This window comes from Adiantum capillus-veneris, chromosome 8 (assembly GCF_014529385.1).
Source record: "Adiantum capillus-veneris isolate H3 chromosome 8, ASM1452938v2, whole genome shotgun sequence".
Taxonomy (NCBI): domain Eukaryota; kingdom Viridiplantae; phylum Streptophyta; class Polypodiopsida; order Polypodiales; family Pteridaceae; genus Adiantum; species Adiantum capillus-veneris.
In genome coordinates this window covers 4,626,057-4,770,235 of record NC_140938.1, presented here as the reverse complement: position 1 = coordinate 4,770,235, position 144,179 = coordinate 4,626,057, and the positions used below count along the sequence as shown (strand labels likewise).

General features: G+C 41.0%; 1 pseudogene; it reads left to right on the top strand.

Annotated features, from left to right (window-relative positions):
• The first annotated feature begins 82,885 nt into the window (after window positions 1-82,885).
• On the top strand, window positions 82,886-84,319 carry LOC147451608 (uncharacterized; annotated as a pseudogene).
• The last annotated feature ends 59,860 nt before the right edge of the window (window positions 84,320-144,179 follow it).

The following is a 144,179-nucleotide window of genomic DNA, read 5'->3' as shown; positions in this document are numbered from 1 at the left end:
TTGCGGAATCAAGTGACAAGATTTGGTTATAGCATCACTAGCACATTGTCTTAGGGTTATGGGAGCCCTCTCACCATCCACCCTCTTACAATGGTAGCCAAACAATAGCCAATGAATCACAAGCAACAAAGCAACAGACTTCAATGAAACAAGTCACCTTATGAAGCTGAATGAGTTTGCCAAGCCAAATTGGAGGAGAAGCATGAGCCTTTGGACATGAATTGCACCCAAAACTACCAATTCATTGATGTTGGGGTAGATACAACAATGGTAGGAAGAATATCTTCAATTCGCACTCACTCAAACTAGCTCAAGCTTTTCTATGCACCAAGGTGATGGTGTATAGAAAGCTTACTCTCTCTTTACAACCAAGATAGAACTGGCGTGTGGTACGCTCAATCTAGTGTGCAATGGTATGGTGATGTCTTTTACAAGGAGGAATGGGTTCTATTTATAGGTTTTAGAAGCCTTGATTAGGATTAAGCCTAATCAATTTTATTAGGAAAGATCAAGGATTATGAATTTTTATGAATTTCAAATAAGAGTGGGGACTCTCTTATCTCTTGAGTCACATGGATGTGGGCTCAAGTAAGAGAATTATTGATGTGGTGAAAGGAGAGAAGCTTCCATGGGAGTGAGTGAATTTGGTTTACTTGTGCGGTTGCCTACTCCATATGTTGATAGTGTGGGTGCATTTTTACAAGAGAAGTTAGTTTGTTAGTGGTAATAATCACTAGAATTGTTAGTGATACATTTACAATGGGTAGGATGAGTTGATTTGATGAAGGAAGAGGGGTGAATTAAAAGAGGATCATTGAGATGGTGAAGCTTTGAAGAAGCTTGAACTCACCCTTGTGTAGATTGTGGAAAAAATGACCGTTGGTCTTCTTCTTCTTCGCTTCTTTACGCCGCCGCCACGGTTGACCACCACGATGAAAAGAGGATTTGTTGATGAAAAATCCTCAATTTGCAGAAGTTATCATGGTTAAGATGCTGAATTTTAGATATTTTTAGGAGAGGTAAATTAAATTGTAACATAGAAGCAATAGAGAGAGACATGGAGAAGGTGTATGTATGTAGAGGTTCATAAAAGAACTATAGGGATGAGAGAGAAGGGTAATGGTGAAGAGGGTGGGAGAAGCCATGGAAATTGCAGGTTTGAGTGAGGGAAGGAGAGGGAGGGATGTGTAAGAGTCAGTAGGTGTGTGGAAGGGTGAGAGAAGACTAAGGGCTACTTGTGAGAAAAGTGGGCAAACTGGGGTCCACTCAAAAAATCATAGCTCACCGCTGGTAGCTCTAAAAATCATGAAAATATTTGAGGTGATTATTCAGAGCGTGGGCTATATTTTCTCTTTTGACTACTGCTCCAAATTCGGAGTGGAGATAGGTGCCAAAATTCTCACCAAAAAGCCTTTTTTTATGCCCTCAAAAGTCTTTTAGTGGCCCCCTCCTTTGTTGAATTTGTACAATGCATCCAAGAGTGAGCCCCTCCTTTGTCATATCATAATACAAAGCATCCAAGTTGCCCTTGACACATGCATGGAGGAGGATTATTGGTGGATAAAGAAATATATACATGGTGGGACTAGTGTATGGGCTATTCATGGACTTTAGCTCAATGAGCACATGGTGTTAGAATAATGAGTAAAAATAATAATAAAAATATGGAGGAGTTATGGATATGGAAAGATATTGGAATCATATGATATGGTCCCTCTTTGAATTATTTTGGGTGAAAGAGGAAAAGGTATGCAAGTAAATAATATAATAAATGTGACCAATGAGTAGAAATTAATTTTTTGTTTTCACGAGGGTGAGGGTGAAAATGTGGGGGTGATTTGTATAAAAGAAAAAATATAAGGTTAGAGTATGTACACATTAAAAATATAATTATGGTGTAAGAGGATGAAAGAAGGTGTACATAGGTTTAATAAAACACACACCTAAGTAGAAATATTTAAATAAAATACCAAAATAATTATTAAAAAATCCCTATATTTAGGCCATATATACAATGAAATATTTACACACAAAGAGGCCATAATATACTTTTATTTTTTTATTTTTTTTATTTTTTTGGCTCAACTAGCCCAGTGACTAGCTAGCTGAGGGTTTTTAAGAAGATATGGGAAAAGCCCCCTAACTCACACACGCCTATGTATAGTGAAATGGTAGGGATAGCCATAGCGTTTGGGTGAATTTGGTAGGGTGGAGTAACTTACTATGGAAATTATGGAGAGCCGAAAAACGGCCATCAGTACATGAAGATGACCTACGAGAGGAGTTAGTGGAGCCGTATGTCTCTACTTTCTTGGATGGTCCTGAAGAGGGAGGTGCTCAAAGTAGGTATGGAAGGGAAGATGAAGCTGATGCAGGTAGAGAAGCCTTTGATTGAAGAGTTGGTGTTGCCGATTGTACCAAGTGAAGAGCCTCGTGCTATGGCTGTGAAAAACCTTATAAAAGTGGTATGTGCTTCACAGGTGATGAGTATGCTTATAGATACAACTATGCAGTGGGCTATTCAATAGGTACAGGAGTTCTTGGAGGAGATTTCCATCTTCTATGGTTGGGAAGGTATGCCAGATAGGTTCGAGGCGGCGGGTGACGATATGGATGATTAATCTATTGAACAAGATGGTGAGCATGATCGTGCTCAATTTGAAGAGGGCTGGATGCTTGTGGACACATGGAGCAGCGGGGAAGGAGTGATGTGTGCATTCTATATGTACCATTGTTTATGTGCATGGGTGCAGTTCTACAGGAAGCTACTCCAAATGAATGGTTGCCCTCATGGTTATATCTTTGATAGGCAGAGGCGTTGCTATGATGCAGGGGGTTGGGAAACCTACTTGAGGATTGACGACAATAAGCAGGAATAAGACTATATATATGGTTTTTGGTGTGTTCTCATAGTGTTCTCTAGATGTTACAGTTTGTAGCTGAATAAAGGTTTCTTTTGGTTGAACATAAATGTTCAACGAGGGGTTGGGCAATGATGATGCAGTCAAAGTGTGTCGATCCTAGTAGAAGGCGCACACAATGATGTGTATGCTTATAGGTGCAAGAATGGGTGATAAAGCAGATACGAAGACCCATTACAAGCAAGGAGATCGAGTAAGTACATGTTTTATGTGGTTATGAAGACCTAAGCGTAGGGATGTCATGCTTGAAGAAAAGGTTTTGACATTGGAAAAGGCTCTTAGGACATGCAAAGCAACTTGGGTAGAGGAAGCATGTGGTCAGTGGAAGAAAGGAAATTGTGGGAGAGACTTCAGACTTCACACCTCTGCATGAGGGAGACCGAAAAGTCTCATTCTCTAAATATTTTTCAAAACTGATTTTTTGTAAACACTGGCTAGGCGTGAGAAGGAAAAGGGCGTTTTGAGAATTTTTGCGTTTCACGCACATAGGCAAATTCTGCACGGATTAGCAAATATTTAACTTTTCGTGCTCTGCTATGTTAAGGAGGGCGACAGACAGAACAGAGAAGGAGAGATCTTTGATGGTTGTATGCTCCACCATAACTCATCCATTGAAGAAGAAGCAAGCTCTGGTTGTATTGCTTTTGGTGTTGTTCCCCCTCCCGTTTCTTCTCTTCTGCTCTGTTTTGCGGGTTTTTTCGGGTGTGTGTAGGCAGGTGTGCCTCCCAAGGGTGTGATGTGCAAAGAGAGAGAGAGAGAGAGAGAGAGAGAGAGAGAGAGAGAGAGAGAGAGAGAGAGAGAGAGAGGTGATTGTGTACAAGGGAAACAAGAAGTTGATGTGTTTATGGGTGTGAGATATATTGTGGTCCGTGTGAGTGTGTGTGCTTGCAAGTTCGTTTGAGAAAAGTGTGTGTCTGTTTGTAAGATTCTGTGTGGATAGGGGTGCAGCGGAATCCCTGAGCTATAGAGAGGCAAGTTTGGAGTGTGATGGGTTTGTTCCCCCTTTCCAACGTACCCCCTAACCGTCTAGCCGCTAAAAGGCTTCTTACTAATTTGGGCTTGGATTATCACCAAATACATGCATGTCCTAATGATTGTATACTTTTTCTCAATGAGTATGCAAATTTGGAACAGTGTCCCAATTGTGGATCAAACTGGTACAGGGAGGACACACAAGGAAAATTTATCCCTGCAAAGGTCCTTCAACACTTTCCTATCATTCCAAGAATAAATAACAGGTTCATGTGAAAGTCCATAGCCGCTTTGATGACATGGCACTCAAATACTAGATCGACAGATGATGTGATGTGGGTACCTACTCACTCCCATGCATGGAAGCACATAGAGGAAAGTTGGCCTACATTTAAGAACGAGCCTCGATGTATCCGCTTTGTTCTAGAAATGGACGGAGTAAACCCATTTGGATTACGGAGTTCGTCATGGAGCATGTGGCCTATTTGTCTAGTTAATTATAATCTTCCACCATGGCTCTATCAAGAAGGGCTATCTGTTGTTGTCATTGATCATCCCAAGAAATTACAAAGCAAAGAACATGGAGGTCTATATGGCACCACTTATAGAAGAGCTCCAAATCTTGTGGATAGGAATCGATGTGGTTGATATGTCCCAACCAATCAGACGAAGGAATGTACATAGGCAAGGTATTCTCATGTGGACCATGCAGCATGATTGGCCAGGATTCAATGAGTGCTCAGGTAAGTGCCTTTAATACCCTCACACACATGTGATTCCTAGCTATGCCAACGCTTTCATATTTTGATGTTTCAGGCTTGAGTTACTCGGGCAATCATGCATGTCTGAAATGTGGTCATCGACTTGGCTTCCACCGCTCTGAGCATTTGAGCAAGAAAATTTACGAGGAGAATGGTAGATTTTTGCTTGAAGGACATGAGCTACGTGGACCAAACATATGCAAACATGACATGCATCCACTGAAAGCGAGCAATTGGAAAAACATGTGGCTGGAGAGGGGAGATTGGATGCCACCTGGAATGAAAAGACTTTCTATTTTCCATGAACTCCCATACTGGAGTGACCTGTTGATTAATCATTTGCTTGACCCAATGCTTGCACATCTTCAAGAATGTGGGGGAGATCATATGGAAAACCATCATTGGAAAAAGGGAGAGCAAGGCCCAAAGAGATGACTTGCAGGCTGTGGATCAAATGTCAGAGATGTGGCCTCAACTTAAACCCAAAGTTTGTTATACCAAAAGTTCCATGGTTTTTGAGTCGTGCAAAAGAGCAACAAGTGAAGAAGACTATAGTGTAGAAGCATGTTAACGTGTCACTGAATATGTTGTCCCAGACAGTGCTAATTACTTGTGCTTGTTAGAATATACTGAAAACGGATGGGTAAGTCCTTTGAATTTCATATGTTCCATAAAAAAATTATTTTCCCTCCTCATGTGCTTCTATTTTCAGTTTACTGAAGACGATGTGGGGAGTCTCTCTCTCTCTCTCTCTCTCTCTCTCTCTCTCTCTCTCTCTCTCTCACACACACACACACACACACACACACACACACACACACACACACACACACACTAGCAAGCGGTTTGTTCCTTGCACCGAGAATCCTGCCTAAGAGATTAGTTTTCAAAGCTGAGCTCTTTTTCTCGTTCTGACACAGACCTACAGAAATGGAGAACTAGCAGCCAACATTATTTCCACTAGCTCCAATGCTAGAAATGGAGCCGTACTGTAATCTGATGGTAAGCAAATCTTATGTAGCCCACCCACTGCAAATGAAGGCAATGGTTTTGTTGGTCACATTTATAGTTCTGTGAGGGCATTTGTTCATAGTATGTGTGTATTACAACATCAAGTGTTGACAGCTATACATTTAAGTGATTTTAAGTAAGTAACATATTATGCACGTCTACAGTTCTAAGGAAAAAGCAGTAGAGAGCCACTACAGGCAATGAATTACAACTCCCAAGATCTAGATCTTTTTGTAATAAGGGAATATTAGAGAGTAAGAAAGAGGAAACAACGGGAGCAAAAACAAATGAAATTTGAGCGACAACATCATGTCCTCAACGATGAGGAGAAAAAGAAAATCTCCTTCGAGATTGTGAGGTCTTTCAAGAGTAGGATTGAAGGTTTTAGTAGAGAAGCAAAGTGGGAAATCTGGAATCTTGTTGCTCAACATCCGCATGTTCGGGTGATCCATGATGAGTCTTTCGAGGAGGAGGCTGCTGTACAGACCGCAATTGTCTCCAATGTCAGCAGCACATTGGCTACCGTCAAGCAACCAGGTTCCAATGAGGAGTTGTTTTTGAAGAATGCAGCATTGTAGATGATGTTGAATTCAAAGGAAAACATGCCTATTGCAAAAATTGCTAGGGTCCTAAATGACAATCGTCGCACCTTGCACAAGGCGAGATTATGACAAGCGAAGCCCGATGTTGATGGTCGATTGTTTTCACTGGTTGCATGTCACAAGTAACACTATCATAGCCCTGTCATAGATGAAATTAAGGAATTGGTCTACACATTTTGGAAAGTTGAGACTCGCGTTTCACCAAACAAAAAGGATGTTTGTCGAAAGTGGATGGGGAGGAAAAGGTACATAGAACACCCAATGCACCTCCTAGACAAGCCTCACGTGATCAATCAAATACTTGTACCATAACTTATGCATTTTATGCATTGCATCTCTAGTTCTTAGTAACTTGTATATGCTAAACAATAGCATATTGATCTGTAGACATTTGCTAGTTAGCATATGGATTGTGTTGATTAGCATGTTCACTATGCTAGTTAGCATGTCTTGGGTTCTAAATAGCATACAGAGCTAGTTGGTTAACACAATATGTATGCTAATTAACATACTTGGTATGCTAGTTAACAAACCTACTATGCTAGTTACATACCTAGTATGCTCAATTGCATGATAAGTACATTGTCTAATAGAAAGTGATTATGCTAATTAGCATATGGAGTTTGCTAGGTAGCATACGGAGTATGCTAGTTAGTAGGCCTTCAGTTCTAAATAGCATACAGAGTTAGTTGGTCAACACAAAAGGTATGCAAGTTAACACCACTAATTCTAGTTAACACCTAGTATGCTCACTAGCATGATGGGTATGCTATTAAAGACAAGGGTTATGCTAGTTAGAACTAGCAGTTGGGCCGGGTATGCTAGTAAGCATATGGAGTATGTTGGTTGGCAAAAGGAGTATGCCAGTTAGCATGCCTTGTGTTCTACCTAGCATATAAACTTAGCTAGGTTGCACAAGATGTATGCTAATTAACATCATTTATGCTAGTTAGCACCTAGTATGCTCAATAGAATGATGGGTGTCCTAATGCGTATACTAGTTAGCATAGTGAGTATGATAGTTAGCATATGGACTGTGCTAGTTATCATATGGAGTATGCTACTTAGCATGCCTTGGGTCCTAAATAGCATATAGATCTAGTTGGTTAACACAATATGTATGCTAATTAACATACATGGTATGCTAGTTAACATACCTAGCATGCTAGTTACATACCTAATATGCTCAATTGCATGATAAGTATGATGTCTAATAGAAAGTGAATATGCTAGTTAGCACATGGAGTTTGCTAGGTAGCATATGAAGTATGCTAGTTGCCAGGCCTTGAGTTCTAAATAGCATACAGAGTTAGTTGGTCAACACAAAGAGTATGCAAGCTAACAACACTTATGGTAGTTAACAACTAGTATCCTCACTAGCATGATGGGTATGCTATTTAAGACAAGGGTTATGCTAGTTAGAACTAGCAGCTAGGCTGGGTATGCTAGTTAGCACGCCTTGTGCTCTACCTAGCATACAGAGTTAGTAGTTCAACACAAAAAGTATGCAAGTTAACACCACTTATGCTAGTTAACAACTAGTATGCTCAGTAGCATGATGGGTATGCTATTTAAGACAAGAGTTATGCTAGTTAGAGCTAATACTTGGGCTGGGTACGTAGTTAGCATATGGGATATGCTAGTTAGCATGCTTGTGTTCTACCTAGCATACAGAGCTAGCTAGTCAGCACAAGATGTATGCTAATTAACATAATTTCTGCTAGTTAACACCTAGTATGCTCAACAACATGATGGGAATCCTAATAAGTATGCTAGTTAGCATATGGTCTGCGCTAGTTAGCATGCCTTGTGCTCTACCTAGCATACAGAGTTACCTGGTAAACACAAGATATATGCTAGCTAACACTCTTTATGATAGTTAATATACATTGTTGCATGCACATTAGGATGTTGATAGTCACTATGATTTGTTTTCATGAAATTGTTGATGTCCTAGTTAGCAATCTGAATACTGATCATCATTTTGATGTTGCAGGTTGAATTCTTTTGTAGATTCAAAAAAAAAATCCAGATTTCAAGATTGGCATGAGAATGTTTGAGATTTTGAAGCCATTCTTTTGTAGGTGGCTGAAGGATAGATACACATGATGTTGCAAATACCATGTGCAAATGTCTTTTTTGAAGGACACACTGAACCACATGTGCTCTCGTGCTTTTGGGATTCATAGAGCAGGTTGTGACTGTATATGCAGTATATGTGTCCCAGGTGAGAACATTAGCAAGGGTTGCTTGGCTTCACATCACACGTTCAAAGGTGTCACACATATGTGAGAATCTGTTCTCTGTCCAAAGCCCGCAGATGCAGTTTTCCATAGAAGGGAATGCTTGATGGGAGAGTGTTTGACATGTGGAGTGAATACGTTGGAATTATGCTGCTTGGAGACAACAAATCCAAGTAATAGTATTAATGTGAAATTATTTGCATATGTACAAGATCAAGACAAGCATGGAAATAATAACAAAAGAAAAGATCTTTTGCACAAAGAAATGCAGTGCTGGGAGTTTCTTCAACTCTTGAAGACCAAGTTGGAGCTCTTTATCACTCATAACTATGTGGCTCTATGGCAAGGACAAAAATTCAAGGATTGTCTTCTTCGATTTCTAGACGATGTCGTCGTGTCAGTTGTTGATTTTGCAGAGAATTATGCCTTCAAGGAACAAAATGAGATTCAGTCAATGCATTGGCACTCTAGTCAAGTAATTATTTTTGTACACATATTAACATACTACCGCAGGGCAGGAGAGGTAGTCAAAACTATCCACTTCTTCATATCAGATGACAAGGTGCATGACACGTTTTTTGTGCAACACTGCTTCATGCTACACCATGAATGGTTACAACAAGAGGGTGTCACTCCTAAGCAACATTGGGTTTGGTCTGATGGTGTGGCCTCACAGTTCAAGGGAACCAGGCCTTTTTACTTCGTTGCAAGATATGGTGGACTCACACAGATGGGGATGAGCTGGTTCTTCTTTGGATCACGGCACGGCAAGGGAGAGCATGATGGTGCAAGAGTAGTTGGTTCTTGTGCGCTCCTTGCCGCACTGTCGAAGCAAAGGACTTGCCAATACACCGTATGCGAGCCACAAACGGCTCCAAGCACACAACAAGTCTAAACTACCAAGCTCAAGAAAACAAAGGGTGTGTCACTCACCGCTCTACGCTCGCCTTCGTGGTGGATTCCTCGCCGCGATGAAGAAGAAGCTGCCGTGGTGCCACGCTCAACCGCTTCGCCGCCGTCGTGCCTTCGTAATGCTCGATCGCACACACACTCTCCCTCTCTCTCTCTCTCACACACACACACACACAAGGAGGTGAAGAAGAAGAAGATGGAGATGGAGCAAGAGCACTCTTCAATTGCACAAATGAGAGAATGAGTAAAAATTAGGTTTAGTTGGCTTTTATAGGAGCTCACCCCATTCACACTTGGGCGCCCATGCTTAACCAACTAATCCCTTGAATGTCCAAGTTAAAGTGCGCCTCTCATCGACGATCACTCTACCTTTCCCTATTGGTCCGACAAGCCCGGTACCTGACTCTACTAAATAATACATAATACACGTCCATCGTAGGTGATGGGTGTCCGTGAGCCGTGAGGGTTAACATGCCCCCCTTCCTGATGTAGATTCCGTCCTCGGAAGCTATTGAGTTGAAGCTGGTTCATCGAGGTGGAAGAGCATTTGAGATGAATGTCCTTAGCCTTCGTCAGTCACTGCAAAATCAAACAACATTGGCACAGTAATTGCATTCTCTTAAAAAGCATATGCAGTTTTAGGTAGACAAATTGATTGGTAAAAGAATTTCAAACAATATGTTAGCAATGAACATTAAATTGCAATGTAATCAAATGCATAAACAGATGTAAAGGTAGAAAATTAAACAAGTCTGGGGTCGCTAATTTGACGGTCGAAAGGCACTAGAGATCGAATATTAATACCATGGGTAAGCTTCTTAATTTTTTGTGGTCAATTAAGTTGTTTAATCGCGAGAGCCAAGTATTCATGTTCGAGGGCTGACTAGAGGCTATATCTAGAAGACTTTGTAGTTAAGCTACCATAAAAGGAATTTCTCATGAAATCATCGCCTGACTGATTACTTTTTCTTTGACCCCCCAAAGTCTTTTCACACTGATTCAATTTTGAAGTGGGTGCTTATTTTGTATGCCTTGGGTTTTTTTCTTTTCAAGGAAAAGCGCCCACACTGGGAACCTCTAGGGCTCTAGTACCATAGGCAATACATGTGAGTGAAGTACCAATTTAAGCAGGGATTTCTCTTCATGCTTAAAATTTTACATTGTGGCACTTTGATTTTTTGTTTGTTCATTTTCAGCATTTTAATTTTGTAACTTTGGGAGGTCATATAACATTGTTACATTCCCCAGGCTCATCACATTAGTAAACTCCCTTTATAATACTTAAGCTAAAGGTCACTAGTGTTAAGCCCACTAGAAAGCCCTAGTACATTTCATACAATGCTGCCTAAATCGGATTAAGAACCTAAGTAACCATTGCTTATTAGGAAGGCATTCCCCATGGTATTAAGAGAAGATTTCTAATACCTAGCTTGGTCAAACTAGCTTAGTCGGACTGCTTGATTTTTACACCTAAACAAGTGATTATGACAAAAGATTGCATTGAATTAAATGTTTGATACTAAGACAATGCAATGAATATTATGATACCAATCACAATCAAAGCAGACAAACATGGATGCAAAAAGATAAAGGCAATGCTAATGGACAAGAAACACGTCTTTGTGTCGATGGTCGCGCTTGATTTGAAGTGTGAACGAGAGAAAGGTTCCATGAAGGTCCAAATCCTGTCAATAGCAACACGCTCCTGTACACACTAGGAAACAAAAGGAATACCTCCAGGAGGCACATCAGTGGGAAAAATTAAAACTCCTAAAAAACAAACTCAAAACACAATCTAGACCCCTAACCTACCTATCTGTCACCCCTTTTAGAATCAAGGAAAGAGGATATTATATAAACCGGGTGGCCACCCTAAGGCTAGGCCTCTATCCTCATCATCTAGATAAATAAAATCGTTGTCCGTGAGGCCATAGTCTTCCTCGGTCTCTATTAGTTCCTCTTCATCATCCTCTTGTGCAAGCATGCTAATCAAGAACCTCGTGATGCGTGGATACTCATCTTGTGCAAAAGAATAAGCCTGTGCCATTGGAGACACATTCGCTACTGGGTAGGGATCACTAGTTAGCCATAGACGTATCAGCCATTCTAACTCCTCAAAATTTCTCTCACATGCAAGGCTCTCTATCAAATCCCATTCACAAGAAAGTATAGGGTAGCATACGTAGAACACTTGTTGAAAAGACAAGGGGTACCTTTCATCAAAAATAGAAGTGCATGCCTCTGGTGAAGTAGCCATTTCTGACAAGACAGATAGATTTGGTTAGGCCTTTAAAACATAAGAGTTGTTTTTGTGTGTTGCTTGAATTGACACGGTGAATTTGGACTTATATGTAAGATCTGATAGGGTGCTCTCTCATTGCTAGGCGCTCTTGCTCTTTACTATTTTTGTTTTTTTGTGAGTATAAGGCTATATATATACATTCCCTAAGATCGGAGATTAAGAGGTCAGGGAAAAAGGTTGAGAGGGAAGCAAGTGAATGATGGATGTCCACAAACACTCCCCCCTTCCTTGGGTAGATCATACCGTTTGAAATGAGCTTGTCACCCTTTGAAACCAATTGTTCCAGTTGGTAATAGGTGAGGATTTTTGCCAGTAGTTTTCTATTACCCTAGGTGCCTTGTCAAGTTGCAAGGGTGGTAAGGTACTCTCCCATGATTTTATTTGCAACGTTGTTGTAGGTGGTGAACTTACCCCGGAAGGTGCAAACTCTTTTGTGCTTGGATGGATATGTACAGTGGTAGGTGGAGGTTGTGTCGAAGCTTCTATTTGCATATAGGAACTACATGAAGAGCAAGAAGCTTCATTTGATTTCCCTGTTCCTGAGCTAGGTGGAACAAATCGTTCTTTCTTTGGTACCCAAACTAGCTCTAGAACGGGTGTGTAACAATCCATGATTTTTTCCTTTCCGCGATTTTCAATTTGTTTTGGAGCCACAGGATTGGGTTTACATGGGCCAGGTGACAGGTAAGAGTACACTTTACGTTTGGGCACCCAGATTTGATCATTTCCTTCATAGTATCCTTGGGCTTCCAATAGTCGTTTAGGAATCCAACGCAGCGTTTCTTTACATTTCTTGGAGTGAGTGGTACGGTTCTTACTAGGTTTCCGTTTTTTTGCATCAACCATGCTCACTACAGAGGTTTTAGGGACCCACTTGTATGTTTTCTCTGTTATATTAGGATGGTTCTTGTGTGTCTCAAGCTTTCTTTCAACTACATCAGTTGAAGCTCTAGAGAGTTGGGCTATGGGGACGTATGGTTCAACCTCCTGGACATGCAATGTCTTGGGTTTTATTTCCTTGGGCAATATCTGAGGGACTATGGCTTGAGTGGTAGGGCTAAGAGTTGGTTTTTGCGTTGTAACACCCCCAGTCCCCCAATCAATAGTGCATTTGGTGGCTATCATCCACGTGCGGCCTAGGTTTATATTACCCTCCATAGTTCCAGTAGGCATGACCAAAAAGTCTTGAGCTACCACCCCATTGTCATAACTGACAGAAGTGTGTCAGATTCCAAAAACCGTAGTTTTTTTCTTGTTGACACCCTTGACTTGGATAATACTCTCAGATAGAGGTGGCTTCCCTAACTGACACCACACCCCATAGGATAGTAGATTGTATTTAGCACCCGTGTCCAATAAGGCGTTATATAGCACTTTTCCATAGGCACTATTTAACTCAATGGGGTATCGTAGAGGTGTGTCAGAGTCCAACCCATCCTCTTCGATTTCCACGTGGAATGCATTTGTGACCCCAAGGTTAGCCTCTCGTTTTTGTCTTATACGTTGTTGTCGCTCCTTAGCCTCAGCTTGAGCTTGTATCTTGTTTAACTCGGTTTGTGCTTTGGCGGCCTTTTTTTGATGAATGGCCCGTAGTTCTTCTTGGCTTAAAGGATCATAATATCTTTTGAATTTACTCCCATTGAGGAATCCAATGGTTTCAACTCCATCAAGAGTTTCCACATGAAGGGTACCTTGTGGGGTAATTTCACATACTCTATATGGTCCTTTACCAGCATATTTCAACTTTTTCTTCTCTTTACGTACTCCATACATAAGGACTTTATCACCAACTTTGATGTCCTTGTCCTTCACATGGCGATCAAACCACTTCTTTCTCCTATCCTTTTCCACAAGAGCATTTTGCACAGCCAACTGTCTCTCTTCGTCTAGTTTTTCTAAGATAAACAAACGCTCGGTTAAGGGTTTACCATTCCATCCTTCTTGCGAAGCTACCCTAAGACTAGGAATGACAAACTCTCAAGGCATAACCGCTTCTTGGCCGTATACCATTTTGAATGGCGTACAATTAATAGCCACTTTATAAGAAGTACGATAAGCCCATAGAGCAGATGTCAACTTCAAATCCCAATCAGTGCGATGAGCTTCTACCGTCTTGGTTAAAATAGAGATTAGAGTCTTGTTGGTGCTCTCGGCTTGTCCATTAGCTTGCGGGTAATAAGGTGTAGACTTATGGTGGGATATCATAAAGGTCGTGGTAAGCTCTCTTATTACCTCATTTATAAAATGGGTACCATTATCACTAACAATTTCAAAAGGGCAACCAAATCTTGTGATAATGTTCTCAAAAAGAAACTTAGCTGTTGTCCTCGCGTCAGCTTTTTGTGAAGCCTTAGCTTCAGCCCACTTTGTTACATAGTCCGTAGCAACTAGAATATATCGAGATTGAGTGTTGCGAGCTGCGGGACTAATTGGACCTACAAAGTCTAAGCCCCATTTTTCAAATGGTTGGGTTACTTTAATAGGATGTAAGGGCATTCTGTCCTTGCGCTGTGTGGTCTTGTAACGTTGGCACTCATCACACCCTTTTGTAAAAAGTGATGCATCCTTAAATAAAGTTGGCCACCAATAGCCTGATTGCAGCACCTTTCTAGCAGTCAGGTCCCCTGAAAAATGTCCTCCTGCTATGCCCATATGTGCTTCTTGCAAGATATATAAATATTCATCCTCGCGGGCACAACGCCTAAGAATATCGTCCTTGCCTAATCTATACAGGGTTCCGGCAATCAAACAATAGGGTTCACATTCTTTTACTAGCCTTCGAGCGATATCCTTACGAAGTTCCTTGGGTGGAAAACCATTAACTAAAAAGTTAACAATGTTCTCACTCCATTCAGGCATAGTCTCAACTATGAATAGGGAAGTATCGGGTAATTCATCATCAACTCCTGTAGGGGCTTCACCATTGGGTATGCGAGACAAATGATCAGCCATGACGTGCCTTTTACCGGGTCTCACTACAATCGTAAAATCAAACTCCAGAAGAATTAACAACCATCGTGTGATTCTTCCTGTGGAGCATGGCTTGTTTACCAGATACAGCAACGCTTGATGATCCACATAAAATACAAACTTGTTTGCCAGAAGGTAGTAGCGAAATTTCTTTACTGCATAAACCATTGCCAAACCTTCTCGCTCTATAGTGGTGTAGTTCCTTTCAGCATCGTTCAATTGACGGCTTGCAAAGCTAATGGGATAGTCCAATTTATGTTCTCCTGGTTGAGTGAGAACACACCCAATAGCAAAGTTTGATGCATCAATATGCACATGGAAAATGACATCCCAGTTAGGTGTCCTTAAAATCGGAGCACTTGCTAGTGTTTTCTTCAATTGTTCATAGGCCTGGTCACACTCTTCAGTCCATTTAAATTCAATGAGAAGCTTGTACAAAGGACGTGCTATCTCAGCGAAAAATAAAATAAACCGTCGATAATAACCCACGTGTCCCATGAACCTTTGAACTCCCTTGTAATTGGTTGGTGGTGGTAACTCTAGAATCACTTTAATTTTGCTCTCATCGGTTGAGATACCATTCTTGGATACTATATGCCCTAAAATAACTCCATGCTTGACCCAAAATTGGCATTTGAACGGGTTCAATGAGATACGATATAACCTACATTTTTCAAACACCTTCCGCAAACATGATAGATGTTCTTTCCAAGAAGAGTAAACACAAAGGTCGTCTAAGAAAGCTTCACGAAACTCTCTCAAATATTCTTTAAAAGCAGTGTTTATTAATCGTTGGAATGTAGCAGGGGCATTTGTTAAGCCAAAAGCCATCACACGAAATGCAAACACACCAAATTCTGTGATGAAGGCAGTTTTAGCTTGGTCCTCTAGCGCTATCGTGATTTGGTTGTAGCCTGAGTACCCATCTAGAAAGCTATAAGCTTCCTTGCCTGCAACTCTTTCGAGTACATGTTCGGAATATGGTAGGGGGTAATGGTCTCTTCTAGTAGCTGCATTAACTTTTTTGAGGTCCATGCACACCCTGAGTTTCCCATTCTTTTTTGGCACGATAACTATTGGCGACACCCATTCAGAGTGTTCAATAGGATATATGAACCCACATTTGATAAGCTTTTCTAGTTCTTCTTGAATGATCTTTGCGTACTTAGGATTCATCGGGTAGGGTCTTTGTTGTACGGGCTTCGCAGTGCTAATCATAGGGATTGTATGTTGGACCACAGAAGGCGGAACACCTTTCATATCATGGTATGTCCAAGCGAATACGTCCTTGAATTCCTTGAGAAGCTCTTTGAGGACCGCCTCTTCAACTTCTGTGAGGTCTTGGGCAATAAAAACAGGTTTTGATTCTTCACCGGGGTCAGCTAATTCTATTTCTTTAACTATTTCCGGACCATCATAGATTCCATTATTCCCATCGATAGGTATTCTTTGGGCTTTTGTGTACACAACCTTTGCTTCCCCTGTGGTGTAAGATTTGAAATGTTCTGGTGCAGGATGCAAGTCTGTGGATTCTGGTTGTGCGTTGGTTTGTGCTTCCATTTCTGCTTTCTTGTGTTGTCGAGCTAACTCTTGGTTTTGACGCCTCCTTGCAGTGCGGCTCAACTTTGGCTTGTCTATGATCTCTAATTGGGCTATGTCATGGGGTCGTGGTCTACACCACATAACATTTTGGAGATATTCACCCCAATTGTCTACCAATTTTCGATGAGCATCACATGCTCCTATATAACTGAGCCATTCTGCTGAGGATCTCTTCTTGTTTATCCTAGCACGTACATTGGCTCGATATCGACGCCTCTTAAGGTTTTTCTTTTTCTTATTTGAGACCTGCTTTTGATTTGCATTTAGATCTGGCTCACTAAAGGAGTCCTCGTTGGTGTCCTCTTCACTCTCGGAGGAGCTATCATCGGTTGATGTGCTCGGTCCTTCCGAATGTTGTGACTCTGAACTTGCTCCACTCTCTAATTCATGAGATTCAGAATCCGTTTCACTCTGGGAGTCAGTGTCCAAGTCGTGTTGGTCAAAGTCTTCTATTGAGCTATCGGTGTCACTGTCAGATTGGTCCACAATTGCCTTGCCCTTAGAAGATGCATGTATGGCACTTATCATGTTCAGAGGTGCAATTTGTGGTACCTCTTCCCCCTCTGGTGTGACCCAAGTGGTTCCTCTATTTCCCCAGGTATCTATGGTTGCAGCTAGGTGTACCCAATCCACATTGTCCGACTCAGTCATCCCAGGTAGGATATCCATATAAGGAGAATCTTGGCCAATGTCTGTATCCTTCTTACAAGTGTAACAATATTGTAGTGGGGCCGAGTGAACTGTGGTGTCAGAGCGATGATCAATAATGGTTTTACTCCCTAAGGGGTGTACCTTACCAGTCACCAAATCCACTCTAAGGACAGAGTCTTGGAATTGCAAATAGACATGATTTTTAGACCAATCGTGAACCATTTGTGCTTCCCTCATGAATGGTCGTCCTAAAATCATTTCATATGACATAAGGTGTTTAGAGAAATCCATTACAATGAACGTATGTCGTACCTTGTGTCCTAGAACTTTGATCTTAAGATCCTTGAGCATCCCCATAGGTTTGGCTATGGTACCATTTGCCATCTTTACCACAATGTTAGTAACACTGAGGTGGGGTTTTCCCATGGATTCCCAACAATCTTTTGTAACGATGCTAACTCCCGCACCACCATCAAGAATTCCCTTTATAGTTAATCCCTTGGTAGTGATGGGTAGGGTCGCATTAGACTCGTCGCCTTCAAAATACTGCCCTAATTCGTTAATGGGTACCTCGATCACAGACTCGTGTCCATCTAAGTCAAGTGATTGCACATGATTTTCCTCATCAATCATAATCGAGTCAGGCCTATTTGGTTGCGCAAACTGCGGTAATCCCGTTCGTAGCTCTCCGTTAAGGAATGCTCGAAGTGCAAGGAATAACTCAGGATCTCCATACAGCTTTGCTATGATCGTGGTTCGGACCTCAGAAGACATGAAGTCCACTAGTTTGGCAACATTCATTGGCGTTTTGCAGGGTGTAGGTCCTTGACTAGGAACTGGTGAGGATGGAATCTCATATTCCTCAATGGGATCAGGTATTCCTTCGTTAAACATCCTTTCCAACAAGAAAGGTGTATGCTCACTTTCTGATGTCCCGTCCTCACTCCCTTCTTGGATGATACTAGATATGGCTAACGGTCTATGGTTCATGTGGGGTGGATGAACTTGCGTGGGAAACACTGTGTCATGAATTTTGACCTGCATGGGTTCTGGTTCTAGTTTCCTTTGAGTCTCCTCCACTAAACCTCTTAGATGTTTCACCTGCTTAATCTCGTCTACAGGGTTTGGGTACGTCCCAATCTTCTTTTTACGATTCTTCCCTTTTTGCCCCTGCGGTTTATCTTGGGGGTCTTGGATTGGATTTGGAAACACTTGTGGTGTTTTCAGAGGCTCTTTATGGTTTTCTCTCATTCGGTTTTCATTTGGTCCCATGTTACGGTTTTCTTGTCGGTCTTTCCCTTTGTGGTATTGGTTCTAGTCTCCATTGTCTCGACTGAATCTGAATCATCCTCGAGGTCATTCATATACACGGGGTCATCTCCTGTTCCTATGTTTGTTTTGGAACTTGGCTTTGAATTTTCCGTATTCTGCGACTTCTTCCTTCGTGTCTTCTTTTTCTTTGCTTGGATAACTGACGCGGTATCTCTCTCTTCGAGGATATGTCCTGGCCCTTGAAGCATGGACCGTGTAATCGCATAAGCGGGTGCGACGGGTGGTATTGGCGATGTCACACTAGCAATTTCGACCAAATTCAGGGGTGTGATTTTAGGCGCATTTGGGTTATAGGGGCATTTGGCAATCAAGTGATCTATGCCACAACGATTACATGTGAGTATTGGCATTGCAGACGTGCTCCCTTGATTCACTTGCATCTGTGCAGCATTCCTTTGCAGCCTAATAGGGCACTCCGCTGCTCGATGTGGTCCACCACACTCGTAGCATTGAAGAGGTGGCCTCCTAGCCTGGGTGTTGATATTTTGACCTCTGGATGCGAGAGCAGCAGCTTGATAAACCGGCTTGACTTGTCCCCAACAATCTTCCATGTAGTATATAGGACACTCTTCCAATGTATCAAGTCCGTAGGCAATACTAGTGTCTATTTCCTCCTCACAGCCATCTGGATAAGCATTTGATGGCTCGCAACCCACTTGGTTCATAGGGGCGACTCTTGGATGCGGGGGTTGCGGTCCTAGCACAGGAGGTGGTAGCGGTGTAGCTTGTACAACATTTTGAGATCTAGGGACCATGTGTTGCGGTAGTTGCTCAACAGGTGGAGCAGGCATCAATACAGGAGCTCGAGGTGCATCCGTCCAGGCTACAGGTGGTCTATTTGCCATCATACGTTTGATCATTAAACAATCCTTAGCTTGGTGACCATACCTACCACATGCGTTGCAAGTTCCATTAAATTTTACTCTAAACGTAGGGCACTCACTAGTGCTATGTGGACCTAAGCAAATGGAACACCATTGTTGCTCCCTTCTTGGATACATGTGACTATTTTGAGGGGGTCATTATCCTTAAGAGACTCTTGGATTGCCTTGGTGAGGTCTGTCAAGAATGTCTCAAATACCTTTGGCTCATTGGCAATGGGCTTTGCAGTCATGGGTTCATACTCAATGGCTTGTGAGCTAGTGGATCTCGTGTCAGTAGACACCCTCATGCCTGCTATCATCAAGTTGTCCTCTAATTGGATTGCATTGGCAGTGACATCTTCCCAGGTTGTGATACCTCTAATCACTAGTCCATTATAGATTCCTTCATTCCTCAACCCTCGAATGAATCGATCAAGCAGTTGGTTATTGTTGAAGCGCTCATTTACAGGGCAGCGAGAGTTTAAGTGCTTTAGACGACTAATGAAGTCCCTTACTGACTCTCCTTCCTTACGTTCGGCCTTCTGTAGCTGAGATGCTACACCCCAAAGAACACCTTCTCGTATGTACTCCTTTAGAAACAACCTTCGAAGGGTAGGGTAGATTGTTTTCTCGTCCACCCTTAGGGTCCTATACCAATCTCCAGCCTTCCCACTTAATGTCAAGCTTAAGGCATTGCACTTATGTAGTTCATTGCGTTCCCCTAAGGAATCACATACTTGTTCAAACACTTCAATGTGTTTCCTAGCATCTTCGTCCCCATTGAATTTTTGCGTGAGTTTGGCAATTTGTACTGCCTTACTTCTAGGCTCTCTATCAGATGCGTGACGCATATTTTCCGCGATAGATCGACCTATGGTTTGAGCAAACGCTGCCAAGTCACCTATGTGAGGAGGCAGGGCCGGTGGAGGTACTCTTGGAATCATATGTGGGAGAGGGACGGGTACCGGTCTTGGCATATGTGTAGATGATGCAGGATATGGAACATAACCGGGCATAGGTCCACTCGGATAAGAGCTAGGGAGCGGCACTCGAGGAGCATAAGCAAGTGGTACAATTGGAGGTGTGGGGGCCATGTGTGCATAAGGGGCTAGAGGCACATATGGTCGAGGCCCCATATTAGGTACTACGACACTAGGTAGTGGCACTGCGCTAACCGTATATGTCATCGGTACATTCTCTGTCAGGCTTATCCCTGGAGTGAGCACTGTGTTTTCCTTGATAGAGGGTTGAGCCAAGTTAGGGAAGCTAAAGTTGTCGCTCGGAGGCTCAGATTGCATAGAGACCCCAGGTGAAATGACGTAAGATGGGTCCATGGGGCTCATTAGAGGAGTCTCCATTTGTGATAGGGTAGGCTGTTGAGCCTTGCTCGTATCCAGAAATCTCATGGGGCCAGTTGAGAGTATATTTACCCCTTGGTTTTGCCTTTCTGATTGAATAATGCCATGGATAACATTACAAATCATTTTCTGTTGATCTTCGATGCTCGTGGCACTAGAGGTGGATTGTACAATCTCTATCCATCCTACATGGTAGGCATGGCCAGAGTGTAGATCCGTCAACACCTCAGTGTGGAGGTCGTATGTCCAATGATCATTAATGAACAATCCTTCTAGAGTCGACGTGTTAATGGTTTCTTGTGAGGTAGAAGCAATGTGGCTCCCCGTGGTTTTACTTGTCACCAACGGTACTCTAGAGGGAACTTCTGAAGGAGGCAGCTCAACAGGGCCTTCTTGGTAAGAAGTTGGTAGGATATCCACATGGACACTCTTTGGGGGTGTGGGGTCCACGTGCGATGTGAAAGGAGAGTCCACTTCCCCACCCCCTTCGTGTGCTTCATTTGCATCAGGTTCCGAGCGAGTAGCTCTACCTAATGTTTCCATGAAACGGCTAAACATACTAGTACTAGGCTGTGGAGCTTCGGGAGGTGCATGGCCTTCTCTCTCAGTGTTTTGGGTAGGGTATGCTTCCATGATTTCTGAGTCGGAGGAGGAATCACTAGCGGCTATTTTAGGGTCTTGGGTGGTGCTACCTTGTGTCCCCGCTGAGGGTTTAGAGCTTATCGTGGATGGGTAATGGGTGTCCGTATGAACAGAGGCACTACCAATGTGATCGGGCTCTAACACCCGCCCAGAGCGTAAGTGCATGTGCTTCTGATACCCTAAGGTGTCAAAAAGCTGCTCTAGAAGGCCTTGTGACTAGTTTTTAGCGTGTTTTTTGTTTGTTTTTTTGCTAGATTTTTTAGAGCGTGTCGTGGAATGGGCCGTGTGATAGCTCGAAACAAGCGTATCGGTCAGAGGGTCGTGTCGTGCTTTACAGCCCTCCGTTTGGTCACTCTATGCCCTCGGAATCCCTAAAACTGTCAATTTCCAGTAGGGAACTAGGCCCAAACTAGAAAGTCTAAGGGTGCAAGTGGGAAGAGAAAGGAGGAGAGTGGAGGACTTGTCCCACATGCTCTCATTCTCTCTTGAGGGAGTAGGGTATATATATAAGAGTGAGTCTAGCATATATCATAAGACTGAGGACTGAGGCCTGGGCTTGGGCTTGGGCTTGGGCTTGGGCTTGGGCTTGGGCTTGGGCTTGGGAAAATGATCCCGATCTATCTTTTATATATACCAACCCTCCCATTTTAAGAGTCACGTTTTTTATTTTAGAAAAATTTCGCCGCCCGCTCACTCGCGTTTTTTATTTCCGATTTTTTTTTAATTATTTTTTTTTTCGAAAAAACAAATTATTTTTTTTTTGGGGAAGAAAAAATAAAAAACTTTTTAACAATTTTTTTTTTTTTTAAAGTGCAGAAAATACAGAAATTGAAAAACGCAGAAATGCAGAAAATTGCAGAAATTGCAGAAAAAATTGCAGAAATTGCATAAAATGCAGAAAATTAAAAAAACGCACAGATGCAGAAAATTGCAGAAATTGAAAACGCCGAACTTGAAAATGCAGAAATTGAAAAAACGCGACAATAGCAGAAATTGAAACTTGACAGCAAATGCAGAAGACGCAAAAAACAGAAATCTCCACACACTCCTTCCCTGCCTTTCCTATGATAGAAATTGCACCACAAGGAAGCGTAAAGTGCTAACCGAGCTTAGTGTAGGGCATATCCCCGGCAGCGGCGCCAAAAATGTGCGCTCCTTGCCGCACTGTCGAAGCAAGGGACTTGCCAATACACCGTATGCGAGCCACAAACGGCTCCAAGCACACAACAAGTCTAAACTACCAAGCTCAAGAAAACAAAGCGTGTGTCACTCACCGCTCTACGCTCGCCTTCGTGGTGGATTCCTCGCCGCGATGAAGAAGAAGCTGCCGTGGTGCCGCGCTCAACTGCTTCGCTGCCGTCGTGCCTTCGTAATGCTCGATCGCACACACACTCTCCCTCTCTCTCTCTCTCTCTCACACACACACACAAGGAGGTGAAGAAGAAGAAGATGGAGATGGAGCAAGAGCACTCTTCAATTGCACAAATGAGAGAATGAGTAAAAATTAGGTTTAGTTGGCTTTTATAGGAGCTCACCCCATTCACACTTGGGCGCCCATGCTTAACCAACTAATCCCTTGAATGTCCAAGTTAAAGTGCGCCTCTCATCGACGATCACTCTACCTTTCCCTATTGGTCCGACAAGCCCGGTACCTGACTCTACTAAATAATACATAATACACGTCCATCGTAGGTGATGGGTGTCCGTGAGCCGTGAGGGTTAACAGTTCTTGACCCATGAGTAGCTAAAACCTAATGGAGATATTTTGCGGTGTGTAGATGCTGTGGTTGCTTATTGCCAAGTCAACATGTCGTAGGGAGCACCTTCACACTATCCTTCAAAAGAAAGGTAATGTTCCCATATGTTCTAGGAGGCTAAAGAGGGGGAAGTGAACAGGGAGGTGAAGTGGAATTGTGCCACTGTTTCATAAACTCTCTCTCTGCATGCTTTTCGTGGCCACAACCCTAGGGATCCAACTACCCTTGCAACATGAGCCTTGGCATGCTTCTGTGATGCATGCATGCACGGTAGATGGAATCGCTCCATCAATAAAGCTCACATGCAGCCTTGGGATTATCATACTCTACTACCATTACCTAATGAGGCTCTGTCAAATTCGGAAGATGAAGCAGTTGCCTACGATGACTTCACATACGAGATTCATCATGATGTGTTGAGTAGTGCTCTATGTGTTGGTGACACATTTGCTATAAATCCAGATGCTTCGACCAACGTCGAGGATGTGGATTTCTACCTGGTCAAGTGTGTTGCAGCAAACGATAAGGTGGAGAAGGGGTACCTCGATGAGTGGGACAATGCAAATGCAAGGTCTGTATTACAAGCAATTGGATGCATACACTTTCAAGCTAGACCACAAGCAGCCCATCATCCACGTACTTACACAACTAGTACAATGTATCAAAATACCCATGGAGCACATCCCAAGGAGACGGCAGGTTTAACCCTAAAATCAAAAACCCTAATTTTGCCCTAACCCTAACCCTAACCCTAGCCTGATTTGCTAGACATCAACGTGATTTATGAAAAGCTGGGCAGCTTTTTGGCATTGCTTTTTCTACGCAAATTGCTAAGAAAGAGAGAGAGAACCCTCTTTGATTTATTTTAGCAAGACAGAGAAAGAGAAAGCCTCTGTGCTTTATTTATTAAAAGAAAGAGAGAGGAAGAACTTTTTCTTTAGTTGCCAAGCTTTTGATTTTGAGCTTTTGGGGCTCTGCTTTTGGCAACCATTGTAACTTTAAATAAGTGAGTAGGCCTCTCACAACTCAGAGCATCTAGACACAGAGTCTAAGTGTGAGCGCATGCTCGCACTCTTGTACTTTGAACACAGATTAATACAAAAAGAAATACCAAAAGGGGTGCCAGTCTTTGGGGCCAATATCTCTAGGCACAAAACTACGTTGGGCCAGTGTCGAATAAATTGTGAGTTGTGAACTGTTTTGAAGTGGTTATTTGGTGCTGTCGCGGTAGATTCTTGACTTGGAGTGTCCAAGTCTGTTCAGGCATTGCGTCTCGGCACCTTTACACAGAAGCGTGCCCAAGAGGGAGCCCTGACCAAAAATTTAAAGACTCTAGGCCTATCCAAAAGCAATACATGAAAAGAATTCAACTCTAGAAGCATATGGGTCCAAAATCACACTCGTCAAACTGCCTGAAATCTTCCAGCGGGAAGCATGGAATGTCACTAACTACTGACCTGTTAATCCAATGAAGAACGGAGCTAACCTGTAGATCTTGGCCAAGGAGCCTAAACCCTAAGAAGAAGAAGCACAAGAAGAAGAAGTCTTACCAACTTATAGGACCCCGTCCGATGGGGGCTAGAGGACCTAAAGGCATTAAAACTATAGCGCGACCAACACACACACACACACAAAGCATAGAAGATGATGATGTGGCAATTGTACAGACGCCCGCGATTTGCGCTGGCAGTGCCACATGGAAACATGTACAGATTTTTGTGTTTTGTGTTGCTACATGCTGACATGGCAGTTGTACGGATTCCCATGATTAACGCTAGGCTGCTTTTGGGAGGCCTGATGCTTTTAGAGTTTGATTCTTTTCATGTAATTTATTTTAAGAGGCCAAGGGCCTTTAAATATGAGCCAAGGGTTCATTCTCAAGCATGCTTCCAAGTGAAGGTACAGAGGATGGAGTATCGGCGTTGTACTAAGTTCAAGCAATATAAAGAAATACTGAAAGGGGCACCAACGTTTGGGGCCAGTGCTCTCTTGGCCACTCCCCCTCTCGTGTCATGCATCTTTTTCAGTTCAATTGTTATTTGAAGTGCTTAAAGTTGTTCAATCTGTTCTTTTCCGTTGGCACATGGTCCTCGTGCCCGTGACACAGAATTCCGTACAGGTTGCCACGTCAACAATCAACGCAAAATGTGGTGTCCGTACAACCTATCAACATGAATTACACGACTGCCATACAGTCATACCATGTCATCAATTTTTTACACTAGCCTTTTGTGTGTGTTGAGTATAGGTCCTACTTTTATTATTATGGCGCCATCGGAGGGGAACCCATAAGTTGGTGAAACTCGGAGACGCTTGTTTGATCATTTGTAGGGGGCTTCGATTTGGGATGAGTAATCATGATAAAATCTTCATCAACATCATCTATTTCTTTCCTTTGATTGATAGGTGTCTTTTCAGGTTCGCATCCTGCATCATTGATACCTGTGTATTCCTTTCACCCGTTAATTTTCATCGATACCATTATGATTGCTTGTATGCATAGTGTGACAAGTAGCATTCCATGTATGGTAGGCATCTATATCCTATAGACATTCATATTGTATATGCTAACTAGTATACAAGTGTGCTAACCACCATGATCAATATGCTAACTAGCATACAAAATATGCTAACAAGGAAGTGTGAACATAGTGTGTATGCTAACTAGCAGAGAATGTATGCTAATTAGCGTATATAAAATGTTAATAGGAAAAATTGTGTGTATGTTAATGGTATGTTTATTATTGATGGTGTGCTAATTAGCATACCTGCTATCTTAATTAGCATAAATGGAATGCTAGTTAGCATACACAGTTGTATGCTAATTAGCATGCAATGTATGCAGCATAGATGGTATGCTAACTAGAGGCTAAGTTATGCTAATAAACATAACGTCTCTGCTAATTAGCATACGATTTTTGATGGTTGGCATATTTTTCATGCTAACTAAAATACACATTACGATAACTAGCAAAGAGGTATGCTAACTAGCATACAAACTATGCTAGCTAGCTCAAAATGTATGCTAACTAGCATAGAGGTATGCTAACAAGCATACACATTATGCTAGCTAGCAAAGAAGGTATGCTAACTAAACTTTGAATGCTTTTTAGCATGCACCAAATGCTAGCTAGCATACAAGGTATGCTAGTTAGCATACTGAGTATGCTAATTATCATACCTTTTTTTATAGTTATCATACTTGCATGCTAGCCATCCTACAAAATTTTCTAATTAGCATAAAAAGTATACTAATTAACATATTATATATGCTAATCAGCATACCTTGTTAGCTAGTTAGCACACATGGCTAACAAGGTATGCTAATTAGCATATATAATATGCTTATTAGCATACTTTTTATGCTAATTAGAACATTGTGTATGATGGCTAGCATGCAAGTATGATAACTATAAGAAAAGGTATGCTTATGCATGCTAATTAGCATACCTTTTTCCTAATTAGCATACTTGCATGCTAGCCATCATACAGTGTTCTAATTAGCATAGAAATTATGCTAATTAACATATAAAATATGCTAACTAGCATACCCTGTATGTTAGTTAGCTCACTGTGTGTGCTAACTAACATACAGGGTATGCTAATTAGCATACCTTGTTTGCTAGTTAGCACATTGTGCACTAATTAGCTTATTTAACATGCTGATTAGCATACTTTGTGTCTAACTGGGAAACTCTCTATGCTAGGTAGCATGCATAGTTTGTTAACTAGCAAAGAAGGTATGCTTATTAGCATACACAGTATGCTAACTAGCATACACAGTATGCTTACCACCATGACAATGTATGCTAGCTATATCTCATAGTATGCTAACTAGCATAACTAGGTTTGACAACTACCATACACAATATGCTAGACACCATACCCACTAAGCTAACTACCATACCTTCTATGCTAACTAGCATAACTAGGTTTAACAACTACCATACACAATATGATAGACACCATACCCACTAAGCTAACTACCATACACAGCTCTAGTGTAGGAATCAAGGATGATAATTGTTCCTTAACATTATCTTACCAGAACTCTGTATGATTGGAGGTCCTTGCCCTGTGACCTTGCCACACCATTCAGCTGGTATCCTCTGCTGGCAGATGGAAGCTCTACATTCGGTCCCTAGGGAGCATGCAACAACAAAGCAGATTAGGTGATAGGTATGCTCACATGGCATTTTTAATCATTGCACTCATTTTGTGTACTTATAGTGGTAGACCACAGCCAGTACACACGTTTCTTGTTGTCCCATCACGTACCCCTCCTATCCACTTTGTAAAAGTGTCCATAGCTATCTTGCATAGGGCAGTGGAGGTGAAGGAGCCTTGTATCATCCTACTTATCTGCATGATGCAATTGACTATTGTAGGCGTGCACTTTTGCTTCTTGCACCTGCACATTAATCTACAAACCAATCAAAACAGAGGCATGGTAAGTACATAGGATAGTTGTGCACATATTCAAAACATAAGGTTCAATCACAAAAACCATTGGCACTTACATGAAGACAGGTTATGTCAATATCAACAGCAGTGGGGATGTCCTCACTATGAGGAAACCCCAAACCATCCAGTATCTCCTTCAGTGTCTTGATCTTTACCTTGAGCTATGTTTCTCTCCTTGCATCCACACTGTCAATGAGGCCTAAACACCATAATTCATTCTCAGCATCATGAAGCTTATGTCTCATAGCAAGTACTAAAGGGCTGACCATATCATGGCTTGCTTTCAGAACCCTTGTAGCTTCAAGCTCCTGACCCGCATTCTTGAGCTGTTGTTTAGCATCCTGCATTCAATTTTTGAGATGGTCATTTGTACTCATGATGTGCTACAAATCAGAAAGCCCTAAATATGACAACTTGTTGTCACTTTGTGAGAGCTGTTACTAGAGAGGGGTGTTGACTTAGCAACAGAAACAACGTTTGGAGCTACTTGGCCTGTGAAATCGTCCTTTGTTTCCGTGGAGCCCTCCTCTGTTTTTTGACTTGAGGGTGGGTATTACGCATCCTCCACTTTTCAACATGGGCATCGTAGTATCCTTTTTCTTGAAGGTCCTACAAATGTTGTACAACAAACTCAGCCCAATTGAACTGCATGATTGAGCCACTTGCAATTGCCATTGGACTGAATTTTTTTACAAAACCCTTTGCAAAAGCCGAATTAATTTCCATGTTGGTGGGGAGCTTCTGGTACACCCTGTAGTGCAGCTGAAGTACTTGGTTGTACATGTCGCTACAAATACTACTGCATTTGAATTGATATTTGTTGTGATCCTTTGCCTCTCTGAATACACTGAATCACTCCATATCTTAAATCTGCTCCCACTTCACCAATTTGGGTCGTGACAATTTGAATCTCAAAAAAATTGATTGACTAGAGATGCTTGAATTCCGTAAATATGACGATTGATTACATCCGCATAAAAATTGCATCAAAAGTGCCATCTCTTGAAGAATAATTATAAGTTGTTCCGAAGAACCAACCAAAAATACGATCAAGGGTTTGGACAAAAGGGAGATATTGATTTGGCTCCAAAAGATGAATTACATGGGCTCATCCTCCAAAACTTGGAAATTGGGTAATTAGCTAGTCCCAATCTTCCTAGGAAGTATCTTCAACCGGATAGCCCTTCTACTTGATTAGTACTTCTCAAATTTTCCTGTGCCGTAGTTGCTTCTCTTTAGTTTCCAGAAATTATTCTGGTTCCATTAAAATTCTTCCTGATTGACGAGAATGGTTTCATCATGATTCAAAACATGTAGAGGGTCAACAACATATTTGTTAAGGAGGCTGACATGAAAAACATTATGAATGCGCATGTGAAGTTGTAAGGCTAACTGGTAGGCTTGTTCTCCTATCTTTCTAAGGATTCCAAAAGGTCCACAATATCTGAATGCAAGCTTACAAAATTTCCCTAGATTTAAGGAGCTGCGTTTGGGTTTGACTCTGAGGAAAACTTGTTCGTCTTCACTAAAGCTTCTAGCGGAGTGGTGAAGAGCAGCGTAGCTCTTCTGCTTATCACTAGCTCTCTTCAGGTTGTCTCTAATGACTAGAAGTTGATGATCCATCTCTTCTAGGATAGACTTAGCAACAGGAACATGAAGAGATGGGTTGGATAATCGAAGAGGGACTTAACATTCCTGACCATGCAATGCTTTAAAGGGTGACATTTTGAGAGTGCGATGGTGAGAAGAGTTATAAGCAAACTCAACTAGGGAAAGAAACTTGATCCATTGATGGGGCTGCTAGTTGCAGTATGCTCGAAGCATATCTTCAATGAATTGATTCACTCGCTCAGTTTAACCATCAATCTCCGGATGATATGATGAGCTGAGATTCAATTGGTTACCTAGAGATCAAAACATTGCTTGCCAAAACTTAGAAGTAGATTTGGCATCCTGATCATTGATGATTCTTGCAAGGATTCCATGTAATCTTACTATCTCTTTGACAAATACTTGGGCTATGTCGATGGTGGTGGCTGTCTGCTTGACTGGAATTAGATGAGCCACCTTAGAGAGCTTATCTACTATGACAAAAATAGAATCATAGTTTTCAGTTGTCTTTGGAAGACTTGTAACAAAGTCCATACTCAGACATTCCCACTTCATCTGAGGAATATCTAGGGGCTGAAGCTTTCTAGGTAGTAAAGAAGACCATATGCTAAGGTATAGTCAATTAAGTGTTCCCGCGGGTTCTGAGCTTGAATCTCTTACAGAAGAGGTCTAAAATAGGGGTACCTGAATTTCTTGTTGAACTTTCTCTGGTAAATAAGAGCTAAGGAGTGAATTAGTCAGGGTTGATGAGGACAAGACTGCTGTTCAAGAGGTCTTTGAGCCTATTGAAGGCACCATCTCTCCCTAACAGAAAAGAAAGAGCTATCATCAACTAGAATAAAATACGTAATTGATGAATCTTCTTGTATACGTCTTGCGACTTAAATTCTTGTTAATGCTTTCAACTTGACTTCTCTCTTACACTTCTTCATCCCCAAAAATCTGCTAATATAATATTGGAGTCATGGGAAATCTTTCTTAATAAGATATCTTCTTGAATAAGTCATCGCGTTTGTGGCTTCTTCGATACGCTACTTCCTCTTTATAAGCTATTGGTAATCCCTTCTTTATTAGAACTTGTTATCCTCTTATTTTTGCGATCTTCGCTCTCTTGTAACTTAGTCATTTTCTTATCTGATGGCGTCTTGGCAAGAAGACTTGGTTCTTCTTGTATGCATCTCTCATTTTCAAAGTGCAGATGAGGCAGTTAAAAGACAATTCTTAGAGAGATACAAACATCTCATCTTTCTTCAGCCAAATTCTTGTGTCGGCCAGACGATATGGAAGACATGGCGACATCTCACAAGAATGACTCTCTGGTGTAGAGACCATTTTCACAACAATACCCGACTTGCTATGGTTACAGCGGCTCCAGGACTTGGCCCTCGATACTACTGCATCAAAAGGACACGAGATCCTGGGTTCTTCGCAAGGTTGTTCTTGCTTGTGCAGTTTATCCCCCATTCCAAGATTTACCTCGATACCATTTGGAGTCTGCCTCTTAGAGGTTATTTTCTTTTCTCAACTCATACCCAAGAAATTGCTCAAGCTGTTTTCGTAGAAGCATTCCAGAGGGTGAGCATCCTAATATGTGTGGTTCTTACAATACTTGGTTATGTGACCATATATTAGAGGATCTTGATGAGCTGTAAATTTTCTTACCTCTCTTTAATTACTTCTTGCCTCCCTTGTAATCTTTTTTGGCTTTAATTGAAGAAATAACCCTTTTTTGAAAAATTTGAGTATTGTCCGTACTTCCTTGTCTTGAAATGTCAGTCTCTCCTCTTTAATTAAATTCTTAAGGACATCTCTATTTAGTGCTTTTTTTTTAAATTTCAGCAAAGGGTCTTCTGTTTATGATAGTCTTGAGTAAAGATTCCAACTTGATTTCTTGTGATTTTTTAAGTACGTCTCATTTACAATCTTTTCTATTTGTCAAATGCACAGCAATAACTTCTCATTGCACTACAAGAACTTGAAAGTAGAAGGTTGGATTGATCTTCTTTCTCCAAAATTTACACCATCACGAGCTTACATATCGTTGGAAAATTGTATTCATCTTGTAACCAAAACATCAAGAGCTTACATATCGCAGAGGGATAGTAACGCTAAAAGAGAAGTAGTTACAACATGCGTTGGATAGTTTTTCTTGGGGGATCCTAAGCCCTCAAGATTCATAGGCTACGGGGTAAACTTCTTGCTGTAGAATCCCTTCTATTTATAGGGGACATGACATCCGCTACTGGAACTTCAAAAACCTTATCAAAAATTTAGAAGCTTCAAAATAGGTTGAATGGCTTTCTAAGACATTGTCATAGATATTGTTTAGGATCTTCTTGCCTTCTAAATAAACCAAATGTCATTCGTGAAGACCAAAACAAATACCTCTAACTTCTTTGTGAAGAGATCTGTCACCACGCAATTAAAGGTAGCAGGGGTGTTAGTTAGACCAAAAGGCCTAACTGTAAAATTGTAATACCCAAACTTGGTGTTGAAGGCGATCTTGGGAATGTCTCCCTTCTTGATCCTAACTTCGTAGTAACATGACCTGAGATCTATCTTGGAATAAATTGAGGCTAGGTGAGGAGTAGCATCAATTGTGGTGGTTTTAGGTATAAAGGTTACTGGAACTTCAAGTGACACCTGCTTTGAAGGGTTTACAGGTCTTTCAGGGCCAGTTATCGGCACAAAAGTAGGGGCAACTCATTCTCTCAGCTTTCGACGGGGTGGCATGGTTACTATCTGCAATATCATGTTCTTTATTTAGCACGAGAGACTAGCACAATTCTGAGACAAAATTCTAGCTTGAATAAATAAACATCTTTTCATGAGGCAAATTAAATGCTATAAGTAAAAGTTTACTTTCAAAATCTGAAAATAAGATTGGACCATACCATATCTCTCTGGTCCCAATTCTAGCTTTCTCTCATCATTGGAATCCGTAAATTATTCAATAGTTGTACGCATCCCCATAGGGTTAACCGTGTAACTCCATTCGACCCACATGTTCTCCATTTCTTAGTAGAAATGGCATTCTTCTTAGGAGAGAAAAGTTCAATAAGGTTTCTCAACATAACTAACGTGTTCTCTAGTTCGGCTATCCCCATTCTTTCAGGACTATCCTAGAAACTTCTCCTTCTTGAATATTCCAAGTCATCAATAATTTCAAAACGAGTCTTGCTATATATACTTATAGATTTATCTGTGGGCTAATCACAAGAACTTCTTGGATTTCTTCATTATTACTCAAAATTGTCTTCCAGTCAATGTCCCAAAAATTAATTCTTCATGTGGTAGCGACCTTATTCAATCTTGATCCTTATTACTAAGCTTAAGGGAGAATGACAAGTAAAGCTAAATAAAAGTTTCATCCATGCCACTTTCATGTGTCTTCACACAAGTGCATGCATATTCATTCATTTTACCACTTCCATGCGTCTTCACACAAGTGCATTACCTATTCTTTCACAAATTTCTATATTGTTCATTTTCAACTTTACTCACACTTCCCACTTGCTTAAATCCCAGGGACAAGTATAGGTTTTTGGAAATAAGAGCTCCCTAAAATGTTCCAACATAGCGAGCCTTCGCTCTAGCATAGAAGTTTCTATCCTCTCACAGATGATCGGCTAAATTTCTTTTGGCAGATCCCAAGCCATCTTGGAAATTTTTGAGTAATTTATTGGAACATCAAGACTTCATTTTGTAATATATTATTGAAATTTAGGTGTAGAATAGATTGAGTTGTTTTTCCCTCATGCATTAATCCAAAATTCCAAGGTCCAAGGTCCAAAATTAGGCTCTGATACAACTTGTGAGGGCCATACCCAGACTTGACCCTACTCACCTCCCTCAGTCTTCCAGACTGCTCCAGGGAATGACGTAGATGTATCTGCAGGTATCCTTCCCACTTGGGACCGACACCCAGACAGGACTCTGGCCTATCTCGAATGCCAGCCCAAGGGAATAAATCCCATCAATTTGACGACTCTATTCCCTTATCAATCCATCCTTGGCATCTTTCAGTAACCCACACCCGAAATTGTGGTCCTTAGTCTTGATTATCTTGATGTTTAACTTGAGGATCTTCTCTTGCTTTCTTGTTCTCCCTTGGTTCATAGTGATAACCCCTTTTTCCTGACAAGCAGGCACCGCAATTATCGCTTTTCCCTAAGAAGATGGATCTTGTAATCCTACTTGGTCTCGCTCGTTCTCGGTTACCCGTTTTCATCTCGTATAGTCCTAGCATTTAACATAAAATTTATATTCAAAATCCGACCATATGACCCTCCGAATCCGCCCAACCACCAAACCATTTCATGAAAATCCCTTCCCGAGGTACTCAACTACTACAAAATCAAGAAGACAGTCTATCAAACATTGTCAGACAATAAGCATCATACAATCTGTTGCATACCCTCGTTCAGGGAAATTCATATGGTGGTTCCCACCAAATCTTTATTTAGAAACTTTTAATTCATTTCTTTACCTTTATCTACTAAAAGTAGCTTGTAAAAAGTTTCCTAACTAATCATGCAACACATTTAGTTTCAACCAATTCATCTCACCTTTCTCAGGACCAAGATAATCGGTTACAAGCCATCAAAATGGCAGCACCTTCACAATATTTCCAAGAATTAAGTGTTTAGGAAAGGCTCATCAAGTAATTTAATAATTCCTTCTTAAGCATTTTATTTCGAGAGGTATAGCAACATCTGATGACAGGTGCACATGATAGCCCCTATATTCCTAGCCTTTCTAGTTCCTTTTTACGCAACCAAATTAAACAAATTTCCTTAATTCAATTCACATCCTCCTCCTTGAGTTTGATTTTCTCATCCAACTTCTCGCATTAGGCCATACCCGGATTATGGCCATTTTCCAATAAGAAACTACGGGTACTTCACCCTGCCGGACAAAAATAAAACAAACATGCCTTATCTCTCAGGCATGAATGACCTAGGTATAACAAACTTTCCGGTTATGCTATCCTAGCCGAAAAGGGCCAATCTCAGTCAAGTTCCCTAAGAGAATCCTCTCAATGGGCCGGACTTTCAATCAAATAGACCCCAAGAAGATGCATCTTGGTTTCCGGTCATTTCTAGACAATCTTCAAAACTTCTAGTTAAATCTATGTTTTGCAATGGGCTATCCTTATCACCTCTCGAGATTCCTTTTTAACTCCTACTTGGTAAGTTTCAAGTTCATTCATTTATCAAGCTTAATTCCTACTTTCATTAATTATCTACCAACCAAGTTTATTTAGAAAATACAAGCGAGTTTTTGCCATAGGCACTTGATGGTTAATGTCTCTTTTTAACAAGATCCCTGTTTTGTACGATTCCCAGGTTTTGCAGTCCTTTGCTATCCATGGGGCATCTCCATGGAAGATTGTAGAGTTTCTGGTTCAAAACAACACGGAAATCAATTTCGCGAAGTTATCTTCTATCTTCCCCATCCCGTATTTGCAAACAAACTTGAAATTGACAACTTTAGAAATAATTTTCAATACCAAAAATTGAACTACTTCTATCAAGTTTAGACAACTACTCTTTTCTTATGGTGCCTAGCTTTCCATTTAGGAAGCTAGAAGGTCGTCCTATAATTTATGAGTCTTTGAGTTTTCCATTAAAGATCGCTTTCGGATAAAATGGGAATCCAGAGCGTTCCGTTAAAGCTTAGAATAGAGGATTATAACCATACATTCTTGCTACCGTAAAGAGACATGCAAACCCTAAGCTTGATTACCATAATTAGACTAAACCTTTCTCTATTTAATGAGACAAGGTTTACATGGAAGCTTAACCCTAATCACACAAGGTCACCATGGAAGCTCAACCCTTATCACACACAAAGTCACCATGGAAGCTAAATCCTAAATTGCAAGCTTGTCTTTCAAAGCTTTTCCTAAGTGCGAAGTTACCATCAAAGCTTAGCTTAAGGATGCATACCTTTGAAGCTTAACTTAACGATGCATAGATACTCTTAGCACTTAATCCTAATTGCAAGGTTACCATTAAAGCTTAAACCTAAAATACAAGGTAGTCACTAAAGCTTACACCTAAGTGCAAAGTTACCATTAAAGCTTAGCTTAAGAGTGCAAATCTACCTTTGAAAGCTTAACTTAGTGATGCATAACTACCATTAATGCTTAATCCTAATTCCAAGGTTACCATTAAAGCTTAAACCTAAAATACAAAGTAGTCACTAAAGACCTAAGTGCAAAGTTACCATTAAAGCCTAGCTTAAGGATGAAAATCTACCTTTGAAGCTTAACTTAATGATGCATAGATATTTAGCACTTAACCCTAATTGCAAGGTTACCATTAAAGCTTCGATCTAATATGGTGCACATAAACCTTCCTAGTATTAAAAAACATGGTTTAGGTTAATTAATCCTGCTAGAAGTGAAGATTACCTCCTCTAAACAAGAGGGAAGTGGGATTGAAGTCCTTCTTGAAGAGATGTGAGGCTCAAGGAAGAAGGAAAGAGACTTAGGATGAAGAGGAAGGAGAGAGGAGCTTCTTCACAAAACCCTCAAGGGTTTGGCCTTCAAGACAGTGAGAGAGCAAGAGCAAGGTTTAATGGAAACCTTAATTTACTTAAACATTATCTTGAGCATGGCAAGTATGCAAGTAGCTTAACAATGTGTGTAAAATTACAAAGGAGAGAGAGTGCTTATATAGGAAATGGTGGGTAGAATACAGTGTATATACAAGGGGGGGGGGGGGGGGGGGGGGGGGGGGGGGGGGGGGGGGGGGGGGTGGTTGGACTCACCTTCAATGCAAGCCAAAGAGAGAATGAGTGGAAAGTTGCAACTTTTGACTCATTCAAGAATTTTACTCTAAATTGAATTCTTCAATCAAAGGATTTTATTTCAATTTGAACTCCTGTTAATTCCTGTTGGATCCCAATTCTCTTCTCAATTCCTATTGGACCCCAATTCTCTTCTTGATTCGTATTGGACCCCAATTCTCTTCTCAATTTCTATTGGACCCCAATTCTCTTCTTAATTCCTATTGGACCCCGATTCTCTTCTCAATTCTTATTGGACCCCAATTTTTTCTCGAATCCTATATCTTAACTTTATCTTCCAATCAAGTTAGTCCCTTTTTCTGCCAGATCTCAATCTAGATCAGTTCCCATGCGGCTTTTAATGAAGAAGTATAAAAATAATCTTAATCTTTTTGAAAAAATATAGGGATGACGTAACTTCTTATCCGGAATATCCTTGTATTTTCATTCTGGAGTAAAGTCTCGTTGTCTGCATGACTTCTTTGTCGATCTTTCTTTTTCTAAATTATTTTCTAGGCTAAAAAAGTTCTAAATGGTTCTAGGGTTTAGGGAGGGACCTTACAAGAAGAACAAACTACAAAAATCAGTGAGTTGGTACATTGGATCAGTTCAAAAGAGATAAGAGAAGACAACATCGATGCAACACGCTTAAATGCTATTGAAGCAGTGTGCATGGTGGAGAAGTACTTTCCAACAAACATTCTTACCATCCAAATGCATGTATTTGTGCATGTGGTCGCTGAAGTTGTAGTTGTTGGGGTGGTCCATAGTAGGTGGATGTTCTTCGTGGAGAGATTTATTAAGACTTTAAAGGGGTTTGTTCGTCAAAGGGCTCGCCCCGAGGGTAGCATGGCCAAAGGATGGCTTGTACAAGAGTCTCTTGTCCTCATGAGTGAATTTTCGGTCTCAATTGATCCACAGATGCCCCAAATGTGGACTACTGAGGTCATCGTCAAGGTGACAGGGGACGAACCGCAGGGAGAAGGCATAGTTAGGAAGATGGACATCACAATGCGAGAAAAGGTTATGAGATTTTTCCTTCTCAACTCAGACATCATGAAAAATGGGCTAGAGAGGAACGAAGGGGAAAAGAAACAAGCTTGACAGATCGACTTCAATTCAAGTGCAACCCTTCCACTAGAAATCTTTCTTTTCTAGATCATCTTAAAAAATTGCTTGACTTTCCAACTGGGCAGTGGTTAGATACAACAATCTCAGAGGAAAAGAGAAATGGAGTATTGATTACTGAAGAGGAAGAGGAGATTTCAAGGGGTTGTGATTGGCATGTATATTTCACAACTTCCTTTTTGAGCTCCACATGATCACATTGCTTTAATAAATTTTAGTTTGTTTCAATTTTATGGTTGCAATATCACAAATATGGAGCTTTGTGGTCGCATGGAAAACACTTTAGAGTGCAACAAATTGACGGAACAAAGGGTCACTTTCGAGAGTGGTGTTAGGGCAAGCTTCAACCAAGAAAGTAGGAGTAGTGCCAGGGATGAGAATACACAGACTAGCCAACTTGCCAGCTTGAATATTTTGGCTACATCCAAGACATACAGTGCCAGGGATGAGAATACAGAGACTAGCCAACTTGAATATTTTGGCTACATCCAAGACATCTTGAAGATTAGCTTTAGAAAGTTCTATATGTTTATCTTTGATGTCCAGTGGTTCAAAGCTATTACTAGCGGCCCTAATGAAACTCTGCGTAAAGACAAGAGTGTATTGATTCAACTGAACTCTAGGCGTGTGTGGACAGATGCGTGGGATACATTAGTACTTTCGCAGCATTGTGAACAAGTTGGGTTCATACACAATCCACTATGGACAAAAAATGATGAGAATGATCTTTCTAAACCATGTTCGCTCTATGCCGTTGTCGTGCACCTCCACTGTCATGAAGAGAAAAAGAGCAGAGAAATGCAAGCTAAGCTTCTTTGAAGCCTACACATTTAGTGAGCAGTGATCAGAGCTTGATAATAGGTCAAGTTTAATGATTAATGTATGCTAGATGCGGCTTAAAAGGGCCAATTGATTCCTTAATGATGCTAAAAAGGAATATGCTTAAAGTAAGCACATATGGGATATTGTGATCTAGAACTGCAGTGCTTGAAGTTCTCTATCGGCATGTCTTTATGGCTCGTCAATTGGAGCTACCGTGAAGAAGTTATGGCAGTTTGAAGTTTAAGTCAATTGCAGGTCCGTACCGGATTGGGCAACTGCCAACTGAGGTGACAGAATTGAAATGAATGCACGGTCCTGAAGTGCTCACTTTGTGGAGCGCATCGGTCTTTTCAGATGAGTGTTCAGAGTTCCTTTGCCAAGATATTGCCCGATAAAGATTCACCGGGGGCTGGTTCCGTACCAGTCCAATCCACTCGGTTGGAGTGCCATCTCGGAGCTTTTGTCTTTCATCCGAGTTCTGGAATGCAATCGTTGCGGGGAAAGGCCAACACTAATGCAGCTTGCTGGACAAAAATGAGTTGCTAGGCAATGCTTGGCCGATGTGTATACTAAATGTGATGTTGTTTTACGAAAGCACTAAAAGTGTTTGAAGAGCTTCGTGTTCGGAATGTGGCCTCTTGGAATGCATTGGTTGCGGGATTTACCCCAAGGTGAGAGATTCCCTGATGAGATTGTTGGACGAGGCTAGTGGAGAAAGTTGTAGTGCTTGGCATTGTTTGGCCGATTTGTATACCAAATGTGGTGCCCTCTACTAAGAAGCTATGGCTGCCCAAGGTAAAGGCCACCCAAGTTAAAAAAATGGCCACCCAAGTCAATGGCCACCCAATACTTTTGGTGGGAAAGCAAAGGAAAAAAAAAGGCATGGCGTGAAGGCCAGTGGCGAGGGGTGCAGCAGAGGAAGAAGGGACTTGTACTGAGATAGGCTTCGCTCACGTGAGCACATGCGTGAAGGGAGAAGCATCAGCAGCCCATGGCGAAGGTTCTCGGCGCAGTTTTTGCCGCGTTTGGCTCTCCTCCCCAGCCGGGGCTGCCACGTCATCGAGTTTCTTCCCACCTAGCAACGACGGCACCGTCGTTGCTTAAGGGGAAGTGAGGGCTATTATTAGAGGGCATGAGGGGAGTCAATTACATGTGAAGAATGAGGGGATGAAGTAGGAGGTAACGAACGAAGAAGAGGAAGGCGGGGAGGGGTCGGAGCAAGGAGCAAAGTTCCCTCTCTCTCGCTCTCATGCTCGACAAGGTAAAGGAGGCAAAGCACTCTCTCTTGGCAAAGAGATTCAAAGGAAAGCATGCGAAGAGCTTGGGCAAGGCAAAGCTTCTCTCTCTCTCTCTCACTTGCTCTCGGACATAAGCAAGAAAGCTGAAAGGCTCTCACTCTATCCAGCTTGAACAAGAAGCAAGCAAGGCGAGAAACCTGTCGAAACAAGCAATAAGCTTGAGTTGGAGCAAGAAGCAAGCAAGAAGCTTGAACAAGAAGCAAGCAAGAAGCTTGAGTTGGAGCTTGATTGGAGCAAGCCAAGGCAAGAAAGGCAGATCGAGGTAAAAGCTTGAGAAGGAGCTCAATCGAAGCAGGAGAAGCACTCTTGGCCTTGAACCAAAGCAAGAAAAGAAATCATGAGAAGGCATGGATAGTAAACAACACAAGGTAAGAAGCAGGAGAAAGTTACAACTAGAGAATGGCAATTAAGCCGGTCCAAAGCATTGATGATCCAGGTAGTGAACTGAATTGAAGCCTGTAGAATCCACGGTGCAATCGAAGCAGATGAAGCAACATGAGGGAGTTTCCATCACTGTCATCATCTAATGTTTGATTAAGAATTTTGGTCCGATATCGTTAACGGCCCGATTAATCCTGTAAATGGGAGCTTAAACCCCTAGTTAGCATATGATTCAAGTGACGATGCTGTTAACAGCCCACCTTGGATAATTATTAAGTTGTACTCAAGTAATATTCAATTAATTGATGATTGCGGTGATTGCCAGAGCTGTCAGTGTCTCTTGTTCTCTCTCTTTCACACCTCCCACACCCACAGACCCAACGCCTGTCCGGCTCATGTAGCGAACACATATACCCTGACATCTTTGGTGAACCCGACGCAAAACAAGCCGGGGTGGGAGGTAAATATGGAGAATTTAGAGCAGATGATGAAGATGATTGCATAGTTAAGTGTGAACGATTTTGATGATAAGTCAACAGTTCTAGATTTTTCAAAGATGCTTCAATTGGTTCAAGGATCTCTACTTGAAATTGAGACCGTAAAGAAGAAAAATCGAATCGATGAAGCTTTGGATGCAACTTTAGATGTAGTATACGACGAGAGACGACTCTTTGATGGATACGATCCAGAGCTCTGGCTACCTAGAGTGCTATGAGCTGGAGACCAAGGTAAGAGGGATACCAAAAGAGTTGATGATCAAATCTTTTGAGTAGTTAGTGAGTTCAGATGTGAAGGAGCAGATTCAAGAAGTTACCAGAGCCTGTAGCGGCAACTGAGAGTATTTCAAAGAATCTATTGTGAAAGTAAGGTATGAGCAGTATGAAAGCTATCAAGATCAGAGTTCAAGTCTACCAAACTACACAGATATGCAAGGACAAGTACGATAAAAGTTAGAAGTTGTGATTGATGAGTGTATTGTGCAGGATGCTACCTTCTTGCAGGCTAATGATGATGACATAGTTAAATCTGTGTATGAAAAGTTGGGTTTTGCAGAGGCCTTGCATGAAGTAGAAGTCCTTGAGGGTGAGTCTCTACAGCCTCAAACTACAGAGGGTGAATTTTTCAAAGAACGTATATTGTAGTACAGGAAGAAAAGAAATCATGGGATCAAGACAATGAATTGGCTAAAGCTCAAGAAGATGTGCAGGTGAATGAGTGCAGTCGTATTCAGGTAGACATGCGGGAAGATTCAGTTACAGCTAATACTTTTGCTACTGAACAAGAATTAGAGAAAAATTTTTCTGGTACAGATTCTACCATAGAGGTGATTGATGATACTAGTCAGGTTTTGCCAAAGATCTAATTAATGATATAGATGTCATAGGTCAAAGCAAGGTTGTTGTTGAGAGCAACAGGACCATGGATTTTGGTATACCAGATTTATCGAATTTGGATGTACCAAATTTTGAGGACTTGGCTAAGCAAGAGTATGTGCTTGATTTAGAGGGGGTGAAGACTCCTTCATTCACAAGTTTTTGTGAAGCATAGATACCAAATTGGAAAACTGGTCTTGAACGTGATTATGATGATTCAGAGGGGGTGCAGACTCCTTTGACACGGTTTTTGTGACCTAGATCTACCGATCTGGCAGACTGATCCTGAATTTGATGATGGTGATTTAGAGAGGGAGCAAACTTCTTCTCTATCAAAATTTGTGAGACAGGACTCACACTATGGCAAAATGATCAGGAACTTGATGATGCTGATTCAGAGGGGGTGCATATTGAAGTGAAATATCTTGATGTTGAATATGATTGCTTTCATTGTGCTAATGATACAGACAGGGCAGTAGATGAAATTTTTAATGTGCATGCTGAACTTTGTGCTACAGAAGTGCAAAGATATTTGGATGAGGGTGAAATACTTGAACATCAATTTACAGCAGATGCATTTAGTATACATGTCATATGCGAGAATCTTAGTTTACAACAACCTGAGATGTGCAAGATGGAGCAACCTTCTGAAGCATTGGACCTAGACCTTATGTGCTTATTGGACGAAGCTTTGGAAGGGTTCTCAAATATAGATGGTAAGGATACCAATCAATCCAGAATCATGCATGAGCAAGTTTGTTCAAATGCAGCTGATGATGACCTTATGCAGCTGTTGGATGATGCTCTACTTGATTTTGAGCCTCTACAAGATAGAGAATTGTTTTCAGATGCATCTTTTGAGCCTAATGAAGATGATTTTACCAGAGACTTTATGTATTCAGATATGCATAATTGGGATTCCAATACTAGTGAGAGTGAAGGTGCACTACCAATGCTTTTACTTGTGATTGGTGATCGATAATTGGATGAGCCAATTGCACAGGGGATATGGTAGTATCTCATGCTACCTGATGCTATATGGAATCTGATCTTACCCTATGATGTAGAGGATTTTGAGCTAGCTTTTGACCCAGAAGGTGACAGATATATGCATGGTCCGGGGCAATTGACTTATATGCCATATGTTCCAGGCGGTTTGCATGAAGATTTGTGTGCTAATTTATGTTTATGTTGTAATGATTGGAAATTCTTGTATTTTCCCTATGATCCTGGAGGATGGTGAAAAACTTTGAAAGGAATTCTCACAATGGGATAAATGATTGGGTTCCCATTTGATCCCGGGGGCTACTAAAGTGCCAGTTGCAGATTTAAAGAGTACCAGCTATCTGATGTAGCAGGTTGCATTGTACAACGTTTTGGTTCCTAGATCTATGCTAAGTCCGAAGAGTTTTTTTTGTTATGCGATCAATAAGCTTACATGGCTGGCTTCCAGTTGACTTCTTTGGACAATTGATGAAGTATCTTCACACCTTTTGAGTTGGTTCTGCTATACCAGAACTTGAGGTAAAGGACTTGATGGACATTCCGTGTGTAGACAAAGTAAGGCATACTTGATCTTGGCTGGGTTCCTTAAAGAGAACTTAATGGTCAAGCCGTGTGCATCATTAACTAGAGCACTTGAGTCTGGCGGGGTTCACTAAACAAGTTATCCATGATTGAATTCTTTGAAGATACGGCAAATACAGTTCATAGATTTTTGATGGACAGCTACCTAATGATTAGGCTAGAACATTGATGATAGGGTAGAAGCATTATTTCTTTTTTCATATGTTTATCAGTTATGTGAGACTGATGATGGAAAAGAGCTTAAGGTACCTAAAGCAGATGCAGGTTGAAGTGCAGTTGGCACAAACCAGAGGCTGTGCAGGTTTAGATGGGGTGGATGTCGTGCAACTCTGCTGCCATGAAGAGAAAAAGAGCACAGAAATTCAAACTAAGCTTCTTTGAAGCCTACACATTTAGTGAGCAGTGATCAAGGCTTGATAACAAGTCAAGTTTAATGATTAATGTATGCCGGATGCAGCTTAAAAGGGCCAACTGATGCCTTAATGATGCTAAAAAGGACTATGCTTAAAGTGAGCACAGATGGGATATTATGATCTAGAACTGCAGTGCCTAAAGTTCTCTATCAGTCTGTCTTTATGTCTCGTCAATTGGAGCTACGGTGAAGAAGTTATGGTAGTTTGAAGTTTAAGTCGATTGCAGGTCTGTACCGGATTGGGCAACTGCAACTGAGGTGACAGAATTGAAATGAATGCACGGTCCTGAAGTGCTCACTTTGTGGAGTGCATCGGTCTTTTCAGATGAGTTTTCAGAGTTCTGTTGCCAAGATATTGGCCGATAAAGATTCACCGGGGGTCGGTTCCGTACCAGTCCGGTCCACTCGATTGGAGTGCCAACTCGGAGTTTTTGTCTTTCATCCGGGTTCTAGAATGCAATCGTTGCGGGGAAAGGCCAACAATGCTGCAGCTTGCTGGACAAAAATGAGTTGTTAGGCAATGATTGGCCGATGTGTATACTAAATGTGATCTATTTTACCAAAGCATGAAAAGTGCTTGAAGAGATTTGTGTTCGGAATGTGGCCTCTTGGAATGCATTGGTTGCAGGATTTACCCCAAGGTGAGAGATTCCTTGATGATATTGTTGGACGGGGTTGCTGGAGAAAGTTGTAGTGCTTGGCATTGTTTGGATGATTTGTAAACCAAATGTGGTGCCCTCTACTAAGAAGCGATGGCCGCCCAAGGTAAAGGACACCCAAGTTAAAAAAATGGCCACCCAATACTTTTGGTGGGAAAGCAAAGGAAAAAAAAGGCATGGCGTGAAGGCCAGTGGTGAGGGGTGCAGCAGAGGAATAAAGGGACTTGCACTGAGCCAGGCTTAGCTCGCATGAGTTCATGCGTGAAGGGAGAAGCATCAGCAGCCCATGGCAAAGGTTCTCGGCTAGGTTTTGCCGCATTTGGCTCTCCTCCCCATCCGGGGCTGCCATGTCATCGAGTTGCTTCCCACCTAGCAACGACAACGCCGTCGTTGCTTAGGCGGAAGTGAGGGCTATTATTAGAGGGCATGAGGGGAGTCAATTACATGCGAAGAACGAGGGGATGAAGTAGGAGGTAACGAACGAAGAAGAGGAAGATGGAGAGGGGTCAGAGCAAGGAGCAAAGCTCCCTCTCTCTCGCTCTCATGCTCGGCAAGGTAAAGTATTTAAGCATTTTTTCTCTTCAAATTTCTTTGTATTGATCCATCATCCGTTTTTTATCCTGTTTGTTTTGTTTGATTCATTTTCTTATATTCTTTCATTTCTGTACTTAGGAGTATGATAAGTAAATCACATTCCAATCAGATTTGGGGCAAAAGATAGAGTCAAAAACACCAGAAAACCATAAATTTGGCAAAATGGCCATAAGACTCTGAAATTAGAAAATCTGACCAAACAGAGCTGAAATTGATTCAAATCACAAAGTGGTAGCACCAAACACTGGGAAATACTTGTCAGAGAGAGCCTGTAAAATTTCATCAGATTTGGCTCTGGAACTATGATCGCGATCAGTGTCAAAATTATACAAGATTTGACATGTGCCTTCTTGATAAGATTCTAAACAAGTTTGTCTAAAGCAACCACACCCAAAAACATCAAAAATCAAGGAAATCAGGCCACTTGGGTAAAACTAGCCTGACAAACCCAAAAACTATAAAATCTTGACTTTTGGTGATCCAAATGCAAAAAGACTTGGGGGATAGCCTTAAAACATCAGTGTCTACAAGCATCAATGTCTTCAAGCATGCCAAATTTGGTTGAATTTGGGCTCCAAACTACGATCACGATCGGTGTACCTCAATCCCAGATCTGACCCAGATTTGACCCACACATACACCTAGGTTATATAAGACACCAGGAGATTTCAAAATTCAAAAAAGTCACCAAAATAGCCAAAACCAGCAGACAGTCAGAAAACCACTGCACCAGACCAAGATATGGTAAAAAACTTGACTTTTTCTTGTCCAAATTAAAAAATATTTGAGGAGTAGACTGTACATATCATTGTCTACCATATCCACAAGTTTCACTTGAAAAGGAGCTAGATTTATGATCGTGATCGGTGTACCCCAGTGACATTTTGAGTTAAGACTTGGTGAGTAGGTAGATGACATCTAGTGCAACATATTTTCCAAAAGGAGCAAGGTCAAAAAAGCAAAAGAAAGTGGTCAAAAGTCCCAGTTACACAATCTGGCCAATAACCGCAAAACCACCTGGGATTTGGGTTTTCATTGGTCAAAACATCTCCAAATTCAAAAATACAAAGACACTTGGTATCAAGACATCAAGGGCTAGCTACTGTGCAAAAATCTTCCAAATCTGTGACATGGGGTCAACGATCACGATTGGTGTACCTCTACATAGTGAGGGTATTTGACTTCATAAGTTTGTAGATCTACTTGAGTACATCCCACATCTCAAGTTTGAGTGAAAAATACCCTCTAGAAGCCAAGATACAAGCACAAAATCTCTTTGTGTCCTGATCTGGAAACTGTTTTGAGTGCTGTTTCAAGTGCAGTTAACCAAAACTGCTCTAACTGTTGACACACAACTCAAACTGAGTCTCCTATAGCTAGAAAGAAAGCTTGTGAGATAAGGTTTTATTTTAGAGTGAAATTTTGTAGGATTCCCATTTTACAAACTTTTAGGGTACCCAAAACCAATATCCAAAGGTCAGTGGGGCCCCAAAGCTTGACTTTTTAGAGACTTGACCAGGGGCAAAAAGGGATTGTGTGCACTAAGCTAAGGTGTTCTTATCAAGGACCATCTTGAGAGTATTGAGTGAGGCTTAAACATGACAACTCATCCATCATTAGGGTTTCCGACTCAACTCAGAGCTATGCCACCTACACAAACAGCCTGAAATACTGCAACACCTATAACAAGAGGGTTGAGACAAGACCATGAGGCTTATCAATCATATCAAGCCAAACCTCAAGGCATGGCTCATGGATATTTGTCAAGTGATCATGTAGCTCACTGGAAGCCAAACCAATCAACTAAAATGCGGGAGTTTGGAAGAGCAAAAGTGGAAATTGCTGGAGACTTAGAGAAGAAGCATCCTCTAATCAACAAACCCAACGTGAGGTTCATCAAAACCAATGAAGCCACGAGAGTTCTAACGGATTACACTTATGATGGCCTTTATAGGTTACCTATTGGGGATTAAAACAACTTCTATAGATGTTTAAATTCCATCATTGAAGAGTTGACAGACTACAAGAACCTCTATGCCTTCACATACACAGATGACCAAGGATTGCAAGTGTTTGGAGGTGATAACAACATACAAGTGCCCACCTAGCCAAGGCGCCTGTTGGGTCATCTGGCCAAAGTTTTGATGTGGTCACATTATTTTTCCGATGTTTAATACATCAAACCCTGTAAAAGCCTAATGACAATCGTCTATGTCAAGTCTCAGTCAAAGATGCCATTTTTCCAATGATGTATGTAAAGGTCCATGAGAAGTTGGCCGCCGGACACTTTAGAAAGCCCTAGGTATATAATACACTAAGGTTAGTGGGAAAGGGACATTATTTTTGGAAGATAAGTGACTATTGCGTTACGCACAGAGAGCTGCCTCTTTGCTCAAACTTGTAATCATCACTTCTGTGGCTATGGTAATCCAAATTCAATTTTGTTTCTTGCATTGTGTTCCTCTTACTCTGCTCTTTCATTCAAGTGTAAGCATTCAAGATTTGGTGAAGGTTTCAAATGCATCCGTTTAGGCCTTAAATTGTTGTTTTTGAGTGTTTATATGCGTATTTTATGTTGTTTTGACCCTAGGAGAGGCTTTAGGGACCCAAAAACGACCCTTTAGGATCATCTATTTACTGTTTTTGCGTACTGTGGGACGAACGATCGCGATCTTTGTACCTCTTTAGAATGCTGTGACAGTGATAGGGTATGTTCCTGATAGTCCCCTGTAGCTTCCCTTCAAGTTTCGTACAATTCCGATATGATTTGCATGGTGAACGGGCGTGATGACTGTAGAGCTGTGTAGAAGGACATAGGCAGATTACTTGGCTTTAGTGTATTTGATTTGGTTGTAGAGTTAGTAGTTGCATCTCTTCGAGTTCACTTCATTAGGGTTGACATCCTAGTGAGTTTCCATGCCTCATCCTGGTCGCTTCCCCTGTATCGATAATTTTATGTTGATGCTTGAGAGCTATGCTATGGACGTCCGTCGCGGCGACCTGCAAACAGTGGCGCCGTTTCCGGGGAATGAATCTTAGGTGATGAGTGACCGAGTGCGTATTCAGAGTTTTCTTATTGTTTCAAAAGATAATTTCCATTCCATTTACATTTCAGTGAAGCATCTAGATAGGGGTTTAGTGCTTAGTGGAGTCTAGGGTTGGTGGATTGGCTAGATCTACTCTTGAGAGATATAGGGAGTTTTGAGTGAGGTTGCTTTAAGAATTTTTTCTCTTCAAATTTCGTTGTATTGATTGAGTAATGATCCATCATCCGTTTTTTATTCTGTTTGTTTTGTTTGATTCATTTTCTTATGTTCTTTCATTTCTCTACTTAGGAGTAGGATAAGTAAATCACATTCCAATCAGATTTGGGGTAAAAGTTAGAGTCGAGAAACCAGAAAACCATAACTTTGGCAAAAAGGCCATAAGACTTTTAAATTTTGGAAATCTGACCAAACAGAGCTGAAATTGATTCAAATCACAAAGTGGTAGCACAAAACACTAGGAAACACTTGTAAGAGGGGACAGACAAAATTTCATCAAATTTGGCTCTGGTACTACGATCACGATCGGTGTACCTCAGTGTCAGAATTGTACAAGATTTGACATGTGCCTTCCTGATAAGGTTCTAAACAAGTTTGTCTAAAGCAACCACACCCAAAAACATCAAAAATCAAGGAAATCAGGCCACTTGGGTAAAACTAGCCTGACAGACCCAAAAAGTGCAAAATCTTGAATTTTGGTGATCCAAATGCAAAAAGACTTGGGGGATAGCCTTAAAACATCAATGTCTACAAGCATGCCAAATTTGGTCTAATTTGGGCTCAGAACTACGATCGCGATCGGTGTACCTAAGTGCCAGATTTTGACCAGATTTCATATGTGGGATCCTCAGGTGTATACAAACATAAAAGTCTAAAGGACCTAGAGCCAGAAACCTCAAAGTACTTGTCAAACCATCTGAATATAGATCCAAGTCAAAAACTGCTAAACTGGCATAGAAATTGACTTTCAGAAGACCAAAACACATCAAGACTGGGAAGAAACCATATAGAGGGATAGCATGTACACAGGACAACCCCAAATAGCTTTCATATCCCAAAACAAACACCAAAATCAAGTCAAATTGACAGATTCAGGAAAATCAGGCACTTTAGACCAAGAAACTGCAAATTCTTGACTTTTTTGAGTCCAAATACAAAAGTGTCTGGCAGGTAGTCTTAAAATAGCCTAGTGAACAAGCTGGTGAAGTTTCATCCAATTTGGGCTCCAAACTACGATCGCGATTGGTGTACCTCAGTGCCAAATTTTGACCAGACTTTACCCACACATACACCTAGGTTATATAAGATACCAGGAGTTTTCAAAATTCAAAAAAATAAAAAAAAAATCACCAAAATAGCCAAAAACAGCAGACAGTCAGAAAACCACTACAGTAGACCAAGATCTAGTGAAAACATGACTTTTTCTTGTCCAAATTTAAAAAGATTTGGGGAGTAAAGTGTACACATCATTGTCTACCATATCCACAAGTTTCATCCAATTTGGGCTCCAAACTACGATCGCGATCGGTGTACCCCAGTGACATTTTGAGTTGAGACTTGGTGAGTAGGTAGCTGATGACTAGACAAACAACTTTCTCAAAAGAACAAGGGTCAAAAAACCAAAAAACAGTTGTCAAATAGGGCAAACACTGATCACTGATCCTTCAGACCAAAATTTTGAGAAAATTCAAGTTTTTGTGATCCAAATGCAAAGTGGGTTTGGGAATAGACTATTCATACCCTTGTTTATCAACTCCTAAAATTTCATGCAAAAAGGAGTTGGAACTACGATCGCGATCGGTGTACCCTAGTGACATTTTGGATTGAAAATTTATGAGTAGGTAGTTGATATCTAGTGCAACATATTTTCCAAAAGGAGCAAGGTCAAAAAAGCAAAAGAAAGTGGTCAAAAGTCCCAGTTACACAATCAGGCCAATAACCGCAAAACCACCTGGGATCTGGGTTTTCATTGGTCAAAACATATCCAAATTCAAAAATACAAAGACACTTGGTATCAAGACATCAAGGGCTAGCTAGTGCGCAAAAATCTTCCAAATCTGTGGCATGGGGTCAAAGATCGCGATTGGTGTACCTCTACATAGTGAGGGTATTTGACTTCATAAGTTTGTAGACATACTTGAGGACATCCAAATCTCAAGTTTGAGCTAAAAATACCCTCTGGAAGCCAAGATACAAGCCAGAGTTCCTGTGTTCTGGTCTTGAGATTGTTTTGAGTGTTGTTTCAAGTGCAGTTCACTAAAATTGCTCTAACTTTTGATAGACAACTCCAAATTGAGTCAAGTATAGCTAGGAAGAAAGCTTGCGGGCAATAGCACACACCTAGAGCTGAATTTTTCTAGGTTTTCTAATTCCAAACTTTTAGGGTACCCAGAACCAATTTTCAAAGACAAAAAAAAGTCATAAATTCCTGACTTTTGAGAGACTTGACCATGGGCAAAAAGGGATTGTGTGCACTAAGCCAAGGTGTTCTTATCAAGGACCATCTTGAGAGTATTGAGTGAGGCTATAACATGACAACTCATCCATCATTAGGTTTCCCACTCAACTCAGAGCTATTCCACCTACACAAACAGCCAGAAATACTGCAACACCTATAACAAGAGGGTTGAGACAAGACCATGAAGCTTATCAATCATATCAAGCCAAACCTCAAGGCATGGCTCATGGATATTTGTCAAGTGATCATGTAGCTCACTGGAAGCAAAACCAATCAACTAAAATGCGGGAGTTTGGAAGAACAAAAGTGGAAATTGCTGGAGATTTAGAGGAGTGAGTGCTACTATAATCAAACCTACACGAGGGGGATACTATTTGGACATCAAATAGAAAAACAAATGCCATTACCGAATCATCCATTATTTAAAAATAGGGTTGTATCAAGGTATTTACAACGAGCTGAGGTATCACAACCTAGGCTAGGGCAAGAACCTATGAGAAAACACTATTCATTGAATGAGGACACTCTGATGTTCATAGCCAATCAAGAGCGTAGACTAGAGACCATTCTGGCTAAGCAAGAATAACCATCAATTGTGCCACCAGTGACTCAACAAGATGGACCATGCTACAAGTGTGGAGGTAATCATAAGGCCAAGATTTTTTCTCGTGTAGAGATAATTGGATACTGTTTGGAGTGTGCCATTACACACGTTGTTCCTAATTGTCCAAAACACCCAAACAAACACGGGAAAACAACAATGAATGTTGTGGGAGTGTTACCTTCTCCAAGTGGATCAGAGGCAGAACCCAAAATTCCTGTGAAGGTAGTGACTAGAGCCCAAGCAAAAGAAAATGCTGAGGAGAAAGATCAACAACCCAAACAAGGGGAAACAACTAGTGTGTCAGTGAGGACTGGGAGAAAATCCTAGAAAGCCAAAAGAGACAGAATTAAAGCAAAAATAATTATAAATCAAACTGCACTACAAACAGAATTACAAGAGACAAAGGAGCAGTTAAAACAAGAACAGGAAAACAAAATGGTGGTGAGCGATAAGAAACCAAGGAAGGCGTCTTCTGGAGGATCTGTGTTGGTAGACAAAGTCCTAGAGCCATTAGATGCTTCACTCGAAGCATATGAGGCTAGATTGAAACCCAACCAAACCCTAGAGCAACGAGGGATGAAATATCCTCATGCTGAGGTAGACACTGAGAGGTTGAAAATGTGTAAGGAATTGGTAAAAACTGCACAGGCAATGATGGAGCCTGGTGCACCAATTCCACCTCGAGAAGCAAAACCAGAAAGTGTTGGATTCGAAATGCATAAGGCAAAGGTTGTTGAAACATTAACTCAAGAAAACATTGAGCTAAAATCAGAAAAGGATGTGCAAGCAAAGACTGCAAAAGAAACCAACAACCTAGAAATTCAACTAGATGATCAAGTAGTGGCCAACACCACTAGGTCAAGATCACAATTTATGGCACCTGTCCCAGAGATAGATGAACCATGGCGAAATGATTTGCGGGAAGCAATTAGAAGTGCAAAAGATGGAAGTGCGACTTTCCAATTTGCACCCATAATTGAGGTCAATACAGGGCATGAAGTCTATCAGGGAATGAAGATGCAGGGACGGAAGTTTCAATTGAAAGCAAACCAGAGTCCTTTAAGACCTTACCCTCATACATAAGAGAACATGAGGCTGACTCAGAGACTAGAGTGGTGCCATCTCAGAGGAAAGCCATATCCAAGATGATGGATACAAAGAGTATGCAAGAGTTGATGTGAGCTTGAATACAGTGCCACATTACTCTATCTGAACTGCTTAAGATTAGACCACATGTATGGGATGAAGTAGGCAACATTTTGGGGTTAAAGATACCTCTTCAAGATCTACTCTCAAATGAACAATCAAACAAAGCTCAACAAGAAAGTGCAAACGCTAAACCTGTGCCAATAAGCAAGGTGGGGAAATATTGCAAAGGAGAAGAAGGAAACACCACCTTACCTGTTGAACACAAAGGAGTTAAAACATTGGCTATACTTGATAGTGGCCATAGCCACAAAAGACATTTAGGAAAAATGGGGTAGACCATCGCTTAGGAAAACTAGTATGAAGCTCCATTTTGCAGATGGATACACATAAAAAACTCTGGGTATCTTAGAGAAAATTATCGTGACTTCTTGTGGAATTGAATATGAACATACATTTGCAATAGTAGATTTTGGAAAAGGGAACAATTTTGATATCATTTTAAGAAGACCTTTCATGCGTCAACTTAACATGGTGCAAGATTGGGGCTATGACTATATCTACTTGAGACATAAAAAGATCACCACAAAAATAAGCATAAAAGACCATAGCTATAGAGATGTGAATAGAACTTCTTTAGAAGAAATTGACTCTACTATAGTCAATGGGAAAGAGATACCTGCGTGGCTACAAACCAAACAAGAACTTTGGATGTGTGGTGCTTTGAAGTGTGGAAGCTCAGTGAAGGAGGATTTCATCCTAGAAAGATCAATGGACGATGAAGCTTACATACTGGAACCCTTTCCAGAGCAATTATTTGAGCCATTTGGATGGACTCAAATATTGGCAACCTTGGATGTGTGTGTAAATGAGCTAACTCCAACCAAGTTTTGTGATGAAGAAGGCTACGACCTAGTTTCATGTTTTATGTTGAAAGTGCTGAGAAATGCTAATGAGATTTGTGAGAATGAAAATAGAGGGACAAATAGCTATGTCATGGAGGATGCTGCACAACCACAAACTAGGAGAGCAATACAACCATGTGGAGATGTCATCATTGACATACTTGAAGAGTCAACAATATCTAGTCCAAAGAAACTAACTTCAAACGATGCAGAGTTGAAAGTACAAGAAGAATCAGATGTGCAAAGATCCACATCAACAGATGTTCTACAAACTCAATATCAAAGGAAGAATGAGGAAGAAGCCAAAGATGAAAAATATCCCACATTGATCAAATTCAATTTATGCGGACAAACAGGGCTCAAGGTTACATGTTCGGCCGCAATTGATCGTCACACTACCAAGAATATAATGTCATATGGCACTTGGATAATGATGGGAAGGCCGACAATTAAAGAAGTGGAGGAAAGGGTATACACCAGTGCCAAAACACCAATCCCAAGCTTTGGCATAGCGGAGGCAATACTCAAGTTGAGACATGGGGAGTTCAAAGAAAACTTGCACATAGTTGACTCACATCACATCAAAGAAAGTCTAGTCCTAACAAAGAGTTGGAAGAATATCTTCTTCGGGCAACAACAAAAAGCATCAACAACAACAACAAAGACGGTCTAGGAGACATCAACAAAAAGACACAACCATCTGCAGCAGAAAAAGCTAAGGCCAAATTAAACATGGAAGAAGATCATTCTCGCAAGTCAGTTTTACCTTTGACAAGCCCACGTCAAAGCTCAAGCGAAGCCTCTACGTCAAGAGACACTCCATCAACAATGCAATGGAAACCAAAGCAAAAAGTCTATCAACCAAAGTTTCCATCACAAAAAAGCATCCGAAAGAAGCCGAAGAATGTCAACCAAGTGTTGGTATCCAAAGAGCACATCCAAGTCAAAGACCCAGTCTGGATACATGAAACACGGGTTCAACCACAACAACAAAAGGTGATAGGGTCGGTAGCATCAAATGAGTCAATCATTGCTCAAGGCTACTTCGAAGGAAACATTAATGTTTGGGCTAAAAAGCCTAAAGTAACAGCCTGGATGTACTCACCTCAAGAAAGAAGCTCTACAATGAGCGAGCCAAGCTATCAACGAAATAAAAACAACTCAAGCAAGAGAAAGAACAACAAAAAAGGACAGAAGAAAAGACCTTCCAAGAAAGCAACACAACAAGTATGGGTACCAAAGTCAAACTTCAACGAAGCTACCCAAAAAAACAAATGCATCAGCGGATGATTCCAGTTAAGCATCTTGAAGCACAAGGATTTTATGAAGGTAACACCCAAATATGGTTACCCAAAGTAGTTGCTCAACCTAAAGCCACTAATACCAACCAAGTAGCAAAGGACACCACACAAAGACCATCAACAACAACAAAGAGCCAATGGGGACTAAGCACAACCAAGGGAGAAACAACCTCAAAATGGATCCCTTGTCTTCTACTACAAAAGCAAGGCTTTTACAATGGTAATAGCCAAGTATGGATACAAAAGCCTAGTGTCCATCAAGTCAAGGGAGCAACTCATGAAGAAAGAACAAAGTGGGTCCCAAAACCACTGTTGAAAACTCAGGCTCCTCACAAAGAAGAAAAAGTAAAGGTACAACAATGCGGCCTCCTTACGGAACATTTCATGCAACAAAAGAAGCTAGAGAAGTCGAAGTATGCCAACCTACTCGACAAAATGGTGGCATCCAAAGACCAAAGCAATGATAGAGGCCTTAATCTCAAGAACTTATGGCATTGGGTTTCAGGCCATGAAGAACAGGTAAGTCCAAGTTGCCATTAAAAATACATGGCATAAAAGTCAAGAGTCGGGCAGCTGAGCCACTAAATGAGCAAGGCATTAGTCCCAAAGATTCAAGTAATATTCTCTGTGGTCTAAGAGTCTTATCTATTCTAGGTACTGCTCAAGGTGGAGAAGTTGAGCATATTTATGTTGTGTCCCTCATGTTGGTATAGGTGAGCATAAGAGTTCAAGTCTATGTATTTTAAGTTTGGTAAAGTGAAGAAGAGAGTCCAAAAGACACTCACACACTATGCATAGTGAGTAATGAGTGGAGAAGCTTCAACATCAAAAACCCTTTTTGGAAATGTGGAAGCTATTGAGATGTCCTTGGATATCACATGTTCTACATTTTTTCCTTGAAGCACCCAACAACTCATTTTTCACACCGCATGATTTTCTTGAAAGAACCCTTGTGTGCATATAGAGTGTCCCATAATTGGCACTTGCATTACACACTCTTACTTTATTTCTCCCAAGCAATCACCTTGCATGAACAGGAGACTCAACATCCAAGTGTTCAACCCCAATAAGAGCGTATACCAAAGGTATTTTTTCCCACTTTGTTTTTCCCTTTGGTCATTCAGGTTCTACTAGACCCTAATTTAGAAACACCCATCACTATTCTATTGTATATATTCCTTCCATCAAATGAAACCAATAAATAATTTGTTACACGATCTTCAAAGAGATAAAGACTTGGGGCCACATTGTTCTCAACTACGCTTCGACAAGAGCAGCTCTTATCTTCAAAAATACCAACAAAGCTCTATTGACAAAGTGGCAAAGAAAATCAAATTGGAGGTGCCAGTACACACATGTTAAAGTCTCAAACATTTTGAGATACGAGCTCCAATAAAAAGTCAACTGCACAAGGAGGCAAAGTATCCAAAGAAGCAGGTATCATCGACCAACTGCACAAATGGAAAGGTAAAGCAGGATGTGCAACAACATGCACAAATGCCTCGTCCACAACATCCAAATCCCAAAGAACACATGTTCATCAATCAAAGGCAAATGGGCACCCCATTTGAACAAGCAAAACATGCCAGATATAACTCAATCAAGGAAGGGGGGAGTCACATCAACAAGAAGACCAGACTACAAATGGTCATGTCAAGGGAGGACATGAGCTAGAAAGGGGGGAGTGTTTGGAGGTGATAACAACATACAAGTGCCCACCTAGCCAAGGGGCCCGTTGGGTCAGCCGGCCAAAGTTTTGATGTGGTCACATTATTTTTCCGATGTTTAATACATCAAACCCTGTAAAAGCCTAATGACAATCGTCTATGTCAAGTCTAAGTCAAAGATGTAATTTTTCCAATGATGTATGTAAAGGTTCATGAGAAGTTGGCCGCCGCTGACCACTTTAGAAAGCCCTAGGTATAGATTACACTAAGGTTAGTGGGAAAGGGACATTATTTTTGGAAGATAAGTGACTATTGCGTTACGCACAGAGAGCTACCTCTTTGCTCAAACTTGTAATCATCGCTTCTGTGGCTACGGTAATCCAAATTCAGTTTTGTTTCTTGCATTGTGTTCCTCTTACTCTGCTCTTTCATTCAAGTGTAAGTATTCAAGATTCGGTGAAGGTTTCAAACGCATCCGTTTAGGCCTTAAATCGTTGTTTTGAGTGTTTATATGCGCATTTTATGTTCTTTTGACCCTATGATGACTGTAGAGCTATGTAGAAGGACATAGACAGATTACTTGGCTTTAGTGCGTTTGATTTCTTGTAGAGTTAGTAGTTGCATCTCTTCGAGTTCACTTCATTAGGGTTGACATCCTAGTGAGTTTCCATGCCTCATCCTGGTCGCTTCCCCTGTATCGATAATTTTATGTTGATGCTTGAGAGCTATGCTATGGAAGTCCATCGCGGCGACCCGCAAACAACAAGTTCTAATGGTAGATAAGTATAGACAAGAGTACAAACTTATCAGCCCAATTGAGCTAGAAAGATATACATACATGGGTACTCCAATCTCTGCTTACTACTTTCAACCGAGTGTAAGCGTACCATGGTTTTTTGAGACTGATTTGCAAGAAGCTAACATTGAAACTATGGAATCAAATGGACCTCAAACATCCAAAATAGCTATTCACGGGAGTGTAGCTCCTACCTCATTGAGTGGAACCAAGAGACCACCAATTAGACTTACAAATCCATCAACATTTCCAAAACATGTCTGAAAGGGGATTCCACTAGGATTTGCTCCAAGACAAAAAGAAGGAACGAGGGATGTCTTTGTGAGAGACCCCAGCATGCTAAGATACATGGTTGAACCAGAACCAATGAGACCATATCAATTGGCCAAATGTGTCAAGAAGAAGTATGATGGATTAAGGGATCAATACGTACATGCATCCTTGTTAAAATAAGTGTTAAGAGCTAAACAAGTATTTTATTTTCATACACAATATGAGGGATTTGGATTAACCTCGGAAGGGATAGAATTGAATTGGTTCCAACCGTTGGACAAAAATGCTTTCTCAAACATTGAACAATTGTTACAAGAATTTGTTGCGGAGTTCTCTAAAAGGGGAATCAAGCATAACACAATGTCCCAAATCTATGCATTCAAGCAAAAAGAAAATGAGAGAGTGAAGGAAGCATCACTACGCTTCAAACAATATATAGAGAGATGTCCAGAACGTGAGTTACCACAGGATGAAAGATAATCAATTTTCTCAAGAAAGATTTGCACTTAAAAGGATGTACTTCCTTTGAACAAGTCACGAGAGAAGCGTTATACCTGGTTGACAATTGTAAAGCCTATGGCGAGGAAATTGGTGATACAAAGATCACTATGGATAATGCTCCTTTAGCATCTAGTGAAACCAACACAAGGCAAGTGGTTATGTCTCAATTAATGACCAACCTAGATGAGCTAGCAGCGCAAGTAGCAGAACAAATAAAATGGTGTGCCATTGAGCAAAAATGGACCAATCATGATACTATAATCAAACTACACGAGGGGGATACTATTTGGACATCAAATTAAAAAAAAATGCCATTACCAAATCATCCATTATTTCAAAATAGGGTTGTATCAAGGGCTTTACAAAGAGCTGAGGTATCACAACCTAGGCTAGGGCAAGAACCTATGAGAAAGCTCTATTCATTGAAAGAGGACACTCTGATGTTCATAGCCAATCAAGAGCGTAGAACAGAGACCATTCTGACTAAGCAAGAACAACCATCAATTGTGCCACCAGTGACTCAACAAGATGGACCATGCTACAAGTGTGGAGGTGATCATTGGGCCAATAATTGTTCTCGTGTAAAGATAATTGGATATTGTTTGGAGTGTGCCATTACACACGTTGTTCCTAATTGTCCAAAACACCCAAACAAACAGGGGAAAAAAACAATGAATGTTGTGGGAGTGTTACCTTCTCCAAGTGGATCAGAGGTAGAACCCAAAATTCTTGTGAAGGTAGTGACTAGGGCCCAAGCAAAAGAAAATGCTGAGGACCAAGATAATGAGGAGAAAGATCAACAACTCAAACAAGGGGAAACAAATAGCGTGTCAGTGAGGACTGGGAGAAAATCTTGGAAAGCCAAAAGAGACAGAATTAAACAAAAAAAAAATACAAATCAAACTGCACTACAAACAGAATTACAAGAGACAAAGGAGCAGTTAAAACAAGAACAGGAAAACAAAATGGTGGTGAGCGATAAGAAACCAAGGAAGGCGTCTTCCGGAGGATCTGTGTTGGTAGACAAAGTCCTAGAGCCATTAGATGCTTCACTGGAAGCATATGAGGCTAGATTGAAACCCAACCAAACCCTAGAGCAACGAGGGATGAAATATCCTCATGCTGAGGTAGACACTGAGAGGTTGAAAATGTGTAAGGAATTGGTAAAAACTACACAGGAAATGATGGAGCCTGGTGCACCAATTCCACCTCTAGAAGCAAAACCAGAAAGTGTTGGATTCGAAATGCCTAAGGCAAAGGTTGTTGAAACATTAACTCAAGAAAACATTGAGCTAAAATCAGAAAAGGATGTGCAAGCAAAGACTACAACACAAGAAACCAACAACCTAGAAATTCAACTAGATGATCAAGTAGTGGCCAACACCACTAATGGTGCAAGGTCAAGATCACAATTTATGGCACCTATCCCAGAGATAGATGAGCCATGGCCAAATGAATCGTGGGAAGCAATTAGAAGTGCAAAAGATGGAAGTGTGACTTTCCAATATGCACCCATAACTGAGGTCAATACAGAGCATGAAGTCTATTAGGGAGACATTCAATCTCTAAATGGAGATCAGGGACGAAAGTTTCAATTGAAAGCAAAGCAGAGTCCTTGAAGACCTTACCCTCATACATAGGAGAACAGAGGCAAACTCAGAGACTAGAGTAGTGCCATCTTAGAGGAAATCCATATCCAAGATGATGGATACAAAGAGTATGCAAGAGTTGATGTCAGCACCAATACACTGCACCATTACTCTATCTGAACTGCTTAAGATTAGACCACATGTATGGGATGAAGTAGGCAACAATTTGGGGAAGATGGGATTAAAAATACCTCTTCAAGATCTACCCTCAAATGAGCAAAAAAAAAAAACTCAGCAAGAAAGTGCAAACGCTAAACATGTGCCAATAAACAAGGTGGGGGAATATTGCGAAGAAGAAGAAGGAAACACCACCTTACCTGTGGAACACAAAGGAGTTAAAACATTGGCTATACTTGATAGTGGGGCTGGAGTAGCCATAGCCACAAAAGACATTTGGAAAAAATGGGGTAGACGAGCGCTTAGGAAAACTAGAATGAAGCTACAACTTGCAGATGGATACACGAAAAAACCTCTGGGTATCCTAGAGCAAATTATTGTGACTTCTTGTGGAATTGAATATAAACATACATTTGCAATAGTAGATTTTGGAAAAGGGAACAATTTTGATATCATTTTAAGAAGACCTTTCATGTGTCAACTTAAGATGGTTCAAGATTGGGGCCATGACTATATTTACTTGAGACATAAAAAGATCACCACAAAAATAAAAGACCATAGCTATAGAGATGTGAATAGAACTCCTTTAGAAGAAATTGACTCTACTATAGTCAAGGGGAAAGAGATACCTGCGTGGCTACAAACCAAACAAGAACTTTGGATGTGTGGTGCTTCGAAGTGTGGAAGCTCAGTGAAGGAGGATTGCATCCTAGAAAGATCAATGGACGATGAAGCTTACATACCGGAACCCTTTCCCGAGAAATTATTTGAGCCATTTGGATGGACTCAAATATTGGCAACCTTGGATGTGTGTGTAAATGAGCTAACTCCAACCATTAGGATAAATATGAACCTTACATGGGCCTTGTAAGGAATCCTAATTTTTAGGGATTAAGGTTAATGTTGTGTGGGGTTTAGGGGGCAAGGGCATTAAAGAAGGTAGTTTTGAGTAGGCTTTTCTAGCCTTTTTTTTAAACAAATGCAGGATGTGGACCTAAAGGGTTACTTTCTCTCTCTAGCTTTTTGTAAAGTGAAGGAAACATAGGGGTGTGTCCACATCAACAAAAACGTGGGTCACAAAGAGACGAAATTTGACTTTTTTTCAAAATTTTAATTTTTACTTGTTTCTAACTTAAAACTCCCTCCCAACATATATACATATCCAAAAATCATTTTTTGATCCATTTTTAAACCCACAAGCTTAGAAAGTCCATTTTTTCAAAACTCTTTTCCCCCAAAAAGTAATAAACATTTTGTTCTCTCCTCCTCCTCCCTCCTCCCTCTCTCTCCCTCTCCCTCTCCTCTCCCTCCCTACCCCTACCTTCTCCTCCTCCCCAATCTCTCCCTCTCCCCCCTCCCCCCTTCTCTCCTCCCATCTTCCTCAACCTCTCTACCCTTCCCCCTCTATCTTTTCATCATTTGCTTCCTCACCCAACAGCTTCCATGGTGCTCACGGACATCACAAATGGTTTTCTTCCACCACCACGTACTCCGCACACCAAAAGCATACATATTCGCTTACCCATGGCATTTGCACCGAAGACCACTAGTGAAGGTGATCAAAGGTCATCACAGGAACGTCGCACCACTTGTGACACCAATGTTGACATTTGGGTGGATGGCCATTTGTACTCTTACGATCCTATAAGCCGCTTTCATCCACCGTTTAATAGCCTTTCCACATTTCTTCAATTTCTTGTGAGGGGAGAAGCAGGTTTGTTAGGCTATTGCAAGCGGTTGTGTATGGGTGCAGGTACTTCTTTGAATATGTGGATGCACGAATGTCAAGCTCTTCACCTCAAGACGACGGCATTACAAGAGAGTGTTGCCTCTTTGGAGAGAGTAGGTAAAACTCTTGAACAACAAATGCAAGAAAAGCAAAACCACATCCAGAAGCTTACCAACACCATCACATACTTGAAAGAAACACCCCTTGGTGCAAGGGAACGCAAACGCACGTATTCATCCATTGAAACTCTTGCACATTCGGGAGGAGCATGCAAACAAAGAGTTACAGCCACAAGGTTATTTGGTCTTTACTTGCATGATGCATTCTTACTTCACACTATTTTCTAACATTTATGTTTATTTGTTGCTAGAAACTTCATCCAGGAGGTATGCGGTGGAACAAGCCAAGATGATCGAGTCAACCTTCTCACTAGTTGTCTCAATACCCAGGACGTGATTTCTATCTTACAATCACCTGGAGGTAAGCACATTAAGGATGCAGTCACCAAGGACCTTATGCGTAAACTAAGAAATGTGGTTAGTGATGATGACGTTCAACAAGCTTGTGATGAGGGTGGAATAGGCACCAAAGCATATCAGGCTATTTTCCAACTCCTAAAGGATGCCCTCAAAGAACATGGCATTGTGGAAAACCTATTTCCCGTTCCTCACAAGGTCAAGCTCGCAAAGAAGGCCACAAACGAAGATGTGTTCTCCTGCATTGGGACATACCTACACATTGAGGACACAATGCCAACTTCCCTTTATGCTTCGTGCGCAACAAAGACAAGGGGAAAAGGTAAGAAACAATCCATAAGACCTTTGGAGAAGGGCTTTCCTTACACAATGTGGAACAATATTTTCGTGGATCTTAGAAGGCTTCAAGAAGCCATGCTTAGATTTTACGAGTTACCTGAAGAAGGTGACACACTTTACTTTTTTCTTTGGTATTATTCTTATCATAGACTCTGAAGTTTAACGTCTTAGCACTATTTATTTTGTAGTGCTTGGCACAAAAGTCGCTTTTGTGCTGAAACTCGATGAGTGTCAAATAGTGAAAGGCCGAAGTTTAGAGAGGCTAAGTGTCACTCTAATGGACGAGGCCCTTCTGCAAACCAAGCAAAGGGATTCAGACGAGCCATCTCCCACCCCATATTTTAGCGTGCAATCAGAGAAAGACATTTGGTGGTTGGGTGCTATTGAGGTGCCCAAGGAGACCAATGGAGTACTTTCATGGATTTTTGAAAGAACTCCATGGATCACAGAAGTAATACACTCCCAAATTCCAGGTCAGAAGTTGGAGATTGAGGGTTTTGGTAGTTATGATGTGGAGTGGCACTTAGGTGGGGATTTGAAGACCATAAAGTGTTTGCTTGGCTGCAAACAAGGGGCTTCTTCTCTCATGCCTTGTCCATTTTGCACTCGAGGGTACAAACCTAATGGAAAAAAATCACATAAGAGCACCGCAAAGGCCGGATCCATGCTTCCATGGCAAGTGCATGGAGAACAAGGGTTAGATTGTCGTGATGTCGGAGATGAAGGTAGAGAATGGGAAGCGTCTATTCTGAGATGTCCCATGCTCAATGCCCCAGACCATGATCAAAAGGACCACGCTTGGAATCCAATCTTTCGGTTTACTCTATCAAATGTACATTTTTGTACATTACACGCATTCATGCACATTTTTGATAGGCTATTGAAGCTCCACATTGACTATGCTTTCATGATGAAACCATTGGAAAAGTCCCAGGAAGCGATCGAAAGAGTGGAGGTACTCTTGAATTCCATTGGCTGTCACGGTGGAAATGTGTCTATCGTTGCTGCAAAGAACACAGGGGAGGCCCATGAAATTGCTCAACAAGTGTCAATGAGTGGACAAAAAGCTAGACACTTTTTGAAGAAAGTTTCCCAAGGAAAGCCAAGTCGAGATGATGCTCAAAACAGCTCCAACCATCAGGCAGGTAGCCTTTGGGAGCTTTGGAAGGAGTTATGCAAAGCTACTACCGACAATGATTCAAATGTCGAGCTTGCAAACAAGCGCAAGCAAGTTTAGGCACATTTTGATAAAATGGTCAAGCTTATGGGCCTTAACAGCACAATAGAAGAACAACGCCAATCACTTCAAGAAGCCTTGGTGGATTTTACCAAGGTCTTCACCCTGTCTTGGGGTGAAAATAACATCACACATTACATAGTAAGTCATTTTACATGGTGTATTCATTACAAGGGATTGTTTTTATTTAATAATGTGGATCGTTTACTCATGTGAACAGCATATATTGTTTGCGCATGGTGCATATTTTATGCACAAGTATGGATCGCTTGAAATTTTTAGCACTCAAGGCATGGAGAAGTCCCATTATCGAGCAAGGGGAGTGTACTTCAAAAATACTCGACATGGTGGTGGAATGGTGCAATCCAATTATTTGGAGGAGATGTTCAATTGGTTTTTTCGCACAACATTTGCTCGTAAGCTCACAATGGAGCGTGCGCGACAATCCAAGATTGCTATTGAAGTGCGGAAATGGAGTCGTCAAGAGCATAGCAACAAGTGGCAAATGTCGCAAGGTCCCACCAAGCATGCTGCATGGCGGCGATGCAGAGTGCGACAAGGATCAAAGTGGATACTACGCGAGTCACTAAACGTGAATGCAGGGTCCAACTCTTAGCGACATGTTTATTTAAAAAATAATACTTTTTATAAAAAAAATAGTGTGAACAGGGCCCTTATAAATATTGCATGCTCTCATAAAACACTCATTTCTTAAGAACAGGTGAGCTCTTACCAACGAAATGGCGTGCACCAAACAAAACGCGAAAGAGCATCCGCCTGCCAACAAAAACACCCTCCAAGGATGTGAGAAGTCGTCATGGATTAAAGGCACAAGAAAACGGCCACGAACGCCTGGCCGTTCTAGGAATTCATCTGGTAGTGGGCATGGTGGTAGGGCACGAGAGTCATCGAGGACTGTTGAATCTCCACCTCCTCAAGATATAACACCTAGAAAGATAATGAAGCAACGTGCCCAGCGCTAGAGAGAGGAAGAGGGCCAGCAAACAACAGAGTCTGATAGGGAGCAGCCGTCGCGCCACCAATCACAAGCAGGACCATCCAGGACTCGGGTGGTCCATACAGACACTGAATCAGAGAGTGAGCCACCATGGCTGCGAGAAAAAATACCGCGCACACACCAGGTGGCCGTTGGGGGGAAGACATTGACTGGAGGCCAGGGAGCTCTCCCCACACAACAAGATCGGCAGCCAAGGGAAGAGGAAGAATCAGAAGAGGCTGCAGAACCAGCCCCTAAGCATGTAAACAGGTGCAAGTCTAAGTTTTTCAAGAAGCCTAAACGCCGCCCGCCAAGAAATGTGCAAGTGCCCCCAAGACAACCGCAACGGCGCCGAAAAATAGCAAGGGCATTTGCAAAAATCCGCCACTACCAGAAGACGACAGAGCTTTTGATTCGACGCGCCCCCTTTGCTCGCACTGTGAAGGAGGTGCTTCAAAGCTATGGAAATCCGTATAGAATGCAAGCAATAGCGCTAGAGGCTATTCAAGAAGCTGCAGAGGCCCACATCATTTCGGTGTTGGAAGATACCAACCTATGCGCCATACATGCAAAGCGAGTGACAATACAACCAAAGGATATGCAGCTTGCACATCGACTGCGACAAAACTTGTCATAAAATCTAATATCTAACTAACCCAAATGATTTTCTCATATTAAATTGATCACTTAATGTGGGAGAATAAACGGGAACAAGTGTTAAGATATAGGTATGTGCTTATAGATCTATCTCAACACGGGGCCAATGGTAAAGGGGCCCAAAAGGGAGATGGTCTATCAAAGAGCAAGGCTAACCAATGGAGCATAAGACCTTAGGGTTAGCTTCATTGAAGACCTCCAATAAATGTGTGTAAAAGTCCTTTGACCTTAAGTAAGCTAGGGCTGAGCTTGAGGTGGAAACCCGGCCCAAGCTCGAGGTGCTTGTCATGCTTGAGGTGCTTGTCATGCTTGAGGTGTTTTTCATGCTTGAGGTGCTTGATTAAGATGCTTGAGGTGCTTGACTGGCTCCATGCTTGAGGTGCTTGACTTGCTGCATGATTAAAGTACTTGAGGTGCCTTGAGAAGCTTGCCTGAGATGCTTGTGGGAACACCCCCTAGTTCAAGTGCTTTGTCATGCTTGGTGAGTAAGGTGCTTGATCACCTAAAAGTCAAAAGCATTCCTACAAGAGGGGGGGCGAGCCCTTTTCCTAGGGGCTAGAGAGAGAACACCCACTCACACACACAAGGGAAGCCCAACTTGAAGAGGCAGCAAGGACACATGTCAGGCCTTCAATGAAGCTAACCCTAAGGTCTTATGCTCCATTGGTTAGCCTTGCTCTTTGATAGACCATCTCCCTTTTGGGCCCCTTTACCATTGGCCCCGTGTTGAGATAGATCTATAAGCACATACCTATATCTTAACACTTGTTCCCGTTTATTCTCCCACATTAAGTGATCAATTTAATATGAGAAAATCATTTGGGTTAGTTAGATATTAGATTTTATGACATTACCTCTCTCTTGAAATCATAGTCGTCCTCGACTATGAGGTAGAAAAGATAAAGTCTTAGTCATTAGTCAATCGTACTTAACGGGTAAAGGATCCCTTTTTACCCTATGACATCTTTCCAAGATGGATGACTAATCCATTTGGTGCTTGGGAGACATAGCTGCCGCAAGCATGTCTACTCTTTAGTCCATTTTATTCTCCCAAAGTAGAGTGACAAATTCTACTTGGTGTTTGAGAGACGTCGTCATCACAAACATGATTCTAAGCATGCATACTAGTTAAATTTTGTGCACAATTAAAAAGAGGACTAGTCATATAAGACAAAAACATGAGTTATTTAAAAGAAATTTGTACATTTGCTTACTCTAATGTAGCATTGTAAGCATTGACAAGGTTCATACTATCCTTAAGTTGTACTCCTTGCATCCATTTAGCATCTTCAAAAGGATAATTTTTGAACTTAATAAGATACCGTCGGATAATCTTACCATGTCATAGTACCTTGTCTTCATGCCGAAGGATAGCTTCGGGTTGTAGCACCTCTTCTTGGTCTTCAACTTCGGGAGGGTCTTCAATAATTGGTTCAATTGGTGGCTCTCCTTTGTAGGGCTTAAGTAAGCTTACATGAAAGGCATTGTGTATAAGCCAATGGTTGGGCAACTTGAGTTGATAAGCCGTCTCATTGATAGGCTTCAAGATTTGGAAAGGACCATAGTATCTTTTTGCTAGTTTAGCATAATACTTTTGATGGCCCGTAGGATTTTTGCCCATCGTTTGCCTTAATCGAGCCTTAGGAAACTTGAGTAAGACCCAATCATTTTCTTTGAACATTAAGGCTCTTCTGTGCTTATCAGCAGCAGCTTTTTGCCTTTGTTGAGAGATGGCTATAGCCTCCCTAATCTTTTGAAAAGATTCTTGTAGGTCACGGCTATACTCATCGGCGGCGAAGATTTTCCCATGTACTTTCAGTAGCAAGGGACTTTTAGGTCTTCCTTCTATGATCTCGAAAGGTGCTTTGCCCGTAGAAGTATGTACAGTATTATTGTAGGCATACTCTACTAGCGGTAAATACTTTTCCCATTGTGAGCGTTGATCTACTTCGGTAACATAAGTCTTGAGTAGATCGAGTATCGTAAGATTGGCTATCTCACTTTGGCCATCCGTTTGTGGGTGATAGGCCGAAGAGAAATTCAATCTTGTTCCTAGATTTTCAAAGAGACCTTTCCAGAAATTACTGGTCATTCTAGGATCTCTATCTGACACGATGGATGTGGGTAATCCATGGTGTTTGAAAATCTGAGATATGAAGAGAGTTGCCATTTGATGTGCCTTAATAGTCTTTTTGACAGGAATAAAATGTGCTTGCTTGCTAAACCTGTCGACTATTGTCCATATTCCTGTATTCCCATGGATAGACTTGGGTAATCCAAAGATGAAATCCATGGATATACTCTCCCATGGTGAATTTGGAATAGGCAATGGCTGGAGTAATCCAGGTTGCTTCCCTCTATCATACTTGGTCTTTTGGCATACTACACATTTTGAAACATACTCTTGTATGTCCACTTTCATGGTAGGCCAATAGAAATACGTCTCTACTCCTCGGAGAGTAGGTTGAATACCTCTATGCCCTGCATATGGAGGAGCATGGGATTCATACATAACCTTCTCACGAAGGGAATGGGTAACACATAGCCTATTGCCGTGAAGAAGATAACCATCCTGCAAGGTGAATGGTTCCTCTTTCTTCCCCAAAGCAAGGGCTGACATTATGTCTCTAAAGTCAGGGTTAGTAGCATACTCATCTATCATAGAGGATAGATCATTGTGAGTAGCTATAGACACCGCATTAACTTTTGGTCGTCGTGAAAGTGCATCGGCAACTTGATTGTGCTTACCAGCTATGTGAGCAATATGAAAATTAAATTGCGAAATAAAATTTGCCCACCTCATTTGTTTGTCAGAAAGCTTGGTTTGCGTCATGAAATACTTGAGACTTTGGTGGTCGGTTCGTAGGATAAATGGAGTCCCCAATAGGTAGTGCTTCCATGTGTCTAGGGCATGTAGAACAGCTAAAAGCTCTTTCTCATAAATGCCCAAGACTCGTTCATCACCATTGAGCCTTCGGCTCTCATATGCTATGGTATGCCCTTCTTGAAGCAAAACCGCTCCAAGGCAATCACCACAAGCATCACATTGGACCTCAAAGGGCTTTGAGAGATCCGGAAGCACAAGGACTGGTTGGGAAGTAAGCTTCTCTTTGAGTTTTTCAAAAGCATTTTGCTCCTTAGCAGTCCATACAAACTTAACATTCTTCTTGGTTAAGTCGTGTAGTGGTCCTGCCACTTGAGAGAATTTTGCTATGAAGCGTCTATAGTATGCACACATACCAATAAAGCTTCTTAGCTCATGTAGATTCCTTGGGTTAGGCCATGATTTTATTACCTCTAACTTTGATGGATCCATACGAATACCATCATGAGAGATAATATGGCCTAGATATTGAATCTCTTGAAGGAAGAACACTTTTCTTTTGGTTGAGAAAAAGTTTGTTCTCCCTCAAGGCTTGAAAAATCACTTGGAGATGTTGCTTATGTTCCTCCAAAGACTTGGAGTAGATGATGATATCATCGAAGAACACTCCAGTGAATTTTCGATATGGTCTAAAAAATTTCTCCATCAAACGATTGAACGTAGCTGGTGCATTAGTCAAGCCAAAAGGCATGACTAGATATTCATAAAGACCAAATGTTGTGCGAAACGCGGTCTTTAAGATATCCTCATCCACTATCCTTATTTGATGATAGCCACTCTTAAGGTCAATCCTACTGAAGTAGGTAGAGCCTTGTAGCTTATCAAACAGATCTTCTACCCGAGGTACGGGAAATCTGTTTTTAATAGTGATATGGTTTAGTGCTCGATAGTCCACACACATACGGTATGTACCATCTTTCTTTTGCACTAAAAGGACTGGAGAACAAAAGGGAGAGGAACTAGGCCTCACCATCCCTTTGTCTACCAGCTCTTGTACTTGCCTCATGATCTCCTCTTGTTGAGCTTGTGAGACTCGATAAGGAGGTTTGTTAGGCGGTGAGCTTCCTGGAAGGAGCTCAATACGATGGTCATCATCCCCTCGTTTTGGAGGTAGGTCCATAGGGATATCATCGATGAACACATCTTGGAATCCTTTTAGAAAAGTAGACAAGTCTAACTCTTCTTGATTCCTATCATTTTCATTTGATGAAACATTATTAGCTTTTAGAGACTCTTTGACATAAATCATGTACGCAGAAACTGAGCTCTTCATTGATTTATCAAAAGAAAGAGGATTTACAAGTGGAATAGTGCGACCACGCTCACTAGCATCTACATACATGTTCTTTCCCCTGTAGGTGAAGTAAATTCTCCTTTCAGGGAACTTCATGTTGGCAGCCATGCGATCAAACCATGGTGCCCCTAGGATAACATCCTGATGTTGGAGGGGAGAGATGAAGAAGTCTTCTTTGTCGACATAGCTTTGGACATGAAGCCTCAACTTCCCAATCAAGGGAGTAACGGAGGCTTGTTGTCCCTTGAAAGCTGCATCAGTTGTTACTATATCTCCCATCTCAAAAGCTTGAATGCCCAACTTGGTGGCCAACTCTATTGATATGAAGTTGAGAGTAGAGCCAGGGTCAAACAAGATGAAGGCATCATGCTCTCGTACCTTTCCCCAAGCATAGGAGAGTGATGATCCTTTGCAATGAGCATCCTCTTTTGGAGCTTCGATGGTGGAAGCCCTAGGAGTCTCATTGCGAGTATTCTTCTTGGGGCAAGAACGATAGCCATGTCCTTGCTCCCCACACTTGAAACACTTATGGTCCTTGCGAAAAGCTTCAAGCTCTTCAGGAGAGAGTTTGTTTTTACCTTTGTAAACTCCCTTCTCCTTGGACCGATTGTTGTTGTTGTTGTTGGAAGTGCCTTGGGAATTATTTTGAGCATTGGATTTCCCCTTTGCATCATTTTTATCTTTGTTTTCCATGGGCTTGACATTACGTCTAGCCCCTTGATGGAAATTGATGCGTGAAGCAACCATGGTGTGGTGGATTACTTCGGTAATAGTACCGGGCCGTTGAGAGTTGATATATTCGGCCATCTCTTCAGGTAATCCCGCACAGAATTGCTGTCTTTGCTCGGCAAAGTCTATCTTTTGAAAGACAGTAGCTTTGAGATGTAAATCCCAAAACTTATCTACATACTTGTTGATAGACTCATGAGAGAGGAGCTTCAAGCCGCGCCATTCGGTAAGAACTTTATCTTTAGTATCGCTTGGAAGAAATTGCTTCATGATGGAAACTCGTAGAGTTTTCCATGTCTTTGGGGCTTCTCCATTGCCACGAAGGCTAGCCCACCATTGACGAGCTGATTTTTGGAAGTGCATAGCTACATGGCGTAGCTTGGAGGACTCTGTGAAGCCCTCGTCCCCAAAGGCCGCATCAAATTGCTGGATGAAGGCCAACACTTTGTCGGTAGCACCAAAGGTGCCATCGTAGGTGAGAAAAGAGATACTCTTTCCTCCCTCCTTGAACTTCTTTAGCTTTTGTGACCTTCGCCATGCAGGAAATGATTTGCGATGACCTCCCCTCTTGTATTCTCTAGGAGAATAGCCATAACTTTCATCGGAAGAGAAGGAAGGTGAAGAAGAAGGAGAAGAGGGTGACCTCTTCCTAGCCCTGTTCTTCCTTTGTTTCCTCTCTTGCCTTTGAGAGTGATGAGGAGAAGGACTATGGGTTGCTCTTTTCCTCTTGGGAGGAGTAGGCGATCGTCTAGACCGCCTTCTTCGTGGAGCCACATCTTCAGAAGAACTTAGACTTTCATTGCTTTCTTTCTCTTTGGATTCCTCCTCTCGAATGGGAGAGAGTCTTCTTTTGGGGGTCTCTTCAAGAGGCCTCCTAAGCTCTCTCTCCTCTTGGAGAGGAAGGGAAATTCCATAGGCACGAAGTTGTTGAGTAACTTCGGCTTGCAAGGTAGGGTTGCCCATAGCTTGTTGCAACCTAGTCACAAGATAATTCACAAACATGGGAGCATCATCATTAGCACCTTCATGTGCAAAATCAAAGCTATCAATGTTCATTCTACTCTCTTGATTATTGTCAGCCATGTTAACAAAATTTTATGTATGTACTTAGTGTATACTTTGGCAATTCAAAACCTTAGTTGCCACTCCTCTTAGCCTTTGAAAATCGGCTCTTAAGTATCTACACCCACGGCTCAAAGTGGTTAATTATAGAGAGTAGAGGAGTAGGTCTAACATAGCAGAGTTGCCAAGGGCTAGCTTCTTTCGGACTTCTTATGGCTCAATAATGGTAAAGCCGTAGGCAAGTCTAAAAAGACTCCATTATTAAGTCCAAAGCTCCCGAGGTGTGCACCATCCCCCACATAGTGGGCTTAACAAAACCGGTATTAGATCCCAGTTCCACTTACTCTATTATAATTAACAACATCAACCATTTATAGGCTACTTAAGGACCTCTCTTCTTAAGCAAGAAAAGAGAAACCAAATGCTCTGATACCAATGTAATGGAATTTGCCTATTCAATTTGAGAATAGCGGAATTTAATGAGAGTACTTTCAAGAAATGATTTTTTGAGCATAGCGGGTAGACATAATTGAAGATAGCAACATAATCATAGCAATTAGCTAACTTGGCATAGACAATACTTTTGCAAGAGAGAGAGTTTAGAGAACATGACAACAGTTGAGGACCGGATTTATGTGGAGCCGGTCCCCCCTCCAATAGGCATTTGTATTATGATTTCTCCCATAAAGAGAGACTTGTTACAATACAGTCTTTGTGTTCCTTGTGACCTAGGTGATGCCATGAAGATGGAAGGCTTCATGCACCACAAACATAACATAAACTTGAAGAAAGCTTTAACTATCCCAAGCCTCAGTCCCAAGACCTCAAACACCTTCGAAGGTGGAGAGAGCTAGCAGGGAATGAGGGTAGGGAAGAGGAAGAAGAAACATTTCGTAGGAGAAAGAATTAGTTCCTCACTTATCATACTCTTGTTGCTAGCATACATAATAGCATAGTAATGAAGAAGAAGGATATGGCAAGCTTAAGCATTGAAGCATGTCTCTTGGTTGGATTTGCACTCCATAGCCAAGAGTGTTGGTGTAGGCTCTCAACCTCTACTTGCTTGGAGAGGGAGCTCTTGCACTTTGCATATCACACAATGAGAGTGCTTGTGAGTGTGTGTGGGTGAGTATACCCCCTAGGCACCCCCCTAGCTTGCTTGGGTCGACCCCCCCTTGTAGCTCATGCCTGAAGCTCATTGGACCCTTCCAGGCCTAGCCAATCACAAGCAAGAGCCATTACAAGCAACATGGGTAGCCTTGGGACAAGTGTCCCCCTTTCCCCTTTGAGAGAGAGGACTTGATAAATGCTAAAACAATTAGATAATTCATGTAATTTATCATTGGACCCCTTTGAAGCCTAGCCAATAGGCTTCAAGCAACACATGAAGGTAACATGGGTAGGGGCCTGACATGTGTCCTTGCTGCCTCTTCAAGTTGGGCTTCCCTTGTGTGTGTGAGTGGGTGTTCTCTCTCTAGCCCCTAGGAAAAGGGCTCGCCCCCCCTCTTGTAGGAATGCTTTTGACTTTTAGGTGATCAAGCACCTTACTCACCAAGCATGACAAAGCACTTGAACTAGGGGGTGTTCCCACAAGCATCTCAGGCAAGCTTCTCAAGGCACCTCAAGTACTTTAATCATGCAGCAAGTCAAGCACCTCAAGCATGGAGCCAGTCAAGCACCTCAAGCATCTTAATCAAGCACCTCAAGCATGAAAAACACCTCAAGTATGACAAGCACCTCAAGCATGACAAGCACCTCGAGCTTGGGCCGGGTTCCCACCTCAAGCTCAACCCTAGCTTACTTAAGGTCAAAGGACTTTTATACATATTTATTGGAGGTCTTCAATGAAGCTAACCCTAAGGTCTTATGCTCCATTGGTTAGCCTTGCTCTTTGATAGACCATCTCCCTTTTGGGCCCCTTTACCATTGGTCCCGTGTTGAGATAGATCTATAAGCACATACCTATATCTTAACACTTGTTCCCGTTTATTCTCCCACATTAAGTGATCAATTTAATATGAGAAAATCATTTGGGTTAGTTAGATATTAGATTTTATGACAAAACTGATGGATGGGCCATTTGCGCGCCCTTGTGGCCAGGCTTTTTTTTTCCCCTTGTAGGCTTATCTACCCCCAAGGGTACTTAAAAAGCACAACTTTACTAAAACCTATTGGTTTTGCAACATTATTTTACATGGATCCTTGTGGACACCCTTTTTTGGCCATTTCAAGCTTTGAATTCCCTATAGGATATCAAAAAAAATAACATATTGTGAAACCAAGTGTCTATGCAACATTAATTTGGATTTTTCAAATGTCCAATGTAATTGGACTTTTTGGTGCGGGGGTGTACTAGGTAGAGCTAAAGCAGGTGATAGTGTGCTAGAAACTTCATTTCATAATTGATTTCACCTTTTCTAGTGTCCTTGAGTGTGAATATATGCTGGAATTTCCATAGAAAGGGTGCATCTAAATTAATGATGCAAAACCAATTCATTTCAATAAATTTGTGCTTTGTAAATATCCTAGGGGGTAGATAAGCCTACCAAGGGCCAAAATAATAGCCTGGCCACAAGGGCGCGGAAATGGCCCATCCAAAACTGATGGATGGGCCATTTGCGCGCCCTTGTGGCCATGATTTTTTTGGCCCTTGGTAGGCTTATCTACCCCCTAGGGAACATAAAATACCTAAATTTACTGAAATTGACTGAAACTACATACAGAACTTGAAATTACAAAGTCACTTATCAAAAAACATTTCATATCATCAATTGAAACAATTTTCAAGATTGACAAATCACATTCAAAAGAATTTGCAAGATAGAGAGACAATTTCAAATATTTTTTATTACTTCCAAAACGGTGATTTTACATCATGTATCTGAGGAGTTCATAATTTTTTTGACCATTTCCTGGTGCCTATTTTGCGCGTAAGGCAACTCCCTAGTCAAGAGGGAGTGCGCTATGGCCTTTGGGTCAGTTGAGCCAATGGAAGCATGTATCCCTATCTGGGCAAGCACTTTACCACGAAAGCCAGTGCCAAACGCTGTGCATACAAGGGATCTACGCACTAGGAACACTTGATGCGCAGTTTGAGCAATGGTGCTCAAACACAAAAACTTGCTCAAATCTTTTAATGACCAAGTCATAAAATGGGCTTGGGGAGTAAATTCATTATGGATAATGGCCACATCGCCAGGGGGGAGTTGTCCTAGGTAATGCGCAAGGGAAGCTTCAGGTCCAAAGCCCATCCGCTTGCCACCCGTCCTTGCAGCAAAATCATCAACCTCCATGACATCCTGTCATAAACCAATGAAGGTTGAGAAAAAAGACAATGAAGGATAAAATAGTAACATGAAATTTAGGATACAGTTTACCTCCTGCTCCTTGTCATCCTCCTCCCTGTTTCCCTTTGCGTCCAAGTCAATGCTCCCATGCACCACATATACGACCTTTGGATCATCATATGGGAGGTTGCATAATGGCATAGGCATCCTAGCAGCCTCAACCTTGGCTTGCATGGCTTGGAATTCTTCATCAGCCACGTGCAACTGCTTTGCTGCGAGGACCTCCGCACATGCAACTGCAATAGTGTCAGCAACAGAGTCCCCATCTGTCAAGAGCTTGATTTCTAGGGCATCTGGCATATTGTCTAAGGGACATTTGGTGTTGTTGCATAGCACGCTCAAGCATTCATCCATGCGCAGGCTAAATGCTTTCTCCAAATCATGCAGGAACACATACTCCTCCCCATCCACTAACACTGAGGAGAAGCGGCTGATTTCTACCTCTGGGATAGCCACATCCATCAGTGGTAGTGGCACTGGAGTGTCACTAGGGCCAGCCGCAACTATGGATTTCTCAACCAGTTCCTCAAGACCCCTAGGGTACTCAAGCCGGTGTGCCTTTCCTTCCGCTGCAGGGTTCATAGGGATAACCTGCTGCTCCTTGGTGTCCTTGATAAAGGACCCAACCTGAAGGTGTGGTAAGCGAAGCTCCTCCAAATCAGGTTCCTCGCTCACCAAGAAGATAAATGTTGCGAGCCGAGAAAGGTACTCCACCCCCAACTTGCGCTTCTTGAGCGCTGACACCCCTGGGGCTTGCTCGTCTAAGTAATGACTTGCATCGGTTGCAATTTCTTGGAATCGTTGCAACCGCTTGGAGAATGGGCGATCACCTTTGTGTATATAGCGCAAAAGATCGCAAGGCACCCAGATCCCTACATGTGGGGGGATAGATGCATAATATTTTATGATGTGCTCCTCCATGAACGCAAAAATCTCGGCAAATGCATCCATGTGAAGGGCAACTGTGGCATCAAGGTCAGGGAGACGAGTAAAAAAGGTGTGGAGGTCCAACTTCCCTTTGTATTTGGTGTACTTGAGGAAGAGGATGAAGCGTGACAAAGGGGTGGATGTGGCTGCAGATGCACAGGCTGTGGAAGCATCCATGTCTAGCCTGGGGTGTAGACAGAGAGTGGAGGAGCTCAAGAGTTGCAAAAGTGAAAATAGTGAATGAGTTAGGTGGCCCCCCTTTTATAATGGACCCTTTTTTTAAGACATTAAAAAAAGGCACTTTCACCAAAAAATGATTTCTCATCCCAATGCAAAAAATTATATTCAAAGGCATGATTTGCCGAAGCAAATCATGTTGATTACAACGGGGATCAGTTTGAAAATTGCAAGAGTTACAAAGTTATAAGATCGATATCATAATTCCATCCATCCCCCAGTCCTCCTCGACCTTCAGTTTGTCTTCCATTCTCTTCCCAATCTGCGGACATTCATTACAATAAACATCCAATGATCGACAAACCATGATGTATTGAAAATGTGGTGGAAGTATTCTCACCTTGTGACCTTGTAAATGAAATTGTGCTTGTTGAAGGGCCTCAAAACCCATAATAACCAAATGTTCTCGAACATTACTGAGAGTCCAATGCTTGTTCACTTGGACTGCCTCCAAAGCATCGTTGGGCATCTTCACTGCAATGTCAAAGCTTGCAATAGTTCCGTCTACACTCTGTAAGGGAGTCCACACTCCAAGCTTGCACATCCAACGATCATAGTGAAATCGTATGTACAAGGAGGTGAGACATTTCAAATAGCGCATTCCAATACCTGAAGCTCCAACCTTACAACGGTACCGGTCCCCGTTGTGCATGCCCTCCACGTAGCAAATTGATAAAATTCAGATGACCAAAACGTGCATACCAAAGTTTTGCATCTGAAATAGCCCTTGAATAACCCCAGTCCTCTTCTAAAAGCCTTCCTAATTCCTCGTAATGCGCATCTTTACATACAAGCATTGTGGTAGTCTCCACAAATCCAAACTCTTTAAAAATGTGCACAAAACAATGAATAGGAAAACACCAACTCAAGCCCACAGAACTAGAAGCTTTAGAGTATTTCAAAGAGTTTTGGACATCCATTATCATCTTTTTCTTGAAAGATGCTACCGACCACAAATCTGGCACCGGCCACTCCATACTTAATAAGGAAGTTACTTTGATAGGTTCAAGCGTTCCAAACGCTTGTGTAGAAGTAGGGACAATATAGGAGTGAGAATATAAGAAAATCCTTCTTTGAACCAGTTTGGTTGGGCAAAGATGTGGAAACATTATTGCTCCAATATCCGCATGTATAGCATTGAATGTGCCGGAGAGACTATGTAGTGGCTGCTCCTCCACCAACGTGGATGGAAATATGACTATAAATGCATGACAAATCTTAAGTATGAATCCATAATAACATTACACTGTGATTTCACACCTAGCTTTGTATTCTCAAAACATGTACTTACAATGTGTTGGAAATCGAGGTGGTTGTTGCAAATGCATGGTTGACATTGAGAAAACATGTTGCACAATGGCTACGGTCCCCTTGTCTTTGCGGTTCTTGAAGCCAAGGAGCTTTCCTTTCCAATGAAGATCCAAGTTTGCATGATTCCGCACACGATGTGGGCCAATAGCAGATGGTTGCATGTATACCCAAGCACCTTTGGTGAACTCTTGTGGCACCCACTCATCATCTACACCTCTAGTGTTGTGGCATGCAAGTGCTGTGACCTCATCATTTGGCTGCCTTTGCGAAGTAGAGTTGGCCATGGTTGAGCAAAGAAAACTAGGAGGAGGAGAAGGACCTTGCTTGTTGCTACAATGTACAGAGGATAAAGTGATATGAGAAGGTGGATAACCCTTGTGGCAATGGGAGGAGAAGGTGGATAACCTTTGCTTGGTGTGGCAATGGAAGGTGGTAGGGGATGAGAGAGGAGCTTCCTTGCTGCAGCAATGGAGATGGTGTAGAGAGAGAGTGTGTTGGAGTAGAGGATGAGTGTGATGGTTGCAACCAAGGAGGGGTTGGAAAAGGGGGGTTCTAGAGAGAGAAAATCACTTTTTGCCTAAGAACTACTACTTTTGGGGCAGCTCTGGATAGCAAAAAAAGATTTTTGAAAAGTTTTTTAAAAAATTTGAATTTTAGGGTTTTTGGGTCCCACATTGATCAAATTCAATTTATGCGGACAAACAGGGCTCAAGGTTACATGTTCGGCCGCAATAGGTGGCCGAACATGTAACCTTGAGCCCGGTTTTAACCAGTTGAAAGTTGCTTTTGGAGGCTTAAAATTTAGGGGTTATAAAACTGGTGTTATGGGCAAGAATTGTTTGAATTAAATAATCATGTGGAGGATACAAAATCTTAAAAATCATGTGGAGGATTCAAAAACACGTATGGAGCTCATGTCAGACGAATGTTTAGTCGAATGTTTTAATGACTGTACTTCTCCATATCTCTGTGCCTTTCTCCTTCTGCGCCTTTCTTAGCTCACTCTACAGCCCCTGTGCACGCTTCTTATCCTTAGCTATGGATAGCAACCTAAGAAAGAGCCCAAGGAATGCAGCCCGACAGGTCTCCCCCACAAAGACCCGACATTCTCCCATGAAGGTATGTCACCTCTCTCTATTTCTCTCTATGTTGTGTACATCGAACCTGTATGTAGAGTAGAGTATTGTGGTGTGGATACATTGAGTAATGAATATGGATTTATTCCTTTTAGAGACAGAAGTTACATCCTCCTCCCAAAATCAGCCGCTTTGTTCACCCCAAGAAGGTGGAGGTGCCATTAAAGGCATTCTGCACGACAAAGGAGGATTTTCACAGGGAATATGGATTAAGTCTTGAGGGGAAAGATGTTAGGAAGTTGACAAATGCAGATGTGCCCATATTCGACTGGATGAAAGTATTACCATATAGGACCGCCGAGGCATTTGTTTCCCTCTTTAGGAGGTTTTTTCCCCCGTGCATTGTATATACGCCCATCACTCTAGGGCTATCTATCTTTCCATTGCACACTAAGTAACACACTCTCTATTGTGTGCCTTGAGCTTCCTTTGTCTTCTCCAAGTTGTGTGTGTTTCTTTGCAACCCTAATTCCAACAATTGGTATCAGAGCAGGTCACGTCCTTTTGGGCTTAGTCGCCAGCCGCTCCAGCACATGCATGCTCACCTTCTCCGATTTCAGTGAGCTTTGGCGAGCGTTTGCAGGTCGACAAATTTTTTTGGGATACGCTCGAAGAGCTCGGTCTGCTCAAAATTTTGATTTGGGCTCATTTCGGCCTCCGTTTCTACTACAGGCAGTTCTGCACAAGCTATTTTGTCATTTTGTGCAGAATTTCTGTCACTGCCGTTTTCTGCATAACAGGTGCCTTATAGTCTTCTACAGTTTGTGCTATATAGCACAGGTTGTTCCCGCTCCGTTTCTCCTACTTTCGGGCAGTTTTCACATCAGGTGCAGCATTTACCATGGCTGACAACAACAACACAGATGTGTTCAAGATGTTTGCTGCTGAGGACAGGTTGTATGGGGACAACTACCCTATGTGGGCTTATATGATGCAACATGTTCTTGTGTCAAAGGGTGTCTAGAACATTGTGCAGGGCATTGATGTACGTCCTGGTTCTGAGGATGTAGGCGATGTTGAGGATGTTGCAGGTCTTGCTGCAAGGATTGCAGCTGTTAGAGTTGTTTTGCCTACGATAGAACAAGCTCGTTGGGATGTTAAGGATGCGCAGGCTCATGCATTGATTGCGTTGTCTGTGAAGCACACCATTGTTCCTCACATCCGTTCTGCAAAACAGGCTTGGGATATTCTAGCACGTCTTTATGCAAGCCGCAATGAGGCTAAAATTGCTTTGTTGCGTAAAGAGCTGGAGTCGAAGATTATGCATGAGGAAGATGATATGGACACTTTCCTTGCTAGTGTCAAGGATATCAATGAGCAGCTTATTTTTGCAGGTGAAGTCATTTCAGACAGTTCCCTTGTGCAGACGGTTCTTGATGCCTTACCAGATTCCTACCAGACATTTGCTAGTACTTGGAGACTGATGACCCAAGGAAATCCTGAAGTTGTCAAGTTTGATGCATTATGCACATTGTTGTTGCAAGAGTCACTTTCTAGAAAAAACAGGACTAGGCAGCGTGCAGTTGAACAGGCCTTTATTGCTTCTCAAAGAAAGGGTGGTAACAGTAATGCAGCCAATTCTTATGGTTCTGCTGCGAGTGGCAAAAATTATGTTCCTAATGCTTCTGCTGGTAGTACTTCTTCTGGCAATTCTGGTGATAAGGGCAAAAAGATGATGCGTTGCCATTATTGTAAAGCCAATGATCACTTGATCAAGTCGTGTCCTAAGTTGAAGGCCAAAGAGGCTAAGAAGAAAGAGGGTGGTTCCACTGCAAATGCTGGTTCCACTACAAATGCAGCCATTGTTGAGTCTTTTGTGAAAGGAAACTGTGTTGCTGATGTTGATGCAGAATGGGCTTTTAGCGCAGAGTGCACTTACAATCTTGCTGTCCATGATGTATGCTTGTCAGTTGCTGCAGATTCACATGTGTGGTATTTCGACAGTGGTGCTACAAAGCATATTACCTCACATCATGAATTGTTTACCTCTCTCGAGTATGTCCCTCATGGGAATTCAGTCACTTGTGCCAACAACGCCCCTTATCCAGTTCAGGGAGTTGGAAAGATTGTGCTCACTACTGCTAATGGCAGTTCCTTCACACTTTTTGATGCACTTTATGTACTTGGGATCAAGAAGAATCTCTTATCTGTATCCGCACTTGCTAGACTTGTACTTGTAGTCAAATTTGTGGATGACAGATGTACAGTTCATGATCTCAGTTTTGGTGATGAAATTGTTGCATCTGGGCTTCTGTGTCGTGGGCTGTATAAGCTCACTTTGTATGACAAGTTTGGACAAAATTTTGCAAATGCTGTTGCAGATTCAAGGGAGAAATATGATAAGGTTGCTTCTTTGCCGCCTCTTGAAGCACCTGTCAAACATGTTTGTGAAGGCTGTATTTTGGGTAAGATGCAGCGTTCTAAGTTTCCAAAGGATGGTTCAGTTTGTGCCACATGCAGGTTGCAGCTTGTGCATAGTGATGTTTGTGGGCCCATGCAAACTCCGTCCTTGGGCAATTACCTGTACTTCGTGACTTTCATTGATGATTACTCCAGGCATGCATGGGTATTTCTGCTTAAAGCGAAGTCCGAAGTCTTTATGTGCTTCAAACAATTTCTGGCTATGGCTGAAAATGTCTCGAAATGTACTATGGGCACCCTCCGTTCAGATCGAGGGGGGGAGTATATGTCTCATGAATTTAATGCATTTCTGGCTAGTTGTGGGATAAAACACCAATGTACAGTGCCTTATACACCTCAGCAAAATGGTGTTGCTGAGAGGAAAAACAGGTCACTGACGGAAATAGCACGATGTATGGTCAAAAGTCAAGCTTTACCGCATTCTTTTTGGCTTGAGGCCATCATGTGTGCCACTTATGTACTTAACAGGTGTCCTACGAAAGCTTTGCAGCCTATTACTCCATATGAAGCATGGCATGATAGAAAACCTTCTATTGAGCACATGCGTGTTTTTGGCTGTTTGGCATATGCTTTGGTGCCACAAGTGCAGCGCAAAAAATTGGATGATAAGGCTGTCAAATGTATTTTTGTTGGTTATAGTGCTGAAAGCAAAGGTTACAGATTGTATCATCCGCAAACAAAACGTATTCTAGTTTCTCGGGATGTAGTGTTTGTGGAAGATTCTGTTCTGCCCTTGCTGTCATGTACTAGAGACAGTAATGTAAGCTCACATGACATTTATGAAACTTTGTTGCCTCTTTTCACTGGTGGAAATACGAATGTAAGTTCCAATGAGGCAAATGTACAGCCTTTGGGGGTTTCTGAAAATGTTTTAGATCAGCCTATTACTGATGCAGATGTACATGATGTACTTGATGAGGAAAGGGCTGAAAATGAGCAGGCTAGAGGTATGCCAAAATAAATGGTGCACACTTTGTGTGACAGTAAATTGGTTGCACCTTTGTCTAGTCGTACTCGTTCAGGCTCTCGCCATGCATCTTATGCATCAGATTGTTATGCTTTGGCTGTGTCTAGTTTACATGATGTTGAGGAGCCTCTGTCTTTTGATGAAGCACATAATTCAGAAAATTGGATGGCTGCCATGCAATCAGAATATGATGCACTTATAGAAAATGACACATGGACTTTATGTGATTTGCCTCCTGGCAAAAAGGCCATTGGTACAAAGTGGGTTTACAAGTTGAAACGCAAACCGGATGGTGAGATCGATCGCCATAAGGTTCGGCTTGTTGCAAAGGGTTATGCACAACAAAAAGGCATAGATTATGAAGAGAATTTTTCTCCCACTTGTCGTATGACTACTGTGCGTTTTCTATATGCATTGGCAGCTCATTTTGGTTGGGATGTACATCAATCAGACATTGTTACTGCTTTCTTGAATGGTGACATATTTGAGGAAGTTTATGTAACGCAGCCTCGCGGTTTTGTCATAAAAGGACAAGAGGACAAAGTGTGCAAATGTAACAAGGCTTTGTATCGGTTGAAGCAATCTCCTCATGCTTGGTATGAGAAAGCTAACACTCATTTGGTCAAACAAGGCTTTCGTAACAGTCCAACAGAAAGCACATTGAGCGTGAGGGTGATGTATTCCTCATCGTGGTTCTTTATCTTGATGATTTACTGATCACTGGACCAAATGAGAGACATATTTCTGAATTTAAGGCTGATTTGAATGCTACTTTCAAGATGAAAGATTTGGGGCTGTTGCATCATTACTTGGGTATACAGTTTCAGCAGTGTGATGGTGGTATTGCCTTGTGTCAGAAAAGTTACATAGAGACATTGCTATGTAAGTTTGGACTTGAGGATTGAAAACAGGTTTGAGGTTGAGTCGACATGATGCTGGCGATCCTGCTGATATCACTCTTTACCAAACTGCTGTTGGATGCCTCATTTATGTATGCAACACGAGGCCGGGTATTAAGTTTGCAGTCTCACAGGTCAGCAGATTTATGCATAGCCCAGGGTCTAAGCATTGGCACGCTGTCAAGAGGATTTTCCGCTACCTTAGTGGCACTTTACATCTTGGCTTGTTTTATCCCAAGGGGGGATCATTGCCGCCAGACTTACATGCTTTTTCGGACTCAGATTGGGCTGGTTGTTTTGACACACGAGTGTCCACAAGTGGTTTTTGTTTCATGCTTGGGAGTTCATGTATATCATGGTTGAGCAAGAAGCAACCTATTGTGGCCACTTCGAGTTGTGAGGCTGAGTACAGGGCAGTCTTCACAGCTACGGTTGAGTGTGTATGGCTCAGACGCCTTATGGCTGATTTGGGTGTTGGAGAGGACACTGCCAACACTATCTACACTGACAGTCAGAGCGCATTGGTAGTTGCAAGGAACCCAGTTTTTCATGCTCGCACAAAGCACATTGAGGTGCATTACCACTATGTCAGGGAGAGGCTCTCAGCAGGAGAGATCAGCTTGGCTTATGTGCCAACACAGGAAAACCTTGCAGATCTTTTCACAAAGGCATTGTCTCATTCACAAAGCTTTGGGCTTACTCCCCTTTGTGGACTGATCTTGTCCTCAGGGCATGGCACTTCCCTTTACTCATGTGCCAGCTCTCGTTCACCGCATCACTCCAAGGGGGATTTGTTACCATATACATGTGGTAGTGATGTGTGTGAACACACTAGGACCGCCGGGGCATTTTTTTCCCTCTTTAGGAGGTTTTTTCCCCCGTGCATTGTATATACGCCCATCACTCTAGGGCTATCTATCTTTCCATTGCACACTAAGTAACACACTCTCTATTGTGTGCCTTGAGCTTCCTTTGTCTTCTCCAAGCTGTGTGTGTTTCTCTGCAACCCTAATTCCAACAGAAAGTTTTCACGTGTCTTCCAATGAAGGAGAAAAAGTGTCGATAAAAGTAGCAAGGCCAGATCACTACAAGGCACTCTACCAACTCTACAAGAAGGTGTACCAATCCAAACCACCAAACTATCTGCTGGGAGTCAAGTTTGCGCGCGGATATGTTTATTTCGTATGCACAGGTCTGGTAAAGTGGGATGAGTTTGCATCTGAGGTGGTGAAGAATGTGATCAATGAGGTCACTTAGATAGGAAAAGAGAACAATGGAAGTTAGAGACTTCCCAAGTATCCACAGGAACCCCAAGTGGTTCTGCCATCTTCTTAGTAAATACCCCATCCGGAAGTACACCACCCGGAAGTGGGCTTTTTGCGACTACTCAATCTGCGTTTAGTGTTGAAGTATCCACTTCCTTGCAAGAACTTCTTGTTGAGGTTAGAAAATCTCATGACAATGTATCAGCCAAGTGTCAGAAGGCTAAGGATTCTGTGGTCAAATCTGTTGTTGCTGATGTGCACCGTTGCGAGGGTGCCCTTGACACCATCCGAATGCACTTCCTTGACGATGCCAATGTACCAACAGGCTTGCTTGACAGCCTCCAAGAAAAATTTGACCAAGAAAAAGGCACCCTACAGCAGGCACATGTATGCTTTTAACTCCATCTGATTGTAGTATAATACTGCAAAGTACCATACGGTATGATTTTTCATACCGGTAGGATTATATCATATTTGGTAAGGGTAGATGACAATACCGGTAGGATGTCATCATACCGGTAGTATTATATCATACCGGTATGATTACATCTTACCAGTAGGATATAATCCTATCGGTATGATAACATCCTACTCGTATGGTTACATCCGACCGGTATGGTTAGATCCGACCGGTATAATAAAATCCAACCGGTTTGATGTTATGCTTCCGGTATAATGTTATCCTACCGATATGATGTTACCGGATGTTATCCTACTGGTATGATGTTATACTATCCAGTATAATAACATCATACCGGCAGGATGTAATCATACCGGTATGATAACATCATTATACCGATCTTCAAGCATTCATACAGATTTTATACCTGTTTGACATTGTTTGATAACAAAGGTCTCTTGTCTATAGAAAGAATTATCCAAATGCTTGGAGCGTGAGGAAACCTTTGGTATCTGTGTCATGTTTGTGACAGACATGATTAGTCAACCAATGCTACCTAAAACCATAGTCTTGCCTGCACGAGTTTCAGCTCCTGGACATAGTGTTGTTCGCATTGATGTGTGTAATGCTTGTGGTGTAAAAATTCATGATCACAATTGCTCAAGCCATGTTGTTCTATTGCCTTGTTCACATGCATACCATGAATTCTGCTATGCTCACTTGGCTGAGAAAGGAAAGTGCATGCTTAAGGATTGCCCCGGAGTTATTTCTGCAGAAGACCAATCCCTTCTAAAGAAGAAGACAGTTGAACCATGCCCAAAAACAGGTGAGAAAATTGTTTCAATGCGTAATCAGGTGGTTGATTTTTGTCTTCTCTGATGTTTTTTCAGAGTCAAGCTGCTTCAGAACTACTGCTAGTAAAGACACAGGGAACGATGCAGTGACGCTTGCATACGAGACACTTGTGGAGGTTTTGCTTCATGAAAGTGTCCCTGGTAATGATGCGAAACCTGTTTCGGAAACAACAGAAGAAGAACAAAACTTTGAGGTAAAGGAGTAGAGTACGACTCGTGTTGAAGGGAAAACCCAAAATGAGGAAGACGATGTGTTGCTAGACACTAGCGTGCGGGTGACAAGATCAAAGACCCCGAGAAAATGAGGCCAACATGGCAAGAGTAAGTTTTTTCATTGATTAAGGCTCTAATAAGTGATCTTTTGTTGCACAGCTTTCTAAAGCTGATGGTCGTGTAGATGTCAGGCTGGAGGGAAGTCCCGAGGAGACCCTTGCTCAGCATATAAGAAAGGAAAAAAAAATAAAATCGAGAAGACTGGAGATGAGAAGCCTAAAATGGAGCAAAAAAGCAAGGAAGAGGAAGAGACCCAGGGGCAGCCAGAAGAGGAGATGGACATAGAAGACACTAAGGAGATGCAGAATACCGGCACAAGTTCTAACCCTAAACCCGAGCCTACAAAAGTTATAGTTTGCCCCCCCTATGTTTCTTTTTATGTAACCACTTCTGAAATTAATATAACTTTCTTTCCCATTCGACGTCTCTTTCATCTTGTGCCTAATTTTTGAACATTGTGTATTTTTATTGTATGATTTCAATCTGTAGATATGTCCTAATTGCATATTTAAATTTGAGTCTTGTGTAATTTTGCATCTGCAGATATGTTTTCAGTTGAAGAATGGCGCCTTGCAGATAGGTTAATGGGTGACAAGCAGAATGGCAGGGCTGACATTCGTGCAATATGGAATTGTGTGTTGTCTCCTGCAGTGCTCGTGTTTTCTCTATGGTATAGACTAATTAAAAGAATCCCACTGATATGGCCAAGGCCAACATCTCCATTGAGCGTCCAGCGTAGGGTTCTCATTTTGGACCTTAATGGATTATTGCTCAAGAAATTTGATGGAAAATATGGTGAAGAATTGCCCTACTGGCCAGAAATGCGGTATGTTGTTGAAGGGGATACACAGTTTTGGGTAAGGCCTGATGTAGAAGTGTTTCTAAATTTTTGTTTTAGATGGTTCGAAGTGTGGATATGGAGCTGCTGCGAGTTTGAGAAGCTCAAACGCACGCTAGCGACAATGTTCCCTGACCACCACAAAAGATTCAATAGAGTGGTAAGTCAGGCGCAGTGCACAAGGGCCCCTTTTAAATTGGGCACGACAGATAAACCGGTGTTCCACAAGAATCTCGAAAATTTTCTTGGCCTACCACCTGACACACTTATCTTTGATGATTCTGGATATAAGCTAATGTTTAATCCATTGGGGTCATTTCTTGTTTTTCCCAAGCTAGAAAAGCAGTCTAAAGAAGTGCGCGCCTGTTTTCTGTCAACCACTATCATAAACTGGCTGGCACACTGGTTGTACTCTAAGGACATAATTGAGTATACAAAGAGGACTGTAATTTGTGCAGACGGACTACCTGACGACACCTATGTGCGTCGTTTTTATTGGAAACAGTGGATTGAATTTTTCAAGAAGAAAGGAACATATTTTTTTAATTAAAAAAAAGCTTCATAAAGTCTGTGAAGTGGGCGACTTTTGTCGATGTATTTTTTTGTCGATGGATGTAAATGGAGAATTACTCAGCCTTCTTGTCAATCAATGTAACTAAATTCATGTATAATACATTTACAAGCAAGTTGCACGGAAATACGTTGTATTCTATATTTGAAGTATCTTGCAAATAAAAGGGGAGAGAGAGAGAGAGAGAGAGAGAGAGAGAGAGAGAGAGAGAGAGAGAGAGAGAGAGAGAGAGAGAGAGAGAGAGAGAGAGAGAGAGAGAGACTGATACCGGTATGATACTGGGCAGTGATTGGTATGATACCGGTTTGATACTGAGAAGTGACCGGTATGATACTGAGAAGTGACAAAGAGAGAGAGAGAGAGAGAGAGAGAGAGAGAGAGAGTTGGATACTGAGAAGTGACTGGTATGATACCCGTATGATACTTTGAAGTGACTAGTATGATACCGGTATGATACTGACCATGGCCCTATCTAGGTGGGGTGTTGTGTAAGTTGTCTCTGTAGCAGAGAGAGAGAGAGAGAGAGAGAGAGAGAGAGAGAGAGGGACTTGTATGATACCGGTATGATACTGAGGAGTGACTGGTATGATACTGAAAAGTGACTGGTATGATACTGAGAAGTGAGAGAGAGAGAGAGAGAGAGAGAGAGAGAGAGAGAGAGACAGAGAGAGAATGTATGATATCGATATGATACTGAGAAATGACTGGTATGATACCGGTATCATACCGGTATGATACTGAGAAGTGATTGGTATGATACCGGTATAATACTCATAAGTGACTGGTATGATACCGGTATGATAATGAGAAGTGACAAAGAGAGAGAGAGAGAGAGAGAGAGAGAGAGAGAGAGAGAGAGAGAGAGAGAGAGAGAGAGAGAGAGAGAGGGAGAGAGGGAGAGGGAGAGGTACTTGTATGATACTGGTATGATACTGAGAAGTGACTGGTCTCAAACACAGTTCAGTTTACAGTTAAAGGCAGATATACACAAAATTATGCATTATGTATTTCTTAAGATGGTTACAGCTCAAAAGGCATACTGATGTAGATAGACTCACTGGCATCAAGTGATATTGTATATAGTTTTAAGTTGCTGGGATGGGGTATCATGGGGATTTTGATTGCCCGAACAAGATGTGAATATATGAACACCTCTGGCTTTTTGTCCAAAAGCTCGTAGGTCTTCTCATTTATCATACGATAGTAAAACCCTTTGATAGCATAGGATCCTCATCCAATGATATTGCCCCAATCATCTTCAGCGTCTGAATGAAACTCCTGAATAGCTACAGTGCATTTCACTATATATAAATCCACATTGTCATTTGGTGCGAGAATAGAAAAATTATCACCAACAATAAGAGCTTGACTGAGGGTGTCATAGTGTCCCTCATACGCTGCATCCTCATTTATTTCATGGTCATTGTCATCCCCTTGGCTCCAAAATAAGGTATGTCTAGAAAGGAATGTGTGACTTGCTCACACATCTCCTCCACTTTTCCTGTTTACATGCACTACAAAAACAAGACAGTGAACGTGTTCTCAAAGCAATTGTATCATGCTCTAAATATGCAGAAACAGTGCATTGAGCGGGTATTTTTTATAGCCTCATCCCAATTTTTCCCCTTTTGACATCCCCCAATTCAATCACCCAAAAAATCCTGCTTACATAACGGGCCTGGGATGCATAGGTGGCTGTAGCACCATCTGACAAGGTCTGTCTCAATAATGCCACAACATCTGCAGCACAGTCTATCTTTGGGCAGTTTGGCTGCAATTGGTATTGAGTTAAAGACCTTTTTATGACTGCTCCCGCACCATCGTGTTCTCCCTTACCATGGCTGGATCCAAAAAAGTTCCAAGACATTTTCCATCCCATATAAACACTGTATCTGCATTTTATTCAATGAATAGAAGAAGATTAATAAACTCTTGGCACGATAAAATTACCAAAAAAAACACGTATTATAATATTATTGATGCTAGACAAGCATTTTATTACAACTTTAATGCAAATATTATAGGTCTCTATATTAAAATCACCTGCAGATAATGTTTGTTAGAACATGGTATACCTGGCAAGGAAATAGAATGGTCTTCTTGCTTTGAATTGTGAAGCTGCTCCATCAGACCATACCCAATGACGCCTTATGTTTAGACCAAATTGCTTTAGCCATTCCGCATGTTTTAGAAAACAGTTCAACAAAATGTGTGTCATGTTGCTTGTCATCTGAAATGAAGAAGTGAATTGTCTTGTGTATGTCACCTGCATAATATAAAAATCAAGAATTTAATGAAGGCTTAATACAAAAGAAATAATATTGATCTAGGGTGATGTCATTACCTGCAATTCGGAAATATGTTATGTGCACAAAAATAGTTACTTGATTTGAATACCAGTGCATGGACTGAATCTCATTGTTCTTTGAAACTATAATTTTCAGTAAAGTCAACAACTGACACAACAACATCTTCTGGAAATCTTTGTATACATTCCTTATATTGTTCTGCTTGCCATCTATACACAAAATTATGTATTTCTTAAGATGGTCTTTGAACATGACTGAGAGATCCTGGCATGATATTTCCTTATGCGACAAGACTTTCCTTTTCTTCTTCTGACCATCACACGTAGTTCCTACTTCTAGGTCCTCAAAAATCTTCACCACAATCTTTTTAGCAATAAATGCAGCCTCTGCAGCACAAAAATCTAACTTATCCGGGCCACACCTTTTACATTGACCACTCAAGCAAGCAAGAGCATGGAAGGTGGACGTATTTGATTTTGGACACAGTATAGAGTCCAATAAGGCTGTTACACTCTTGATAGGGATTTTTGGTGCCTTGCATCCACCATTGTCTTTGCATATGTTGCATTGACATTGGCAAGCTTTTCCATGCAGACCAAATACAGAACTTCGCATGTGATTTATAGCATCCTTTAGGAAGGACATTTGAACATGTGAAATGCAGTAGCAAGTATATCGGTTTCTCAATTTCCACACAAAATATGGATTCATGTACTCAAACGCACGCTGCCTTATTACAATTTCAAGGTATTGTTCTTTGAAGTTGAGAAAGAGCTCCACCTACAATGAAAGACATATATGGTTAAAGAACATTGAAGAAAACTGCAGGTTTTTATTATCTTTGAAGAAAACTATTACATTACTATAAACTAGTATTTTTATTTCAAACCAGTATGTATTTTCACTTAATTGGTTAGGAAAACCAGTACATATGAACACATGTCCTTGGTACGTAACAATGGTATATAAGTGTCAACCAGTTCAAATGTTCTCACTGCGGATGTAAACCAATCTTTTCATTTAAAACCGTATGTTATTTACCTAACTAGTACATGGGAGCACTTAACCACGATGTATACTAGTGAGAAATAAGTGTTTAAAAAAATTGAACACATGCCCTTGGTACGTACCAGTGGTATATAAGTGTCAACCAGTTCAAATGTTCTTACTGCTGATGTAAACCAGTCTTTTCATTTAAAATCGGTATGTTATTTACCTAGCCAGTACATGTGAGCATTTAACCACAATGTATACCAGTGAGAAATAAGCGTTTAAAAAAATGAACACATGTCCTTGGTACGTACCAATGGTATATAAGTGTCAACCAGTTCAAAATGTTCTTACTGCTGATGTAAACCAGTCTTTTCATTTAAAATCGGTATGTTATTTACCTAATCAGTACATGTGAGCACTTAACCATGATGTATACCAGTGAGAAATAAGTGTTAAAAAAAATGAACACATGTCCTTGGTACGTACCAGTGGTATATAAGTGTCAACCAGTTCAAATGTTCTTACTACTGATATAAACCAGTCTTTTCATTTAAAACCGGTATGTTATTTACCTAACCAGTACATGTGAGCACTTAACCACGATGTATACCAGTGAGAAATAAGTGTTAAAAAAAATGAACACATGTCCTTGCTAGTGGTATATAAGTGTCAACCAGTTCAAATGTTCTTACTGCTAATGTAAACCAGTATTTTCATTTAAAACTGGTATGTTATTTACCTAACCAGTACATGTGAGCACTTAACCACGATGTATGCCAGTGAGAAATAAGTGTTAAAAAAAATGAACACATGTCCTTGGTATGTACCACTGGTATATAAGTGTCAACCAGTTCAAATGTTCTGACAGTTGATGTAAACCAGTCTTTTTATTTAAAACCGGTATTGTATTTACCTAACCAGTACATGTGAGCACTTAACCACGATGTATACCAGTGAGAAATAAGTGTTAAGAAAAATTTACTAGATATGTAAACCAGTATTTTCCTTTCAAACCAATATGTTTTTTACCTATCTGACATGACAAACAGTACATGTGAACACTTAACCATGATGTATACCAGTGAGAAATAAGTGTTAAAAGTTTTTTACTGGTTATGTAAACCAGTTTATACATATCATACGCGTGTGAAAGTATGCGTCTGCAAATGTATATTTCAGCAAGCATACGCATATGATAAAAACTATGTTTCCATTTATATTCTCCTTCACATCCAATATTTATCTACTCTTAGTCTAGGACCAAATACAGATTCCCCTTATTTCCATTTATAACTTCCTTCATATCCGATTTCATATCTACTCTTATCAACCCAATTATAGTGAATATAGGTCATGAATGCAAATATTAGAAAACAAAAATGGATATAGTGAAGCAAGTTATTACATGAGATTGTTCAAGAAGATGCACAGGATGTTTGACATATGAATTTCTTCCAATACGCTTTCTGCACACATCCTTCTTATTGGGTGAAACACGAGTGTTAGACACCCAAAAAGAGAAGATCAACTCTTTCTCATCAGGTGTTATGAAACCACGATCCATGGGCTGTCGAGTACACAAAGAGATTGGCGAATTGCCATCACCTGCTACCCTCAACCAATTCTTTGCAGCTATGAAGTTCCTCTTGTGAAAATTTAGTAACTTAGATGCAACTGAAACATTTTCTTTTGAGGTAGATGCATTGTGGTGATAAACCTTTTAAGAAAGAGCTCCTATCCACTCTTGGGTAATTTGATTGCATCTATTGTGTTGCGTATGGCTTCAACGAAGGTTGTTTGTGCCCTAGGCATTTCAAGGTCTCCAAAAGAAGGATGATTGACAAACTTGCACAAAATATCTGAGCGTGATGCAACATTGAGGGCCTTTGTACGCCGATTGAAGAGCATAACAAGGTCATTGCAAAGTCTTTGACGCTTTGCATCATCAGCACCATTTTGATCCTTATCTTCCTCACGTGCTACCTGCTCCAGCTTGTTCTTAGCACACTGCTCCCTCTTTCTCCTAGCATGATATTCCTTGACAGCATCAACAACATACCTAGCACACAGTTCACAGTGAGGCTGAGAGCAGTCACATATAGTGTGAGATTCTTGCTCCATGCTAGAGAGGGAGAGATTGAGCGAGGTGATAGGCCTACAGAGAGCAAGAGCAGTATATGACAGCAATAGATGTGTGATAGGCCTACAAAGTGAAACAGAAATCTGTGCTCCTACACAGAGAGTTAGAGAGAGACAGGAAAACGAGAGAGCGGGAATACAAAGAGCTGGATGACGTGCATAGTTAAGGGCTACAGAGCCGTCTTCTATATTTGAAAAAGAGATGTGGAAATAGTAATGGTGTAAAGAGCTGGCTGACGTGCATAGTTAAGAGGTAGAGAGCCGTCTTCTGTATTTAACAAAAGGCTGTGGAAATTTTATATTTAATTAAAAAGCTATTCAAAAGAATATATCGAATTGAACTAATATAGATGGTTTTATGTACCGGTTATAAAACCTCTGTCCGAGACAAGGTTTTTGGTTCACCTATTCATGCATCCACCCCTTATGCTACTAAGAATATAATGTCAAATGGCACTTGGATAATGATGGGAAAGACGACAATTAAAGAAGTGGAGGAAAGAGTATACACCAGTGCCAAAACACCAATCCCAAGTTTTGGCATAGAGGAGGAAATACTCAAGCTGAGTCATGGGGAGTTCAAAGACAACTTCAACATAGTTGACTCACATCACATCAAAGAAAGTATAGTCCTAACAAAGAGTTGGAAGAATATCTTCTTCGGGCAACAACAAAAAGCATCAACAACAACAACAAAGACGGTCCAAGAGACATCAACAAAAAAGACACAACCATCTGCAGGTAGAAAAAGCTAAGGCCAAACTAAACATTGAAGAATATCATCCTCGCAAGTCAGTTTTACCTTCGACAAGCCCACATCACAGCTCAAGCAAAGCCTCTATGTCAAGAACGAAAGATTTCAACAATGCAATGGATCCCTAAACAAAAGGTTTTTCAACCTAAATCTCCATCGCAACAAAGTCTCCAAAAGAAGCAAAGAAATGTCAAGCAGGTGTTGGTATCCAAGGAACACATTAAAGTCAAAGATCCAATTTGGATACACTCTCAAGAACAATCTCAACAACAAAAGGCGACAGGGTAGGTGGCCTCAAATGATGTTTGGGCCAAAAAGCCCAAGGTAACGGCATGGAACTTCTCACCCTTACAAAGAAACCCCACAAAGAACAAGCCGAGTATTCAACACAAGACAACCATCTCAACTAGGAGAAAGAAGAAGCAAAAGAAAAGCACTTCAAAGAAGCAAACAATACAACAAATATGGGTACCAAAGTCAAAGATTTATCAAGCTACCAAACAAGGCCAAATGAAGACAAAGAATAGAATGGTTCCCGTCAAGCGACTTGAAGCACAAGGATTCTATGAAGGTAACACCCAAATATGGTTACCCAAAGTAGTTGCTCAACCTAGAGCCACAAAGACCAACCAAGTAGCAAAGGACCCCACACAAAGACAATTAACAACAACAAAGAGCCAATGGAGACTAAGCACAACCAAGGGAGAAACAACCTCAAAATAGATCCCTCGTCTTCTACTACAAAAGCAAGGCTTTTACAATGGTAATATCCAAGTATGGATACAAAAGCCTAGTGTCCATCAAGTCAAGGGAGGAACTCATGAAGCAAGAACAAACTGGTCCCAAAACCACTGTTGAAAACTCAGGCTCCTCACAAAGAAGAAAAAGTAAAGGTACAACAATGTGGGCTCCTTACGGAACATCCCATGCAACAAAAGTGTTAAGATGTCGAGCTCTACACCTTGAGTTGGCATCCACTACGGGTCTTGGCCGCTTATGGCATTTACTCACTGGCGTGTTAGGTGATCGACACGGAGGATCTTTGCCAGTGATTCTACAGCTGGACTACACTTATAGTGCCAGCCTAGTATGCTTCTAGAGAGTTCACACTTAGTGACCGCATGTACATATGTGCTACCTTTCAGCTTTAGCACTTAGTCATTTTGTACTCTCTTTTCTGTGAAGAAGAAGAAGAAGCTTTCCATCTCTGTGTGCTTTGTGCTTGTCTTGTGTAGCTCTCTTGCATCCTCATTATTTACATGGTATCAGAGCCTGGTGCAGGCAAGAGAGGCTAAGAGAGCAAGAGCATCACAATCCCTTCGTTCGCAATCCACTACCAGATGCACAAGTTTCTGAACAGGTCTCCAAAGTGCAGTATATAGAGATTTATTGTACAAGTACAGTGATTGTATGTACACTTGATTGTGGACACTCGTTCAGTGTAGAAAGCGTTACAGGTACCACGATAGCAGGTTCAATAGATTTGCAGGTTTTTGCAGATTACAGCTATTTTGTCTTAGTGCAAGATGTCTGACGATTTCAGTCAGATTGTTACTGAGAAGCTTGAGAAAAATAACTACCCTGCATGGAAGTTCAGAATAACAAATTTCCTAAAAGGAAAAGGTTATTGGGACTATGTAGAAGGAGACAATAAAAAGGAACCAGAGATTCCCGAGGCAAATTCTACAGCAGAACAAAGGAAAGCTTTGAGGGACTGGCAACAAGGCCAGAGCAAAGTGATGTATTGGCTTTCTATGAGCATCACAGATGGCATGATGGGCTATCTACAGGATGCTGAAACCCCATCATTGCATGGAGAAAATTAGGCAGAGTGTTCGAGGTGAACACCAAGGCCAGGAAGCTTCAACTAAAGTCGGAGCTAAATCAGGTTCAGAGGAACAACCTCTCAATCAATGATTATGCCTTGAAGATCAAGAGTATCATTGAGGCTCTTGGATCTATTAAAGTCTCAGTGGAAGACGATGACATTGTTCGTGCATGCTTGGATGGTCTAGGAGATGAGTATGTACATTTTAGGTTTTCCATGAATACAAGAGACGACATCCCCGTGTTCCAAGATTTGATTTCTATGCTTATTCTTGAGGAGAAGAACCTTGACACATCTTCTTCTCATGGCAGAAATAATTCTCAACAGGCCTTCTATTCTAACTCCAACAGAGGTAGAGGTAGAGGTCGTGGTCGAGGCCCAAGGGGTTGCAGGGGAAATTTTCTGGAAGGTCAATCAAATCAAAACAATACAGGTGGCGGGGGAAACCAGTCTCAAGGCAGGGTGAGTCAAAGAGGTCGTGGTGCAGGATCAAGCAGGCAGCAACATACTCCAGATAGCAGAGAATGTTGGACTTGTGGTGAAAGAGGTCACATGTCACGCGACTGTCCAAAGGGAAAAGCAAGTGGAAAGAGAGAATAGGGCAACTATGCATCTACTAGCAGAGATGCAGATGACAGCAAAAACGAGCGCATGTTTGTTATGCAGCATGTAATGAATACAATGACTGCAGAGAATTCCACCCAAGATGATGTTTGGTATGTGGATTCAGGTGCCTCTAATCACATGACGTCTCGTGGAGAGTGGTTTAGAGATATGCGCAAACCAGATGTGTCAGGCTATGTGCAGACAGGAGATGACACAGCTCACCCCATTGCTCATGTAGGGGACATACCTCTAAATACGAAGAGTGGGAAATCAAAGTACTTAGCAGATGTACTTCATGTCCCAAACATTACAAAGAATCTTGTTTCTGTTGGACAAATGGTTGAGGAGGGTTTGCAGGTTCGCTTCAATCCAAATCGCTGTTATGTAGAAGATTTCCAGAATGGCTGTAAGCTGATCACAGAGGGCAAATGTGTGGGTAGAATGTTTACGCTGAATGTAGACATGCCTGAGGTAAAAGCTGCATTATTTGCACAGGGCACAGGTGTTGTGGCTGATGTTGACATTTGGCACAAACGCATTGGCCATGTCAATGAGCAGAGATTGCGTAGCATGCAATCAAAACAGATTCTAAAAGGTTTGCCCAAATTCAAGGTGGATGGTATGCATAAAGTGTGTGCAGCATGCCAGTTTGGAAAACAGTCAAAGGGCTCATTTCCACATGAGCGCAATGTATGTAAAAAGCCACTTGAGGTGGTGCACACAGATGTTTGGGGTCCAACTGATACTGCAAGTATACATGGTTGCAGGTATTATGTCTCTTTCATTGATGACCATACAAGGAAAGTATGGGTCTACTTCATGCGTAACAAAAGTGAAGCGTTTGGTCACTTTCAAGACTTCAAAGTCATGATTGAGAAGGAGACAGATATGCAAATCAAGACATTGAGGTCAAGTGGAGGGGGAGAGTACTTCTCCAATGATTTTTCAGATTTTCTGCAAATGCATGGTATACGCAGGCAATTTACATGCAGATATACTCCACAACAGAATGGGGTCGCAGAAAGGAAAAACAGGCACATTGCAGAGGTTGCACGTGCATTGATGAATGAGAAGAACATGCCTCATCATTTCTGGGATGAATCCATAAATACAGCTGTGTACATTATGAACAGGACACCTACAGCTGCGGTGCATGATGTAACACCTGAGGAAAAGTTTACAGGTACAAAGCCTGATTTGGCACACTTGAAAGTGTTTGGCTGCATAGCTTACGTGCATGTACCAGATGAGTTGCGTAGAAAATTGGATCCTAAAGCAGAGAAATGTATTCTTGTGGGATATTCCCTTGAACAAAAGGGGTACAGGTGCTACAATCCTACTACACGAGAATTACGAGTGAGCAGAGATGTAGTCTTTGATGAGATGAGCAGCTGGTACAGTAATGCACATGGCACTATTGGGGCTGATGTAAAAGATGATGTGGTTGTACAAAATGTGAGGTCACAGTCACAAGTTTTGAGTGGACCACAAGAGTCCTCTTCTCGTGGCTCTGTTGAGAAATCATGGAATGGTAGACTACGTACGCAGGTTACTCCACCAACAAGTACAGGGAATGTATCACGAAAAGGAAAGGAAAAGGTTGATCTTATGGCTGATGCATCATCAGGTTTTTCACATGTAGACATGGATTCAGATGGTTCTGAACAAATTCTTGATGAGGAATTTGGAATTCCGGCTGTCAGGACACCTGGTGTAAGGAAAGTACAAGAAGATGCTAAAGGGCAAAGGAGTGACCCAGGAGCGCGCAGATCTAACAGAGTCAGAAATCCAATTCAGAAATTGACTTATGATGGCTATCTAGCGCATCACCAAGCCTACATGGCTAAGGTGATACAGGATGTGGAGCCCACATGTTTTGAGGATGCAGTTGGAAATGTGCATTGGGATGATGCAATGAATGAAGAGATGGGTGCATTGGAAGCAAACGACACATGGGAGTTGGTGCCATTGCCAAGTGGCAAGAAAGCTATTGGCTGTAAATGGGTGTATAAAACCAAGCATAAGGCTAATGGTAACATTGAGCGTCACAAGGCAAGGCTGGTCGCAAAGGGTTATGCACAAACGTATGGCATAGACTATGAGGAGACCTTTGCTCCAGTGGCAAAGATGACGACTGTGAGAGCTGTCATAGCAGTGGCTGCATCTAGAGGATGGATTATGCATCAAATGGATGTAAAGAATGCCTTCTTGAATGGTGAGTTGCAAGAGGAAGTGTATATGGATCAGCCACCTGGTTATGTCGATCCAGGTTACCCAGATTATGTATGCAGGCTTCTCAAAGCTTTGTATGGTTTGAAGCAGGGCTCTAGAGCATGGTATGATAGGATTGCCAAGTATCTTGTCAGTATTCGTTTTAGGAGAGCTCATGCTGATCATTCACTCTATGTACGTGAGAGTGATGTGGGGATTGTGGTCATTACCATATATGTAGATGACCTTATTATTGTTGGTGACAATGCTATGGAGATTGACCATGTGAAGGGTCTTCTCAAACAGGAGTTTGAAATGAAAGATTTAGGCGAGTTGCGCTACTTTCTTGGCATTGAGGTGATCAGGACTCCAGAGGGTGTATGGATATCACAGAGACAGTATGCTTTGGACATGTTGTCAAAGTATGGTATGGCTGATTGTAAGCCAATTTCTATTCCCTTGGATGTGAATGCAAAGCTGAGTGCAGAGAAGGGTGATGTTGTTGAGGATGTCAACATGTATAGGAAGATTGTGGGTAGTCTAATCTACTTGACTATCACGAGGCCAGACTTGAGCTACACAGTAGGCTTGGAGAGTCAGTTCATGCAGCTTCCGAGGAAGCCACATTTGGATGGAGTACGACGCACACTTAGGTATGTGCAAGGTACTCTTGACTACGCATTGTTCTATGCAGCAGATGCACCATTAGCATTGTATGGGTATACAGATGCAGATTGGACAGGTAGCATTGTTGATAGGAGATCTACGAGTGGCTTCATGTTCTCTTTTGGGAGTGCTGCTGTTACTTGGAGCAGCAAAAAGCAGCCTACGGTTTCTTTATCGAGCACAGAGGCCGAGTACAGAGGTGTAGCAGTTGCGGCGTGCGAGGTAGCTTGGCTACGCACATTACTTGAGGACTTGGGAGTGCAGGTGGACCAGCAGATTGTCATTCATTGTGACAACCTCAGCAACATGCAGTTGGCTAGGAACCCAGTGTTCCATGCCAGGACCAAACGCATAGAGGTCCATTACCACTACGTTCGAGCGCGAGTGTTGGCGGGCGACATTGACTTGATCTATGTCAGCACAGAGCAACAGATAGTGGATATCTTTACCAAGGCCCTCGGAGCTGAGAAGCTTCGATGTTTCCGGACTATGCTTGGACTCTGCGACATGCAGAGCTCGAGGGGGAGTGTTGAGATGTCGAGCTCTACACCTTGAGCTGGCATCCACTACGGGTCTTGGCCGCTTATGGAATTTACTCACTGGCGCGTTAGGTGACCGACACGGAGGATCTTTGCCAGTGATTCTACAGCTGGACTACACTTATAGTGCCAGCCTAGTACGCTTCTAGTGAGTTCACACTTAGTGACCGCATGTACATATGTGCTACCTTTCAGCTTTAGCAGTCATTTTGTACTCTCTTTTCTGTGAAGAAGAAGAAGAAGCTTTCCATCTCTGTGTGCTTTGTGCTTGTCTTGTGTAGGTCTCTTGCATCCTCATTCTTTACAAAAAGAAGCTAGAGGAGTCAAAGTATGCCAACTTACTTGAAAAGATGGTGGCATCCAAAGACCAAAGCAATGATAGAGGCTTTAATCTCAAGAACTTATGGCATTGGGTTTCAGGCCATGAACAGGTAAGTCCAAGTCACCATTAAAAATACATGGCATAAAAGTCAAGAGTCGGGCAGCTGAGCCACTAAATGATCAAGGCATTAGTCCCAAAGCTTCAAGTAATATTCTCTGTGGTCTAAGAGTCTTAGCTATTCTAGGTACTGCTCAAGGTGGAGGAGTTGAGCATATTTATGTTGTGTCGCTCATGCTGGTATAGGTGAGCATAAGAGTCCAAGTCTATGTATTTTAAGTTTGGTAAAGTGAAGAAGAAATTCCAAAAGACACTCACGCACTATGCATAGTGAGTAATGAGTGGAGAAGCTTCAACATCAAAAACCCTTCTTGGAAATGTGGAAGCTATTGAGATGTCCTTGGATATCACATTTGCTACATTTGTTCCTTGAAGCACCCAACAACTCATTTTTCACACCGCATGATTTTCTTGAAAGAACTCTTGTGTTCATATAGAGTGTCCCATAATTGGCACTTGCATTACGCACTCTTACTTTATTTCTCCCAAGAACTCACCTTGCATGAACAGGTCCTCAACTTCCAAGTGTTCAACCCCAATAAGAGCGTATACCAAAGGCATTTTTTCCCACTGGGTTTTTCCCTTTGGCTATACAGGTTCTAGACCCTAATTTAGAAACACCCATCACTATTCTATTGTATATATTCCTTCCATCAAATGGAACCAATAAAGAATTTGTTACACGATCTTCAAAGAGATAAAGTGGGGCTACATTGTTCTCAACTACGCTTCGACAAGAGCAGCTCTTATCTTCAAAGATACCAACAAAGCTCTATTGACGAAGTGGCAAAGAAAATCAAATTGGATATGCCAGTGCATACACGTCAAAGTCTCAAACATTTTGAGATACAAGATCCAATAAAAATTCAATTGTACCAGGAGGCAAAGTATCCAAAGAAGTAGGTATCATCGATCAACTACACAAATGGAAAGGTAAAGCAGGATGTGCAACAACATGTAGAAATGCCTCGTCCACAACATCCAAATCACAAAGAACACGTGTTCATCAATCAAAGGCAAATGGGCACCCCATTTGAACAAGAAAAACATGCCAGATATAACTCAATCAAGGAAGAGGGAAGTCTCATCAACAAGAAGACCAGGCTACAAATGGTCGTGTCAAGGGATGACACGAGCTAGGAAGGGGGGAGTGTTTGGAGGTGATAACAACATACAAGTGCCCACCTAGCCAAGGCGCCCGTTGGGTCAGCCGGCCAAAGTTTTGATGTGGTCACATTATTTTTCTGATGTTTAATACATCAAACCCTGTAAAAGCGTAATGACAATCGTCTATGTCAAGTCTAAGTCAAAGATATAATTTTTCCAATGATGTATGTAAAGGTCCATGAGAAGTTGGTCGCCGGCCACTTTAGAAAGCCCTAGGTATATAATACACTAAGGTTAGTGGGAAAGGGACATTATTTTTGGAAGATAAGTGACTATTGCGTTACGCAGAGAGAGCTGCCTCTTTGCTCAAACTTGTAATCATCGCTTCTGTGGCTACGGTAATCCAAATTCAGTTTTGTTTCTTGCATTGTGTTCCTCTTACTCTGCTCTTTCATTCAAGTGTAAGTATTCAAGATTCGGTGAAGGTTTCAAATGCATCCATTTAGGCCTTACATCGTTGTTTTGAGTGTTTATATGCGCAATTTATGTTGTTTTGACCCTAGGAGAGGCTTTAGGGACCCAAAAACGACCCTTTAGGATCATCCGTTTACTGTTTTTGCGTACTGTGGGACGAACGATCGCGATCTTTGTACCTCTCCAGAATGTTGTGATAGTGATAGGGTATGTTCCTGATAGTCCCCTGTAGCTTCCCTTCAAGTTTCATGCGATTCCGATATGATTTGCAAGGTGAACGGGTGTGATGACTGTAGAGTTGTGTAGAAGGACATAGGTAGATTACTTGGCTTTAGTGCGTTTGATTTGCTTGTAGAGTTAGTAGTTGCATCTCTTCAAGTTCACTTCATTAGGATTGACACCCTAGTGAGTTTCCATGCCTCATCCGAGTCGCTTCCCTGGTATTGGTATTTATGTTGATGCTTGAAGGCTATGCTATGGACATCCATCACGACGACTCTCTCTCTATCTATCTATCTATCTCCCTCTCTCTCTCTCTCTCTCTCTCTCTCTCTCTCTCTCTCAAACTTGCTCTCGGACATAAGCAAGAAAGCTGAAATGCTCTCACTCTGTCTAGCTTGAACAAGAAGCAAGCAAAGCGAAGATCTTGAACAAGAAGCAAGCAAGGTGAGAACCTGTCGAAGCAAGCAAGAAGCTTGAGTTGGAGCTTGATTGGAGCAAGCCAAGGCAAGAAAGGCAGATCAAGGTCAAAGCTTGAGAAGGAGCTTGATCGAAGCAGGAGAAGCACTCTTGGCCTTGAACCAAAGCAAGAGAAGAAAGCAGGAGAAGGCATGCACAGTAAACAATGCAAGGTAAGAACCAGGAGGAAGTTACAACTAGAGAATGGTAATTAAGCCGGTCCAAAGCATTGATGATCAGGGCAGTGAACTGAATTGAAGCCTGCAGAATCCATGGGGCAATTGAAGCAGATGAAGCGACGTGAGGGAGTTTCCATCACCGTCATCATCTAATGTTTGATTAAGCATTTTGTTAAGTCCAGTGTCGTTAACGGCCCGGTTAATCCTGTAAATGGGAGCTTAAACTCCTAGTTAGCAGATGATTCAAGTGACGGTGCTGTTAACAGCCCACCTTGGATAATTATTAAGTTGTACTCAAAGTAATATTTAATTAATTGATGATTGTGGTGATTGCCAGAGCTGTCAATGTCTCTTGTTCTCTCTCTTTCACACCTCCCACAGCCAGAGGCCCCGCGCCTACCCGCCGGCTCACATAGCAAACACATATCCCCCGACACCATTCAAGTTTCTCCACGTACCAAGCAACTGTGTGAAGGATTGGATGTTGAGGTCGAAGAGGCGATTCATGAACAAAGTGTAGGACCGGCGAAAACTTTAAGTTTAGATTTTGAGGTGGATGTCAGCAGTGAGCATTGTTTGAACGTAGAGATGGGGTGTCAAATACTGAAGTTGATGTGGAGAGTGATGAAGGAGTAGAGTTCGATGACAAAGATGCAGAAGTCAAGATTGAGATAGACATCTTTGGTGCATTAGATATCATAGAGGATGAGAGATTAACTAATGGTTTTTGCTAGGAACTCTTTTGTAAAACTCTTTTATTAGTCTACAATACACTTTAGATTGATTTATTTGTGTAGCAGCTTTGTTGATTTGTTATTTGTATTGATTAAGAAATTCTTCTGTAAGCTAACGTATTTTGTGGGTTTTGTTTGTGTATGATTAGCCATGGCCGATGACGATGAGCCATACTCTCCTAGTTTTAGTTTTCCTGTCACTCCAGTCAACATGTCACCCGAGCAAATGGGTTCGTTTTTGTCTCAGTTCACACCAAATCAGATCGTGATGGCACAACACCTTTGGGGCGCAGGTCCCTCTAGACCTGCTATGGCCGACCCTACACCCTGGACTAATGTGGTCCCTACACGGAGGGACCCACACCTCAGTCTAGTGTGCCCCCTATGCCTAGGACTTGTGTGCCCCTTACATCGATGGGTGGTTCATCCTCCCTCGAGACGAGGTATGCGTTGTTCTGGAGGTGGTGGTTTTTGTGGTAGCAGTTCTACCAATGCATCCACACCATCTAGAGAGCGTCCACCACTCTCTTCAGTAAATAGTTCACCGATTGGGACACCACGTACACCTTGGGGATCACACGAGCATGATCCTAGCAAGGTATACAAGAGAAGGGATGGGATTGCTGGCAGATAGGGTCAAAAAGTCCATGCGATAGAGGATTGGACAGCTCTGTACAATTTAGTTTGGTCAGTTTGTGATGGAGTTTTGGGATAACCACGATGATGAAAGAAAGAATTACATTGTCGAGGCCATTCACAGAGAGTACAAGCTGGCAGAGGGGTGCGATCGAATCTCAAACCCCTTTTGAGCATGGTGAAGTCCACAATGTCACACCGTTGGGTTAGAGGCGAGAGGTAGGTACAATGATGGCAGTCCCAAGCCGGCATGACTGGACATAGAGGAGTGGGCGGGGATTGTATGAGAGACACAAGAAAATCCTGAGAGATTTCAGCAGAGCAGAGAGATGCAGCCAGAGCACGTTTGGAGTCTACTGGAGGGTCACATCTTGGGAGTGGAGGCTACGATACGCTTTGACATGAGTTTGTAAGTATTATACATATGCTTTAAATTATTGAAAATATATATGTTATTTGAAGATTTATCTAATGATTAAACCATAATTTTGTAAAAAATTTCCATGAAGCGTCCTCCGACACGCGGAGAGGAGAAGTATGGGTACAAGCACGGACTTGTGGCCCTTTTGACCCAGCTGATGTTGCACGAGGAGGGAGAGGACGTGGACTGGGAGGCATTACCATGAGGGTCTTCTCACTCAATGATTGTTTGCATATGTACAGTTTTCTAGTGCTTATGTTTATGGTATGGCACATATGTTATGGTTAAGATTTGGCAGTCAAGTTAAGGTTATTGTTTTTCTATGATGGTATGGCAATCATGTGATGGTTATGGTTATGGTTGTGTAATGATGGTATGGCTGTTATGGTTATGGTTATGGTTGTGCAATGATGGTATGGATGTTATGGTTATGGTATGACAAGCAAGTTATGGTAATGGTTATGGTATAGCAAACAGGTTATGTTTATGGTTTTGTAGTTTTCGACTCATGTTTTAATTATGGTTATAAAACCTTTATGCCGTTATGCCATGATCAAGCTTTTGATTTTGTGGTTATGTTATTCTTACAATTTTGCTAATTGCCATATACTCACTCTTTAGCGTCAGCTTCTAGGTGGAGTATGGTTGCTTGTGCACTCTTTTTTCGAGCAGAGAGGGCTATTTTCTTTTGCTCCAGTACATGCAGCATCAGTTCCTAGTCCTCTCTCCCCCAAAAAATTTGTAGGTTTGGTCCTCGATACAAAGTACGGTATAAGTATCGGTACAGACTTCGGTAGATGCGTTGGAATATGCTATAGTATTACCAGCGGTTATTTCATTGCTTATTTCGACGCTCATTTCATAATTTATTCCGACGCATAATATACCGATACTTATACTGACGTCACGATACTGGAATCTCTTCCGAGGCCTATTTCAACTCTTTTTAGTTTTAAAACTAACTTTATTTTGTCGGTATTTGCACCAATTTCTACGCGCCGTGTTGTAGTGTCTATTCACGCATTTTTGGAATACACAATTCATCAAGAAAACTTTTTTTACTTTAAGCATAAATAATATAGTACACAACCTTTCCATCATTTAATCATTAAAGCTTTGTAGAAACCACCTTATGTTGGCCATATGATAGATTTGTAGCTATATTACAAAATTTATGTCATGATTTTAATTTGCCAACTATGAAAAGTGATGTGTGGCAGTACATTTCATCTTGTTTGATTTGCCAAAAGATTATATCAACACAAGGTAAAATGATGGGTCTCATAAGACATTTATGCAAGTGTTCCTTTGGCTATCAAACATTCACAAAAACTTTACACTAAGCATGCTAATAAACATCACAAGCCACATGTGTTTACAAAAGGTGATTATAATATGCTTCGAATGGAAAAACAAAAGATTAAAATTGTTGATACCAATGTTCTTGTAAAGCTTGCTCCATGTTTTTTTGGTCCTTTCACGATTTTTGCTCTCATTAATGATGTTTCAATTTTTTATAGAGCTAACCACACCAACACATTCACACAATGCCTTCCACATCAATCTTTTACAATATTTGAAGACCCTTATGTTGTCAAGAAGTAGGTGGTCTTGCCAGGAAGGCACCGGGCCTCTTGCTGTGAGAGTTTGTGAGGAAGCTCAAGGGTTATGAGAAAGAGCTAAGATGTAGATAACATAGCTTCTAGAGCTAAAGAAGAAATGTAGCCAAAGAAGCCGCCCACTTTTCCTTACACGTGATGGAGAGAACTCAAGAAGAAATAAAGCCAAAGAATCTGTTCACTTTTCCTTACAAACACACACGTGATGGAGAGAACTCATGAAAGATAGTCAGAACAAAACAAAAATAAAAATATCGAGATTACGATCATATCGTATCATGGGTAGGATAAAAGGGTTAATGGATGAGTTAATGATATTTAATCTTTGTTGTCCAAATAAGCTGTGGATTGCTCTTTGGAACTGTAGCTTTGTGCTTACTATAATGTATATGTTTTGTCTAGCAATTGGGATCAGTTGTGAGTACAAATCCTCTTGATTCATAATAAAATAACCACATTCACATCAAAAGAGAATTCATAGTCAATAATAGGTAGTATGATGGGATCTAGTGAGAGAAGTATTTCATTAAGCCTTTCAGGACCAAATAGAAACACTATACATTGCTGAAAGTGAATCTTTCGACTACTCCAAATGTTGAACCTAATAGATTGCACTGAATGGAATTGAAAGAAATTACCTCTATTTGGATTATGGTTATTCATCAATGATATACTTAGTATGTTCAAAGAAATAGGTAGTGTGAAAGAAGTGAAAGGAGAAGAAGAAGAGAGTTTCTCTCCCAAGCCCTATTGTTGCCCTTAGGCAATAAGGATACTGCGGGGAGAGAAGTACCTGTAGCAAGGAGATTCTAGAGTTTGTGGAAGATAATGAGAACCTTAAGAGAGAGAGAGATGTTTGTGAAAGATGAAGATATGGTTACTAACCTTTTGAACATAATTCTTTCCCGCAAGAAGGTTGTACCCATTACATTGACAAGGTTGCTGCTTGAATACCTTCCAATGAAACAATTAGGTTACAATAAGAGAGATCAAAGGAGGAGTAAGATAGAATTAGAGATAGATCTAAGTGTGGTGGTGGTATTAAAGATAGATAATGAGAGATAGAGATAGAGTTAGAGACAAGTACTGGACTAGATATGCAAATGAAAGTAAAACTAGCAACATATATCATACATGAGAGCAATCGCCACCACCTTAATGGAGAGAGAAGATGAGGCAAGACTTCAGCCTTTCTTCAAGAGAAAGTGTGGCACTAAGATGAGTGTGTCACTATGGAATTGAGCTATTCTCACTCACTCATAACTTACCCCAATGAAGAGAAGGTTGCCCTTTTTATAGGTGAGGGAGCCATGTTTTACATAATCACTTGATTAGGCTAAAGAGTTAGCCCAAATCAAATGTTCTTTGGATATTTCTTAAAATGGGCAATATTAGGACTCAAAATATCATGAAATTCAGCATTTTTGGTCGTTGAGGCTCCATGTGGGTGCATGATGTATGTGGGCCCCACCTAGGCATCTTCTGTGTGGCTCCAGCAGTGGGTCCCAACTTGTGTGTCTTGTCCTTCAAGGCATCTTTGAGGTGTCACATTCACATGCTTATGTCTTTTATCCTCCAAATATCTTATTTTATGGAAAAAGACCAAGATTACCTCTTTTCACTTGATTCACTTGTTTACCATCTCTTCTTGCAGTGTAGTTGTGAGAGGGGTTTTCACTGGTTTCCCTGTAACTTTTGACCTGTAACTCGGATTGACATGCTTCAAAAAGCTAAATTGGCCTACTAAAAGAGCTTGAGTTGGTTTTGGCCTTTTCTCCATGCCCTTAGGTTGGAATTTTCAAATTGGGATGGTCCAAAAAGCTTTGGATCTTGCTTTTCATAAAGTCTTCTAGTAGGCCCTTCCCTCTTGTATGTATCCAAGAAGGTATGCATTATTGAAGGGTTATATTATTAGATAAATGTGAAAAGACGAAAATAATTTATATATGGTAGGGTATAGCTGAGATATTAGAATAAGTATACAAATACGTTTCCCCCAAACAAAAAGAGGCACAATCATTGATATTTCTCTTGCAGTACTTTCTAATAGTAATGTACATTTATATTACTTCAAAGGTAAATACTAAGGTATGGTAGAAATCTTTTATTTATGCATATGAGTATTATATGAAGTATACTTATACGTCAAAAAGTCACAAGATAAATCGTTTAATGCGCGTTCCCACTATATACGGGCCATAGCACGACATCCACCCCCTCTAAACCTGCACATACTCTGGTATGTGCCATATTGTCTCTTTGTAAGATCAACCCTCTTGTACATCTTCCTTGCTTTCTTCTTCACTGGATGATTCTAGAGCTTCATGTTCACTTTGATCTTCACTTGTGTTTTGCTCTTCTTCCTCATCAACATCTTCTAGATCATTGTCTCGTCTTCTCTGAAACATTTTGATCCTTTTTCCTACAATGGGAATCTTTACTTCTATACCATCTAGTTCAGACAAGCTGTAAGAAGCATTTTCATGCACATGCTTTAAAACATACGGTCCAAACCATCTTTTTGAGAACTTACACATGACTGTGTGCTGGTTATCAAGACTACTATCATACACTAAAATCCAGTCACCTTTGTCAATTGCTTTGCTCCTGAGTCGATGTCGCTTATCAAAGTAGTCCTTGTTTTTCAACCTTGCATTTTTTAGTCGTTCTTTTGCAGCTTCAATGTTTCTAGGTCTTCTCTCTAGTTGTTTTATACGCAGTGCAAGGAGATCCTCCCTGCTAAGCCCCTCTTGCCAAGGTAGTACATTCCATGTGGGAATTGTATCTTCAATCGGCATCACTGGCTTTTGACCATACATTAGCTCCGCAGACATGTAGCTAGTTACTGAGCTATGTGTTGTATGATCAGCCCATAAAGCATATGGTAACAGTTTTGGCCACTCACCAACTCTTCCTTCACAAGCCTTGGCCAAAGCTTCGATGATAGGAGGATGCCCTCTTTCACTCTTTCCATTGCCTTCAGGGTTGTAAGCTGTAGTAAGAGAAAACTTGATTCCTAATCTAGAAAAGAACTCCCTTGCTTCTTCAGCATCCAGTTCACCTCTATCTGCAGTGATTTTTCCCACACAACCATAACGGCAAATCACCTCTTCAAGAAGGAATTTACACATAGCTTTTGTGGTTTATCTCTTAATGCTCTTCCTTCAACTTGGTTAGTTAGGTCCTCTCGTGCAAGAACCAAGTATCTCATCTGCCAGAGTCCTTAAGGCATTGTGACTAGATCCACAACCCATTTATAGTGCATGGCTAGTAGATATGTAGGGTGCAATCCATCACGATGTCGGACATTTGAATACATTTGACAAGTTACACACGACTCTACAAACTGAGATACATCTTTATACATACCCTTCCACCAGTATTTTTCTTTCAACTTGGAGAAGGTTGCCCACACGCCTCTGTGTCCAGCCCATAGACTCTCATGAAACTCTTGCATAAGCTTTACTTGAGTCTCTTTTTTACATATAACCCTTTGTGGTGTAGCACCCTTTTGTTTAGGATGCTTCCACACTATCCCTCAAAAAGTACCCATATGCTTTCCTACATATCCTCTTGAATTCTTGTTCAGACCAATCATTCTGTTTTGTTAGAGTACTCAAGTAGCTTCCAATAAGAAGCCAATCACCTTCATAAATATCTTTCAAGAACAATTCAAGTGAATTAGTCATGCAGACATTGTTACCTTTGACATGAGAGATAGAATAGAACTTTGTGCCTACATCATCTCTCTCATCAATCATTTGTGACTCATCTTCATACCTTGCCCTTGATAGCATATCCGCCACTGTATTGTCTTTACCTGCAATGTGCTTAAACTCGGGATTTAAGGACTTAATGTAGGCAATCCACCGCAACATAGCAATGTCTGGTGTTGAGCAGCTTGTAATCATCCCAAGAAGTGGTAGATAATCTGTTTCTACAACCACACATGCACCAATTAGGTACTCTTTCCCATTTTTCAAGGCTGTAACCATACCCCATAGCTCTCTCTTTATTTGTGGATAGTTTCTTTGGCGAGCACTTAGTACCTTTGCTCCAAATCTTACCACATACCTGCGTCCTTCTTCGTCATCTTGCCCTATTTCCCATCCAATCCCTATAGGACTGGTGTCTACTGTCACAATTACTGGCCTTTGACACTCATAGTCTACCTTTCTCAAAGTTGGTGCTGACTGGAGCAACTCCTTTAGCTTTTTCATGGATTTTACATGTGCTTCTGTCCATTTAAACTTTTGATTCTTTCTAAGAAACTGATAAAGAGGATCATCTACATGTGCATAATGTGGAATCCAAATAACATAGAAGACACATGCTCCCAGAAACCTTCTTACCTTAGTGATGCTAGTGCATGTTTCTTTCATTCTTTGGATGGCATCTATCTTTGATGGACAAGGTTTCCTACCATATGGCCCGCACATGTGCCCCACAATGAGCACTTCTTTGACACCAAACATAGACTTTTTCCCTGACAATGTAAGATTCACTTCTTCCAACTTAGACAAAATTTTATCACAATCATTTATGTGATTTACCACAAACCTGCGACATCCCTTGAGATCCAAAGCTTCATCTTTGTCACTTTCTTCACATCCTTTGATAGGCAAATCATCAATGAAAGGCATTGTGATTTGAGGAATAAAGTCACGTAAGACCTTATTCATCCCATTCATCATATGTGCAACTGAGTTGGTTGCTCCCTGTGGGTGGCAAGGTACACATCCTTACCAAACCCAAAGGTGTCCTCATGGTTGTCAAGTCTCTGCTTTCTATTGCAAGCTGAAACTGATCATACCCTAAGTAGAGATCCCCCATTGAGTAGATTGCCCTCCCTGCAAACGCCTCTACAAACTCATCCACAATTGGACCTGTACCTACATTTCTAATTGTCACCTTGTTCACTGGTTGCATATCTTGGATGAAGCGTAGAGAACCATTCTTCTTTGGAACTGTGAACCACCTGTTTGAGTATGGAGCACAAGAAGGCTCCAAGATTCCCATTTTGATTTTCTCATTCGGTAGCTCTACTAACTTTGGCAAATGATCCTTTGGAACCGGAATAGGCCACAGATTCCAAGGCACATGAGGTATTGTGAAAATTACCATAGGAGCTACAATAGAAGGATCAACACATCCTATCTCATGTGGCTCAAATGCAAAAGCTTTACCATGCTTTGAAAGCATTTCTTTGAAGCACTTTGTCTCCTCCTGTGTTAGAAACTCCTCACGACCAATCTACAACTCTTGGAAAGACTCCTTTGTGAAGGTATGCCCAATCTTTTTAGGATTCCTCAAACTTGGTTGTAAAGAAGCCTGCTCAATCTTTTCCCTATTGTTGGGTGGTAAGGGTGAAGCTACTGGTTTCACCTTCTTTGCTACACTCTTGTATTTAGTTTCAACATGGACTTCTGGGCCAGCTATTTGATTTTCTTTAAAGGCTTCTATTACTTGATACATTTCCATAGAGCAAACTTCCACAACTTCATTTTCAAGATGCAAACTAGACCCCATTATAGCATCAAGCTCACCCATAGTATCTACAAAAGAAACTTGTTCACACAAACCCAAAACATTTTTAGTAGGCTCTAGCAACCCACTCTTTTTCATGCCTATTTGTACATTATGCACATATTGCCTCTCACATCTCTTCAAATCTTCAAGTTTTGTAAAACATACTGATCCATTCCTTGTTATTACCAAGGAGCTCGTTGAAAAATTTTCACCTATTTTTGGACCAGGCGAGACCCTTTTTCTTTCTGTACCACTGCAATCCCGCTTTACAATGGCACTTGGCCAAAACCCATCATTTCCCTATGGTCATGAAACTCTTTGCTCACCTTTGGTAGAGAATGTTCTCTGAGGTTGTCACGATTTCTTTCATCGTTCACACGAACTGTGAGAAATTGGACAGTATGTTTACCATCTTTGCTACGTATCCTAGCATATGCTGAACCATCGTCCATTACCTTTGTTTCCATTCGAACTCCCACAATGTAGGGTTGTCCAAGGATGAGATGATATGAAGATGTATCCTGTACAAAGAAGTTTTGATCAATCTTTACATCACCTATTGTCACCTTCACACCTAGACATGCTGCATACAATTCACCGGATGAATTGTTTGCCACTTTTACCATCCAACCATGATCCGTGTCCATTGGCCATTTGCACTTGTTGTAGAGACTCTTTGACATTTTGTTTATTTATGAACCATGGTCAATCAAGGAAAAAAATGGCTCTTCAAGATCACCTACCTTGACCAAAGTTTCTGTAGTAGCCCTTGCCCAGTGACTTCGTGAATAGTAGCTCCTAGGAATATCTTCAACTTCTTCATCATCATTTGAGAAATACACTTGCTTCACTCTCCCACTAGATTGGTAGCATCCTACCATAGTTCCATCATCCTCCTCCTTATTTTGCAGTTGTATCCCTTGTGTCTTTGAGGTTTCCCCTTCAACCTGTGGACGAGAAACTTCAGCAAGAGTTTGCCTCTTCCTCTTGATGATGTCAATGATCTCCTCATGGAATTCACACTTTGCAATGCCAAGAACTTCTCCTAGAGTAAACTCAATCTTGCTATTTAAGATCCTTTCCTCCAAGACTTTCTTTAAATCTGTAGCAACCTCAATATCAAGTCTTTCTTTAAATCTGTAGCAACCTCAATATCAGATTTTAGTTTATAAGTCGGGTCTTTTGTCTTACCTTTTGCTGGCTCTTTCTTCTTTCCTGTTGTAGACTCCTCCGTGAGTACTTCAGGTGCAGATGCTCCTTGTGTTGAGGGTGTTTGAGAAGGCATTGAGTCGCTTCTTCCCCCACTTCTAGAAGCTCTTTTTGATGGTCCTTCATCAGCATTCTCATGCCTGCGCTTCTCTTCTACAATCGCCTCATTTTGTTGGCATTTTGTAATGTAGGCATGCACTGACAATGAGTCCACTGGATCATTCCATCCTATTTCTAGACGTATGCAATCACCTGCTTCATGTAGAATCTCTTTTGTAAGCTTTCCCTTTTTAGCTAATTGCATGAAATTTGGCCAAATTTGACCATGATGGTCACTCACGTCTTCATCAGTAAGATGCTCAATTTTGACTCCATAAGTAGCTGCCTCAACTGAAGAGGTGGCATGGTTAGTTGCCATATTCAACTAAGGTTTGAATTCCCCCCTTCCCAAAGTTAGTTCTCAAGGGTAGACCTGTCTCTCTTAAGTGGATTTTACCATCCTTAAAAAAGACAACGTCTTTTGACAAAGCATCACGAAAATCATCACAATCCCTTCTTACATGGTCTGTACTATCACACCAAATACATCTATTAACAAACCCTTCCTTGGGCTGTTTTCTTTGCCTAAGAAGTGCCTAAGAAGTTTCTCCTTCAAGTCACACATTCCCTTCACAAGTTCATCTAGCATAGACTCATCAAACTTAGGAGCTATATAAGTAGGCTTTACCATTTTGTCAAAAGTTGAGGTTGAAGGACTTGTAGTGTTTAATACCATCTTGTCCCTTCTTCTTTGTCGTTTGGCAAGCAACGAGACAGCACCTTCAACTTCATTCCAGTCGATCTTTAGTCCTTGTTCAACATCTTTATCTTCAAGGAGAAGCTCCAAATTTTCTTGAAACTCTTTACCTGCGGATTGTAAGAAAAGAAATGTCTTCTCTGCATCTAGTGTAGCCCTTTCTGTCCTGGTGAGTTGTGCATAGCACCGCTCAAATTCCCTAAGTAGCTCTCTTATTGATAGTCCTTGTTTTGGCTTGACTACCCATTCTAAGAATGTCCTTTTGGTCACTCTCTCCGAGTCCTCCATGAAATATTCCCCCTTTAAAGCTACTTTGAGCTCTTCCCAATTTCTCCCATGCCCATCTTTAATTGCCCTAACATGCTCCCTAATTTCTGGAGCAACAACTAGCTCAAAGCTTTGAATCGTCTCACCTTCTGAAACGCGATGCAGCTCCATCTCTTTCACATACTCGCGTAAGTACTTGGTTACATCTTTGCCATTGAACTGATCCATTCTGTTGACGACCGCTTGTATGGCCTTTGTTGCTGAAATATCCCTTGTTTCAGAAGCATGTTATTGTTGCATAAACATTGAGAATGCTTGAAACATTTGCATTGTTGTTGGGTCAAAATGCATACCCTATTGCTCAACATGATCACCCATGGTTACGCACAAACTCACCCTGGCAGTCTCGCGTCCGGTTCACCAAAAATATGTCAAGAAGTAGGCGGTCTTGCCAGGAAGGCAACGGGCCTCTTGCTGTGAGAGTTTGTGAGGAAGCTCAAGGGTTATGAGAAAGAGCTAATATGTAGATAACATAGCTTCTAAAGCTAAATAAGAAATGTAGCCAAAGAAGCCGCTCACTTTTCCTTACAAACACACACGTGATGGAGAGAACTCATGAAAGATAGTCAGAACAAAACAAAAATGAAAACATCGAGATTATGATCATATCGTATCATGGGTAGGATAAAAGGGTTAATGGATGAGTTAATGATATTTAATCTTTGTTGTCCAAATAAGCTGCGGATTGCTCTTTGGAACTGTAGCTTTGTGCTTACTATAATGTATATGTTTTGTCTAGCAATTGGGATCAGTTGTGAGTACAAATCCTCTTGATTCATAATAAAATAACCACATTCACATCAAAAGAGAAGTCATAGTCAATAATAGGTAGTATGATGGGATCTGGTGAGAGAAGTATTTCGTTAAGCCTTTCAGGACCAAATAGAAACACTATACATTCCTGAAAGTGAATCTTTCGACTAATCCAAATGTTGACCCTAATAGATTGCACTGAATGCAATTGAAAGAAATTACCTCTATGTGGATTATGGTTATTCATCAATGATATACTTAGTATGTTCAAAGAAATAGGTAGTGTGAAAGAAGTGAAAGGAGAAGAAGAAGAGAGTTTCTCTCCCAAGCCCTATTGTTGCCCTTAGGCAATAAGGATACTGCGGGGAAAGAAGTATCTGTAGCAAGGAGATTCTAGAGTTTGTGGAAGATAATGAGAACCTTAAGAGAGACAGATGCTTGTGAAAGATGAAGATATGGTTACTAACTTTGTGAACATAATTGTTTCCCGCAAGAAGGTTGTACCCATTACATTGACAAGTTTGCTGCTTGAATACCTTCCAATGAAACAATTAGGACATAACAAGAGAGATCAAAGGAGGAGTAAGATAGAATTAGAGATAGATCTAAGTGTGGTGGTGGTATTAAAGATAGATAATGAGAGATAGAGATAGAGTTAGAGACAAGTATTGGACTAGATATGAAAATGAAAGTAAAACTAGCAACATATATCTTACATGAGAGCAATCGCCACCACCTTAATGGAGAGAGAAGATGAGGCAAGACTTCAGCCTTTCTTCAAGAGAAAGTGTGGCACTAAGATGAGTGTGTCACTATGGAATTGAGCTATTCTCACTCACTCATAATTTACCCCAATGAAGAGAAGGTTGCCCTTTTTATAGATGAGGGAGCCATGTTTTACATAATCACTTGATTAAGCTAAAGAGTTAGCCCAAATCAAATGTTCTTTGGATATTTCTTAAAATGGGCAATATTAGGACTCAAAATATCATGAAATTAAGAATTTTTGGTCGTTGAGGCTCCATGTGGGTGCATGATGTATGTGGGCCCCACCTATGCATCTTCTGTGTGGCTCCAACAGGGGGTCCCAACTTGTGTGTCTTGTCCTTCAAGGCATCTTTGAGGTGTCACATTCACATGCTTATGTATTTTATCCTCCAAATATCTTATTTTATGGAAAAAGACCAAGATTACCTCTTTTCACTTGATTCACCTGTTTACCATCTCTTCTTGCAGTGTAGTTGTGAGAGGGTTTTTCACTGGTTTCCCTGTAACTTTTGACCTGTAACTCGAATTGACATGCTTCAAAAGGAAAAATTGTCCTACTAAAAGAGCTTGACTTGGTTTTGGACTTTTCTCCACACCCTTAGGTTGGAATTTTCAAATTAGGATGGTCCAAGAAGCTTTGGATCTTCCTTTTCATAAAGTCTTCTAGTAGGCCCTTCCCTCTTGTATATATCCAAGAAGGTATGCATTATTGAAGGGTTATATTATTAGATAAATGTGAAAAGAAGAAAATAATTTATATATGGTAGGGTATAGCTGAGATATTAGAAGAAGTATACAAATGCTTTTCCCCTAGACAAAAAGAGGCACAATCAGATACTTCTCTTGTAGTACTTTCTAATAGTAATGTACATTTATATTACTTCAAAGGTAAATACTAAGGTATGGTAGAAAGCTTTTATTTATGTATATGAGTATTATATGAAGTATACTTATGCGTCAAAAAGTCACAAGATAAATTATTTAATGCCCGTTCCCACTATATACGTGCCACAGCACGACAACGTTCACACCCTATTTATGAGGATCCATCTTCACTTGTTGACCAAGAACAAAATCTCAATCTTGCACCAATAGTTCATTATGAGACCACCACAACATGCATTGGTATGGTTTACTGTTAATGCTTCTTAATATCTAAGGGACACTCTAGAGAAGCTAAATGGATGTCTAAATCTTTTTGTCACAACTTTCTAGATATTCTTCATACTTTGCATCACTCAAGTTATAGAAATTTATATCCTTGATGGGAGGGATGTTACACTATTGGGAACCCTTTTTTTGTATGTGGATTACATTACAATTTGGATAGTTGAGCCTGTAATGGTTAATTCCTGCTCTATCTTTATTTTTCACTAATGGTGAGTTGATATTGTGTAGATTGGAACTCTTGAAAGTGAGGATAGGGAATTAATTGTGTATACAAATCATTAATTGTGTGTACAAATCCTCTTGGTTCATACCAAGATAACTACACTTATGTCAAAAACAAATTTATAGTCTATAAGGGGTAGTACGATGGGATCCAGTGAAAGAAGTATTTCATTGAGCCTTTCTGGGCCAAAGAGAAACACTATACTTTGTTGAAAGTGTATTTTATGGCCAATCTATGTGTTAATTGTAATAGATCTCATAGAGTGGAAGTGATAGAAATTCACATCATGTGGATTAATCATCTAGGATAACTCTAGTATGTGCAAAATGTAGATATGAGAGAAGCAAAGAGAAGAGAAGTTTCCCTTCAAAGCCCTATTCTTGCCCGTTGGCAATAAGGATACTTTGAGGAGAGATATACCTGTAACGGGGAGAGATGTACCTTGTGCACTAGTATATTTTCACAATCTGAAGGTTGTTGATAGAGCATTGAATTCCTTCAAGAGAAAAAAATAGGACACAAGAGAGATGGAGATAGGAGTAGAGGTAGAAGTAGTAGAAGACATTGAGGTATAGGTTGGGCTTGGAGATGAAAAACAAAAAATCAACAAAAGTACAAAACAAAAAAAGCACCTTACTTATCAACCCCTTCGAGAGTATTTTCCAATTTGATGAAGATGGCAAGAGATAGAAGACTTTGAACTTGATTATTGGCCTTGATTAACTAGAGTTTATGTTTACAAGGATTCTTTCAAGCTTAGCTAGCCTTCCTCAAAGGCAAGTGTAGGGCTAAAGGATAATTTGGCATGAATCCACTCACTCCCTCTTGAATGGTTTTCAAGGAAGAAGAGGTCCCTTTTATAGGTGAAGGAAACCCCCAAGGGTTACACAAGAAAGAGAAGAGCCAGTGTGAACATGAGCTAACAACATTTGAAATGGGCTATCTCTACATGATGTGAGTAGACTGGGGTCCACCATTTTGATCATATCTCCTCAACCGTGGATCCCAATAAAAAAGTAAAAATAGGGAAACAAAATTAAGCTCATAATCTATAACCAACATTTTATATACTTTTTCCAATTCAGATTGGAACCTTGTGCAAAAAAAAACATCAAAATATCGTACATTTCTAGCAGCCAAAGTCTTGTGGTCCCCTTAGCCTAGACTTTTATTTGATTCCAATGGACACCTCATGTATGAAATCATGACATTGATACTTGAATTTTTTTTGTAAGAATCCTTGAAATAATGCATTAAAATAGGTAGTGTCCTACTAGGATTTGAATTCCTTCCTACCAGCTATAAAAAAGAAATATAAGGAAAATATAAAAAATACATAGAATATATATATATTAGAATTTACACTAGGTATAGGATCTAGCTAGGGTATGAAATGATAATGAGACTGTAGAAAGAAACCAATTCTGTTTTACTTGAGTTAAGCAGAAGGAGCTATTGATGTTTTTTCCCATAGTACTTTCTAATGCTAAAGTAAGAATATGTTACCTTAAGATAAATATTAGGATGAGATAGAAAGCAGATTGTTATTCTTAGATATACATATGTACATTATGGGAAATATACTTATATATCTAAAATGTTGCAAGATAGATCTTGTAGCATTTGTTTCCACTATGTACGTGTCACAGCACGACAACACCAAACAACAAGATTGGAAGCGAAAAGTGTACACTTGGAAGCATTTTACATACACTACAACAAAGAGACAACCGGTGAATTTATGCGAACACAAAATTGAAAGAGACAACCGGTGAATTTATGCAAGCACAAAATTGAAATTATGAATGATCACAGTATGGTATTTTCTTCCTTGACACTTTGTCATTAAACAAAAATGATTAAAATAATTTGAATATGAACAAAAATACTTGACAAAAAAAAAATTGAAACAAATTGACTATGAATGAGGAAAGTTAACAGTATTATATAAGTAGACTACAACTGACTAAAGAAGATTGAATATATAAATCATCAATGTATGTATGTATACAATGTCAATACTCAAACATAATCATCTATCTAAATGCCACTACGGCTAAGTATATGATGCATTAGACTTGTTCACACAATCCTTCTATCTCCCAGGATGTGAAGATGATGCAATGTGTGCTCGCTGCTCGTCTATCCTCCTATCCTCCTCTCTCACAACAAACTCAAGATCTCTCTTTCCGTGAACCTCCTGCATTCATAAAAGTTAAACTAAATAGCTTGACAATTTAAAGCTAATTATAAGATCATTTAACATAGAAAGGTAACCCAAATTTACAAATACTACTCACAAAAGGACGTCTTGGTGGAAGGATGCACTACAAGGCTCTGTATTCTTGATATGTCACCATCTCAATCTTTGCTGGAGTCGACGGTCGATCGTAATCTTTGGTCTGTACAAAATAGATCCAATGTTTAGGATTAATTGTATTCACATTGTTCTAAAAACTATGATATGAAAATTTATAAATATACTCTTATATTTTGTGAGAACTATGCAGGTAGAAAGCCGAGCAAATTTTTTTTTGGATCTCCACCAAAAGTTTCACCTACGCATATGGGCCCCTTTGCTTTCCACAAGTTTGTAGTGCATGCAGGTTGACAATGTATGATGATGATGCACTTGGCATGCTCAATCTGTCCTATAAGCATGCCTTTCTCATGAACTATTTTGGCCACATTACTGCAAGCAAAGATACATTCATGGAGATGGGATTCCCACAACACATTTCAAGATCTATGCATGCTTTATTGATGCTCAACAATATTGATGTCAATTTCCAAGGAGTTTAGTCATAAACCAAACCATCATCGGTGCCCTTCAGCAATTGTGATGTATTCAAAATCATGTAGTATGGTATTCACCCTATATTATTTATGTAGCAATAAGTTAGAAATTATTTTCTATCTGTGGTCATCAAGGGAGCTATTCTCACTGTAGTTTCCTGTATGGTAATTATTAATAATTATCATAGATAGATAAATCCCTATCACATAGTGGTGGCTACCAAGATAGGTTGGTAGCTACCTTTCTTAGATAATGTAGCCACCATTTAGCCTACCAAGAACACATTGGTAGCTTCCAGTCTCGGGGGGTGTACTATGTAATCATGTTAATTTATAACGTGAGCTTGATAGTGGGGATTTTAAAAAACAAAAATTCTAGGCAATTTAATAGAGATACAGTAAAATAAGGGGGTTTTATATTAAATTTTGGAAATTTTTCTAAAATAAGGGGGCATTTTATTCATTTTGACATGTTAAAAGAGGGGTGTTTTAAATACCCTGCAAATGCACGTTATATAGGGGGTACTGAATGGTGAACCCCCCGAGCTTCCAGTGGTTAGAATGTCCATTTCCTAGACTAGTAGGGCTCCACTAGTACAGGACTGGTAGGTACCAACCTAGCAAGGTAGCTAGCACTTTCACATTAGTAGTTTCCAACACCACTCTTAGCTCAAAGTGGTGGCTACCAGTGTTAGGGTGTGAGCTATCTATGGTAGAAAATGTAGCTATCACTATGAAATTGGTACCTACCAGGAGCACATTGGTAGCTAGTAGTGGCTAGATTATACATTTTTAAATTGGTAGCAATGAGTACAAGACCGGTAGCTACCAGCCGCATAGTGGTAGTTTCCATGCTACTATTGGGAAATGTAGCTACTAGTATGGTAGTTATATCTACCATATTGGTAGCTATCGGCCTCATAGTGGTAGTTTCCATTCTATTAATGGTAAAGATATCTATGAGCTTAGTAATGGTAGCTACCATTATGGTAGTGGTGGTAGCTACCATAGCGGTAGATTCCATGGTATTACTGCTTATGATAGATACCAATTTAGTAGTGGTAGCTACCATAGCAGTAGATTCCATGCTATTAATGCTAAAGATAGCTACCAATTTAGTAGTGGTAGCTACCAATGTAGTTAATAATGGTAGCTTCCCTTATGGTATTGGTAGGTACCCTTATGGTACTAGTAGCCAATGTTACAATGGGAGATTTCAAGATGATAGTGGTAGCTATCCGTCTAATAGTTGTAGAGCTTCTAGGTGTGTCTTGATCAAGGTATCTACCAAGACTATAGTGATAGCTATCAATCAACCATGGTTGCCCTAGTAGAGAAATTACAACCACTACTAGCCTGGTAGCCATCTTTACACAATTAGCTGGCATGCTACTACTGCTAGGATCTAATTATGTTAACTACCACTATCAACCCAATAGCAATTGAACTAGATAGCTCATTTAGTCAGATAACAGGATAACATTAATATCTATCAAGATATGATTGGTAGCTTCCATGATAGTGTTGGTAGCTACCTGCATAGTACTGACAGCTCTCAATGCTATACTAATGGCTACCACATGTTGTAGCCATATGTAACTTGAGGCACTTTCCTTAATTTCTTAATACTTGTCATGTCTATTGAGGCTGATCTTGCCAAAAAGTTTGAGATTCTAGGAGGTAATAGTTGTGAAGAACAATATTTGGAGGCTCACATACAAGCCGAGAAGAAAGATGTGTGAGACAAAGATAGTTATGCTATGTCACTTGAGGCACTTTCCTTAATTTCTTAATACTTGTCATGTCTATTGAGGCTGATCTTGCCAAAAAGGTTGAGATTCTAGGAGGTAATAGTTGTGAAGAACAATATTTGGAGGCTCACATACAAGCCGAGAAGAAAGATGTGTGAGACAAAGATAGTTATGCTATGTCCTTATTCAGGCAAATAATAATGTTTAAAGTTAAATCCTGCTCATTGTTGCTTCTTTCTTGAAGATGAGGCTGCCAGAAAGCGTACAGAGGATGGACGAGTGCCAAGAGAGACATCAAAGGACCACAAAGACAAAGAAACAACAAAAAATATTTCCAAAGATGTTGGAAGAAAAAGTGATATTGTCATAGTCAGAATCCATTTTTGGAATTTTTTAATTAGCATGTCACCCTTTTTGTCTTTGTAATAGTTTACCTTTTTTAATGTCTATTGAAAGCCAAAATTCAATTGTTTATGTCCTGGCTATCATTATTTTTTATCTCTTTATTGTTTTTTATGCTCAGATGCTACCACTAGCCTCAATGACAATCTAGATCACATAATCAATGTGGTAGTAAATGATATAGTAAAAGACTATGGTAATTGGGAAGAACAATTTTTGGAGGCGCTTGTACATGTTGAGAAGAGGGTGAGCTAGACAAGGATGGTCTTGAGAAGGAAGATGAAGCCGAAGATGATCATTCATTGGAGAAGACCAATGTTAATGAAGCCCATAGACACCAATCCTTCCACATTAATCCTTCCACGTTAATCCTTCCATCTTGCATATCATACAAATGATGCAAAGAGAAATATTACAGGTGGTAATTTTGGCTCTATTTTTGCCTTAAGGTAGATATTACAATGTAAAGTTCCATCCTTCTCATTGTTGCTTCTTCCTTGCAGCTGAGGTTGATAGAAAGCCTATGGAGGATGTGGAAGGGCCAGCAAACACATCAAAGACCTGGCAGAGAAAGATGCAAAAGAAAATAGTTCCAACGATGTTGAAAAAAATGGTGCTACTACATTAAGAGTCAGAAAAAAACTCCAAACTTAGTCTTTGTATTTTTGCTTTGTAGCCTATCCACATTTTTGTTATTTTTCCTAGATCTTGGCTTTGTAATAGCTCTTCATTTCCCATGTATAAAGAAATCCAAAATAGATTTTTTTAAATTTCCTTTCTATCATTTGTTTTATCTCATTGTTGTTTTTAATGCTCATATGCTGCCAGTAGCCTCATGTAGGATATAGATCACATAATAGATATGGTAGTAAATTCTACAACAAGAGACCCTCCCAATGTAGATACTCCATTTAGGGTTGATGACAAAGTTCTAGGTTCTAGCACTCTTGAGGAGCAAGAGGATAAGGACACAAGTTATGGTCTAAGTTGAGATTGCTTAAAGCTAGCAGGATTATCTTCACTGCATATGGCACTGAATGTGTTGGGTTATGGGATAAATGTGGTCATCACAGGTGATTTATTCAAGGGATGGGTATTGAGAGAGATTTTAAGGAATTTCTTTCCTGTTCTTTTACTTGGGCAATGTTTTCAAAGTTAAAAGTTCTCCACGTTGAGCTTGTTGGAGGGATTTTTTTTCTTTATTTCTCAATCCCTTAGAACATTCAAACTACCATTGACTTCGAAATAATTTATGCTTCAAACATAGTGTAACAACAATAAGATACAATCCATCCTATTAGAACATGTCATTCGCGTTTCAATCAACTATTTTTATTCAGCATCTAGCATCCACTAACAAAGAAAGATGTTATGCACAAAGTAGATGAAATACAAGATAGAAGACATTGCATCATTCCGAAACACGAACTCTCATTAAAAGAATTCCAATACCAAATCAACCAGTAATTATAATCCATGGTCCATACAAATTTGTATGCGCACAAGGGCACTTGATCAAAATCATTCAAGAAAAATTATGTTTTATGTTGCACGTCGACAATTGAACACACGTAGCAGATCTTCATTTTTCAGCTTGCTATGATGGATGATCATATTGTAATTCAAAAACAAGACAAAATAGTGGTGGAATATGTAGTAAATATGCTTGCAAGCCATCTATTGTTTACTTTGCACCACTCATTCTGCAAAGTCTCCCATGTACACATTGGATTATTGGCAACATGAACTTCATACCTCTCTCCTCGAACTTGAGAAGAAGATGTCTCCACCGTGATTTTTTCATACATGTTTGCCTTCACAACAATGTGCTATACAATCTATGCCTCCATGGTTACAGCCGATTCAATTCTCTTAGAGGCCTAAATCGATACTCCTGGCCGGTAACGCACATTGCTGGTTTCCTTTACTGTGATCTTGTTTACGTTGAAGCCTCTTGTCTCCAATTCCAATAACTCTAAGGAATTTATGTTTGTTCCCTTTTCCACAAGCCAAGTACTCGGTACTCTTGCAAGACATTAAGTGATTATGCTACAAATCCTCCATGTGTGATCCACACTATAATTGTAGAAACACATGAATTGTGCCTTTTAAGTGTTACCTTGACCAGTGTTATCCCCTCTATACATGTGCAAATACCCGAGAAGGATGGTGAAGCTGCACCTACAACTGTGTTCTTTATGTTTTTCATGCATTTACCAACTGCAGATACCAACCACTTGTGGCATTAATCCCTACTACCCTTTGGTATAGGATGGATTACCCACATTTCCTTATGAATATCCATTTCCTCAACCACCATCATGGCCTTGTGTTCTTTGACTTCATGACTTGCCCCTGTAAATGTTGTTTAGAGTCCTCTACAATTTTGAGGAACATTCTGTGTAATATATTCAGGTCAATGTGACGCATTATCTTCCTCACAATTTATTGTCCAAGCATGTTTTCACTTATTGGCTACTGTAATATTATCTCCCTCCATTGTCAATCATTGATAGATGGGTATACCTCCCAACCCATTTTCAATATCTTTGGCAACAGTTATTGGACCTGGTGCTTTGCCTTGTTGTGCACAATGACCAATTTTTTTGGCGAAGGTCTTGCTCCATGATATCTACCCTTAACAAAAGCAAACATCTTCACACTTTGCAACAAAGCGTTTGATAGATTGAAAACGCATGCATCATACAAGCTCAACATTTCTTTTTTTCCCCTCACTAGCAACCCAGCTTGCATGCTTTGTTTTGGCAAGGTTTGTAGTTCGAATGTATGATAGATCATCCACTTCTTGCAACATATAGGAATAATGTAAATGCATTGAAGCAATTAAATATATGTGTCACTCAGATAGGATCTCGCATAGTTTTACCCAAAAAAAGTGATTTTTCCAACGAGACTAACGCACATGCCACCAATTGAGCCAACAATCTGTGAGAAGTTACTATCGGATACTTTTCCAATAGCCCACCAAGATCAAATAGTCATGTACAAGCTTCTTGCCTCCTACATGTATTGCATGGTGTGAATGTGCAAGCTTTGCTCCCAATGAGACAAGCAAGGGCGTTCTCTTCCCTCCATAATATTGTCAGACCCTCCATTGAATACAATTTGAATAGATTTTTAATTTTCCCCAGCCTCATCTTCCATGATTCCTTTAAAATCAGTTGGATGGTGCCCGCTTTCCAACAACACCAAATTCATCATTTCCCAAAACATGATTTGTGCTTGTGTTTCTTCCTTCTTCATCTTGTAGATGGCTATTGTTTGAATTTCTTGGATCCTTCAAAGTGCAATGATTAACCAATGTTATGAGAGAATGAAAAAGTAGAGAGATGATATGCTAGTAGGCCTTATGCAAGGTCATAAAAATGGATTTCCATTGTTGTCCACCCTACTACTCTATGGACATGATCAAAGCAAACCCAATTTTTTTAGAGGTCTCCACTTTTGTCTTTCCACATTCTATTAACAAGCTCGACAGAAGATCCCGGGCGATTGACTGACATTTTGGACACATGACATCTTTTGCTATGATCTGTGGATTGTCCTTGTAAAAAGTAACCATGGAAAAACTTGTAGCCACAATTGTTTATCATCAAAATCAGTTGGGACTCCACACCAACACTAATCTGTGTAGTTGTTACTTCTCGCATCCAATATCTGAATCTAAGTTTTAGACAACATGGAGGAAGAAAAATTGCTACATATACCAGACAACAATTCAATACCTCTGTGTATGAATCAATGGCTTCATCTCCTCCACTATTTAGAGGATCTCGTTGCTATTTAGTTGATCTCGTTTTTCTTGTACCACCACCCCCATAACCATCTACTTTGTGAGATACCGGTGCTTCTTTATGGAGTGGAGGTGTGGGGTGGAAGCATCGGGAAGTCTACTTGGAAAGAGTTTAAGAACATTCAAAAGAGTTTCTCACCAACTTTCTCCAAGTCAAGACACAAACACCCTACATGCTCTTACTTCTTGATTCCGGATCACTTCTTATTGAGGTCTTGGGCATGCAAAGGGTTGTGGAGTACATGCTTAAGACACAACGTAGCCCTTTGCATCAACTTCCTATAATCGCATATGAAGCAAGCCAAAAGGTCCAAAAGACATGCAAGAGCAAAATACTAAGTTTGGGGTGGATGCTTGACATCAATAAATGGTGAGAGAGAGAGAGAGAGAGAGAGAGAGAGAGAGAGAGAGAGAGAGAGAGAGAGAGAGAGAGAGAGAGAGAGAGAGAGAGAGAGAGAGAGAGAGAGTTGGATATTTCAATGGGGTAGACAGATAGAGCAAGAGGTGGGGGCTTAGGAGCTAGTGAGATATAGAGAGAGATAAATAGAGGGGTGGAAAGAGAGAAGCAGAGAGCCAAGGGGAGGGTGATATATTGAGAGAGAGAGATAGAGAGAGAAGGGAGGGGGGGGGGGGGGGGGGGATGGTGGGAGACACACTGATAGAGTAGATTTCATGCATTGAGATGATGGTAAAAGAGCAGAGTGATAGAATTTTACAGGTAGAATTAGGGTATTATTTTTTGCTAATCCTCTAGAGTATTTAATCTTTGCATTCATGACTAAAGCCAAAGATGGCCAACAAAACTGATGCAGGTGCTTATGTTGAATTCATTTACAATGGAGAAGTGATTGGTGGTGGAAAAATAGAGAAGATTTCAAATATGGCCAAGCTTCATGGGAGCCAATTTCTGGCTGCAGGCTTCTCTGTTGTTGTGGTGGAAGTATATGATGGGAAGTACACTCCTCTACCTCATGTTACTTCCAAAAATGAGGAAATGACTACTGTGAAGAAGGCAGAAAATAGTTTTGTTGCATGGCCTAAAAGTGATTTGGTAACTTTTGGATTCATTTCACTAATGGATTTGCATTGATATCCTTTGAGTGTAAAGTGCTCCATGTATAGCTACAATGGGTCAACTTGTTGAGTGATATATGCTATGCTTTTTGTTAGATAGAGGGTCACCAAGACTTCAAGGACAAAACCACAATAAGTGTCACCATACACTATTGTCGGACACTTCTCCAGTAGCCAACTAGTTAGTGCAATCCCATCTCCACCAGTATCATCAATGGAAAAATCTAAAAAACTGCAAAGGGTAAGACAAAAGTGCAAGAAGGGACATCTTTTGGGTTTGTGGGAGATGCTATCAACTTGGATGATGACATCGATGATTGAGAGATGGAGGCATACATGACAGTAGTGGAAAATACTACGGGCAGTTTCCAATTAACGAGGATGTCACAGTACGTCAGGATATGTTATCCAAGCATCTTGGGAATTTGAAGGTGATTGTGAACTTATGTACAGAAAGTATGCAGTCTCTTTTGCAAAGTATGGGCTTTTACATAATTTGGATAATGCAAATAGAGCATGAAACTCCATTGCCTTGGGTTCCTCTATGCCGGTTGTTGAAACTAGAGAAAGCAAGCGAAGTAAGCTGGGACTCCAAGCATCTCTATCCATTGGCGGATACCTTTTTGCTGGAGGGATATTATGAGCCCAAGGGATGCTTCAAATGCTCTATCAATGCACCGGGCCATCCTAGCATTGATGTTGACGATGCTATCATGAAAACATGGGATCCATTGTGGCAGATGGTCAATGAAGATTTTGGGGCAAAAATCAAAGATACATGTTGGGAAGCCCTTTGCTACAAAATGTTATATACATGGGATGGCAACCATAGGTTAGCCGCTTGGATGGAAGTTCTTAAACAAAGTGAATTTTGTTTTGTATGTCGTTAATTTAAATAGTGTTTTGTGGTAAACTAATGCGTGACCTTTCTTGTGATTTTGCAGGTGTTGCCTACAAAAAAGATGTCGATTTGCATCCAAGGGTTTGTGTCAAGCTTGTGGAGGTAGACTTTTCAAATGAGGCTGACATGTTGAGCATTGTGATGCATATAACCAAGTAAGTACCTTTAGGCATGTTTGATTCTACAGCTAGCTTTATAATCAAATAATCTAATCATTCTATGATTCTTAATCTGATGTAGATTGAATGAGATGAGATACATTGCAACCTCCTACACTGATATGTTATGGATGGTGTGAGCAATGGGGCTTGCTTCAAAGGAGGCAATCATGGAGAAATTACCATGTGTGGTCTACAATTGGATGTAGGAAGACATTGACAAGAGGGTTGGGAGAAAATTATGGTATAATGTGCTTGTGTCTCTAATGTCTCAGCTTCTACATCTAGTTAGTGCTATTGTTGTTTTCAGAAAGTATTTTGCATTAATTTTTACATCTCACTATAGATATCTATCAATAGTTCCATACATGCAGGAAAAATACACCCTAGCATTGAAATTGTCAAGAAGGATAGAATTCTTACTTGGAGTTTCAAAGAAATTATAAAAAAAAATTCTTTGAAATAGATGCACCATCTAAAAAGATAACAAAACATGCACTGGACATAGTTGATCTAGCTTTGGGAGATGGCTGGTGGAGGTATATTGTTTTGACCTCTCATGTGATAAAAAATAAGCAATTGATCTTTGTTGGTTTCAATGCAAGACATTGTGAACACTCGAGTGGACCAACCAACGAAAGTGGATGATGGAGGAAAGATTGTATAGGTTGGCATGTGCAGATCTTCTTCTTGTCAAGAAAAAATTCATTCCCTGTGCAATGGCTTCTATTGATCAGGAAGATGTTCAGAGTTTAGACATCTCACAGACTGGTGAGTGCATTTGGTTTTAGCATTAACAATCTATCTCTCTAGATTAGTAAGGGATCTAATTGGCATGTCAAATGTTTTCATGACCCATGTGAATCAAGTGTCTTTTGAGAGTGGTTGCGGGTTGAGGTTTTTTGGTTGTCGACTGTAAGAGAGGCGGCAAATTCGCATAGTAACATGTGGAGTATACATTAGACATCCATGCATGGTCTTGACCTTGATTCATTCCTTGATGATGCCAAGATTACTCATAGAGGGAAGATATTCAAATATGAGCTGGCTCTAATGAAAAAGGAATCACAATTAGAGGTGGCCAAAGCGTTGGCAAATGCAGGCAAAAGATGTCTTTGTATGTTTGATCACTATATATTTTTGTCACATAGAAAAATGAATTTGCATGCTTATAATTCCATAGCTTGTATTATATGGTTGAAAAAGCATAAGTTCAACATCAAAGGTGTTAGCAAGTGTTTAACGCTTTGCAAGTGTCCAACAACTTCAAGAGGAGAGTTTACCAAGATCTACTTGGTCCTTGGAGTATGATGAGGGATGCTTCCCTCTAAGCAAGGAAAAAGCACACAACAATGCACTGTGGGAAAGAGAAGAGAGAGCACGTGGAGGTACATAAATTTCTACAGTAGCAGAGTCTAGTGTGCAAATTCCTTGAGGGGAGGGATTTGATACGACTTCACAGGTACCATAGAAAGTGGTTTCAAAGGGGTCTTTTGTGAGCACCGTCGCCATTGTGCCAATTAATTTTCACTAAGAAATTTGGCTTTGTTATGCAGATGGAACATTCTGGTGAAGCTTTCGGCTCACAACGAGAGGCTCAAATGAAATAAAAACATGAGATATATTGATTTGCATAAGAATAATAAGCTTGATTGTCTATAGTGATTCATAAGTGAATGCATCTATTCTTTTTATACCATCCAATGTGCCTGTGTATGGGATGTCTGATTCAGAAGTCCCTGATTGGAACAAGATGGAAGCATGCCCTACCTCTATTTTTGTTGCACTGTCAATTGCCTATGCAAGATTTATAGGCATTGTATGATCTGTGTGTATCAAGCTATTAGAATTCATACCTATTTATGGGTATGAGTTTTTCATACATTGGAAGCCCAAAGTCTATGAATTGAATACCACCAATAGCTTATAGAATAATTATTTTTATGAGGTTTTCATACCTTGAAATCCTTGAGTCCATGTATTGAGTGGGAGCTTCTAAAGTATTATATGTGTATGCGGTCTGCATACATTGAAATCCCTGAGTCCATGTATTGAGTGGGAGCTTCTAGAGTGTTTATTAGTAGCCACCAATCTATCTAGTAGAAATCCTTGTATTGAATCTACTATTAGGAAGGAGCAATATCTACCAATGTCTAATAGAGCGGATACTAGGATGACACTAGCTACTAGTGCTATAGGCAAGACTATGCAGCTACTATGCACATATTGGTAGCTACTATTGAGATTGGTAGCTACCAATGCAATAAATACTAGTGGCTACTACTATTAGACATTGGTAGTTGTTGTTGCTTCCTAGTAGTAGAGTCAATACAAGGGTTGAATAGATTGGTGACTACTAATAACCACTCTAGAATCTACCATGCAGACTATGAGCTACCAATGATATCCTAGTGGCTACCAAAGATATTATGCTAGCTACCAATAGTATCCTAGTAGCTAGCTGATTGAGAGCTACCAAGATGACAGTAATAGCTACCATTGTTATCAGCAAGACTATGCAACAAATATGCACAGTCTGGTAACTATCAATGCAATAAATACTAGTGGCTGCGATGAAAACATTGCATGTCACGTGCACATTTAACCCTATGTGCATGTAGATAGATTATTCTACTTCTAGATTTCGGAAAGCTTAGGAAGTTTTCTTGTGAGCTTGTTCCCAAACCGTGCATGTCCATGCACTTAGTGTACTTGCATACCCTCTAATTGCACAACCATTAGAACTCAACATGATTCCTTTTTTCCTAGTTTTTTACCCATTTCTTCTTCTTTGGTTCTTCACTTGAGTTCGCAAATCCGGAGCCCGCACAGAGATATGATACCAATGACAGGTGCAGCACAAACAGAGCTCTTATACCAAGGTCAGGTGCAACAAAATATCAATGGTGAATGGAAAATACACACGATGCGATACCTGAATGCTGATTTGATGCACCTAATATCCTCCTGGATGTGGGCAATGTGGATGGCCACCACGGGCTGAATTGCACTCTCGATGTGATGGGAACGAAGATGATGGATAGTAATGGATCACTTGATTTTGGCGAGTTAATGGCCGAGAGTGAGGCTCAATGAGCTGCCTACATATCGGGTGGATTGCGATAGGCAACTTTCAAGGTGGTATCAATGCTGCAGTGACTCAAGAAAGGCCAACAATGGCACTCTGTCATAACCTTTTCCGCAACATCATTTCTCGCATCAAATAGCCATCCCATATGGAATAGCCTACAATTGTCTCCCCACTTTGTACAGGAGAAGATATCTAAGAAATTTGAGTATGTGGCATACTGGTCTACCATATCCTTGAAGCTTCTATGTTGTATCGTGGAAATAGCTAAAACCAAGGGCTTACGAGACAACACGTCTGCCACCACATTTTGTTGTCCCTATACATGGACTATCAAAAAGTGAAATTGTGACAGAATATTTGCCCATCTCATCTAAATTTTTGATAGTTTCTTCTATGACAAGAAGTAGCGGAAACTGTAATGGTCGATGAAAACCGTAAAGTCAGCTTTGAGTAGAAAATGGTGCCACTGAATAACACCGTGGATCATTGCCAAAAGTTCTTTTTTGTAAATTTTTGCAATGCACTAAGGACGTGAAAACATCTTGCTCTCATAAGCTATCACATGGACTTCCTGCATCAAGAATGCTCCCATGAGAAAGAAACCCCTTTCTAGGTCAACATATGCAAAAGAGAAGATATCTCCACAGAATTTCTTCTAAACCGCCGATAATATGAGCACAAACCCAAGAAGTTGCATACTTCATGAAGATTCTTTGAAGTTGGGCCAGTCTCACGAATAGTCTGAAGGTTTGTCAAATCCATTTTTACACCTTTTGAAGAGACAATGTGTCCAAAAACATATATTTCTTGCAAAAAAAACTTTCTCTATGCACAACTGGTCTAGGCCTATTAGTGGAGGAGTGCACCACTTTACTGACGGAGACACTACATGGTGATGCATCAAAGGCATACCTACACACTCATTTGGATTGAAAGCAACATTCTAGGAGCATGCCCCAAAATAGTTGGTATGACGAGGAGTGCAAAGAGATGAGCGCCAAGCTTTAGAGGATTTTGTTTTAGGAGTCATCACTTACAGACAGTCTCGGGTCGCTTCTCGGTGCCTTGTGCGATGGAAGAAGCGAGCTTACTTGGCCTAGATGAAGAGAGACTTGTATCAATTGTTCTTGAGTAGAGACTCAAGAGAGGCATGGCAAATATTTCATGAGCACTCTCTTCCCCCAATGATTACTTCTCCTGATGTTATGGGCCAATATGCAACATCATTATATATGGTTCCAGGACAAGACCCCCTTCGAGATCCTACAGAGCAATGCCTAGCTATGAGAAGCTTCTTTACCAGTGACATGGTAAAGAGATCCATTGACAGGATGAGGACCATGAGGGCATATGATCATGATGGTCTAGTAGCAAAGAATTTTATACATGCTAGGGATATGTTGGTAGAGGTTCTTGTAGTGTTGTTTAATTGGGCCATGTGTGAAGGGTTACGTGAGACTTGGAGATTGTCTACTATTTTGCCTATTTTCAAGGAAAGAGATCCTGTATAGCCTGGGAACTACCACACTATTATGGTTTCACACACATTGGCATGGTTGTACGCTTCCATTCTTGAGCAGTAGTGGAGTAATTGGGTAGGCAGAGAGTGAGGGTGTATGGGCAAAGGGTCAGTCCGGTTTAAGGAGGGGTTTCTCCACTCTTGATCATATTCTGACACTCAGAGCCATCATTCAGGAGGGAAGGTCACATGGGAGATGGATTTATTGCAGCTTTGTGGATTTTTGTAAAGCATTTGACATGGTACCAAGAGCTCCACTAATGTGCAAACTGCAAGAGATGGGGGTGCCCATAGTGTTGATTTGGGGGATTATGGCTTGGATCAATGATGGGACATGTACGCACTCTGAAAGGGGTATCTAATTTAGTTCACTCCACTATTGGGTGAAACAGGGTTGCCCATTGTCTCCTACTCTATTTGGCATGTATGTTAATGAGGTGTTTGATTACATTGACAGAGAGGGTGATAGAGGTGCCCAACTGGCAAGGACGTGGATTCAATTGTTGTTATATGCTAATGATATTGTGTTGATCTCTAACTCCAAAGGGTATGCAGTGACATTTGGATGCACTACATAGTTTTGCATAGGATAGAGGATTGTGGATCACGAGATCAGCACCTCCTTTCACATATGGCTAGGAGATTGTGGAGTATAGATATGCCCACAATTACCTCGGGGTAGTCTTCATTGGGTCAGGATTTTCTTTGAGGAGAGCAATAGAGACTAGACTGACTAGAGCTTATGCGGATTTAGGAGGCTTGGAGAGGATGTGTTTGCAGGTTCAGTTCCAGGAACCTCAGACAAAGTTATGGCTCTTTGATACTCTGGTGGCATTAACAATGTTGTATGGGGTGCAGGTTTCTGGACCTTTTGTAGGCCAGGATGGTTGGAAAAGTATGGAGAGGCCCTTGGTATCTATGATCTCTTGACTAATTAGAGCCAAGGCCTCCGTACCACACGATATCATTCGAGCGGAGCTAGTTGCTCCCATTATGTAGATTAAGGCACTTACCATATCAATCTCCTTTCTACAAAGCCTATGGGATACTACTAGAGACAGATATGCCAGATTGGCCCTTGAGTCTTTTAGGAAGTTTGCTCTATAGGGGGATACATGATGCTGGTATGCACATATGACATCATGGTTTCAGACAAAGGGCTTCACCATGGATAGGCTGCCTCCTTTTCAGTACTCTCTTGAGGCACCCTCAATGTCTCTGACATGGATGGAGATTACTAGACTCATTTTTTAGGACCTAGTTCAGCTTGACACCAGGAGGACATGAATAGAGATGGCACAGGAGTTGGGCACGAAGATGACTTTCTATAGAGAGCATCTTCTCTACCTCACAGGAGATGGGTTTGTGATTAGACCTAGCTATATGGACACACATCTAAATGGTGCCACGTTCCCTTCCATTTTCCCTGAAATACCTTTTCCCATGTTGAACATGCCTTGTAATAAGGGCAACCCAAGGAAGGTGTCCCAGATTGAAGGCTCTTTAAGAACAAATGGTGATGTCTAAAGTACAGCACTATTGGTACATTTTGAAGACAATGCCTTGGTACATATGTGTTTAAACATGTTAGACATAGCTTGCAATTAGTGTAGCACTCCAAGAGACACCATCCCCTTCATAATGCAAGTACATATCATTGTGCATGGAGATAACCCTATGTTTTAGAGTCACTAAAATCAGCCTTAGGCTTCCTCACTTTTCCTCTCTTAGATAGACCTTGCTATCAATGTACTCTAAGATGAGGCATTCAATAGTGTAAGCCTTAGCTCAACATGTGTTGAGAATATCCCAAAGCATTCGGGACGCACCAATGTTGGGGATATTGTTAGCGGGTCGCCGGACCAGCATCTTTAGCATAGCTATCTAGCCGCTAACATAATGTCAATACGTAGAGAAGCAACCCGAATGGGGCATGGATACTCTTTGAGGGTCTTAGCCTCAAGAACTGAACCTACAGAACAAAGCTATCTCTAGCGCTAGAATATCTATCACTCTCTACTTAAGAAATCTATATATGTCATGTCTTATGCTCTTGATTGTCACACCATTTCGGCACTCAAATGAATTCCAAATGCAACAACTTAAGAGAAGGTCTAAGACACCGATTTCCTTTTTGACTTGCAAAAATTAAGCTTTACAAAGCTCACACTCAAAAACATACTATACAACTTAGATTTTACACAAGTTGGCTCAAAGATCATTTGGCTAAAAATCAAAGTCTCTCATATTTACAAGGGTATTCCAAAAATAATAGTGGGACATCAAAAATTTGTGGCTTCATGATGAGGTGGACAACTAGAAGGGCATCCATCTGGTCCATCTGCCAACATTTCCCCCTTCCTAGTTATTGCACGTCCTCATGCAAGCTTTGTCTTTGTGGTTGAGTTGCACTTGAATCTTTAGTGAATGTTATTTTCTCCATAGGTCTTTGTTATTCTTCTGAATTTCTCTACACGGGCCACCATATCTGCTTGGACTGCCAATTCCTTGAAAGGGTTGTTCATTATTGTGCTCTCGTAGACAATATGGTGTGTTGGCAAGTCCTTTTGAGTGGATTAAAGATTGTTGAATCCACCTTTTTGTGGTCTCTTTTTGTTGAATCCATCTTTGTGGTCTCTTTTTGTTGAATCCATCTTGTGGTCTCTTTTTGAACCTTTTATTTTCCCAGAGGGTTGATTCTCCAAAGTGGTCAACACTTGCTCTGCTGCCACAAACACGTTTTTGTAATCCCCCTTAGTGTTTGGCTCAAGAGCTGGCAATAGATTTCTTTTCCACAAGATGGCCTCTTGATTCATGAGCGGCCAAAGTTCTATACAGATTCATCTAGCTTGATTATCAATAAGGTCATTGATTCCAAAACCTTGAGCTCATACTACATGTACTCTCTGTGAGAGGGATCCTGTACTTTTGATATCCATTTCCTAATCTTCTCTCTTGCATCAGCTATTTCTTCTATTTCTTCAAAATCATGAAGACCTCCCTCAGTAGATGTGCTTGGTATATCTACTAAGGATAGGTCTACCCTTCTGATTACCGCTTCTACTGATGGTTTTTGTTGAGCAGTGACAACTGCTTTGGATTGGAGGTTACTGATTTCCAGATCCTTCTATTGAAGCTCCAAAGCATTCTTATTAGCTTGTATAGCTAGATCTACCTGTGCTTTTGCTAACTGCTCTTTTAACTACTAGATCTCTTTATCCTTCTCTGCTTGGATAGCCATGTGCCAAATCATCATGATCTCTCTATCATGTTTTTCTTGGGCTAACTCAGCTTTTATTGCCTTCAACTCCTCCAATATTTCTTTTGGAGCTTGTGATGTGGAATCTGGAGACGATGTGTCTTGCATAGATAATAGTCGTGATAGTTTTCTTGACAACACCATAAAAATATTTGAGCTTCGTGTATTTTTTCTAGTTCTTCTCCAACTGTTCTTCCAGGGCTTGTCTTTCTACCTACATTTGGTTTTTTTCCACAATGTGCTCTTGCAAGATCTGATATAGGCTTGCAGTCTCCCTCTTTTTTTCCTTTATTTCTTCTTTTAGCTTGATCTGACACTCTTATATATCTTCAACTTGTTGTTGGAGCATTTGGTTTGGTTCTTTCAGTGCCTGAGCTTCTACTTGGGCATCCCTCACATCCAACTGCTGTAGGTTTGGCTCATTGCATTGAGATTGCAACTTGATGTGCTTGAGGTGCTCATCCAAGTTAAGCTATTTGATGAGCTAATCACCATCCTTTATTAAGGCTCTAGAGTGTGGTGATACTAGTCATATTTGTGATGATATTTGTTGTTGGGAGGTACCAGCCTTCGGCTCTTTCTTTTTTGGTTGCTCTTTAGCTTCATCTTGCTTCTCTTCATTTGGTGGAGTCTAATTGGTTCTATCAGATTCCTTGTTCTCTTCATTCTCTTGTTGCTTGTCAAAGTCCTACTACCCCAGAGGAGTCTACTCTTGATTTGGTCTCTTTCTTTGGGGACTCCTCTTTCTCTTTGTCTTCAGGTAACCGGTCATCAGTGTTGTTGGTTGCCTTGTCTACTTGCTTGCCCTCATCTTTCATAAGATCCTCTGCTCTAGAGGGTTTTGATCTTGAACTATATCCTTCTTTTTTGAGTCATATTTGGTATCTACAATAGGTGAAGAGAGGTGTGGTACGGTCTCTGTGTGGATCTCTTGAGGATCTCCACCCTTCTCCTCCCTTGGTGGTTCTTTCGTTTCTTTATCATTGCCCTTGGGGGAGTCCTCAAGTGATCCTAAATTATCTGTTCTTTTTTTCTTGGAATCTTCTTGTGTTCTCTGTTTAGCCTTCCTCTTTAGTACTTTGTGGATGTGCTGCCACATGGTGCCGACAAGATCCACCGTATGTGCCACTTTCCTTATCTTGGACTGCTTGATCTTTTCAATCCATTCAATTTTTGTTGTTTGGGGGTTTTGTCCAAATCTTCTTCCTCATCATCCACTTCTGGACCCTTGTGATCTAATTTCTCTTTCTCCTCTGCCATCTTTTTGCATCATTCTTCTCTCAACCTTTGGGCCTCCTCCATGGATCGCTACATCTGTGTGATGGGAATTTTTTCTTTTGGCCTACGCTAAATTTGCACTAGAGGAACAATAATATCTTCCTCTTCATCTTCTTCTTCATTTTGCAATAGTGTCAAACTCAAACGGTGTATCTTTGTGTTTGGGCTTTATTTCACTGCTCCAATGGATGTTTGATTTTGTCGCTTCACTATTGATTACTTTTTCCTTTGAGATCTGGCCTCTTGGTCTTCTTTCGTCATGTGTAGATGAGGAGTTTCCTATCACCCGTTCCACCTGTTTAGCTGTGTGTAGAAGGTCAAGTTCAGATTCCATCGCCAGTAGTTTGTGTTACCATATACATGTGGTAGTGATGTGTGTGAACACAGTAGAACCGCCGGGGCATTTTTTCCCTCTTCAAGAGGTTTTTTCCTCCGAGCATTGTATATACGCCCATCACTCTAGGGATATCTATCTTTCCATTGCACACTAAGTAACAGACTCTCTATTGTGTGCCTTGAGCTTCCTTCGTCTTCTCCAAGCTCTGTGTGTTTCTCTACAACTCTAATTCCAAAAATTGGTATTAGAGCAAGTTGCACCCTCCCGGCCTTAGTCGCCAGCTTCTCTAGTACACGCCTGCACACTTTCTCCGATTTCAGTGAGCTTTCTGATTTGGGCTCGTTTTGGCCTCCGTTTCCACTACAGGCAGTACTGCACGGGCTATTTTGTCATTTTGTGCAGAATTTTTGTCAGTGCCGTTCTCTGCATAACAGGTGCCTTATAGTCTTCTATGGTTTGTGCTATATAGCACGTGTTGTTCCCGCTCCGTTTCTTTTATTTTCGGGCAGTTTTCACATCAGGTGTAGAATTTACCATGGATGACAACAACAACACAGATTGGTTCAAGATGTTTGCTGCTGAGGACAGGTTGGATGGGGACCACTACCCTATGTGGGCTTATATGATGCAACATATTCTTGTGTCAAAGGGCGTCTAGAACATTGTGCAGAGCATTGATGTACTTCCTGGTTCTGAGGATGTAGGCGATGTTGAGGATGCTGTAGGTCTTGCTACAAGGATTGTTGCTGTTAGAGTTGTTTTGCCTACGGTAGAACAAGCTCGTTGGGATGTTGAGGATGCGTAGGCTCCTGCATTGATTGAGTTGTCTGTGAAGCGCACCATTGTGCCTCACGCAAAATTTGCAAAACAAGCTTGGGATATTCTAGCAGGTCTTAAAGCGAAGTCCGAAGTTTTTATGTGCTTCAAATAATTTCTGGCTATGGCTAAAAATGTCTCGAAATGTATTATGGGCACTCTCCGTTCCGATCAAGGGGGGGAGTATATGTCTCATGAATTCAATGCAGTTCTGGCTAGTCGTGGGATAAAACACCAATGTACAGTGCCTTATACACCTCAACAAAATGGTGTTGCTAAGATGCAAAACATGTCATTTATGGAAATGGCACGATGTATGGTCAAAAGTCAAGCTTTGCCGCATTCTTTTTGGCTTGAGGCCATCATGTGTGCCACTTATGTACTTAACAGGTGTCCTACAAAAGCTTTGCAATCTATTACTCTATATGAAGCATGGCATGGTAGAAAGCCTTCTATTGCGCACATGCGTGTTTTTGGCTGTTTGGCATATACTTTGGTGCCACAAGTGCAGCATAGAAAATTGGATGATAAGGCTGTCAAATGTACTTTTGTTGGCTATAGTGCTGAAAGCAAAGGTTACATGTTGTATCATCTGCAAACAAAACATATTCTGGTTTCTTGAGATGTAGTGTTTGTGGAAGATTCTGTTCAACCCTTGTTGTCATGTACTAGAGACAGTAATGTAAGCTCACACGACATTTATGACACTTTGTTGCCTCTTTTCAGTGGTGGAAATATGAATGTAAGTTTCAATGAGGCAAATGTAAAGCCTATGGGGGTTTCTGAAAATGTTCTAGATCAGCCTATTACTGATGCAGATGTACATGATGTACTTGATGAGGAAAGGGCTAAAAATGAGTTGGCTAGAGGTATGCCAAAATGGTTGGTGCACACTTTGCGTGAAAGTAAATTGAATGCACCTTTGTCTAGTCATACTCGTTCAAGTTCTCGCCATGCATCTTATGCATCAGATTGTTATGCTTTGGCTGTGTCTAGTTTACATGATGTTGAGGAGCCTGTGTCTTTTGATGAAACACATAATTCTGAAAATTGGATGGCTGCCATGCAATCAGAATATGATGCACTTATAGAAAGTGACACATGGATTTTATGTGATTTTCCTCCTGGCAAAAAGGCCATTGGTACGAAGTAGGTTTACAAGTTGAAACACAAACCGGATGGTGAGATCGATCGCCATAAGGCTCGACTTGTTGCAAAGGGTTATGCACAGCAAAAAGGCATAGATTATGAAGAGACTTTTGCTCCCACTTGTCGTATGACTACTGTGCGTTTTCTATGTGCATTGGCAACTCATTCTGGTTGGGATGTACATCAATCAGACATTGTTACTGCTTTCTTGAATGGTGACATATTTGAGGAAGTTTATGTAACGCAGCCTCGCGGTTTTGTCATAAAAGGACAAGAGGACAAAGTGTGCAAATGTAACAAGGCTTTGTATGGGTTGAAGCAATCTCATCGTGCTTGGTATGAGAAAGCTGACACTCATTTGGTCAAACAAGGCTTTCGTAACAGTCCAACAGAAAGCACATTGTATGTAAAGCGTGAGGGTGATGTACTTCTCATTGCGGTTCTTTATGTTGATGATTTGCTGATTACTGGACCAAATGAGAGACATATTGCTGAATTTAAGGCTTATTTGAATGCTACTTTCAAGATGAAATATTTGGGGATGTTGCATCATTACTTGGGTATACAGTTTAAGTAGTGTGATGGTGGTATTGCCTTGTGTCAGAAAAGTTACATAGAGACATTGCTATGTAAGTTTGGACTTGAGGATTGCAAAGCTATTGCCACACCCATGGAAATAGGTTTAAAGTTGAGTCTATATGATGCTGGCGATCTTGCTAATGTCACTCTTTATCAAACTGTTGTTGGCTGCCTCATTTATGTATGCAACGCGAGGCCGGATATTCAGTTTGCAGTCTCACAGGTCAGCAAATTTATGCATAGCCCAGGGTCTAAGAATTGGCAGGTTGTCAAGAGGATTTTCCCCTAGCTTAGTGGCACTTTACATCTTGGCTTGTTTTATCCCAAGGGGGGATCATTGCCGCCAGACTTACATGCTTTTTCGGACTCAGATTGGTCTGGTTGTTTTGACACGAGAGTGTCCACAAGTGGTTTTTGTTTCATGCTTGGCAGTTCATGTATATCATGGTTGAGCAAGAAGCAACCTACTGTGGCCACTTCGAGTTGTGAGGCTGAGTACAGGGCAGTCTTCACAGCTACGGTTGAGTGTGTATGGCTCAAATGCCCTATGGCTCATTTGGGTGTTGGACAGGACACTGCCAACACTATCTACACGGACAGTTAAAGCACATTGGCAGTTGCAAGGAACCCAGTTTTTCATGCTCTCACAAAGCACATTGAGGTGCATTACCACTATGTCAGGGAGAGGCTCTCAGCAGGAGAGATCAGCTTGGCTTATGTGCCAACATAGGACAACCTTGCAGATCTTTTCACAAAGGCATTGTCTCGTGAGAATCTTGAAGCTTTCCGCAAAGCTTTGGGCTTACTCCCCTTTGTGGACTGATCATGTCCTTAGGGCATGGCACTTCCCTTTACTCATGTGCCAGATTTCTTTCACCGCATTACTCGGGGGGGGGGGGGGGGATTTGTTACCATATACATGTGGTAGTGATGTGTGTGAACACACTAGGACCACCGGGGCATTTTTTCCCTCTTCAAGAGGTTTTTTCCCCCGAACATTGTATATACGCCCATCACTCTAGGGCTATCTATCTTTCCATTGCACACTAAGTAACACACTCTCTATTGTGTGCCTTGAGCTTCCTTCGTCTTCTCCAAGATTTGTGTGTTTCTCTACAACTCTAATTCCAACAGTTTGCCAATCATCCCTAGGGTGTAGTATGCTATCCTTGTCAGCATTGGCCTCGAATTCAGGTACATCTTATTTTTATCGTTGCTCTTGAGGTTGGCTTTGATGAGATTTTTCAATATGTAGTTTCCCAAGTCACAGTGGACCACTCTCTGTTCTACAAGCCCCATAACCATGAAAACTACTATGTGCAGGCTGGGCTCAAAATACCTTGGAGACTTAGGCACCTTCAAATGCTATGAAATCAGCCGCAATGGCATCTCTCTCTCTGAGTAGACAAGATTCTTATAGGTGAACTTATGTCCATGGTTCTTGATGAAGGCCTTATTGTTATCTATTACTTTTGTCTTCAACAATACATTATGATTGCTTCGGGGAAGGTGTATGGCTTGGTAGATTAGGTCAGTTGTTACTCTAACCTTCACCTTCTCTTCATCTTTATCTGCCAATGTGGCCTTGCTGTTGTAGTGGATGTAACTCATTAGTTCATGAGCCCTCTGAAAACTTGTTTCCCATGGAGGGATCTTGCAAAATGTGTCCATTTGTAGGCACCTTGATCACTCAATGAATTCTCTTTGCTAATGTAAGGTCCACAATTCTTTTGAAAAGATTTTGGTCTTGACTTTAGTGTCGTCGTCCACTTGGAATTTCTCGATAAAGACATTGGCCGGTATTTTGGCAAGCTCTTCCTCCGAGATGGAAGTTTATTCATTGAAAAAGATTTTGTGCGACTTGATAGGGGACGGCTTTCCACTACTTTTTGGGTCTTCTGTGAGTCATTCTGACATCAAAAAATCACCCGATTAGCTCTTGAATTTGGCCAAAAAAGCTATAGAAATTTGAAAAAATGCAAACTGACCATAAAATGAAAAATGAGCATAACTTGATCAAAACAAGTCCAAACTTCACCAGTGCATCTAGGAAAACTACACACACTAGGTCATGTGATCACATGCCAGATTTGGCCCTCAAGTACATTGATTGAGATCCATGTTGGAACACATCTTGAAGATATGATGATACCACCTGATAAAGCATGCTTTGGGGATGCTATGGTTCAAATCGCTTTGAATTTGGATCACTGGTTGAAGATTTATGCCACTTTCTCTTGAACTTAGAGAAATTTGTCATTTTGATTAGGGTTTTGACATTCAAATGGCTTGAAACTTTAGGGTTAGGCTTTTCTTGTTGACAGTTGAGACCTAATGGCATGACTTTGGTCTTGAAAATTCAAAAGGGGACATGGATCGCGATCCATGTTTGACCTTTTTTTTCGGTGAAACTCGGGGTACATGTTCCTATAGCCTACCCTAAAACACTGGCCAAATCTTTTCAAGTTTGGACAAGGTTTTCTCAAGTTTTCCGAATTCCCCAAGTTTTTGCCCAATTTTGGTCCTATATTCAGTTTTGGTTGGCATATCCAATCTTTTATGGTGATCAATCTATTTGAAAATCTGATCATCTAATGATTTGGAATTGAATAAGAATCCCAATCTGAGTTGTATGTTGATTTTCATCCCACTTGGAGCCTGTTTTGTCCTCCCAAGCCCTTTTACAATTTTGGCTCACTTTTTAGGCAAGTTTTGCTTCCATTGATATACCTTAAGCTCGCCAACTCTTTTTGACACCAAAACTTTGCTTAAAATCACAATTTCTATCATAGATACTCTAAATCTGCTAAACTTGACAATTGACTTCAGCTTACATGATCAAACACTGATATTTTGCAACATTACCTCATCAATGACCACTAGACATAATTTGCATCCACTCTTTGGCATTTTTCTTTCAAAGGTACATGGATCTCTTTTATGTTTGGAACCCAATTTTGACCAAACTTTGGGGATAGCATCTGGACATGATCCCTAAGACAATGGTTCACTTTTCATGGATTTGGTTTAAATGTTCTTGTTATGGATCAAAATGACCATTTGGAGACTAAATTTCCAATTTGGCTTGGTGTTTGGTGATTTCAAGGTCCTTTTCACTCCAAATTTGTACGGCATATTTCCCAAGGCAAGGCCAAACTGACTAGTCAAAATTTTCTTTGTTTTGGCATGTTGGGGGACATTGATTGTGATCCATGTTCATCAACATTTCCAATATGTGATATCTGTAGCTTGAAGGAGCTTTCAAATGGAGCATTTTTCACAACTTATTTTGACAACATGGATCTTGATCCATGTTCCACCTGTTAGGAAATAAGATGTAGCTAAATACATAATTGAGTAGATTACTTAATGGAGAGAGACAGATTTATATACACGAGATTATAGAGTAGAGAGAGAGAGAGAGAGAGAGTACACACGATATATGTGGTTCACCCAATGTGGGCTACGTCCACGGGAAAGCAGCCACTCAATGGCTTTAGTACTTCAAAACAAGAAGTAGTTTACAAAGGGATTATACCCTTAATGGAGCTCCCGCCTTGCTTCACTCTCACCACCTCACACTCACCTTGTTGCATCAACTTCACACTATGAAATGTGTGTAGAAATGGCCTCCTTTCATAGGCCAAAAGGGCTGCCCTCTCTTATGAGAGACAGCCATGTGTAGCCGCCCTTGTGCGAATACCGGACCCTCCAATCCGCCCATGTGTGGCCGCCCTTGAGAAGACAAGTCCGCTTTTGAATTCGGCCACCGGCCATTGACTTCCGACCACCGGCCATCGGCCATTCACTACTGGCCACCGACCAACCGACCAGTTGTTTTCCGACCACTTTCCGGCCGCCGTCCGGCCATAATATTCCGGCAAAAAAAAAAGTCTCGAGGGCCTCCGCCCCCAAGGCCTTTAAAGTTGCCCCTGATTCTTGTCCATGAAAATTTTGGTTTCCGGTGAGTGATTTTCCTTCACGCACGATGGCTTCTCCTCATAATGGGGGCCTTACAAATGTGCGCTTTTACCACAGAAAATTACAAGGGTAAATCAGGCTCCATACTTAACAATCTCCCACTTGGAGACTGATCTCCAAACCAAACCTGTGACTGCTTTCCATTCTGGCTTCTTATCCTTGAATACCGATTGAAGATGAGCAAAAGCTCAACTTCTCCTTGTTGACCACCTTTGTAAACATGTCTGCAGGATTTTCACTTGTATACACCTTTCCTAGCTTTAGTTGTCCCTCTTCCAAAAGAGTGCGTATGAAGTGATATCTCACCTCAATGTGCTTTGTCCTTGAATGAAAGGCTGAGTTCTTCCCAAGATGGATAGCGCTTTGGCTATCACTGTACAAGACACAATGGTCTTGTTTGAATCCAAGCTCTTCTAAGAATCTGTGAAGCCACACAATTTCTTTGCTTGCCTCCGTCATTGCTACATACTCTACTTCCGTGGTAGAAAGTGAAACCACTTTCTGTAGCTTTGAAGCCCAGCTTACTGTTGTGCCTCCAACCGTGAACACATAGCCAGTAGTGCTTCTTCGAGTATCTTTGTCACCTGCCATATCTGCATCAGCATACCCTTCTAAAAAAATATCAGTTCCTCCAAAATACAAAGCATTTGTTGTTGTCCCTTTTAGATACCTAAGTATCCACTTCACAGCTTGCCAATGCTCTTTACCTAGGTTGTCCATGAACCTACTCACAACTCCCACTGCATGTGCAATGTCTAGCCTTGTCCAGACCATAGCATACATTATAGAACCTACCGCTACAGCATATGGAACTTTAGACATATAGGCTATCTCCTCTTGTGTCTTTGGACACATATCCTTCGTTAGTTTAAAATGACCAGCCAAAGGTGTAGAAACTGGTTTTGCATTTTGCATTGCAAACCTTTCTAGTACCTTCTTGATGTAATCTTCTTGAGATAGCTTTATTGTCTTCTTTGTCCTGTCCCTTGATATTTTCATACCAAGTATCCTCTTTGCCGCACCTAAATCTTTCATTGAAAAAGATTTGGACAGCTCCTCTTTTAGGTCTTTGATGTCCTGCATGTTAGCACTTGCAATCAACATGTCATCAACATACAACATTAGGATGATGAATTTCCCATCTCCCAAATTCTCCGTGTAGACGCAGTGATCCGAGTTGCATCTTGTGAATCCATGATCCAACATCCATCGATCAAACTTCAAGTACCATTGTCTTGATGCTTGCTTTAAACCATACAAGCTCTTCTTTAATCTTCAAACCATTTTCTCCTTACCTTTTACTTCATACCCCTTTGGTTGAAGCATGTAGATTTCCTCCTCTAAGTCACCATGAGGGAATGCCGTATTTACATCCATTTGCTCGAGATTTAGATCATGAGCATCCACAAGGCTTAAGACAAGCCTTTTCTTCCCACCTTCTTCTTCCTTTAGCTTGTACACCCATTTGTTTTGAAGTGCCCGCTTACCTTTAGGCAACTCAAACAACTCCCATGTTTGGTTGCGATGTAGTGAGTCCATCTCCACTTGCATGCTCTTCGTCCATTCTTCTTTGGGTTCATGTTGCATAGCTTCTTCATATGATTCCGGCTCTCCAGAATCTAAGATCAAGAGATGGTTGAAGGAAGGAACAAACCTTTCTAGAGGTCTACTTTCTCTTGTAGATCTTCGGGGAATAGGTTGAGGCTCCTCATTTGGTTGACGTTGTTGCACATTGTCACCGTTTGCAGTCCTTGAGTCTTCACCGTCCTCAAGCTCCATGTACTCATCACCTGTTTCTTTTGTTTGTTTTCTTTCCAAGTAGTCTTTGTACATATTTTGTTCGTTAAAAATTACATCCCTACTCCTTAAGATTTTACCATCTTCAGGATTCCATAGGCGATACCCAAAGTCTCCTTCTCCATAGCCAATGAAGAAACACATTTTGGACTTTGCATCTAACTTTGATCTTAGGCTTCTATCTATGTGCATGAAAGCCTCACACCCAAACACTTTGAGAAATGCATAATTCATCGGTTTACATGTCCATGCCTCTTTTGGAACTCCCCCATCCAATTTCGTTGAGGGTGACCGATTGATTAAGTACACAGACGTACTTACAGCTTCCGCCCAAAGCTCAAGCGGTAGGCCTGCATGTAGCCGCATGCTTCGTGCTCGTTCCATGATTGTCCTGTTCATCCTTTTCGAAATCCCATTTTGTTGAGGTGTCCTTGGGGTTGTCCTTTGCCTCCGAATGCCATCGCTAGCACAAAAGCTTTAAAAATCTTGGCTACAATATTCACCTCCATTGTCGGATATGAGGCATTTAACCTTGGTACCTGTTTCATTCTCCACAAAGGCTTTCCACCTTTGAAATATGGAAAATACATCAGATTTATTCTTCATGACATAAACCCATGTTTTTCTAGTCGCATCGTCTATGAATGTTACATAGTACAATGATCCACCAAGTGATGGTGTACTTGCAGGACCCCAAACATTAGAATGAATCAACTCAAGTTTTTTATTTTTTCTTTCATTTCCTAATTTTTGAAATTTTACCCTCTTTTGTTTACCATAAACACAATCTTCACAGAACTCTAAATCCACTTCTTTCAAACCTGGTAGAAGCTTCTTTGTTTGAAGGATTTGCATTCCTTTGGCACTCATATGCCCAAGTCGGTAGTGCCACACCGCATTGTCAACTTCTGTAGTTACTGCACAAGCTGAAGGTTGCGTGCTAACAGTACACAAGTAAAGTGTACTGAATTTTTCACCCTTGGAAACCACCAAAGATCCCTTTGAGATATTCCACCGTTTGTTTCCGAATGTTGTG